General features: G+C 37.1%; 1 protein-coding gene across 2 annotated transcripts; it reads right to left on the reverse strand.

The window, feature by feature from the left end:
• Positions 1–316: 316 nt before the first annotated feature.
• kcnb1 (potassium voltage-gated channel, Shab-related subfamily, member 1) lies at positions 317–113,987 on the reverse strand. Of its 2 annotated transcripts, XM_066702681.1 has the most exons (3): positions 113,683–113,987; positions 112,386–113,054; positions 317–5,088 (listed from the first exon to the last, which is right to left on the reverse strand). In XM_066702681.1, exons 2-3 carry the CDS (start codon positions 112,953–112,955, stop codon positions 3,049–3,051), a joined length of 2,610 nt encoding a protein of 869 aa, XP_066558778.1. In that variant the 5' UTR covers positions 112,956–113,054; positions 113,683–113,987; the 3' UTR covers positions 317–3,048. The 2 variants fall into 2 exon arrangements, with proteins under 2 accessions (XP_066558778.1, XP_066558779.1); XM_066702682.1 differs by lacking the exon at positions 113,683–113,987 and having other exon boundaries at positions 112,386–113,221.
• Positions 113,988–138,932: the final 24,945 nt, after the last annotated feature.

Consider the following 138,932-nt stretch of genomic DNA (forward strand, 5'->3'; position numbering starts at 1 on the left):
TTTTATTACAATGACCAAATGCATATAACCACAGGTATAACAGGAAATCAATAGAGAGTAGGGTTTTACATGTCTGGGTACAATTTTACATGGATGTCTTTCTGGAAAAGTAAGCAGCAGAAAATTATTTTCTAATTGACATGATCACATAAAGTCATCCTTATTTTAACATTGCAAAGAGATATGGAAGGTGTTTAATCTGGTTCAGTATTCTCTTGCTTAGAGATAGTACAGATCGTATGCATCCTTTTAATGTAGTGATGCTACATACATGTTTGCTCTTGCACAACTGTTTTACCCACAGACCTTTTCAAAATTGCTTTTTAGATTTAGCTTCCAGTTCTCACTGATGTGCTTTATCTGCTGGTGTCTCTTTTTTGTTTTTGTTTTACTCCATTACTGATTTTTTGTTTTTGTTTTACTCCATTACTGATTAACAAGTTGTTATTGAGAGAGGAATACAAGCATTAATCTATGATGAATGAATGGAACAATAACACATATTCTGATGATGATTATTATTGTTGTTGTTATTATTTTCTTAGCAGGTGCCCTTACTCAGGACTATAACCACAACCCTGCTTGAAAGGAAAAATCTTTGGCTCTGTCACAAATTATAGAACATTTAGGTACATAATAAGGAAATGGGGAGATATATATGTATGTATATCATAGAATTCTATAGTAAAGAACTTACTTTTTTTTCTTTTTATCTTTTTAAATAAAACTCAAATCAGAAATTTAAAAATTACCTGTAACATTTTTAGAAAATATTGTTTTAAAAATATACATTTCAATACTTTCCCCCAGGAATAAATCTATCATCAACTTTACATAAATGTTTACAAATAACAAACCTAACCCAAAACTAATTATAAGTGCTTTGTGGAAACAGAATTTCGAATGTTTCTCTTCATTCTGTGATGAATATGTACATTGTATCTTACTTCATTCCCCAAATTGTGACTTTTCAATACAATATGGATTCATAGTTGAACACATGGAATAAGTGAGACTTTTATTTCAGATATTTAAGATTTAACATGGTAGAGGCCTTTCTGTTTGTAATTTATATACAGCAGCAGCAATCTATTTATCTAACCAGAAAAGTAAATAAATAAAATAGGGGGTAATCCATATCCATATTTAAAACTTTCTGGAAAATGTAAGGTACTCTTGCAGTCTAAGCATTGAATAACACTGGGATTAAAAAAAAAACATATTTAATACCATTTCATAGTGAATTTGTTTCCCCCTTATTTCTTATTTTTTTTCCTGAATCATATCTTGAATGTCTTTGATTTACATAACCCGAGGGAAAGCTGATATACATATTGTTTTTGTTTGTTAATTTGTTTTTTTTTACACTAAATCAAAATGTGCCATTTATTTTGACATATGTGCACACTTCTTTTCATATGCTATATTACCAAAGTCATTGGGACAAGCTTTCTGCTGATAATGTATTGTACCAGCTGTCATTTGTGTCTTAAGGTACAAATCTTCAACCACTGACACCCATTTGTTTCACTATAGCATGTGTGTGGGAGCTGACAGACTTTAAATATGCAGTGGTGTCTGCTATAGCAACCAGCTATATAATTGCAAATTACAATTCCTAGAGTTCACTGCAGAGATTGTATAGAAATGGAAGACTATTAGATATGCCAGAGTGGAACTTAGACCAGGCATGCCAAAAACAATGAACAGTGACTACAAACATTGACGCATATTCTGATGATAAACCACACATTTGTCTTACAAACCATCACCTAGAAGGCCAGTGACCATACAAGTGTGTTAACTGCACAGTGATTTTTGTGTGTGCAAGGCTTGAATGGCAGGTCTATCACATATCAGCCAATGATCACAGAGACAGCTATGGTGATAGATATAGAACTGATGTATCCTCTGGAGCCATGTTTGGGTGTTGCAGAGAATGTTTTAATCACAGTTGCTCATTGAAGAGATGGCAGTGGGATACTATGGTCATGTTTCTCATTTGGACTAAGGCCATTGTTTTTTTAAAAGGGCACCATGACTGCCAGAATGTATTACTGTAGAATGTCACAGACTTGTGATATTTTGGAGTGCTGCCAGGATTGATGTTTCTTTTTTAATGGCGAGTACCCATACAGTGGGGCAAGAATGGGAATGTACACTGTCACAAACCAAAGAAGAGAACACTGTTTAAGGAAGAATAGAACTGAAACGATTTTATGGCCTGCTGAGACTCAGGAAGAGACTTCTCTGCCTGCACTAGAAACTGTACTAAGAGATGAATGGGACATCCATCCAAAGGTAGTTTGAAGTTGCCTTTCAAAGACTACAGAGGTCATTCAGGCCAAGGGAATTGTAAACAGTCATTTTTTGTTATTTTTTCTGTTGTCCCAATAGTTTTGGTAATATAGTGTGTGCATTTTATGTGTGCATGATTATATATAGATATATATGTGTGTGTGTATATATTTAAATTTACACACACATGCACACATGCATATGACTAAGGCCAGTTTTTTGGGGAAAAGGCTACAACTGCAAGTTGCTTCTAAAATATATTTATTTTCTATATTTAACCTATATTCTGTATAAATGAAACAGCAGGAGAATAGCCAGGTAGATTAAGTCATCTTTAGGGTCAACTGCAATACAATCTAGATGTTGAGGTGCTCATTCTTTGCCACTATCTCCCTGCTCTCAAGTACTAAAATCATAACCCCTCATTAACACGGATTAACATCAACTGCTCATTACAGGTTTGCTTTGCACTGCAATCTGCCCATCTGTGCTTCCACATATTCAGCAGAATGGGAATGGTAGAAAGAATGTAGAAGGAGGAGAAAATAAGCTTCCAAAAGTACCAGTTAGCTCAAATGGCAACTAAAATGGAGTCTTCAGCAATACATCTCACAGGGAACCAGCACATTGTAGAATCCTCCTCCATGCCTTTGGCTTTGTCAAACGTTTGTCATGCCATGCAGTGAAGCTCCCTTGAGAATCAAATATTTCCTTTCAAGTTTCCTCTTTTCATTGCTGGCTTGGAAGCTGTCAGATACCTTCATTGTATGTGTTGGGACGATTCCTTTCACCAGTTGAGATCCGAATTTCCTGTGAGATGTGGTTCTCCACCTTGTTCCCATCCTGACTACTGCTCAAAGCAGCTCTGCTCTCAATTGGGTAAATGCAGTTCTGACCCATTAATCTCTGTTGTGCGCCCACAGCAGACATTTCTAAATGATTAACACCTCTCTGGTAACCACTGTTCATGTTATACTTAGGGCTAGCATTCCCCAACAGTCGCTTGGATGGGCTGGAATCTGAGCCATCATGCAAGTGCTCTTCATCATCAGTGTCGGCGTCAATGTATTTGTTTATAGATGCATCGTGGAAGGTGAATACTGTTGGCATAATGCTATCTGGTGATTTTGGAGGAGTTTTGCTGCTAGCTGTGGTATAGATGGAAACTTCAGGGCTAAGAAGAGATCGGTCTGAGAATAGAGAACTATCTGATAGAGGGGCATTTCCTACACTTTTCAGGCTGTCTGCTGCAATGGATGATGGGCCTGGTGCCATTTGATATGCTTCACCTTCCCGGAAGTTGACCTTAAGAGACCTTGTCTTCAAAGGATTGTTAAACCTACTCCTGGGGCTGTCAACAAAGAAGGAGTGCCGTTGAGAATCAGGGTTGGCATTCATCTCTAGGATGGAGCTCCCCCTACATGGAAGTCTTGTTGTTGCACTCCGTGGAGTAAGCATGGTCTCATGCTCATGGGTTGTCTCTAGACATGGGTAAGCACTGACTTTGGCAGGTAAGCTGGCAATAGGGCTGTGAGAAAATCGCCCACTTTCAGGGAACTCAGTGGCACAGCTTATGAAGCTATCAATGCTGGACATACTTCTCATATCTATTACTCCCTCAGGTGTGGCCAGTAAAGGGTCTGCAGGACCTGGTATGCTTCCCATCTCAATTTCATCTCTTTGTTTGTTCACTTTAGAGGATGTCCCTCCTTCTTTGGTGTTAAGGTTCGGTTGAGATTGGGTCTTAGCCATCTTATTATACATTTCCTCCAGTGTTTGTACATTGAGGTGCTGAGGGCTAGAACAAGGTCGAGCCTTATCAGGAGATCCTTGCTCTTTAACATCAAATGATTTGTTTGAGCTTGTCTCTGAAGCTGTCCGTTTGGGCCATTTCCACCTGTTGGGTGAAAGATGGTTGTCCTGCACCTTTTCTTTTTTGCCCATGTTCTCTCCATTTTTTTCAACCACAATATCCATGAGCTCTATACTACGAGCAAAGGCATCCTTCATGTTCATGCTAACAATGCTCCCATTTCTCTTTGCTCTCTCAAGGGCTTCTCTTCTCTTGATTGCCTTCTCTTGTCTCTTTTGTTCCTTATAGAACTCAGAGAAATTATTTACAATGATGGGTATAGGTAGGGCAATCACCAACACGCCAGCAATACAGCATAGCCCTCCAACAATTTTTCCCAACAGAGTCTTAGGATAGATGTCCCCATAACCTACTGTTGTCATGGTGATGGTAGCCCACCAGAAAGAAGCAGGGATGCTTTTAAACTTTGTGTCATCTTCATCCTTCTCTGCAAAGAAGACTAAGCTGGAGAATATCATTATTCCCATGGCCAAAAATAAAATAAGCAGCCCCAGCTCATTGTAACTGCGTCTCAAAGTGAAGCCCAAGGATTGTAGCCCAGTGGAGTGCCTAGCTAATTTGAGAATCCTAAGAATTCTCATGATTCGGAAGATCTGAACCACCCTCCGAACATTCTGGAACTGAAGAACGCTCTTATTGGACTCAGTCAGAAAAATGGTAACATAGTATGGAAGTATGGCAAGTAGGTCAATGACATTCAGAGGCCCTTTGAAGAACTTCCACTTATTTGGAGAGGACAGAAATCGAAGCAGATACTCCATTGTAAACCAAGCAATGCAGACTGCTTCCACATGGGCCAGCTGTGGATTATCGGTTACCTGGCCAAACTCATCCATGTCTTGGAGCTCTGGGAGTGTGTTGAGTGACAAGGCAATTGTTGACAGTACAATGAAGAGGATTGATATGATGGCCAAAATCTGTAAATGAAAAAAAGAACAAAGAACATTATCGTTTTTCTTCTTGACAGTAGTACAGATTTACATTTCTGTGAGAGACATTCAGTCATATCAGTTTTTTTTCCTTTTGTAATTCTTGTGTAATGGCTGTAAATCTAGACCTATAGCACCACATAAATCTGAAAATCAAATAATTCACTTGGTGTGTCTGTTTTTCCCCTACAGGTTTTATTTTAAAATGTGTTAAGGAGAGTACAAAGGAAATGGCATAGTAGAACTGCAGGCTTTGCTCACATAATTATTTCCAGTTGAAACTACTGTCAATGACAAAAAGTCTTGGATTAAAAATAGCTCTTAACATATATTGTGGAGATAGTGGCTGAGAACTATTATTAATGCATGCCCCACTTAGCAATGTACAAAAAACGTATTTCATTTTAGCATTATAGAGAAAACTAAAGCTGAATTGGCAGGGTAGTAAAATTTGATGTTTAACAGAAAAAAGTTAAATAGATTAAGTTTTATTAATATGACCGGATGAAACCTGTATAACTGAGTCCACAGAGATCAAGAAGCAAATTGCAGAAAATTTAATTTTGTACTGTTTTTAGTAAAATTGAAATTCTACTTTAATATTCTGTAATATGACATTTTCAAAGGAGATGACTCTTTGATTAAAAATAATAGGTATGGCCTAGATTGTGTCAAAATATAGCATACCCACAGAATAATTGTAATTATTATACATGCCTAAAATATAATGTTGTTATGGTGCACATATTAACTAGAATATCTAGCAATAAATACATCACTCTTTGAGTTTTCAATGTCATATTTACTTTATTTTTAAATGATTTGGAAGCTTTACACTTAAGTTAGCATATCTCGAAAGGATAAACAATACATTGTTTTCATATTAAAAAATGCATTTTAAGAATATTCATAATGCTTCTTTCTTGGATCTGGAATAAGCAGTTTATCCTAGAATACTGACCTCTAACCATATTGACAGTTCTAATGAATACAATCATCTTTAACTCCAGATTCTCTGCCCATTATGCAATTCATGTTTTAATAAAGGTTTAGAAAAACATAGTCATTTGAATAAAATAAGCCTTGTCTAAAGGAACCATACATAGCAAGGATCTCTAATAATTCTATCTATCAAATATTTTTTAGCTATGGAGATCTAAAAAATATACAATTACATTTATAAAAACAAAAAACTTCCATGTACATTTGTGCAAGAACAACATATTAATATCAGGTTGCTCTGCAACCCTGGTTCTCTGAAAAAGAAGTAGAAGTATGTAAAAGGTCTTGAGACTGTCAAAGTTGCTGATAAGCTCTTCTGTGAACAGAAAGGAAAGCTTCTTCTTGTTTGAACCCCATTGAACTAACTTGCTGTTTTGGTTCTTAAGACAGAAGTGACCTATGAGTTTGGTGACTTTTTCTTTCAGAGAACCAGGGTTTAATTTAAAGGATTCTCTTTCAATTCCAATAAAGAGAGCCCAGGACATTGCCACACCTCCAGTGGAGTGGACCATAATACCACTCAAACCCAAGAGCTATAAACATTGTGTGGACAATCCTGTTGTACAGGTACTGTTTGGACAGGACCTAACCCACTGTTCTAGCAGCATGACCAACACAAAGTTGGACATGGCCTCTAGTGCAATCAGTGTACAAAATGCAGTGTATATATGGGGCAAAGTGTATGAAATGCCCACTACTCTTCAGATGTTGGATGGAGTGGAATGAAAAGCCATCAATTCCATGGACTAATTTAAGTGGAAGGAGGAAATCACCTTGAGCAGAGAGGCTTGATGTTAGGGAGGCTTTTGAGCCATCCCCAGTGAAGAAAGTGCAAGAGGGATGCACTGACAACTCACTCATGTGTTTTGCTGAAGCCAGCATGCCAGCTTAAGCTCCACAAAGGACTTGAATGAGGCTTAAAGAGGCCTAAGGTTTTATAGGCACAAATGTATCACAGGGAGAGACAGCCCCTGATTGAGGCAACCTCTGAGCTTATGGAGACACAAATAGATGTAAAATCTATCTTCAGTCCTAGGAAGTTCCTCTGGTGGGTGCAATCTGGTTCTTTTGCAAATTGACCTGGAGAGTGAGCCGCTCTAGATGGTTGATTAACAGCACTGTGTGTTGCCTTATTTGATGTAAGGATTGAGTCCAGAATAGTCAGTCATCTACGTTTGACCTGAACACCCAGTGATGTTGTGTGGAGAATTACCAGTGGGTCAGCTGAGTGGTAGAGTAGTAGTAATGTGTTAGGCTGTCCTGTCAGGCAGAAAGTTTGAGGGAAGATTGTGAGATCTTAAATTCAGGCTGCTTGTTGCTGCCTTCAGTCTGTGTAGGCTAGAGAGATGCACACACATGCACATGAGTGGTGACTTGGGATGTGGCATGTCACAGTGGCAGGGGCGTACTGGAGCAAGTCAGTAGCTGCACACGCTGTTTGTAGCCTTTCTTCTGCTGGGAGTAGCTCAACATATGTTGACATGCCAAAAGTGTGGAGATGACCATGTCGAGGACACCCTGGCATGGGACAGCCACAATGACCATGCAATGACCATGATGCTTAAGGCTGAAACAATGCTGATTTTAGTTAGTAAAACTGTGATAAAACCCAAACAAATTATTTTAAAGTGGAGCTTTAAGTTGAAAACTAGCTAAAATAAGCTAAACACTGCAATCTAATTGTATTTTTCTGTTTCAGTGTATAATACATTTTCCTTATAGTTTAGCAAATTAGCAAACTTACATCCATGTTATTACTGTCAAGTTAGGACTTTTTAATCAGAAAATATTGTAACATTAATAAACATACTTAAGCCAATATTTGTATTGATTTTGTTATTTTGATGTTCAAATTACCTATTATTATTAACTGAAAAATACACAGGTATCCAGCAATTTTAACAACAGGTACCTGGTTCCAAAGTTGCTATCTGTGCAATAATATAATATAGCTATTATTTATCTTCATTCAAGTAAATTAGAACTAGACACTCAAAGCATTAAATAATGCAGTCTGTCTTAATAACAATCTCAAACACACACACACACACACACACACACACACACACACACACACACACACACACACTGATTATGAAAGCAATCCAAACAGCTATTAACTAGCTATTAGTGAAACTAGCTATTTATACTTCATCTGTTATCACTAGCACTGGTGCTATGTGACACTGTATGTTGCAGAGGATCACAGGAATATTAACCTTCAGTATTCATTCTGTTCTCCTTTAGTAAATATAAAAAGGGTAGCTTATTAATACATTTATTAAGCATTGATGTATAGGAATATAATTGCTATTTACTCCTCTTGGCTTTCACTGATCAACAATGACACCTTACTGTGACTTCAGTTATGGTAGAAATTTAAACAGAGATGGTTGGGTTGGAGAGGGAGGGGAGTTTGCTGAGTTTAATCCTGCAGAGCCACATTTTATCAATAAATATAAATAATTATACCTTAAACATCAATCTTGCTTTAAATATCACTTTGTGTCCAGCTTATCTTACCATCCTTTTGAAAATCATGTTGTTACTGTGAACTGAAATGCTTATTTTATCTAAAATTAATAAACAATGTTCTTCCTAACCTTTTCAGCTCTAGCCAAAACATGTTGATGGAATTCCTCTATGTTGAAAAGCAAGTGAGTTTTGAGACTACATTTCAAATCCTGTTCAGCCCAAAAGATGGTCTCCATAGCAACAAAGCTCAATCAAGAAATACTCCTTATGTTTTCATTTGTGAATGGCAATGTGAATGGAGAAGACTGTGAAGGCACTGACAACTGGATTGTGACACTTTCTTTCATCTCCCATGCATTGTACACCTCAAGCGTTACGAAATCCTCACTTATTCACCCTACGTCAAAACATAGTTTGCAACCAGCGCCAAAGAATTTTAAAGCAGTTTTAATGCTTTGAATTTCACACAGACAGGTTGCAAATCCTTTCTGGAGGCATCAATGTTTTTTCTCAAATGGATTCCCTGAAGGCATACTCTTTACAAACTGCTAACATATATTAAGAAGGATCTATAGAAAATACCATTTAACACATGCACTAGTTAACTAAATAATAAATGTACGTATAATAAAGATGTATTTGGATGGGTTATTTAACTTTGTATAACATCCACAACGGTCCCACTGTTGACAAACCAGATTGAGAAGAAGGCCGGATTAAATCAAAACTTTGACCCACCCGCTAATAGCAAACTACAAACCTGTACATCATAGCGGTTACATTTCTGATTAGAAGAAAGTGTCATCTTACTGAAAATGAAGCCACAACTGAGTACAGTTCTGTAGTTTTCTATTAGTGGGTGGGTCAAAGTTTTGATTTAGTCTAGCCCAGAGTCTGGAAGAGGAGCTGTCATGGACAAACTTATTGCAGCAAATTGTGTGAGAATGTTTGCTTTTTGAGTACAAACAGAATTGCCTCAAGAGAAATGGTTCCAATTAAGTTTAATTTTTGGTACTATAATTTATACATAGAGGATTGTAACATGGATTTATTAATATATACACAAACATATATAGAAACACACAAATGTGTGAATGAGTGTACTTTATGTATTTCACTTGTTTTCTCTTCTCTTCACTTGTAAACTTCTGAAATCTACATAAATGATGAGGTGGGATACATTTCAATCTAATATAGAGAGCAATTTATTTTATTTCATTACTGTTTCGACATTGACATTTTGTGGGATATGAAGAACATAAGAACATAAGAAAGTTTACAAACGAGAGGAGGCCATTCGACCCATCGTGCTCGTTTGGTGTCCATTAATATCCAAGTGATCCAAGGATCCTATCCAGTCTATTTTTAAATAAGTGTCTCCTGTTTTCCTTTTGAATGCCTTGAAGCCCAATTTCCATTTGTGTCCCCGGGTGCATGTGTCCCTGCTGATCTGGAAAAGCTCCTCTGGTTTGATGTGGTCGATGCCTTTCATGATTTTGAAGACTTGGATCAAGTCCCCACGTAGTCTCCTCTGTTCCAGGGTGAAAAGGTTCAGTTCCCTCAGTCTCTCCGAGTAGGACTTTCCCTTCAGACCTGGAATGAGTCTGGTTGCTCTCCTCTGAACTGCCTCTAGAGCAGCAATATCCTTCTTGAAGTGCGGTGCCCAGAACTGCACACAGTATTCCAGATGAGGTCTAACTAGCGCATTGTACAATCTTAACATTACTTCCCTTGTTCTAAATTCTACACTTTTGACAATATACCCTAGCATTCTGTTTGCCTTTTTTATTGCTTCCCCACATTGCTTGGATGGAGAAAGTGAGGAGTCCACATAGACTCCTAGGTCTTTCTCATGTGTTATTTCATCTAGATCTGTACCTCCAATAGTGTAATTATAGTGGACATTTTTGTTACCTGCATGTATTACCTTGCACTTGTCCACATTGAATTTCATTTGCCAGGTGTCAGCCCACAACTGAATATTATCTAAGTCCCTCTGAATAGCCTGTGCTGCCAAGATTGTATCTGCTGAGCCACCTATTTTAGTATCATCTGCAAATTTGAAAAGTTTGCTAACTATCCCAGAGTCCAGATCATTAATATAGATTAGAAAAAGCAAAGACCCTAGTACTGATCCCTGTGGAACTCCACTAACAACCTCACTCCAGTTAGAAGCAACTCCTCTAATTGACACCCTCTGCTTCCTATACATCAACCAGTTCATAATCCATCTACGTACATTACCCTGAATGCCTACAGCTTCCAATTTGAGGATCAGTCTTTGGTGTGGAACCTTATCAAAAGCTTTTTTGAAATCTAAGTATATCATATCATATGCTTTCACGTGATCTACAGCTGCAGTTGCATGTTAAAAAAATTCTAATAAATTAGTAAGACATGATCTGCCTCGTCTAAACCCATGTTGACTATCTCCAAGAATATGGTTTCAATTAAGATGCTCCTCTATTTTCTGTCTAATAATTTTTTCCAACATTTTACAAGTGATGCAGGTGAGACTGATTGGTCTGTAATTTCCTGGCTCAGTTTTGTCCCCTTTCTTGTGGATTGGTATGACATTTGCTGTCTTCCAGTCAGTGGGCACATCCCCTGTTCTAAGTGTCATTTGGAATAATTGAGTTAGCGGCCTATAAATAATTTCCCTCATTTCTTTAAGTACTGTTGGAAATATCACATCTGGCCCAGGTGATTTGTTTGTTTTTAATTCTGCTAGTCCCTTTAGTACCTCCTCCTCATTTATCCTGATCTCTCTTAGGGTTTGACTGGACTGATTGTCAACCTGTGGCATGTAATCTGTTTTTTCTTTTGTAAAAACCTCTGTGAAATACTAATTTAGAACATTTGCCACATCTTGTTCGTTTTCCAAGATACCTCCATTTTTGCCCTTTATCTGTTTCACTTCCTCCTTTATTGACCGCTTGCTGTTGTAATATTGAAAAAAGCTCTTTGCATTGGTTTTAGCTCCAAGAGCTACGTTTCTTTCTATTTCCCTCTTTGCTTTCCTGATCCCTTTCTTAAGATCTCTTTGCAGCTCAACATATTCTATGTATTTTGTTTCGTCACCATCCCTTTTGTATGCACTATACAACATTTTCTTTCTCTTGATATTTTTTTGCATACCTCTATTAAACCATTTTGGCCAGTGTTTTTTGGTCCTCAATTTGCTAAGTTTTGGTACAAATTGCTCCTGAGCCTCAAGTAGTATATTCTTAAAATATACCCATCCATTTTCAACTGACTCTGTATCCAATGGGCTCCAGTCTACCTCTTCTAAGTGCCGTCTCATACCTTCAAGGTTTGCTTTTCTAAAATTGTAGACCATTGTTTTAGACTTGGACCTTGTTTTTTGAAAGAATGCCTCAAAGCTAACCATATTGTGATCACAATTTGCCATTGGTTCTCTAACTACTGTCCCCCTGACTCTATCTTGGTCATTTGAAAAGATCAAGTCAATACATGCACTGTCTCTGGTTGGTTCCCTGACAAATTGAGTTAGAAAGCAGTCATTTACCATCTCAACCATTTCTATTTCTGCTTCTGTAGTCTCCACTGGGCTTTTCCATTCTAAGTTTGGGAAATTGAAATCCCCAATTATAACAGCCACATCCTTGCTACATGCAGTCCTGATTACACTGTACAATGCAGCATCTTTCTGAATATCTGAGTTTGGTGGCCTGTAACACACTCCTACCACTAATCCTCCAGATCTCATTCAAAAGTTTCACCCACAAAGATTCGGTTCCGTTACTGGGATCTAATACAAGTTCTTCTGGTTATGAATATGTATTCATAATTGCAGATCTTTATTTGCAAAGGGGTACATCCTTGCACAGTTGTGTTCAAATACCAATCAAAATACTAATGCTACAAAACAAATATGTTTGGGTATATTAAAAATACTTTTTGACATTGAAAAATGTATCCTAGTAAGAAAGCTGTGAGCTGTGAAGCAGTGAAAATTTACTTTAAGCGATCTCTTTATTGATTTACTGAACTGCTATTAACCTTAGCACACCTCATCTTTGTATTAAGGATACCAAGACAGAAGAATTTGTAATTTTAGACATATAAGTTGAAGAAATAGAAAAATCCTGTCTGCACACTTTAAAAAAAATACAAAGTCCACAAGAACATTTATTTTCACTGAAACCACATTTAATTTATTTTTGGAATCAGGTCTAAAGTGCAAAAAGTGCTCAAGTGAAAATAGCAGCAAACATTTCAGCAGTTAAGCTTTCATCAGTGCTAGACATAAGTTTAAATTATTATTTTTTAAACTGCAAACCTTGATAAACAGCGTGATCAAAATCTGCAAGGCTGTCCATTAATAGCTGACATACTCTCCCTGCTATTCTTAACTCTGCATTTGGGGTCCTCCCTGTAGACACAGGCACTGCAATATGTGACAAGGTCATAGAAAAGCCATTATCCCAGTTTATTTAGATGTATTATTCACAGAAAGAAGTTAGTATTCTTTAGCTTTAATTAATCCTGTCAGGTGCTTTAAAGATGTACTACCCTATCAAATATCACATGAGTGATTTGAAACAAAGGGTTGGATTAAATCAAAACTTTGACCCACCCGCTAATAGCAAACTACAAACCTGTACATCATAGTGGTTACATTTATGATTAGAAGAAAGTGGCATTTTACTAAAAATGAAGCTGCAACTGAGTACAGTTCTGTACTTTTCTATTTGCGGGTGGGTCAAAGTTTTGATTAAATCCCAGCCAAAGTGAAATATATAACCAACTATTTTTGGTTAGGCCCCAAAAACATCTGTCCTGTCCCTAATAAAACAAAGTTGAAACTTTTAATAAATATTTGCATATTGATTCCATGTACTGTATCTATTCAAAGCCAATACAATAATTTGTAAGCATTATGCAAAGCAAAAGGTGGAAGTGGGTGCTGCAAATGTTGGTCTGTGGCTGGCTGGCATCATGTTAAATGCAGACAAATCTGTTTTCTAGATTTTGATGGTGTCATATAAAACTTAGTAGTCGGTTGATTTTGCGTTGTTGGGAAATTTTACAATGCAGCAAGATTTTATCCTTTTTGGCTGCAAGGAAAACATTACATAGGGACTCTATGGGGAATGTGCTATAGTTTTCTCCTTCACCACTGTTGCCAACCACATACAAGTTTCTCATCTTGCATAGGAATCTTTTTCGGACAAGGGATGCATTTTCCTTCTAGTGCAATGAAGTATTTAGGTTAGTAATAAAAAAGACTTAGAGATTAATGCCAATAGTTGTGTGATGATGTGAGTACTTCATATTAATGTGATGATAAGAGCAAGGGCCAAGATCAGTTGCCCATTTACACTGAAGCGACATGACTGAGGACAGAGACTGCAATGGTAGGATATTAAGTCTCATGGTAAAACCACAGACATTAAACATAGCTTATTTAATATTATTATTATTATTATTATTATTATTATTATTATTATTATACATATATCTATTTAAATATTTTACACTGGTAGTAATGCAGAAATGTGTGACAATCATCTTGTTAATTAAGGCTTTAAATAAGAATCAGCATCTCCACCATGCAATAGGTGAGGTAGCCAGCAGGGGTCCTCAGTTCCCAAAACAAATCATTACTTTCAAAGCAGCACTGCAGTGCAGGGAACATTAAACAACATTTAACATGTTATTTAAACTCCCCTAAATTAATTTGCAATTTGGCAAGGCTTGCCTTTCCAAAAGGTTATATAATCTGAGACACCACAGTCCGTGAGCATCTCAAGTCCTAAGGATGTCTGAGTAGACTTTTGGCGCAGTCTGATATATTGTAACATATTGGTTTAAGTTTTCAGATTTGATCGTCTAAGGAACTACATTAATAATATAAAATCAGGTGTGATTGAAGCTGCTTTTATATGGTTACAATATATATTTTAAAAGCAAATTACAGTGCATCCGGAAGTATTCACAGCGCTTCACTTTTTCCACATTTTGTTATGTTACAGCCTTATTCCAAAATGGATTAAATTCATTATTTTCCTCAAAATTCGACAAACAATACCCCGTAATGACAACGTGAAAGAAGTTTGTTTGAAATCTTTGCAAATTTATTAAAAATAAAAAACAAAAAGCACATGTACATAAGTATTCACAGCCTTTGCCATGACACTCAAAATTGAGCTCAGGTGCATCCTGTTTCCACTGATCATCCCTGAGATGTTTCTACAACTTGATTGGAGTCTACCTGTATGCCATGCCAAATTATAATTTAGAGATATCTGCAAATCATTTAGAGATATCTTCAAATCATTTAGAGATATCTCTAAATGTACTTTCAAATGACATCTCTCTAAGTGATTTGCAGATATCTTTAAATGATTTAGAGATATCTTTAAATATTTGAAGATATCTGGAATTATTTGAAGATATCTTTAAATATTTGCAGATATCTTTAAATGATTTAGAGATATCTTTAAATATTTGAAGATATCTTTAAATGATTTAGAGATATCTCTAAATGATAATTTGGCATGACATAAAGATATCTGCAAATCATTTAGAGATATCTGCAAATGACTTCCTGTTCATTTAGAGATATCTGCAAATCATTTAGAGATATCTTCAAATGACTTCCTGTATGTAGCCCAAGATTATCACTTCCTGTTAACTTGTTCATTCATTTCTATGTAACTTAATAAGGAAACAGGAAGTGATAATCTCAGCCAAAATACAGGAAGTCATTGAAGATATCTTGAAATGATTTGCAGATAGCTTTAAATGATTTAGAGATATCTGCAAATCATTTAGAGATATCTTCAAATCATTTTGTGTTGTGTTTTTGGTTGTGTGTCAGACAAACCCCCAAACTTAAGAATTTACCTTATACCATAGTTCATCAGATGTTTGCAGTTGTCATATCCACAGTTAATAAATACTAGAGGTTATGGGATGCAGGGGGTTAGATTCTCCATGGCTGCTGTTACACTTATCAAAGCCTTAAGTTGCATTTTTCTTCACTAAACACAGGTGGCATGGAGGCAAAATGCAGATGCACCATATGTTTCCATGCAAAACCTCACATGCACTTATCTATATATCATGAATGGCAAAAGTGTAATGAGCTCATGTACCTAAGGAGCCCCATTACATATACAAGGATTCCGCAATTGGCAATTTCGCAATTAGTGAGGGATTACTGTATGCGATAAATACTGTATCAAAGTACTTATAGTTACATATTCAGTGGCACAAAAGCAGTTGATTTTTGTACTGTAAAAAACTCTTACAAAATAATAATTCAAGAAATGCTAAATATGACATTAGAAATAATCAATCTGGAGCAATCATAGAGTTACAAGGACTACATTTAGAAACCATCTGACTTCTAGAGATCAAATTATGGTAATGCATAATTTTTTGTGAAAAGCGGATACAAAATTGTGACATAACCAATTCCCTCTTTCAAAGATACCACAGAGTCTTAGCTGTGTCACATTTTGTTGAGTTGAGTGAAACAAGTCTTTAAGGCTTTTGTATGATATATTTACAGTGCTCAGTTCTGTCATTAATCGTCTTCTTTTTCAAAGCCATTAAATAGATGTTATGTTATGATTAAGATTCAGAGGAAATAGTGGGATTCTGAAATCAATTTAAAGATGTCAGCTTCAATTCGTGTTGGAGGATTGTCTTTATGTCTCTGCCTCTCACAAAAGCTACAGATGTTCAATCACGTCACAGTTTATTGAAATATTTCTTGAAGCAGCTGCAAGTGATATTAGACAGACAGCAACCTAATCTGACTAAAAACTAAATCTGACCTGGTTGCAGGATTTGGTTGGAAAAACATCCCAAATCCACATTTAAGAATTTTATATAAAAAAGCCATGAATAACACAGACTTTTTAATTGTTCTAGAACATATAAGACATGTATATTCCCATATGATGGAAAACATTCAAGAGACATCAGTAACAGTCACATGGTATTGTGACAAGAGAAAAATATTATAATCACAGCATTTAAAAGATCAGAGGATCTCTTTAACATAGACTGACCAGATGGCCACATATTTTTATTTTTGGGATCACTCTGGGACAGAACAGGTTTATAAAGTTATGATCACTACTTTACACTTTACTTGAAAAGGGTTCAGGTCCATATCTCCCACAGTATAGAATACATTTTACAACATTTAAAAAGTACTATACTGTTAAGAAAGTATTATTGGGAAACATTTACTAGTGCTTTTCATAATGCCATTTGCATTTATTGTGACTGGATTCTGTTGTATGCACAATTCATGTACACTCTCAACAGCAATTTTCTATTTGTATATAGTAGTCACGTGAATATGTAGTCATATTATTTTTTTCTTATTTGGTTGTTCGTTGTAAAGCAGTGTTTACATTCCTCTGAAAATATAGTTTTCCATTTTTGAATCTGGACCATTTTTGGACTATTTTTTAATCTGGACTGGTAACAATAATTTGTTTTTTTAGGACATTATAATTGAATTATGACTTCATAATAGGTGGTTTAAGGTAATATATTTAACAAACTCAATATTACTGTTTTGCAAGGACTTTACATATACAAAATACATGATTTGGGCATATTTGCAGATCACAGAAATGCAAAGAGTTTTAGTATGTGCAAAACTATCAGACCTGACATTTAAGCAAAACCAATATCTGGAATACAGCAGATGTAATACAAATTCCTACATAAGCATTGAAAGCTGAAAAATCGCAGTTAACATGAACTTATTTTTCACATGTCCTTTATGAGAAAAAACAGACAATCCTTATGACATAATACTGTAATTTATTGATTTGTTAATTCATAATTTATCTTACAACAGTTAGAGTGAACATTGCATCTCTGGATTCCATTCACCAAAGAAATTTTCCATAAATACAGATATTCACAAAGCACTTACAAGCACCTTTTAGGGGATGTAAGTAGTAGGAACCTACAGGGTTCCCAAACTGTTATTTTTAAAAATATACTGTATGTATGATACTAAAGAAGAGGAAATTGCAAAGGTTTAATTCAAATCTTACATGTAGGACATTTTGGGCTTGTTTATGGAATGCAAGTCAGAAGATGAAAGGTTCATGTTCTAGCATGCCTACAGTGCTGGTTCTGCAGGTTTTAGAGGCACTTTCGAATCGCAATTACTAAGACATGGAATAGACATCTGATTAGACTTCTTATCTACATTATTCATTCAAATAAGTAATCAAGATAAGATATTGAAAATAAGAGTGTATAATGCAACTATTATTTGAAAACCTTATGTATTAGACCTGCCATTGTACCTGTATGTCAGTATTAGAGATTCCAATAAGTATAATGATAATGATGGCTTGTGAACAAAATAGAATACAATAAAATAAACAGCACACAGTTAGATCCATAAATATTTGGACAGTAACACAATTGTCATAATTTTGGCTCTTTACACCACCACAATGGATTTGAAAGGAATCAATCAGATGTGCTTTAAGTGTAGACTTTAATTTTTAATTTCAGGGTAGTTACATCCAAATTGGGTGAATGGTATAGGAATTACACCCATTTTTATATGTGGTCCCCCCAATTTTAGGGTCTCAAAAGTAACTGGACAAACTAACATAATCATGAATTAAATTGTGAGTTTCAATAGCTATTTGCAAATCCTTTGCAGTCAATGACTGCCTGAAGTCTGGAACCCATAGACATCACCAAATGCTGGGTTTCTTCCCTGGTGATGCTCTGCCAGGCCTGTACTGCAGCTGTGATGCTCTGCCAGGCCTGTACTGCAGCTGTGTTTAGTTCCTGCTTGTTCTTGGGGCGTTTTGCCTTCAGTTTTGCCTTCAGCAAAGTGAAATGCTGCTCAATTGGATTCAGGTCAGGTGATTGACTTGGCCATTGCAGAACATTAAATTTCTTCACCTTAAAAAAGTCTTGGGGTGCTGTAGCAGTATGCTTCGGGTCATTGTCCATCTGCATTGTGAAGCGCCGTCCAATAAGTTTTGAAGCATTTGGCTGAATCTGAGCAGATAATATAGCCCTAAACACTTCAGTATTCATCCTGCTGCTTTTGTCAGCAGTCACATCATCAATAAATACAAGGGAACCAATTCTCTTGGCAGCCATACATGCCCATGCCATAACATGCTTCACAGATGAGGTGGTATGCTTCGGATCATGAGCAGTTCCTTCCCTTCTCCATACTCTTCTCTTCCCATTATTTTGGTACAAGTTGATATTTGTCTCATCTGTCCATAGAATGTTGTTCCAGAACTGTACAGGGTTATTTAGATGTTTCTTGGCAAACTCTAATCTGGTCTTCCTGTTTCTGTGGCTTACCAATGTATTAAATCTTACATCTGTATTAAAACTGAGGGGACCACATATTTTCCTCAAAATTCTACAAACCTGATGGAGCTTGAGAGGTCCTGCAAAGAAGAATGGGAGAAACTGCCCAAAAATAGGTGTGCCAATCATGTAGCATCATACTCAAAAAGACTTGAGGCTGTAATTGGTGCCAAAGGTGCTTCAACAAAGTATTGAGCAAAGGCTGTGAATACTTATGTACATGTGCTTTTTGTTTATTATTTTTAATAAATTTGCAAAGATTTCAAACAAACTTCTTTCACATTGTCATTATGGGGTATTGCTTGTAGAATTTTGAGGAAAATAATTAATTTAATCAATTTTGGAATAAGGCTGTAACATAACAAAACGTGGAAAAAGTGAAGCGCTGTGAATACTTTCCGGATGCACTGTAGGTGTAATTTCTACAATGTTCACCCAATTTGGATATAACTTCACTGAAATTGAAGATGAAAGTCTACACTTAAAGCACATCTTGATTGTTTCCTTTCAAATCCATTGTAGTGGCGTAAGGAATGATGACAATTGGGTCACTGTCCAAATATTTATGGACCTAACTGTATCTCAATGTGGTTATACAATATATAATCTCATGTTAGCAATCAAACACAGTGTGTTGCCCCCAAATAGTGCTTAATCAGTCTTAATCATTTTCCAGAATATGTTTATGCTGTCAACATTATGTGTAATTGTGGGAGGTTCCCTTTCATGTGTTTGTGTCTTTGTCTCATCGGATTGTGTGGGTGATCAGGTAGGGTGAACGTGTGGGAATAGGTGAACATCTATCAGTTGGACCTGCTTGGTGGTCATGCATAGTCAGGGTATATAGAGAATGTTTGTGGGGGGATTGGGAGAGCTCACGTGGAGCCCCATCTGCTATCTTGGGTTGCCACAAGGTGCACAAGTCTAATAAAAACCTCTAATAAAAAAACAAAACATAATTTTCCCCACCAAAGATGTATCATGTTGGGCCATTAAGATGTCCATGCATTTAAGATCAGTCTCATTTCAGGAAATTTTACTTGTTTTTTTCCAAGTATTTGTACAGTACTGTAGTATAATAGAACACATTAGAACACAGAAAAATATGTTTATTTTGATCTGTCTCTGCTAGAAATGCTGTGATATTTTCCCTCAGAAAATGTTCTTGAACGATAGTTATACAGGACTGAAGTGCTGATTCGGCAGTATCCAGTACCTACTGTGACTGTCATCTTAAAACAGTTTCTTATGGCAGAATACTCCACCAAATTAGATCCACATTTTAAGTGCACTGCAGTGAACTGCATTACTGCTATTGGTATTTAGATTTATGTGCCAGAATTGTTCCTCCACTTTCAATTATGTGATTAAAAGGAAAGCTGTAATAGTTACACAGCTTTACAAAGAAAGCAACTTTTCTCAATGCCTTGCCAAGTACTTTATTGTATTAATTAATTATTTTAAATTTATTTGTATTGCCCCTGTAAGGTACTGCAAACTGGCATGGTCAAGAATGGAAAGATTAATATTATTTATTGGAGAGTATTTAATATATTCACATACGCATGTATGTGTGCACTTTGAACATTTAAAAAATCAAATTTTCTTTTGTGTTTTTGAAATAATTGGTCATGGAATATGGGTCTTGCACTTGTAAAATACTAAACTGACCCTCATTATAATTAAATGTTTTAAAACTAGCCAGTAATTGTGGTGCTAATTACTTATTTTTTTCTTATGATTAGTTTCATTATAGCAAGGTGATTAAAAAATGTCTCAAAATGTAACAATGTAACAAAATAAATACTATTTACCAAAGAACATTTGAGAGCTTTGAAATAAGCATTAACAATCCAGAATACACTGTGCCCCCCTGACAACCCAGATCTAACTACTGTGCAATAAACAACACAACATGATCTGATGTTGACTATGTGGAAGAAACATAATACATTTTTAAAACATCTCCAAAACAATTTGGAAACCAGACCTCTTTACAATATATGATAAATAATGATCTTGCACTGAGGTCCAACAACCTGTGAAGTGCAATAGGCAAACTGTTTTGCAAAGAGCACCACTCACACCTGCCTGCCAGTTTAAATGTGTGGTGGTGTTGGAAACAGACTTGAACTTTAATTAAGACAGGGTGATTGTATGCTCTTATTTTGTCATGGAATGCCTGCCCTTGGCTTTTCTGAATGAAAAATGAAGTGGGCAACTTGATTAATTTTGGTTAAAGTTTCCTTTTGTTTATCATAATAATGTTTGTGACCAGTTCATAATAGATCCATAATTTGAAAGTAACCTTTGTTCAGAAAAATTGCAATCCTTTTCACACTGAGACAAGTGGCTACAGATTAAATACTGTTGTGCTACCCTTTATGGCAAGACACATTATAATTTAGAGATATCTTCAATTGCATGTCAAAATATCATTAAATCTTTAAAAAATATATTTAAATCATTTACAGATATCTTTATTTCATTTCAAGATATATCAAATTAATTTAGAGACATCTGCAAATCATTTCAAGAGATCTGCAAATGACGTCCTGTGCATTTACAGATATCTATAAATCATTTGGAGATATCTGAAAATGACAGGAAGAAATTTACAGATATCTTCAAATGGTTTACAGATATCTATAAAGATATTTCAGATATCTTTACATGAATTTCAGATATCTTCAAATGATTTGAAGATAACTCTAAATGAATTGCAGATATCTTATTTTAAAGTGCATTTTAAAAATATCTGTGTGTGTGGGGACTACAGTGTCTGTTATCAGTTCTGTGTGTTAGGGGGAGGGCTCTGTGATTGGGGGAGATGGTCACGTAGGGAAAGCTGTTCTGAGCAATAAAGTTGTTGCACTAAACCTGAATCACCTCTGATCTTATTTGGTGTTTTGGTCAATGGCGAAACCACTTCCAAAAATGGCTGAAATGCCACAATACTATTGACTTTTATATTCATGAAATGTTTCTCTGAATGTGATTCTCTGTACAAATAAATGTTCTTTGAGGCTTCACCCTCAATCTATTCTCAGCATATAAAAAGTAGAATTACATGTAATAGGAGCTCTTGAAATACATTAATTACATAGCCTGCTTACTGTTACATTGTACTCAACAAACCAAGATAATGTATTCATAAGCCTGGAAACCAGAAATCAAATGGAACTTACTAACATGTTTTGTTGAAGCAATAGCTAGCAGAAACACATGAGTTTTAGCTCCACTGTGTGGAGCAGCTCAAAGTGCGGTTTTGTGAGGGCCTGGGTGGACAGTCATCTTGTGCCCTGAAGAAATTGTGTCACCAGGAAATGAGCTCTAGACAAGTCACCATCAATCCTTATGTAGCAGACCAAATAGGTTGCTAGATAAACCTTGTTCATGGACAGGAACTGTCCCTCATAAATAAGTTTCTGTAAGTATCACAGCACTGGGGAAGGTCACTAGGTCATAGCCCTTACCCAAGACAACAAGCCTGAAACAGCTGACAATTATATATGTATTGTGATCTTGTAGAGGGTTCTCACAGTCAGTAGAGTGGAGACCAGCATAACCAGCAAAAGGTTTGCTAATCATCCATGGTATTAAAACAGAAATGTGTTGTGGGAATAGTCACAATCTAGCTGTATTTGAATGAAAAATAACATGTGGGAAACAACCTGATATTGGTCTTGAAGCTTCTGTTTTTAGGCAACTTTGATGTCATCTAAAACCATCAAAGCAAGTTCAGCAAATGGAAAAGAAATACAAGCTTACTGTACCATGTATTTTTTTTTAAATGAATTTTTACAGTAACGGAAGTAAAAATTTACATAATACAAGAGATGGCAACACACAGAGAAAAAATATGTTAATGCTACATAGCATTTTATGAATTCTTGCGAATGTGTTTGCATTAATTTGTCAATTTCATTGATTTCTTTGTTGTTGTACTTTTTACATGATTTTTCTAATACATTTTTACTTATTTGTCTGTTTATTGTATTACTTCTATAGTTTATTTTACTCATTTGTTTCTTCTACTCAATATTGGTATCCTGCTCATTGGAGTTCTCAGAGCACCATTTTTCATCACGCCCCAGGTTTCAGTGAAATGATCTGTAGTTGTTTGCCTGTTTTGCCTTGCAAGAATTAGTGCATGGATATCACAGTCCTGGAGTATATATTTCCACCCACTGTTGCCCTTTGCTAATCATGTCTTTCCCTCTGAGTTCCATACTACCATTACCTTAGACACCAAACCTCCTGCCAAATGTGCCCCAACAATCATCTCTCTTTAAAAGTCACTGAGGTATCCTCTTTAAGCCATGTTATCCATAATTATAAGCAACCAGGCCTGTCCAGCAATTTAATACATGACCCTAAGTATGCTAGGATGTTATTTGTTTAATTAAAGCATGAGCCACTTGATTTTAATATGCTTGGTGTCCCCCGTTTACCTGGTGTCCCACTACTTGTATATCAACTGCCGGACAAGACTGAAACAGACATATAACATGATAAATTATGTTTAATGTATAAAATGTATAAACAAATAAAACTGGAACTATACAATTGTAAAAATACAACAAAAATACAAAAATGTTTTTTATTTAAGAGAAGTTCTACATGTTCAACTGGGTTCTGGCATATGCTGCCAGATTTGCAGGCATCGTACCTTTAATTGCTACCAGATTCCTCTTCTATGCCATAAAACTATACATTTGCAGTATAAGTGCTCTAAGTTGAATGGGAAGTTGGGTTAATAGACTGTTATATAAAAAAAAATGCTTTTCATAACATTAACATGAAATCGCTTCACATAATTTAGCTCTGAGTAATATTTATGAAACGTGCCGCTCAAAAATAAACATGCTTCCTTTTTATTGTGTCTCATTTAAATGTTAGTATTATTATAGTGCTGTATTGGAGTGGTTTTACTGTGTCACAGAACCAGTGAAAGAGCACAATGCAGCTGCACAGCAGAACAAGAAGGATCAGAGAGATTGTATTTCAGACCAGGCAGACATTACCAGGAGAAGGTGAGGAGAAGATAGCAGAAACTAGATACAGATCTGTGCACTATGATGATACAGTTGATCATTATACAGAAGCTAACATATTTGAAAGCGTGTACATTCGTAAAAAAAGTCTGAAATGATGGTTTATCATGTTATTTATTTTTATCGCGATTTAGTAACACACTGCTGGGTTTCATGAAGCATAGTGTTGTAGGTGTATTGAATTACAAAAGATTCAAATCAAGTCAAATCAAATTATCATGCTGTGAAAAGAGTGAGAATGCATACCCGTTACCAAAGGAAAAATAAATTAAAACTGTGAAATATCCTGGGTTCGAAGTCCTTGTTGCATCAAAAACAGCATTTTGTAAGATTCCTAACAAACCAATCAAACATCAGCAATTAATCACTTTGCAAGGGATGCAAGTTGTCAAAAACTAAAACAAACTGAGAAAAAAGTTAAAAGAATATCCTAATATTTTCAAAGAAGCATTTTGTAAATGTAATATAATATAATTAAAATATATAACATTACCATTATAATTTTGCTGTTGGTGGTAACAACAGAAAAAGGAATACAGATCATACTTGTAACTGTACATATGTAAAGTGTGAATATTAAATTAACTATATATTTGTATTGCACGTATGTTGTAAGTCGCCCTGGATACGGGCGTCTGCCAAGAAATAAAAATAATAATAATAATAATATAAAAATCAAATCAAATGCTGTTTTACCATATATAGCAAACCAATTATTATATCCACAACATATTGTGAAAACATATGACTGAATTATTTTTTAATATCTTAATACATTCCAAATAATGAAGGATGGGGTCAAATGTCAAATTTATATTTTCTATATTACAGTACACATTTAAAGTAATTGTAGACCCTGTATATGTATAGTGTACTGTCATGTTTTTTGTTTTGTTTTGTTAGTTTTTTTACCTTTCAGGTATAGGTTACAATACTGTATGTGTATTTGAATCTATAGGCATTGTATTAAGATACTATCTGCCTCCTGCCGTCTCCGAGCAGTTAGGGTAGATGTGTGTATCCTGATAATGTGCCTGATGGACATTTTATGGCACTGTTCATATTATTTGTGTATAACCTACTTGTAGTTATCTTACATACTAAGTATTGTGCACGGCAGGTAATTTTAAATTGAGGATGTGCTTTATACATTAGGATTGATTTAAACCTTTGGTGCCATTTTGGTATATAATTACACTTATTTGTGATTAAACATTCACAACAAAAATTCATAAGAAAAACTAACAAACAATATCAATAAAAACTGTAAAAAAGGAGAACAAAATATTTGAAAGTATTCATTATTACTATCATAATAGCTACATGTAATCTGAGAAATTATATAGAAAGTATGTGAAAAAATACCAATGTACAGGTATTTTTTTTTATCTCAGATTCTGCTATTCTGGTTTTCACTTGTTTTATCAGAAATGTCAATGTTTTCTTTAACCTTCCCACTGTCCTGCCCAGTTTTGTGATACATTTCTCTGATCCTTCCATAGGACTGAGAGGTTTCAATTTAATAAAGTGAATTGAAATATTGCCAAATGGGAACCTGAAATTACGAATATATTTTCACTTTTATGGGAATGATATGGTTAGGTAGAAAACTGTATCTAAGTATTGTGTCTCTCGCCCCTTAGCTGAGGATAGCTGAGGATGAATGTAATAGGATTTTGTTTCTATATAAAGCTTGCTAATACAGGAAGTTTTAACTGGCCTTTCTATGGTTGGGGACATTCTTTAAAGCACTGTGAATTAATTGATTTCCCCCAACCTCACATTAATTGAACCAGTTTTACACTGTAGTTAATTAGACAGGACAACCACATTTCACTGATGCAAACAGAAATATTTTTATCTCACAAGAGAGAATGCAAGGGTGTAAATAATCATGTTACATATGCTGGTTCTATAATCCCTTTAAAATTTGTTTTGATAGAGTTTTTAAATAATTTTAAACAATTGTCCACAAGGCACAGCATAATTTAGCACACTGATGTAATTCACCCGATCCTTGCGATTCTACATGCATCCAAGCGCCTAGTATAAGAACATGTTATGCAATCAAGTGGGGGCTGCCCCTGTAGCTCCCGGAAACAAAGGCATATGCATTGTGCTTTCACGATATAGCCCCCCATTGTTGTCGATGGAACAACTACTGCAAATCCCCACTAGTGGCATAAAAACGCTGCTTTATCCTATGCTTTCCCAGCCGCCCAGAAGCTGGCATTCACTTGCTTCAGCCTTAAATCTCACAGCTTCCAGGTGCCGCACACAGCATGCATTAACCCACCTGCTCCACACCTCCAAAAGCCAATATGCCCTTGTTTAAGCCTTACATCTCGCAGCTTCCAGTTGCGCAAACGGCATGCTTCAGCCCAGATATGTTGTTATTATTATTAAGATCGTGATGATGAGGGTGATGTTAATTGTTGTACTGTGTGTGTGTATGTTTCTGTCTGAATTTGGATCAAGAAGTACAGCTCCCATAGATCATTGGAGTGACACATCTCAGCTAAACCTGTAGAGGAGAGACAGCAAGACATTATGGGGGCTGTAGTCTTTCAGCTTCAGTCTTGATATGTGATTTAAATAAAGATCTCTAATTGTATGCCTCTTTTTATATGACATATAAGATCAAACACATTTGTAAGGTAATACAACCTACAGTAATTCCATCTTACAACATATGTGCTGATTGTTCTACATGGCATAGTCTTGCATTTGAATATGATTATTAAAAAATACATAAGGAAATAATTACCCCTAGTGCTAGATTATTGAAGAAAAAACATTATTAGTATAATTACTATTATTATTATAATTATTATTATGTAGTTAATTATCCTATTTTGCATATTTACATATCATTGTTCCACTGTGATTGTTTGTGTAACCGAGTTGTCAAGCTGAGGAGGGGGGGGGGGGGGTGGATGTGTGGACGAATCAGCGGCAGCTTTACAGTGGTCTCTGGAAGGGGTACAATCGCAACAAGGGCATATATTTATATATAGGCTATGTAGTAATTTAAATGGTAGCCCATATTTTGGAAGGTTTCACAAAGATAAAACACCTCCAAAAGTTATTTTTAAAATATGCATTTGTGTAAGTATTGGTAATTAAAACATTAAAATCAGCCAATAATTACATTAGTGAATAACTTTAACTAAGTAGTGCTCCCCCAATGTTGGATTAACCCTGTACACCATAGCAGAGGTTCTCTCTCTCTCTCTCAGTCTCGATGTAACGATAAATGTCTATATATCTATATAACTATGTATGAATGTATTTCACCTCACCCAATTATATTATATTATATTATATGTATTAATGTAATATTGATAAAGCTAGCAATTTTGGAATAGCTGTAGGTGTCTGCATGCATCTCTCACTCTCTGGCTATAAATAGTGTGTGACATCATATATCTCTGGCAGATACGGCCCAAACAAAACGTGTTCTGCGGTTGCAACCCAAAAACCAGGCTGCTGTCCTCGCGCACATGGACGACGCAACTTGTTGTTGTCATAGAAACATGCCTGAGGCATCAATCAGTACAGAATTTTTGACTTGCATTGTTATAGTATTATTGATTGATTATTGATATACCCTTGAAAGACACAATAGAATTTGGATGGAAAACAGGGACATGCAGAGGGGAGGGCAGGGGCTGTTACTAGCCACTGCTGATTCGCCCAACAATTCATCCAAAGCCCCGCACTGTAGTCTAACCAAACCCCTCCCCCCCTTCCTTTGTTTGAGTCTCTGCACGGCCCTGTTATTGCGTGGTCTTGGTTAATAAAATAAATATATACACATATAGGCTAAATAAAGGCACCTTCAAAACACAACACGTTTAAAATGTAGCCTATCAATTTTTCCCCTCAATAGGATCACATAAAATGCGAGAAATGGAGGCTGTAACATGTAAAAAGGTGTTTCAAAGTATTTAAGTACAGTTATGAAATACCCATAATGAAAATGGATGGCAAACTGTATATGTAAATACAAATATGTTCATAAGAAAGCAAAAACATTTAAAGTAACAGTATTAGAAATACTTCCAGAAACATCATTATGACCTCAGGCTGAATATATGTAAATTGTGGGCACAGCTGTAATACATTCTCAAGCCTGAAACCACCTTTGTCCTTTGCCTGTCCTGGAATTTTTTCTTTGATGTCTCTTGTGTGGTTCATTCATCACCACTAAATTACTAGAAGCCTTTTCACAGTCTCGTTTTCACACTTATAAAAATAAAACAATGCCAGTGGTAAATCACTGTAATTTAGAAACATATACAGAGCCCCTAAAGCTACCAGAAGGGTTTTAAACACTCAGAAGACAAGACTGAGTGACACTATGAATTACTCAGTTTAAGCAGACAGCAGCTGATAAAAAGGTTACACCAAATATGTACAAAGATAGTATTTTTTACGTATGATTGATTTACTAATTCATTTTTTTTGTTTGTAAAACATTTACAAGACATTTGACATCTTTTTTTTTTTTTTTTTTAATTGTGTACCTGCAACCATAGCTTTTGCTGGTTATCGTAATAATTCAGTAACCTCAAAATGTATTGGGACCCTTAATTAAGTGAAACAAGAGAAATGCAAGAAAGTCCTGTTGCAACAGCAACATTTGAACAGATGAATGCATATAATAGTCTAGTTTTTGTTTCAATGAGGTAACAAAATGTTATACATAGTCTGATAATAATAATAATAATGGTACAAACAATAATTCTAAAAATAAAAATGAGACATGCTAAAAAGAAAGAATAAGGCATATACAGCCTAAGCAATTGTTCAGTAAATATCCTCCAGGCCACTCCATAATGCTTTACCTACATTATATGTGTGAAGTGGATGATGTAAATGTTATGGTAAGGAAATGATTCATACATACCTAATAGCACTTATACTGCAAATATATATGTTTATGGCATAGAAGAAGGGTCTGGCAGCATTGAAAGCTGTGGCGTAGGTTGGAGGGGGGAATGGGGGATGATCAGAAAAATATAATATATAATATTAATAAATATTTAAATGCCTTTGCCCCCCTCTAGACAATTGTGATATTGTTAAAACATATTTTGTATATTATTTTATATATTACAGTGCTCAATTGTGCAGTTGCACAAATTGAAATGTATGCAATTATATACAGTGAGGGAAAAAAGTATTTGATCTCCTGCTGATTTTGTTCGTTTTCCCACTGACAAAGAAATGATCAGTCTATAATTTTAATGGTAGGTGTATATTAACAGTGAGAGAAAGAATAACAACAACAAAAATCCAGAAAAACGCATTTAAAAAAAGTTATAAATTGATTTGCATGTTAATGAGTGAAATAAGTATTTGATCCCCTATCAATCTGCAAGAATTCTGGCTCCCAGGTGTCTTTTATACAGGTAACAAGCTGAGATTAGGAGCACTCTCTTAAAGGGAGTGCTCCTAATCTCAGCTTGTTACCTGTATAAAAGACACCTGTCCACAGAAGCAATCAATCAATCAGATTCCAAACTTTTCACCATGGCCAAGACCAAAGAGCTGTCCAAGGATGTCAGGGACAAGATTGTACACCTACACAAGGCTGGAATGGGCTACAAGACCATCGCCAAGCAGCTTGGTGAGAAGGTGACAACAGTTGGTGCGATTATTCGCAAATGGAAGAAACACAAAATAACTGTCAGTCTCCCTCAGTCTGGGGCTCCATGCAAGATCTCACCTCGTGGAGTTTCAATGATCATGAGAACGGTGAGGAATCAGCCCAGAACTACACGGGAGGATCTTGTTAATGATCTCAAGGCAGCTGGGATCATAGTCACCAAGAAAACAATTGGTAACAAACTACGCTGTGAAGGACTGAAATCCTGCAGCGCCTGCAAGGTCCCCCTGCTCAAGAAAGCACATGTACAGGCCCATCTGAAGTTTGCCAATGAACATCTGAATGATTCAGAGGAGAACTGGGTGAAAGTGTTAAGATGAGACCAAAATTGAGCTCTTTGGCATCAACTCAACTCGCCGTGTTTGGAGGAGGAGGAATGACACCAAGAACACCATCCCCACCGTCAAACATGGAGGTGGAAACATTATGCTTTGGGGGTGTTTTTCTGCTAAGGGGACAGGACAACTGCACCGCATCAAAGGGACGATGGACGGGGCCATGTACCGTCAAATCTTGGGTGAGAACCTCCTTCTCTCAGCCAGGGCATTGAAAATGGGTCGTGGATGGGTATTCCAGCATGACAATGACCCAAAACACACAGCCAAGGCAACAAAGGAGTGGCTCAAGAAGAAGCACATTAAGGTCCTGGAGTGGCCTAGCCAGTCTCCAGACCTTAATCCCATAGAAAATCTGTGGAGGGAGCTGAAGGTTCGAGTTGCCAAACGTCAGCCTCGAAACCTTAATGACTTGGAGAGGATCTGCAAAGAGGAGTGGGAAAAAATCCCTCCTGAGATGTGTGCAAACCTGGTGGCCAACTACATGAAACGTCTGACCTCTGTGATTGCCAACAAGGGTTTTGCCACCAAGTACTAAATCGAAGGGGTCAAATACTTTCCCTCATTAACATGCAAATCAATTTATAACTTTTTTGAAATGCGTTTTTCTGGATTTTTTTGTTGTTTTTCTGTCTCTCGCTGTTAAAATACACCTACCATTAAAATTATAGACTGATCATTTCTTTGTCAGTGGGCAAACGTACAAAATCAGCAGGGGATCAAATACTTTTTCCCCCCACTGTATATATATATGTATGTATATATTATATATAAATATATGTCTAATAGCTTTGTTAAATCTATGAAAGTGTATGTAGATCAACAAATACTTGAAGAATCAGTGCAGATGGTGATTTTATGGAAAAAATCAAAATAAGAGTGAAAATGAGATGAGTACATTTGGATGAAACAGCACACTTCTGAAAGGAAATCTATCCATTTGGCTGAAGAGAAAGTGCAGACTGCCAATGCTCACTTATGGCTCTGAAACCCAATTACTACATGCAAAAATATGGACAACACAAAGAAGCATGGAAAGATGTATGTTTGAAATAACAAGAGATAGGAAAATAAATGAATGGATCCAACAACAAAGACAAATATGTCACATCATTAAAAGAGTGACTATATTAAAATTACAATGGGCCGGACACATTGCAAGAAGAACAGATCAGAGATGGACAAAGGACAATGTTGAATGGATCCCAAGAGATGAAAAGAAATCTAGAAAAAGACATAAAAGATTGGAAGATGAAATAAGAAGTTTTGGAGGTGTGACCTGGAAAAGAGATGCTGCTAATCGAAACAAGTGGAAACATCTTGGGTAAGCCTCCATTCAGCAGTGCATCGTTAAAGCCTTATGATATGTATCAATGAATCAATGCATCCATTATTGAAAATCTGAAAATAATTGTGAACACGATGCATCATATTAGAATAAACCTTTGCCGGTTTACATTAAAACCTTGAGTGTGGAAGAGCGCATAACTTTACATGGTTGTACGAATTGCTCATCAGTTCCTAAATGTAACACATCAGTAAAAGCTTAACTTGAGAAACCGGAGCTGTTATGTTGATATTTTTGATCAAGAATATGCACCATCAAGGGATACACAGGAGCTGAAGTAAAATGGTCCTTCTGTTGGATATACCCAAGTAAGTTGAATTTGTTCACTGTTCAGTTTGCATTTTGTCATTTAACTGAAAGGAATACAGGCCACCTTTTCTTTTATGTGTACTACTTTTTTAAAAATACCCCAAAATACATTTAATGAATAGTAGTACCCCCACACCCCAGCTCTGACTTTTCTGCCAGCACCCTTCACCACCCCCATAAAAGAATAACTGGCAGACATGCAAAGAAAGAAGACAACATAAAGCCAATTAAAAACAAACAGACTGCGTAGGTCAAAACAGAAACAAAAGAACAAGTAAATCAATTTGCAACTAAATTCACAAATTGATGCAATAAGTCAAATACAATGCAATATAAACATATTTTATCTGCACACAAACAGAACATTTAGTTTGTATGGTTGCTTGCAGGCCCACATTGCTTTTTTATATATTGTATACCTCCTATCATCAGTACAAATTGAATGGGTCTGTTCTATCCTAAAAATGGTCAGGGTAGCTAATTAATATAACTTTGTTTTGCTTATACATTCCTGCTTTGCTAATATACTTGTTTTCTTCATTTTGCCAAGGTATACTCAATCTGAAATAATATATGTTTGTTTCCAGTTTAATCAGCATGCATGTTCACAGATGCTTCTAATGATACAAAAGGTGAATTTATTTAAAGGAATAAGATAATCTAATGAACTTTCTGTACTGAAAATCATTTCTCACTTAAATTACTCTGTTTAAGTGCATTAAATCTTTCCCCTTTCGTATAATTAGTTATTAAACAGAATAAACAAACATTACTTTTTCTCTTGAATTGTATGCAGACAACTGTGCATTCATGACTTTTTAAAATCTATGCTGTGAAATTACACAATTTATTTTTATTTAGTTACATAATACAATTAATCAATTAATTATATATATATATAATTTCCAGAATGCACGGTTCTGTATGTGTATATCTTCCCCAATCATTTAAGTACCATCATGGTAAATAATGTAATGGTCACATTATAGTGGCATCATGAATAATATGGAAAATTACTACTATGTGTCACATAACCAATAAAAGTCAGAATGCAGAGCCAATTGTCCCATTATGACATAGCCATATGCCAAGGCAAAGTTTATGGAATTCCAACAGGTTACAAAGAAAAGCTAAGAAAGCCAAAATTCACAACTCAGGAAGTTTCTACTTTAAGAGAAGAGGTTGTTGAAGTCAGAAAAAATGTATGGAAAATGTATACCTGATAAAGACGGAAAACAAATTTGGGAACAAAGAATTGAGCATACTATGTCTTCTGAAAACAAATACTTTGAAACAGCCAAGTTATTGTTTCTGAGTTCAAAAGTATGTGACCTGCGAACTTCACTTGGCTGAAAGTCCTCTTCAAGTAAATCGCCCTCCTCTCGGAGCACTACCCAAGCAAGAGCTGCACTCTTCCCATTGGCCTTTGGCTTGATCTTAAGCCATAGATCCACAGATATTTATTTTACAACCGTCTACAGAAGTTTTAGTCTTTCTCTCCTCTGTGCCGAATGGTTTACTTTGACATTTTGTATATTCTTTTAATCTTTGAAGCACTCTGTGGCAACCTTGCAAAGGGTGCTATACCAACTGAATATTGATTGATTGAAATTGAATAATGCATGTCACACAACAATACAAAAGATAAAAGTTACAAAAAGGAAAATTACAGGTTTATGCACAGCGACAAACACCAACCAATTTAGAATAAAAGATAATTGAACCTGTCCTACTGACAAACCTATACTATTACCGCTAGCAGTGTGGTTTTTGGTATTTTACTTGTCAGTAAATTATATTTACTAGAATGAAATTATTTCACTATTGTGTTTGAGTACATGCAAATGAGGAGAGTGGGTGGTTATGACCATACCATCAACTGCCACAGAAATAAATTAAGACAACAGTTAATCCTATTTATGAATAGAGAAAATGTACACCAACATGGTTTAAGCCTCTTCCGTCAGAAAAACAACACATGGTATGTTTTATGATTAACCGCCCTACATTCAGATGGAGTGTAATGCATCAGATGTGTCATGAAAATAACCATTATAAACTTTAGTGAGGAATGGTAGACAAAAACAGTATTTTTCCAGCTTCAAACCATTCTTTGTGCTATGAAATAATAATCAGGATTTAGAAAATTCATACATTGATGAGAAACACACTTTTCTCTGAACACGTGTTCGAAGAATTCCTGTCCTTAGAGTTCCTCAACTTATGAGACTTATGATCTTTTCAGTTTATATTAGTGAGAGTACCCATACTTTATCATTGTCTTTTATATTCTTTTGGATATGTTTTAATTGTTTGTTATTATATATTCATAAAACATATGCAAAAGGGCAAGATCTATGCTAAAAAAATATTCCGGAATGCCATGTGGTTAAGGAAATGTAACTTGCTTGTAAGCTGTGCACTGCCTGCATCAGATCACTTCAATAAACCTGGGATGAGAAAGGCTTGGCAAAGGAAAATATTCATCACATTTATGTCTTTGAAACTCTGACATAGAGATGCGTTTATACCACAGATTACCCTATTTTGAATTATTTAACAATGAGCTAAAATTAAACTCTGTCCTTATAATGACAATTTGATGCATTATCATGCTACAACACACTCAGACTTGATTACTTTATAAAGGATTGCTTCAAAGTCAACAGAATAATGGGACCAGCTGTTTAATTGATTAGATGTCTGAACAAGTCCCAGGTTTTAAAAAGGCCAGGCAGTTGGCAGACATTTGTACCTTACACTCAATCAAAAGCTGAAATACCAGAGCAAACTTTGCTCTTATAATTCTTCAACATTGCTTTGCTATTTGCTAACTTGGAAACTAATTATAATTAAGTCTTACAACTTAGAACATATTTGTATTAGTTTGAATATTTTAAAATGTTGTATATCGGTGTACTGATTTTAAAATTAATTAATAGATTCCTTGAGGGTTGTAAAGACACCCTCTCCACAGAGTGTTTGTGGTATAAATACTGTTATGCTTTTGCGATTGGTTATTTGCTATTCGGCAGGAGGAACAATTATAAAACTAATGGGTAGGACTGTGACAACAGACATTTTTTTTGTGCTTTCTTTTTGTCTCCTGCTTTTGCAGGTAGGGAGAGGTATTATGCATCATCCCTGTTTTGCCATTTTCTTTAAATAAAACAAAAGCAATTCTCCGCACCCAATCATGTAGTGATTCTACCTGCATGTGTGTCATATCCATATCATCCGACCAATTATATATTTTTTCCATACAGTTGGATTTAAACCCCAATGGCGAAGTCAAAATAACAATTTAGCTAATGATATTTTAAAACATTTTCTGGGACAAGGTTTTAAGACAACATATTGCAGGAATATTAGATACCAAAGAGTACTAAACACATTATTCTACTTTTCATAGAGGTTTCTAACTTTTATTTAGATCAAGGGTCTGATTAAATTAAAAATCTTTTTGGCTGAAAATAGGTTGCAAAGGGATTACTGCAAAATGATTTCACCCTGGTAAAGTTTTGTAGCATCAAATCAAATGATTTGCAATGCCAAACAACCTTGATGCAGATCTTGCCCATCAATGCCCATCATTATGAACTTTTGTAAATTTACAAAATGATGTATAAACATTTTTTATTTAATATTTGATTTAAAATTTGAATGTTAAAACTGAAGACATTTAAGAGTCAGATAAGTTACAGTAAATATCAGCAAAAACTAAAAAGAAAAAAAATGAACTGTTGATTGCATAAGTATGTAGACCCCTCTCAAGCTGTTTGGGGATTACTTATGCACAGCAGTTTTAAAGTCTTTCCACAGATTCTCCATAGGATTCAAGTCTGGACTTTGATTTGGACATGCAAGGATATTCACTTTCTTCTTCTTTAGCCACTCCAGTCCTGTTGAAAGTTGAATTTCCACCTCAGTTTTAAGACTTCAGCAGACTGAAACAGGTTTTCCTCTAGTATTGGTCCGTATTTTGTTCAATCCACATTTCCTTCAATCCTAAGAAGCTTTCCAGTCGCTGCTATGTAAATATAAAAATAATACAAAAAGTTTTATTTATTTATTTACCATTAGCACAGATGATAGGTGACATTATGAACTGGGTGCTGGCATACCATATGTGTCCTAATAGATGAACACCTATGGGCTCAAATTATTATTATTATTATTTTAATTCTTGGCAGACACCCTTATCCAGGGTGACTTACAACATAAGTGCAAAACAAAGTGCAAAAATACAGTTCAATAAAGGCATCAATCATTACAAGTTGAGAAAAAATTAATGTTGAGATCAAAAATAAAACAATCGAAAGCAAAATGTATAGAATTATAAACAAAAATAATTATATCGAAAGCGAAATTTTTTTTTTGAAAGGAAATAATGTTAAAGCGAGATCACTGGAGTCCCTGTCTTTGGTTGCAATGCTGCAATCTTTGCTTTCGCCGCAAGTTTCTTTGCTTTCGTTTTTTTTTTTTTTTTCATGTATGAGTTTTGGCACTATTTTGTCTTGGGGGCGGGGCTTAGAGTTAGGCGTAGGTCCTGGCGCTCCATTGGTCCACTACGTTTGAGTGACAGTTCTTCCTAACCCAATCAGTGAGCAGGTAAGCTGGTCTGACAGTCACCACTATGCAACTGAGTGGGTGCAACTAAGTGGCTTCGGAATTTAATTATAAACAAAGCATGTTTTTAATGAAAGTTATAGACAATCGCTTTCTACATATTACATATGTGTTTATTTTATACATCCTTTCTCATCTTTATCAATGGTGCTAGTGATTTTGTAGGTGACTGTGCATAGGTGTATGTACAGTGCATCCGGAAAGTATTCACAGCGCTTCACTTTTTCCACATTTTGTTATGTTACAGCCTTATTCCAAAATTGATTAAATTCATTATTTTCCTCAAAATTCTACAAACATACCACATAATAACAATGTGAAAGAAGTTTGTTTGAAATCTTTGCAAATTTATTAAAAATAAAAAACAAAAAAAGCACATGTACATAAGTATTCACAGCCTTTGCTCAATACTTTGTTGAAGCAACTTTGGCACCAATTACAGCCTCAAGTCGCTTTGAGTATGATGCTACATGATTGGCACACCTATTTTTGGGCAGATTCTCCCATTCTTCTTTGCAGGACCTCTCAAGCTCCATCAGGTTGGATGGGGAGTGTCGGTGCACAGCCACTTTCAGATCTCTCCAGAGATGTTCAATTGGGTCAAGTCTGGGCTCTGGCTGGGCCACTCAAGGACATTCACAGAGTTGTCCTGTAGCCACTCCTTTGTTATCTTGGCTGTGTGCTTAGGGTCGTTGTCCTGTTGGAAGATGAACCTTCACCCCAGTCTGAGGTCCAGAGCGCTCTGGAGCAGGTTTTCATCAAGGATGTCTCTGTACATTGCTGCATTCATCTTTCCCTCGATCCTGACTAGTCTCCCAGTTCCTGCTGCAGAAAAACATCCCCACAGCATGATGCTGCCACCACCATGCTTCACTGTTGGGATGGTATTGGCCAGGTGATGATCGGTGCCTGGTTTCCTCCAGACATTATGCTTGCCATTCAGGCCAAAGAGTTCAATCTTTGTTTCATCAGAGAATTTTGTTTCTCATGGTCTGAGAGTCCTTCAGGTGCCTTTTGGCAAACTCCAGGCAGGCTGTCGTGTGCCTTTTACTGAGGTGTGGCTTCCGTCTGGCCACTCTACCATACAAGCCTAATTGGTGGAGTGCTGCAGAGATGGTTGTTCTTCTGGAAGGTTCTCTTCTCTCCACAGAGACACGCTGTAGCTCTGGAGTGACCATCGGGTTCTTGGTCACCTCCCTGACTAAGGCCCTTCTCCCCCGATTGCTCAGTTTGGCCGGGCGGCCAGCTGTAGGAAGAGTCCTGGTGGTTCCAAACTTCTTCCATTTACAGATGATGGAGGCCACTGTGCTCATTGGGACCTTCAATGCTGCAGAATTTTTTCTGTACCCTTCCCCAGATCTGTGCCTCGATACAATCCTCTCGGCGGTCTACAGACAATTCCTTGGACTTCATGGCTTGGTTTGTGCTCTGACATGCACTGTTAACTGTGGGACCTTATATAGACAGGTGTGTGCCTTTCCAAATCATGTCTGAATTTACCACAGGTGCACTCCAATCAAGTTGTAGAAAAATCTCAAGGATGATCAGTGGAAACAGAATGCACCTGAGCTCAATTTTGAGTGTCATGGCAAAGGCTGTGAATACTTATGTACATGTGCTTTTTTATTTTTTTATTTTTTATAAATTTGCACGTTGTCACGTTGTCATTATGGTATTGTTTGTAGAATTTTGAGGAAAATAATTAATTTAATCCATTTTGGAATAAGGCTGTAACATAACAAAATGTGGAAAAAGTGAAGCGCTGTGAATACTTTCCAGATGCACTGTATGTATGTATGTATATGTGTATGTAGGTGTGTTTCTTATCTAAACATAAACTGGGACATCACATGCTCTTAATTAATACGATGCCCCTCCATTTGCCTCTTGCTAAATGATGTGAGCTCCATCAGTCTGGCACTGTGTTATCTGAGGAGCTGAATTAAAGTGCTCATGCAGGTTAAATTAATATTAACATGAAATTAAACATTTTATTTTGCACGTAGCAGGTGAATCCTGTGTTTTGTTTCAGTGCTGTATGTATGCGCTCAAATGGTGGTGGGATCCAGTGATTTTCCAGCTTTTGACTGCAGGGCTGTGAACACACAGGATGTTTATGATGAGTTGCTAGAATTGGCGCTGCTGTTGAAATCGAGACAATGGATTATCATCCCACACAGAGATCACCCGAGACCAGCCCACCCGGCTCACTGATTGGCTTAGGAAGAACTGTCACTCAAACCTAGTGGACCAATGGAGAGCCATGATGCATGCCTCCCTCTAAGCCCCACCCTCACGACAAAACAGTACCAAAACTCGTAAATGAAAAAAAAAAAATGAAAGGCAAGAAACTGGCGGCGCAATACCCAATTTTGTTTAAATTCTTCTTCATGGTTTTCTATTTTTTGGGTTCATGACCCAAGGTTATTGTTGCTCATGTAATGTGAACAGATTCAAGTAATGAATAAACACAATGTATTTGCTAAAATAAGTTGTACTTAAACTTGTATTTAAAGTAAGAACTGAAATAAACAGGAATACTTAATCACTGACTATGTCACCCCCTGTATCAGGAATATCAATTCATGAACTACATATATCAGCACATTAAATGGACTATGGACTAGAAAGAAAAGCACTCTTACTAACACTAACATATTTAACTTAAAATAGTACCTGTTCGCCGATTTCTGGTTCCCAGGTTGTTTTGTACACGTGATATGCTCATACACAAGAAATAAATTCAAATGTGGTGCCATTGATAGATATTCTGGTATAACAAGGTCAAGGTCGTCTTTTCGTGATCGATAAAATGGCCAAATATTGTCATAATGTTCAAACTACAAAATAAATGTGCCAAAACTGTGACGTTGTGGGGAATTTGGGGATTTCATACTTAATAGACGTGCATGCAAAGGGTCTTGTCTTTGTGTATTGTGCATCTATTAGGACAAATACAGTATGCTGAAACAATTGCAGGTGTAGTTTGACTTTCTTCCAGGGAGGAGAAGGAAATTAAAAAGCATTATTATTTTTGGTGTAAATGCTAACGAATTACACCTTATGCTACAGATTTCAATATGACTACCCCTTTTCCCTAACATAAACATTGCAGTATAAGTGCTATTATGGATGAATTATTTTCTTCCCCTAGTATATACATAATCCGCTTCACGTACATAATTTAGGTTAAGCACATGGAGAGGTCAGGATGATATTTATGGGTAAAGATGTTTATGATTTTTATTTTCTGTTTCTTTAGGCTATTATTTATTATTATTATTATTATTATTATTATTATTATTATTATTATTATTATCTAACACAAATTAGACCATTATGCATTCACATGTTCATAGTTAGTCTGTGGTCTCTCGAGGAGACCTCCTGCTCTCCCACCCTCTGTTTTAATGTGAATAACAACCGATGTGATTGGATTGCTGTGTCTCTCTCTCTCTCGCTGCCAGCCTGCGAACAGGGGGTGTCTCCTCTGCATTCACAGCTACTGATGTTTTACATTTAATATAGCCAGTGGAGCTATAATATTCAGAGCTGCAACTCTTCCAGCAACTATTCCAAAATATGTGACAAACTACCCATGGTATTGGTAATGTATATAAGGACATTTGTATGCCTGACTCATGGATGAGATACAGGTAAGACTACAGCATTAGTTCCATATTTATTGTTAGTGCTTAATGATCCATGATCTCTTTTTTGTAACCCACAAAGATTTATATTTATATATAGTGTTTTGTTTTATGTGGTTAAAGTTTCTGCTGCATGTGCACCTGTCTCTAGTGCACATAGAAAAATATGTAAATACTACAACAACTAACTATCAACTACTCAACAAACCTTCAGAAAATGGAAGGTAATACTTATATTATTGAATTTCTTATATTTCTTTTACATAAGTTTTATCGTGGTGTATTGATGTTTCTAATTTGATCAATAAAGCAAAATGATAGATTAGTCACAACACTCACTTTGAACTAATTAAAAACACAAACAGTTTGAGGCATATTCATTACCACATACTGTCCACTTGAGTAACTAGTAACTAATTCAATAAACAATAATATGCAATGAACAGCTGTCTAAAATCATAATAATAAATTCATTTTTATTATTTTTTACATAGTATATAGTATCACAAACGTTTTTGTTAGTATACTGTTGTAATTTCTCTTTTATTATTTCTTTCTTACAGCTGGACTTTTTCCTGTCTGTGACAGAACACCACCCACTGCTCTGTTACCCCAGGCCCTGTCATTGTCTGTGTTCCTGAACTGAGATGTCTACACTGTCCTGTCTGAAATGTTCTTCAATCAATTTGGTAATGTTACAAATATAGTGCAGAAACATCCCCAATGATGCAAAAGTAAAGGTATAGGTAATAAAATACAAAAAATATAAGTTCCCTTTCAAATCGAAAGAGAGCCATTACCGAATGGGAAGAGCCTTCTGACCTGCCAATCTGTGAAAACATGTACCAAAGCTGCCCAATAGGGGCCCTGCTGGCAGGAGGAAGACCCGCCTCCAGCGTCTGTGAAAGGTCTCCTTCTGACTGCAGCTGCTTGCCATTTGTTCTTTCACTTCTTTCTTCTTGATACAGCTTTAGTTTTGGTTTCACTTTGCGGATGTACTAAAAGCTAGAGAAGTGTGCTCCCCAGCTCTTTTGAGTCTGGTTATTTCCTTATTCCTTAATTGGAAGATCTACTGTGCTCGTCTGAGTATTCTGCAACATGTTTTTTTTTTTTTTTTTTAAGAAAAAAAAGCGTGCTTCTCAGAGAGGTAAGTGTACAGCGGCAGTCTCACTCAGAGCTAGCTTCAGCCCCTCTACAGAGATCTGCTGTGCGCCTGATTACCCTTTTATTGTACCTTTACAGATTACTAAAAAACAAAGGGGAGTGTGTTGCTATGAAGAGAGAGTGTCTCTGCTGAGATTCGATCTTCAGATCGCGCCTCTTTTCCCCCATTGAAATCCGGACAGTCTTTCTCTTGAGACTCGGTACACGGACCACTCCTCCCCTCCCCTCTCGAGCTACTATGGACGGGAGAGTGTCTCTCCGAGACTTGGTCCGTGGACCGCTCCTCCCTATTCCTTCTCGAAGTGATTTATTAACAACACCTGATGTCGACCCCGCCCTTGACATCGACGCCCTTGACGCCGACCCCGCCCTCGACATTGACACCCTCGACGTCGACTCTGCCCTCGATAAGACCTGTGATACCAACGGGCGAGAAGGAGACATTGCAACCTACATTGAAGGGCTGAGGGAGGAGGATTTGCAGCTGGAACTTCTGACCAAGTTGAAGCCAAAAGGAGCATTTCACCACTGCTCCCACTGCAAAGCGAAGCTGCCCTCAGATGACGGGAAGATCTTGTATGTGGTGCCTGGGCAGTGAACATGCACTTCAGGCACTCAGGGGAGTGGGGGGCTGCATCCTTTGTACCCAACTTCACCAAGGCCACCAGGCGTAGGAGAGCTGGTCACTCCCCAGCATCCTCCAGGGCTTCAACAAGCGTCCAGGGGATATTAGCTGGGGGGTCTCCTGCTGGCTTCGCGGGGGGCCGACCCCCGCCAACCCGTCAGCCCTTGCTACCGAGAAGAAGCCCCTCTTCCGCCTCTTCACCCTCTAACCCAAGGGGCTCCCGAGCTGGAGAGAGGTCTGCCGACGTTCCATGGAGAGGAGGGCGCATTCTCCAAGGTGACAGTTGCCACTGAGCAGGCGCTCACGCTCTACCAGGCGCACCTCCATCAGCCCCCATCAGTCCTCCAGGAGGAGGAGGGATTCTGCTGTACAGCCTCCAGGTCCGACAGTTCGGAGCCCACCTACTTCATTGGGGAATCGGAGGAAGCTAGCTCAGTGACGGAGCTTTGCAGGGACCAGCGTGGAGTTTAAGGCGCTGATGTGCAGGGCAACAGAGGTGGTGGACGTTCTCTGGACCCCAAATACAGAGGCACCTAGGAACCGCCTCACGAGGAAGAAGCCTGTGAAGTCTGCGGAGAAACTCCCATTTTTCAAGGACTTCGTAGAGGTGATTAAGTCCTCCTGGACAAAGCCAGCGTCTGCACCAGTGAGATCATGTCAGACAGAGCTGATGTGCGCCATGGAGGGGTCAGAACAGATGGGCCTGGGACCCTTCCCTCCTATCGGGGTCTTTGTCTCATGCCTGGTCCAGTCCGGAGACGGTCCGCTTCAGATGGAGGAACATACGACAGAGATCATACATCACGTGACTACATTGGGTCTCTCCATTCACACAGAGAAGAGCTCTCTCAAGCCTGCACAGACTATAGTATTCTTGGGAATGAGGCTAGACTCGGTGAACATACTTGCCTATCTGTCAGGCAGAATCAAGTTGTTGGAGACATGCCTCGCATTATTCAGGAGGACACTGACTCTCCAACTGGTCCAATTTCAAAAACTGTTGGTGCTTGTAGAACCGTCTTGGAAATAAGTGGAGAAGTCGTTGAGATAAAGCAAATAGAACTTTAATCAAGCCGGCTCGGAAGCCCCATGTCAGGAAATTCCTTCAGTGAGGACTTAATGTTTACAAACATGAGTGCAGCTTTATAGGAAAGTGACGTGAAATCTTATGGTCGTTCATCCAATCAGAAGGTACAATTCTGGGTCTGTTTACGATCTGTCCTCCCGTGGAGAGGTGATGGATCCAAAAAGCAGATGTCTGTCTTTGATGTGCACTAGGAAGATGCGATCCCACGGTCGTCATTTACCTAGTGTCAATCGCTCATTAACAGAAACAATTCCTGCCTATCTGGAGAAACGATTAAGTCACAAACAAATTTTCAACAAAACAGCTGTAGGCTATTTCGGCACTGTGTAATCTTTTATTACTGACAGGAGTTTCTAACAAATGAACCTTGCTGACCTTTTGCTTAGCCTGCTAAAGCTAATCTGCTCAGTCTGTATACAAGCTACTTCTAATGCTAGTGTTAATATAAAACATTATATAATTATCACAAAACACTTTCTTCAACTTTCCTATACAGAGTCTTCATTGCTGATGGTGGCCGCCTCGAACATTCTTCCCCTTGGACCCTTGCACATGAGTCCATTACAACATTGGGTAAATGCCTACAGGTTACACCCAGCGAAAGACAAACATCACAGATTGACAATGACCCCAACAAGCAGGAGGACATTGTCCTGGTGGCAAACTCACAACAACCTGCACCTCGGCTCCCCTCTCGGCTGCCCTCACAGAAGGGAAGTCATCACCACAGACACCTTAAGCACAGGCTGGGGCGCTGTCTGGAATGGAGTAGGAGTGAAAGGGACATGGAGTGGACTCTGGTCGGCCGCCCACATCAATGCACAGGAGCTGCAAGCAGTGCTGCTGGCGCTGCACCACTTTCGCCATGTCCTGTCAGACAGACACGTCTTAGTTCAGACAGACAACACGACAGTAGTGGCTTATATCAATCACCAGGGGGGCTTGCGCTCCCCCAGACTACATCGTGTGGCATGCAGACATCTCCATGGGCACAGGACAAAGTGAAATTCACACCTTGTCTGTGGATAAAGCCTGTCTGATCTTCTCAGGAAGCAATGACAGAGTCACTCTGAGGACGATCCCAGCCTTCCTACCCAAGGTTGTGTCGGCGTTTCACATAAATCAACCAATTGTCCTGGAATCTTTTCACAACCCTCCACATGCATCAGATGAGGACCGCAGACTACACACACTCTGCCCAGTCCGGGCCTTAAAGCGTTACATGGAGAGGACTGTGCACAGCCGCAGATCTGACCAGCTGTTTGTCTGCTATGGTTCCACCACCAGAGGGTGGGCTGTTTCCAAACAACGACTGGCGCACTGGGTGGCGGATGTGATCCGGCTCACCTATGATACTGCTAAAGTCCCCATGCCTGAACATATCTCAGCGCACTCTACCAGGGGACAGGCCACATTGTGGGCTCTCTTTCATGGCGCCTCACTCGAAGACTTGTGTAATGCTGCTACCCGGTCCGGTCAACACACCTTCATTAGGTTCTACCGTCTCAATGTGGTGGACTGGCTGCATCCCACATGGGGCACTCAGGTACTACAAGCAGCTTACACTCAGGCGCCATGAGGCTCTGCTGTGCTTGCCATGATGGGATTGGGGCTTAAATCAGGTGTCAGGACTTGCGACAACTCTGGTATAGTCTTCCCATTTGGTAATGGCTGTCTTTCGATTTGAAATGGAACAATAGCTTATTATCATAACCACGGTTCCCTGAAAAAGAAAGACTGCCATTACCCTTCACTCGGACAGACAACTTTCCTGATGAAGAAATGGCAGGCAGCTGCAGTCAGGAAGAGACTTTTCACAGACGACAGGGGCGGGTCTTCCTCCTGCCAGCAGAGTTCCTATTGGGCAGCTTTGGTACATGTTTTCACAGATTGGCAGGTCAGAAGGCTCTTCCCATTTGATAATGGCTGTCTTTCTTTTTCAGGGATCGTTCTCTTTATAGGCTAGGGTACAATTAAATATTAAATGTTTGCATGCTGCCAGGTCTGTGTAACAATTATCAATTCCATTTTGCATAAGTGGAATATTGGATAAACATTAATTAAAAAAAAATCTAATCTGAAAAGAAATTTCAATTGTGCAATTTGCAATTGTGTGTAAGCAAACGGCCTACTCCATATTGAGTCACAAGAACGTCAGGACAAGTGTTCCCCCAATTCTCTACCATTATTCTGAGTAATTACTCATAATCAGCCAGGCCTGTCATTTTTAACAAAAGAATAAATAAATTCCACTGCTTACATTTGCGGAATCTTTAACACCACAACCGCTGGAGATAGTGTGACCTGTTATTTTGACTCCTTTATGAAAAACAATATACTTAATGAAAGCAACTACGACGCATTGGACAAGGAAAAAATATGATGTCAGTGTGTGTCTGAGCTGATCTCACTGGAATCTCCATCATTTTATTCTCACTAAACGGAACCTTACATTTTTTTTTTTCCTGAGTCCCACTTAACTGTAGAAACTTTACGAAACTATGAAGTCTGAAAAGGATGCACAGTTATAGGATTTACAGGTAAGATGCACATAGTATCATCAAGAGACCTCATGTATTTTATAACTGTCTGACGCTTTTGATTTGCTGCACAATACACAACACAAGTCTTGTATGGTAAATTATCTAAGTTGTCAAATTGTATTCTTCACGGATGCAATTAAAAATCAATCCGAGAAAGTTTTGGTCTGCCCGGAACTGATACATGCAAATATGATTTACAGCCAGTCTGCACCATCATGCCCTGCCGTTGTGGTCGAGCCTGTTTCTGAGCATTTTACTTCTCAGATAAACAAGAGTTCTCACACTTCAACCACTATTCCATTTATAATTATTTCAGTAGAAGTGAATACATTGAACATTTTGAAATTGCACACCACATACTGAAATTCTATTTCAGATTAAGATATTAATGTGTATCCAAAATTCTAATTTTTGAAAATATGACACATTTTTCCCACTTTTTGGAACTTTCAGAAAATTGAATTGATAAATATTACACAGACCCACCTGTTAATAGCTGTGCAGGTTTGTATTTTTCTATTTGCAGGTGGTTCAAATTATGCAGCTGTGATCTTGTATAGTTTAAGTGGATATTATAAGGGTACTGTACACATGGGAATACATGTACTACTCTAATTTTGCTTCTAAATACTGAAATGTTTTAAATGTATATGTTTGATTAATATATAAATACATTTTTTAAATCAATGTCTTTTCAAGTATTTATATTTTACACTTTCTCTGAAATGTGTCTCCCCCCACAGCAATATGACAAAAGAAGGTATAGAATGGATATGTAAAGATGAAAAGGTCATATAAAAGATGAGGAAATGAAATCAGAAGCTTTGCTTGCATGACCTAGAAAACAGACGGTGTGCATCAAAACAGTATATCTTGGGGAGGCCTTCATTCAAAATGTACTGTTTAAAGGCTGCTGATGATATATACACTCACCTAAAGGATTATTAGGAACACCATACTAATACTGTGTTTGACCCCCTTTCGCCTTCAGAACTGCCTTAATTCTATGTGGCATTGATTCAACAAGGTGCTGAAAGCATTCTTTAGAAATGTTGGCCCATATTGATAGGATAGCATCTTGCAGTTGATGGAGATTTGTGGGATGCACATCCAGGGCACGAAGCTCCCGTTCCACCACATCCCAAAGATGCTCTATTGGGTTGAGATCTGGTGACTGTGGGGGCCAGTTTAGTACAGTGAACTCATTGTCATGTTCAAGAAACCAATTTGAAATGATTCGACCTTTGTGACATGGTGCATTATCCTGCTGGAAGTAGCCATCAGAGGATGGGTACATGGTGGTCATAAAGGGATGGACATGGTCAGAAACAATGCTCAGGTAGGCCGTGGCATTTAAACGATGCCCAATTGGCACTAAGGGGCCTAAAGTGTGCCAAGAAAACATCCCCCACACCATTACACCACCACCACCAGCCTGCACAGTGGTAACAAGGCATGATGGATCCATGTTCTCATTCTGTTACACCAAATTCTGACTCTACCATCTGAATGTCTCAACAGAAATCGAGACTCATCAGACCAGGCAACATTTTTCCAGTCTTCAACTGTCCAAATTTGGTGAGCTTGTGCAAATTGTAGCCTCTTTTTCCTATTTGTAGTGGAGATGAGTGGTACCCGGTGGGGTCTTCTGCTGTTGTAGCCCATCTGCCTCAAGGTTGTACGTGTTGTGGCTTCACAAATGCTTTGCTGCATACCTCGGTTGTAACGAGTGGTTATTTCAGTCAAAGTTGCTTTCTAACAGCTTGAATCAGTCGGCCCATTCTCCTCTGACCTCTAGCATCAACAAGGCATTTTCGCCCACAGGACTGCCGCATACTGGATGTTTTTCCCTTTTCACACCATTCTTTGTAAACCCTAGAAATGGTTGTGCGTGAAAATCCCAGTAACTGAGCAGATTGTGAAATACTCAGACCGGCCCGTCTGGCACCAACAACCATGCCACGCTTAAAATTGCTTAAATCACCTTTCTTTCCCATTCAGACATTCAGTTTGGAGTTCAGGAGATTGTCTTGACCAGGACCACACCCCTAAATGCATTGAAGCAACTGCCATGTGATTGGTTGGTTAGAAAATTGCATTAATGAGAAATTGAACAGGTGTTCCTAATAATCCTTTAGGTGAGTGTATAACTGGTTCAATAATTAACTATTGCATCAGTTATTGACGATGTGTTTATATCAGTGAATCGATGCATTACATTAGAATACAGTTTGACACCTGTAACTCACTCATCCACACTGAAGGTTTAACCATTACCAAAATTTGTATGTTTAATTTGTGATGTTTAAAGTGATTGTTCGCAAGATATTCAAGATCAACACAATTGCGTAGTTCAAATGAAATAAAAACATAAAGTAAGTAAAGGAAGTTACCGATGGACGTTTCATTGTTAGCAATGTTGTATATTATGTTAATAATGCGCAAAGCTTTTTTTTCTATTATCATTATGCTTTCTATGTTGTGGGTCTGTTGTGCAACTTTAGATACTTTACATCGTGTTGTAATTCTGCCTTAATAATACAAATACTAATACAAAGTTTTAAAGCCGCAATGCACAGCTGTACCGGTTTAATTTGAACAATTCCGCCATAGATGCCACCAACACTGAAAATACATTCACTTTGTAGGGTGGTACATAAAGATACACTTCAGCCTGTCTTGCAAGGGCATGTAGTCGATACTGGTTCATTTTTCACCATAACAGCAGGCTTTTTTTTTGTTGAATTACAGTTTCACTAAAATATGTCGCCACCTCCAGTGGTGTTGTGCACGCACTGTTTTTATATGAATTGTTACGTTAATAATCGGGCTTTATTCCTTATTCTCATTATATTATTTCATACAAATACACAGCACAAGGAAATGTTTTAAATAAATGTATTACTAATTGTAAATATTTAGAATTGAGAAGGATGGGATTGAAAGAGTGGCGCCGCTTCGCCCGGCTCCACTACACCCCTCATAGTCGGAGTTCCGCCTTAACGGATATTAAAGTGCCGGAGCGGTGTTCGGGTATGGTGCGCTCCGACAGCATTACAGCCATATCAGTAACAATCACCCCTTCTCTCTGTAAAATAATATCTGGACCGCACTGAGTGAATGACCGGACTGACTTTTTGCATATGCGTGTTGCAATGGTAGACAAAAATATTTTGCTACAAATTCGAACTTGTTTGGTTTAGTATTCGACGAAATTCGGATTTGCTAAATGTGCGAAGTTCCACATCTGCGAATGCGGATTCGAACTTTGTCACAACCCTAACTCCAATGCGCATGTGATGTTGGAATCCAGATCCCTTGAAAAAGGTTCCATTCTAATGATGAAAACACATAAATTCCTTAATACAACCGACAAGTTTCAGCTATTCAAAAGAATACACAAGTGTACACGCTCAGTGTGAATACACATTTTATATATTAATACATGTATTTCTGATTCGAATTCCTTTATATTGATAGGATCAATGTTTTTATTTTTCAAATTGTTTAGATTTCACAAAGATCTTGCTAACGTAAGCTTATCAATAAAAACACAACAGGTTAAATGGATTAAATATGTTATCTAAATTAATTCAAAATTACTAAAATATCTAGTGAGCAGCTTTTTAATATGGTTATTTTTGTATTATTATTTTGTGTAATGCTGGGTGCTTTTTAAATTCAAAGTGTCTTATTGTGTATGTTAAGAAACAAATATACCAGTCTTTTGGCATTTGTGTGCACTGTTATGTGCCTTCTGTTATAAATAAAACCAACAACATGAACAGATTTAATATTATGGACTTATTTTAGGAATTATTACTGCTGTAACAGCCAGTTTGATATTTACTGATCAAATATTCAGTGCTGAATAGTGCTTGTTGTTTTATTAAAACTGTTTTGACATTTTTAAATGGATATTGAAATTATACTTTTATTCAACATGTCGTTCAAACATTTGACAACATTTGGTTCCCCCTGTTACATCAACATCTAATTCTGATGTTTATTCAATGTGTGGTTATAACCTTTAGAGCACATTTAGATCCCAATGTTACTTCACATATTGAATGAATGTCAGATTTAGATGTTGGTTACAACATGTGGATCCCAATGTTTCATCAACACTGAACTTGTGGCACTTTACTCATATAACTTGGAAAAAGCCTTTCCTAATAAACTTATACAGTTCAAATTCTTTGTCCAGGAGGAGTCTGACAAATCTCCTGCCCGATTGCTGGAAGTTATCAGTTATTGGCCTCCAACCAACATTCCCTAAGGAGTATGTAGCTCTGAAAATCTTTCTAACTCTACCTATTACAAATTGTGAAGGAGAACCTTTATTTTCAAAGATTAAGACTGAGATCAACAATGCATCTAAATGCCTTGTCCTTAATGTCTGTGGAGTCAGAACTGGTACATCAAACGGACTTTGACGAGATTATATAGAACTTTTCTTCCATGAAAACTAGGAATAAACTGATCTACTGAAAGGTACTGAAAGATAACACATCATTGTAATTACATTTTATACATGTATTTTTGGTTACATTATGTGATTGTACAGTATTATTAAAATGTAGAAATAATCTAAATCAGTTTCCAAAGGCATATATGTGAGCAGTTCTTGAGTGTATTACTATGCAATTTCTTTATTATTAATGCAGTGTAAACATATTAGTGTTTTTTGGGGTGCCAAAATGTAATTCGTCCCAATACATTTTAATCCACCTCTGGATGTAGGGAGCCACATTTTCTTTGTTATGTGTAGGGCAGGCTATACCTTTACTTCAGTTATTATGAGCATTCAATATTTTCATTGTAAACACAAGGATGTGTGTGGGTGTGTGGATGCATGCATGTATAACACTTGTGTTTGTTTTCCTTTTGTTTTGCTGAACAGGGATTTTGGATAACTTCAAAGTTGGCAAGTTTTTTCAATTTAATACAACTAGAGTGTGACCACATCCAGTCCAGGGCATTGTAGTGCAAAACAAAATCTGTGTGGAACCTGTTCGGCAATGCAAATATTTTTAGATTTGATACCGTTTAATAGCACCATGAGATCTAGTTTCAGTAATGCTTCACAGCACAAACATTGAATCTGGACCCCAGTTTGGAAAATGAATGATTTTAATTTTATTACAGGGGAGAAATATTTAACAGTAGTGCCCTTCTAGAGGGAATGTGTGTATTTCTTCATATATGTATTTACTGAACCTATGAAACAATATGTGTATCTGTTTAGTTTAGGCAGGAAGGCAAAATATTAAATATGGTGCAATAACTGAGTTTACTTTAAACACAACAAAACAAATAATTCAATTCCTGTGTGTCCTGCTAATGAATTACAGGATTATTCCTGCACTTATTGTCAAATACACAGCCTGTGGAAGCCATTTTTCTGCAGCAGCAAGGAGTTGCTTAATCTTAATTCTTCCCTCCACTTTATTTGGTGTTTTATCTTACAATTAAAGGATTAAGGATTAAAGCCATTTGACCCACCTTGGACATTTGGTTATGAATAGCAAAATCCACTGTCCTCAAGGACATGTCCTAAACATATTTCTAAATGTTTTTATTTAGGCACAATCAATCATATTTTTAAGCAAAATATAGATGTTATTTGTTTAAGAATAGAATAATACATGAATCAAATATGCAGAGGGTCGTCTGGTTGCTAAAGTAGCTGTTTGATACTGCTGTTGGAAGATCCCAATGTTACTGCCTTTACATGTATTGCCACCTGGTTTCCAGACATTCACAAGCACTTGTGAAGTATCTTTTTTTCAATAATACATATATCTGATTATAATCTGCACTTTTGATTACAAGTCATTTTTTATTGTTTAACTTTGTACTTCCTTTGATTGATTTTCATGATTTTGAATACACTAATACAATTTTTCAATCTCTAATCAAGACTGAAATGGTTTCATTCCTTTAAATTGTCTGTATTTGACACTCCTTTCAGATTAAGGATTAATTTGACTGTTCTACTTTGAGTTAATTCCAGTGAAACAATTTCCTTCTTGTGACATTTGACCAAAGATGAATACAATATTCTAAGTAAGGTGTTACACATGGTTTATATATTTTTAACATTACTTTTCTTGATCTAAATTCCATGTTTTTCACAGAATATCCTAACAATTTTATTCCACTACTAATTACACTTTCTGGACGAACCAACATAAACACTTTAAGCCTTCTGTTGATATTTATAATGCATATATTAAATTCTGATACATACACATACTACAATTTTAAAGGTATATAGGTATATAAAGGTATATTTTTTAAATGTGATGATTGTTTTATCATATATTGTTTTAAATAATATAGTTCCATAAGCAACCTTAACATTTTCAACCTTAACATTATCATTAGATTCTGAAACTGACTTTCCATAACATGAGAAATTACAGACAGATTGTTCAGCATGATATAACAACACTAATGGAGTGAATATGCTGGTGATGACTTTGGGTCAAGCAGAGTGGGTGGCTGTGTGGGCTTGGAGAAACAAATGGTAGCAGCTTTTATATATATATATATATATATATATATATATATATATATATATAATCTGTTTGCTGAATAATAACCTATGCTTTAAATAAAGATATTAAAATAATATTATTCAATCTGTTGGTGTAGTTTATATTACATTTAGGATTGATAATATTTTAAAACAGTCCTTTTTTGAAGGAATTTCTACTATTAGGCTCTTGTTGTGAAACCCAATATAAATGTTGCAATGATAATGTATTTCTGAGAGCTTAATATTTATTAATACACTACTTTCCAGGCAATTACCTTCAAAGACCTCTCAAATTCTAATTTTCTTTAAGCCTTCAGGACAACTGCATGTGTCACGTCAATTATATTGTAATAATAATAGTAATAATAACAATAATAATATAGTTTTTTTCATTAGCTGACACCTTTACCCAGAGTGCTTGTCACAAAATATACACATTAAAACTATAGTAGGAGCAATAAACAATTTCAGTTCTAATAAGAGTACAAATATCTAATATCAGTTACATAAACAATATGTGGTCATATTTAATAATTAGAGGAAAAAATACCATTGTGCTTCTTATTTTAGTTGGTGTATATTGAGGCTGAAAGAGTTTAAATGTTTATCATATAAACATGGCTACAAAAAGTTTCATTTGAAAAAATGAGTATATGTTTTAACGGGTGGGTCGTCCACTAGGGGAGCCAGGGTGCCACCCAACCATAGCAGAACACGAGAAACAAATAAAAAGCATAAAAACGTCTCTGAACATTTAAGTGCTTAATTCTGCCATTTAGTCATGTTCTTAGTTGTTATTATCCACAGTAAATGTGCATTTTATGCCAAATCGCTAGTTATGCTTATTTTATGCTTCTTTTTCTGCTTCCGGGGGGTAGTGCCCTGCTTATGACCGCTTATGAGCATGCAAAGTTACGATTTAGGTTGGAATTGTAGCCTAGGTTTATGCTGCTCCTATTAATCCCATTTTGGACTGCGAATTTAACGCCCCATGGCAGTTACCACCTGGACACACTAGATGGCGGTGTATAAAATAAGACTATATTCATATTTATATAAACCTCCATCAACCCCACCAGAGTGTATCTGTATCCGCTGGAGAAAGGACAAGGAGGACGAAATTTATGCTGTGACACGGTAAAAACTTGCTCAAAAGATTGCTCAAGATTGCTTGCCCATTTGCACAGTGGAAGGTGATCGCTTTTGAAAGTTGCCATCTTTCCATGAGCCAGTTTATAAGGTAGAATGGCCATCCATACTAAATTGAATACACTGTATGGCACTGTGAAAACTAACTTGAAAGAAGCCCTAGATAAAGCTACACACATAAGCTTGGTGACAGAGTGTTGGACATCAAGAGCACAAGATTCTTAGATTTAGTTTCTCGTGCAAAACATCACTGATGAATAGGAGTTAACTGCAGAAACAACAAACAGAAATAGAAGAACGTCATACATCTGACATACTTGCCACTTTTGATAAAAACTAGTAGAATCTTGGAATCTTCATGGCAAAGTTCTAGCTGTTGTTCATGATAAAGGCTTGGTGAAATGATTTGCAATAAATACATTAAAGCTGCTGTACCATGCCACAACTTTTCTGTCTGGCGAGAACACTTGAAATGTGTTTGCATCTTTAAATATTGAGGAGCAAATGCCAGAAGGGCCGGTCCATTTTTTAGTTCGGTGGGCCGGTTGATTCCTATGTGGGCCGGTCGCCCAGTGTGGATTCCCGGACCGCACATCACCAACACTCCGCCCCCCGGACTGCACTTCGTTGGCACCCAGATCCACACTTCGCCAACCCCCAGCCCCCCCGTCACCCCTTCCCCAGACTGCACTTTGTTGGTACCTAGACTTCACCAGCAGTCACCCCCCTGGGTTAAGTCCAGGGACGCTTTTTGGTCCCAGTCCACCCCTGGGTGCTAATACAAAAGGAAAAATATGATATTGTGTGTAATATCAAAATAGACTTAATTCATTCCAACTAAACCCCTGACACAGCCACAGACAGGCCACCCACTCTCATTCACACTACTGGAACCTCTTTATATCTTACTGTGTCAAGAAGATTAATGGACATATCTGCATTAATGTAGGTATAAGAAGCATTGTAGGGATTAACAAGGGTCACTTAATGCATTGTTTACACACTCCTGACATTCCCTAAAACAGATCAAAACTTTGTCCAATATATCAACTACAAATAACAATAACAATACTTGATAATGGGTATCTGTTTTACAGAGGAGTCTTCCTTCTACTTAAAGCAAACCTGCTGCCAAGTCCTGTTTTAAATTTGCGGTTGAAGTTTTGATTTGGTTTTGACCACAATGAAGATATGAAGATACACAATGACAATTTTTGCATACCTTTTTCTGTACATTTAAAATGCTGTTAAAACAAATAGAAGAACATTCTCTCCCTCACTCAAATGTACAGTACTTGCATGCCAGCTTTTAGAACTATGTAAGTAATACAGATCACCAAAACTTAGCTGTTGAGCTGTTGTTTATTTCGTATCTGGAGAGGTAAATCAGTTTTGCCAACTAATCATTTCTGTTATTCCAGGTGTTCGCTCTTTAAGTGCTTAGCATATGATTGCTACGCAACTGGTTGCTGATTCCTCAATATGCCATGCATAACATATTGTTGGTTCATTGTACCACTTATATGAGCCTCTGATGTGGCAGGCACAAGCATGTGAAGGGGTGGGCCTGCCTCCCCAGGAATGTCAACTGTTCTACTCAACTGCTCATCCAGACCCTCTTCCTCTCCCACATGGAGTACTTGCAGCTCCCTCCTGGCTAACCTGCCTGCATCTGCCACCCCACCCACTCCAGCACATCCAGAACTCAGCTGCTCTTCTGGTGTGCTCTCTGCCTCGATCTGCTCTTTGATCTCCGCTCGCATGCAAGACTTTGGTTCTTATCTCCTGTCTTGACCAGACTGCATTTACAGGTAGCTACCTACAAACTCCAATCTCTCCTTACACTCCCTCCGGACAACTCTGGTCCTCCTGGGCCCGAAGTCTCACCTTGCCCCCTCTCCCTTCCCTTCCCTCCAAAGGCCACTCCTTTTCAACACTTCCAAGTGGTGGAATGACCTTCCAACCTTCCCAGACCACCTTTCCGTAATTACTCAAGACACATGTGTTCAGACTGTACCTGTAATACAGCAGCCTAATCTCCTGGGCTGCTCAGCACTTTTGCTATTATGCTATTTATTTAACTACAAATGTATTGTTAGCACTAGTATTGTTGGTTAAGTGTGTCTGCTTTGCAAATGAATAAATAAATAAATAATTTAAAATATTATTATTAATGGTTTCGAAGATGGATGTAGACACAGAAATTGTAGATATTCTTAAGAAGCAAATTATATGTGAAATAATATTGATATTCAGGGAATATTATTATTATTTTTACAATTATTTCTTAGGAGACGCTCTTACCCAAGGTGCAAAACTGCTAAAATATAATAAGCATACATCCTAGAACATAAGCACCAAAACAGCTACAAAATACAGAAGAAAAATTACCTTTCAATGATCGCATTAGAAAGAAGCTATCTAGTCACACGATATATAATTTAATATTGTTATGAAATACAAGGGCAGAGTAATAAACTTTCAAGTTTATCAGGATGCATACAACAAATAATGCCCTATTCACAAAGAAAACAAATGCCACAAAGATGGGCTGGGAGTGTGTGTTGAAGGGTAGAATACATTTTTTGCTGCTACCTACTAGGTAGGCTACTCTACTCCCTCGTTAACTCAAGTGCAGACTCTGTGATGTCTGTAATATCGATATCACTGTACTAGAGAGATTTTGAAATTAACAAAATGCATGATTTGGGCTCTTAACATTTAAAGATCACAATAATCTAACGCATTTAAATAGCCGCAATTTATCTTAGATTTCTTTTAATGTATTTCTGTTTAAATGCAGCCTTAAAATCCCATCCAGTTTTAAAGTGTCCTGGTTACCATGGATATTTAGCAGACACCTTTATCCAAGGCAACCTAGACATTTTTTCAAACTGTCATCCAATATACTACACGTGCAGCATTACAGAGTTACATCACTACAAAATACATTAAGAAACTCATTACCTGAAAGTACTTTATGCAGGGCTGTGCTCCCCCCACAAAAAATACTGAACCTATGTCACTTATTTTCTGATGTATACTTCTTACTTCATCAACATTTTAGTTTTTTTCAGTTTTTCAATAATATTAGCAAAATTATTTAATTAAAAATAAGTGAAGTTAGACTTCATTAAACTCAAAGACAATGTTTCATTAAAACAAATATATTATCATGATTTAATAGATTTGTATAGAAGATTCATTCAGTAGTTTCTGATGGGTAATTGATGTGATCCTGTAAATATCTGGCTAAGATGAAGAACTGAAATGTGTCTAAAATGCTCCAGCAGATATTAATTCACATAAACAAGCCAGGCAATATTGGCAAAAACTGCCATTATTTGGATTGTATTACTATACAGAAGTCCAGGACTGACTGGTAAAATATCCTAAGGTCTGTTTTTCATAACCCCAACCCTACAATCTATGGAAATCAAAAATCATATTTATCTAACGTAATGTATTTGAAATTTCATCAAATTATCTGGTAATTGTAATTTAATATGAAACTTCAGAGGTTTTATTTTTATTTAAACTGTTCTCCAGGTGAACTCCTGGAATGGAGATGAAAACGTAATCTCAGATTTGTTTTCCTTTCTGCTTTTTTCTTATTTTCTTATCTTTTGACATATTAAAGTGTCATTAGCCTAATAAATGATTGGTAAATTATGGGGCGCCAAATGTAAAACAGCGCACCATTTTTTCAAGTGTCTTTTTTCACACATTTAACTTAAATCTTGTGTTTTTTCCACATTTAGTAAATACTTAAGCAATTCTTTCCACATTGATAAAGATTTTGTTTTTTAAATAAATACTTAGATAAATGCTTAATCTCTGTTTTTGAAAAATAAATATTTATAATTTCATTAAATATTTAACTAAATCCTAAATCTCTGAGTCACAAAATAAATATATAGCTTTTAAATAAATATTTAGTCTAAATATAAATGTTAAATATAAATGCTAAATATAAAAATAAAATATAAAAGTTAAATATAAATGTTAAATCTGAATGTTAAATATAAATGTTAAATATAAATATAAATGTTAAATGTGGAGTTTGCAAAATAAATATATAGCTAATGTAGCGTAAGGTAAAGAAGTGAATTTAAGTATCACCTTATCAAGACTCCTAGAATCTTGTAGAACTCCATTTCTGCAATAATTGGACGCAGACACCAATTCCAAAGATATAAATTCTCAAATTTATTAAAAACAAAGATAAAATGTAGCACTACACTAGTTGTACAGTGAGGGAAAAAAGTATTTGATCCCCTGCTGATTTTGTACGTTTGCCCACTGACAAGGAAATGATCAGTCTATAATTTTAATGGTAGGTGTATTTTAACAGTGAGAGACAGAATAACAACAAAAAAATCCAGAAAAACGCATTTCAAAAAAGTTATAAATTGATTTGAATGTTAATGAAGGAATTAAGTATTTGATCCCCTATCAATCTGCAAGATTTCTGGCTCCCAGGTGTCTTTTATACAGGTAACGAGCTGAGATTAATCTAATCTCAGCTCGTTACCTGTATAAAAGACACCTGTCCACAGAAGCAATCAATCAATCAGATTCCAAACTCTCCACCATGGCCAAGACCAAAGAGCTGTCCAAGGATGTCAGGGACAAGATTGTACACCTACACAAGGCTGGAATGGGCTACAAGACCATCGCCAAGCAGCTTGGTGAGAAGATGACAACAGTTGGTGCAATTATTCGCAAATGGAAGAAACACAAAATAACTGTCAGTCTCCCTCGGTCTGGGGCTCCATGCAAGATCTCACCTCGTGGAGTTTCAATGATCATGAGAACGGTGAGGAATCAGCCCAGAACTACACGGGAGGATCTTGTTAATGATCTCAAGGCAGCTGGGACCATAGTCACCAAGAAAACAATTGGTAACACACTACGCCGTGTGAAAGGACTGAAATCCTGCAGCACCCGCAAGGTCCCCCTGCTCAAGAAAGCACATGTACAGGCCCGTCTGAAGTTTGCCAATGAACATCTGAATGGTTCAGAGGAGAACTGGGTGAAAGTGTTGTGGTCAGATGAGACCAAAATCGAGCTCTTTGGCATCAACTCAACTCGCCGTGTTTGGAGGAGGAGGAATGCTGCCTATGACCCCAAGAACACCATCCCCACCGTCAAACATGGAGGTGGAAACATTATGCTTTGGGGGTGTTTTTCTGCTAAGGGGACAGGACAACTGCACCGCATCAAAGGGACGATGGACGGGGCCATGTACCGTCAAATCTTGGGTGAGAACCTCCTTCCCTCAGCCAGGGCATTGAAAATGGGTCGTGGATGGGTATTCCAGCATGACAATGACCCAAAACACACAGCCAAGGCAACAAAGGAGTGGCTCAAGAAGAAGCACATTAAGGTCCTGGAGTGGCCTAGCCAGTCTCCAGACCTTAATCCCATAGAAAATCTGTGGAGGGAGCTGAAGGTTCGAGTTGCCAAACGTCAGCCTCGAAACCTTAATGACTTGGAGAGGATCTGCAAGGTGGAGTGGGACAAAATCCCTCCTGAGATGTGTGCAAACCTGGTGGCCAACTACAAGAAACGTCTGACCTCTGTGATTGCCAACAAGGGTTTTGCCACCAAGTACTAAGTCGAAGGGGTCAAATACTTATTTCCCTCATTAACATGCAAATCAATTTATAACTTTTTTGAAATGCGTTTTTGTGGATTTTTTTTTTGTTATTCTGTCTCTCACTGTTAAAATACACCTACCATTAAAATTATATACTGATCATCAGTGGGCAAACATACAAAATCAGCAGGGGATCAAATACTTTTTTCCCTCACTGTATGAATACCATGATATAAAAGGTATTATGAGAATGTCTTTAGTCTGCCAAAGGGAATGTTGAAGTATGATGATGAAATGATGAAGTATTTAAAACCCTTCAGGGGACTTTAAGTATTTAAGATACTGATAGGATTTTCAACTGACTTTTAAGAGTGACTCACAGATAAGAGGAACAATTGGAAATTAAGAGGAAGTACTTTAAAAAATGAAAACATGAGGTACTTCTGCACCTGATTGGTATGGGAGAATCTAGAATCTTTCAAGAAACAGTCAGATGAAATCCTTAGATTAGTTATTAGTATTTATACTCACAACTAATAATTTGGAATAGGTGTAGGTTTTTTAGGTGTAGGCATCTTATTAATCATTAAGACACATCTCTTCAATATATTACTACTCTGCTACTTGAATTACATTTAACCTTTCTTTTTTTAAGCAACGGACATTCAATCATTTGAAAACAAATCTACTGAAAATTGGCTTACATCATTTCCCCACATGCCTTTTCTTATAAACTAATAATCTAAAACTTTATTGAAATACATGTATTGAATTAAAGAAAGATATTGTTAGGGTCTGGCTTCTTTTATTTATTTAATTTCAAAAAGAATCGCAAGTCAATACAAATATTTAGATCTGGAATCAAAGTGAAACATTCACATCTGGAAACTCCATAACCAAGAACATACTGATTTATGCTAAAGTCCACTCATCTATAACATGTATGCTCCACCTTGTTTGTTTCAGTGTAGCTTTAGGTACATTCATAAAGATCATCTGCCGATACCTGGGCTAATGAAACAGACTTTACTCTGTCTTTCAGTATCTTATTGCTGTTAAAATGTTACCCCTAGAGTACAAATATTTGACAGATTAACATAGATTTGTGATTCAATACCACTAAAATAGATGGTCTAATCCTCCATACTGACTGTCATGAAAATAAAATCCTTTTTACACTTTGTGATGCATTAATTACTCACAACCACGCTACTTCTCAATTAATTAACAATATAGGAACAACCAATCACCCAATTGATGATAAATAGTTAAAAATGAATATATCTATAAAGTAAAAATACATTATAGGCAAAATTAAGAATGTTTGTGGGGAATAAAAGTGTATTCACTAATGCGTCATATGTCAATTAGCAAGACTGCAGGTCTAACTAACGCATCTATATGTACCTATATGTCACTATGTTAGATGGATCAAGAACACTCCTTTCATTTGTTTAATTGCCAGTGACTATAATTTTGTTATTTTAGTGTCTCAAAAGCATAGATGGGTGAACTAATGCTAATACAAAAACAAACATCTCCCCTTCAAATTTAAAAACATGCAGTTTAACTCAAATATATTTTTGGTATATAGGTATAATCAGTAACAATAACAAGAAATTGTTATTTCTACTATGGTTTAATACCATTATTATGTTTATAAAAATATTGTTTTCAGTAGCAAAACATAGTCACAGAACAGCATGCAACCTAAATAATTTATGGTCTTTTTTTTTTTTAAAGTCAATAATTAATGTTTTAAAGATGGAAGCATGATAGAGATTTTTTTTTTTAATGCTCTGTTAAAAACATGAATGATGGCCTCCTACATTTCTAAATCAGTCTGACTGAATGTCTCACCTCAGTGCTCCCTCAGAAGAGAGAGACAAAGCACACATCCTCCGATACGCATGCTGTCAAATATATGAAAGTCACTATTTCTAACACTACTAGCCCAGAATGCCTACAGTCTGTCTATCAATAGGAACATGCGGAATTGGAACAGTTTAAAAGTTTTCCCCTTCCGACTACATACACCCTACTTAAGCACTCCTGGGAATTCATGGTCAAAGACTGATGGTCACCCACTTCAATAATTCTGTTATCTGGATACTTTGTTCCTGATTTTAGAAAAGGCTTTGCATAACCTTTAGTCTTAAAAATCCTTCTCTCACCATCTCAAATCACCTTTTGCTGTTTAAAGCTCTTACATTAGCAGTTCATTGCCAACTATCCACTTTCATCACTGGAGCCTGGCTGCTCATCCCCTCCCAGTCTGATTTCTATCCTGCTCCCTTTACAGAAACTGCCTTCCTCTTTTAGAAATCCTCTGCTTGCTGCCAGTACTTCTTCACCTTCCTCTGTCTTCATTCGTATTGACCTTTCTGCAGCTTTCACCAACCTCTCATTCAGTGCCTAACTGCATAGGTCAAACATTAAGATTTAGTAACAGCTAGTTCATTAATTAATTGATACTTTTTAAAGCACATATTCAGAGATGATATAATACACTCATGTGGACCAATGTTAGAATTAGCCCAACATTAATACATTTATTGTGTTAAAAAAAGTTCACCAATCAAAATAATAAACACAGTAATATTTAATATTTGATCTACTCTCAACTTGGTGTTTATTTAATTTTCACAACAAAAGCAACTGTAAAAAGGTGAAGAAGATGTTAAAAACTGGCTTATTGTGATAAGCAATTACAATTGCATAATGTAAAAATAAAATGTGTCAATGAAGATTAGAGCAATGGACACAAGCTATATGAAACTGTTAGATATTTTCATATCCTAGACAAATTTGTATTAAAAACAAAACAGTGATAAATTATCAAAAAGTTATATTGGAAAAAAAGTCTGCTCTGCTCTGCATTTAACATAAAACCAGGCGAGTTGAGACACTGAGAAATGCAAGTCTTGAGTTGCACTAAATTAATCATTAACAGTAGAGCTCCTTAACCAGGGTTATCTGAGAAAGAGGATACTACCCAAAGGGGGATGGGAGTGGCATACAGGTAAGGAACCCAGCCCCAAAGCCAAAGCCTGCTAGGAGATAACGCAGGGCTCTATGCTTACTTTTGTCCTGAGGAGCACTGTGCCCCTATATTGGAAAATGTGGGGGCACAGTCAAAAATTTAGGAGCACACTCAAAAAAACAAAAAGCAATTAGTTGCACATCATCATACATGGTTCATATTTAATGCTAACATGAATTCAACAATATTCAAGACATTTAAATACAGTAGTATACCGTAGAGTCTTGTGGGGGGGCAGTGGCTCAAACCAAAAAAGGGGCAATTCCTTCTGTGGGGGCAACTAGCGAAGTCGGGTCATATAGGGCACTTCGGGGGAACAGCAGAACCATTGCAAACTCAAAACAAAACTCAAACATTTTCTATTTGTTTTTTTCGTTTATTATATATATATATATATATATATATATATATATATATATATTTGTATTTTGAATTCAATATGTATGGCACTAGTTTGATCATATAGTATAATGTGCCACAGCTGTGCAACGCACTTCCAGAGGCTCTGAGGAGCACCCTACACATTTAAAGAAATGTCTTAAAAATCACTTTTTGGAAAAAAAAAAATGAGGATCTCTGTTAGTTACAAGTTTTAAAATAATCTTTTCAGACTTTTTATTGCTTGCTCTCCTTTATTGGCTAACCTAGCTGCTTGTTTTATTGTGTCTGTGTGTACTGCACTGCTGTGTTGCATCTTTGTACTGTGTCTGTTTTGACTGTTGCTTCAGTGTAGGGCGTGGGTAATAGTGCGTTAAAAATGAAATGTATAATAATAATGTAGTTGAGGAGGTAAAGAAACAGGCGTAGCTTGTGAGACGCACAGGAGTTCAAGTAGCGGGAAAAGCTGAGTACTTTGTGTGGTTTAAACAGATCCAATGTGCAATACCCTTGATAGACAACTTTTCAGATCCAGAGGCAGCTGCCTGCACCAACTGAGTGTCTCCATCCTGCCATCCTCTCTTCAGTGCTCTAAATCATTGTCGTGCTTGGGTCATGTGAGTTCAGCTTTGCACATGTTGCAGCAATCTGTCTTCAGTGTAAATTCAATGTAAAGTGCTCCTATACTTTCCACGGGTGTAGCTGCTGCCCCCGCCATCTCTCAAGGTTTTGTCTTAGTAGCTGCGCCCCAAGTAGACCCAACTAATCGACAATTCATTACATTTTAAGATTTTAGTAGATTTTAATAATCAACGTTACCGCTAGTTGTTGCAGCCCGGCTGTCGCTGAGTACTATTGTATCTGTAAGTGTGTTTTATTGATGAGGCAGCTAATACCAGCTAGTAGGTGATTGGATATCGTGCCAAATAAACTGCTGCAACACTGGGTCATAAATGTCATTCACAGGACTTGTAGTTTTTGTTGCGTTCTCGGTTAATTGTGTCAATCCACAACTTAACTACATTTCTCACATTTGCTACTGTAATAACGATTAGTGTAAAATATCGTTATTATCATAATCATGTCAATGTATTATTTCCTTATAGAGTTCAATAATTGTATTCGCACTGTGCGCCCTAATTGTATTTCACATTCGCACAACGTTATTTTTTCTCGCATATGCGAGTAAAATGCTTGCACTGTAGAGCCCTGTAAGGACTCAATTTAACTCAAGAAATGACAATATAAAATAAACCAGGAGCAGAGCATCAGGGACCAAACGCAACTGGAATAACAATAAAGAATAAAACAAACGCAGGGCAAGGCAACAGGCATGTGCACACCAAACATCAATTGCACCAGGAAGCAGGGCACCAAGGCCTGCTTACCTGGAATACAATAAAACAGAAAGGAAATGAGAGGCAGAGGCCAACAGGCACCTGTGTGTCAACAGATAAACAGATCAGAAGTATTACAGGGAATTTGTACAATTGCTAAGAAAAGGGGAACAGGGATCAACAAATGTCTGCACCCCCCAGAGCATAGATCCAGGAGCAGAGGTCACAAGCCACGCTCTACTGGGGAAGAAAAATAGAACAATGGAAAGCGAGGCAGAGACCAGAGGTGTCTGCACATCCCAAATTAGACTAAAAGCAGGAGCCAGGGCTCTAGGGCCACCCTCAACATCCCACTAACAAGCAGGAGGGAAGCAGTCCATATAAGCAACTTCCGAGGCTAATAGCCTACCAAGATGCACTAGTACAAATGTACAACAGAGGTGGGAGAGAGGAAAATCCATTGCACAACCGCCAAACACAACAACAGACTAACTGCAGGCTAATGAGGCTCAACTGAAGCCAACACCAGATGCCCTATAGAGGTAGCTGGGTTTGTCATATCCAGTATGTAGAACCAAATTAAAGTGTGAAAAATAGCCTAGCTTCCTGCTGTACAATTTTCAGTCAAAGAGGCACGTTGAAAAAGGATGAAGAAATGCCAAGTAGAATGCGCCACCAGGTGCTGATGCACTGGGACGCACGCAGACTCATAGGCCATAGCAACAGCGTCACAATCCAATGGGACAGTTAATCCAATTAAGACAATTTATCTTATTACATGACACAGAAAAAGTTATACACGCATATGTTATGTCTAGATTGGATTACTGTAATGTCATTCTGTCAGGTAGCACAAATAGAGATATTTCTGCACTTCAGTGAGTTCAAAATGCTGCTGCAAGGATCTTAACTAAAGCAATAAAACCTGAACATATCACTCCAGTATTAGCTTCTCTTCACTACAGGACATAGTTCAGAGTTCTCTTATTAACATTTAATGCACAGTAGGGACTGGCACCTCCCTACTTAAAAGATCTTCTTATTGAATAGACTCCAGGTCGGCAATTGTGATCCCAGTAAGCTGGTTATTTAGTGGTCCGAAAAATACACAAGAAAACCATAGGTGGCACAGCATTTAGTTATAGGGCCACGAAACTGATCTTCCAGCCCATGTAAGAGAAGCCCCCTCTGTCTCAGCCTTTAAATCACGGCTGAAGACTCATCTGTTTAGTCTTCATTTTTCTAGTCACTATAACCTACAACTCATAGTGCTGCCGGTGTGCCATGGACATGCTATGCACAATGTGTTCTGTCATCTCTGTCATGTATTTTATGATCAGTACCTGAGCACAGTTTTCTTTTTGTCTTCCAGCAATAGCCCCCTCTGAGGAGATGACGAGGCACCTTTATCTCCACCCCAGAGGGCTGATATGAGGCACCCATACACGGAGGGCTAACAGTGTTATTGCCACCCCAGGGCTGTTGATGTTCCACCCCCTCCCCTCCATCCCTAAAAACATGACAGACATGGATTGATAATATAATGTACATAGCAGGATGGCGATGGACTAAAATACACAAGCTCAGTAAAGATTCATGCAACTAGCAAATTAACATTATATAATCTTTTAGTTAAACAAGTGGCCAAACAAAGTCTTGTTTAACCAGTCTCTGCAACTTCAAAGCTACAAAATCACACACTACACCCCCAAAATTATGATACACATGTATGCAGCCTCTATGTTGCTAGACAGGAGGAGCTACACTTCAGTTATATTTAGGTTATTATGCTTTAAAATATGTTGTGACTTTTCTGGATTTTATTTGACTTCTAGTTATACTTGCTATTTTTTTCTCCATGTTAAAATAACTAGAAATTCAGTTTATGTTTTAGAGTTTCAAGCATCTCAGTTTTGGGTGGACTTCTAAAGGAAGTTACTGTAGCTTGTTTCTTAGACAGAGTTTCAGTTGTTAGCAACTAGGGGTAAATTAGTTACCATAAAAACTATCCATACCCCTGGTAAAAACATAACTTCCACAATGATCAAAGCTATTGCTTGCCCTCAGTATGCATGTGTTTGTACATAATTGGTAGAGCCCTGAGAACATAATACTTGCATGGACTACACAGAAATGTTATTTCATTCAAACACGACCTGAATAAACACTAATTACACAACATACAATTATAAATGCATAGTGGTACAGAATAGTCATATTTTCATGTAATGTGACTTTGCTAATGTTGATGTGATATTTTAGAATTCTAGGTTGGAAATACTGTACAGTACCACACACATAAAATGAATGCCTCAAAGAAAGCAAAATATGTATCAGCAGCTGTTTGCGCAAAACCATATCTACAAGGATCATTGCACAAGTGAACTGTTCAGTACTTCCTGTAATGTTACTGTAGATCACTACAAAATAGGCTCTGTTGATCGTCATCTAGATTCCAGTTGACACTGAAAAAGAAAGGCTGAACTCACATCCATCATACAAAACAGATAAATATATGTGTATTCACCATTTTCAAAGTGATCGCTGAAGAATCAAAATTATTACAAATATTGAAGTGTTAAAGTATGCTGTGTGTATTGTCTCTGTACTCTCCCAAGCTGCTACTACTGAAGAGTTACATTTAATATTTGTTTTCTCTTTCTCTCTCTGCATTGTTATTGTAAAAAGTGTCTTAACTGACCTTCTGTGCTCAAGGTTTTGTAGTCGTGCTATGTCATGTTTTTTAGATAGCTTGCGGCTTTGCTAGACGAAATGAAGAACCATATTAGGATTTAACTTCCTGACTATTGCATTACAATGGAGATGTATTACTCTGCCTTCAATTATTATTATTTGCCACTGTGATATTTTATTACCAGCTGTAACCAATGAAGTGCCAGGGGACTTCCCCCTTGTAGCATGAAAGAATTGTCTTAAAAACGGACCGTGTTACCTCTGTTCGGAATGACTGTTTGAAGGATCTCCCAATTACATTCTCCTGGGCATGCTTTAAAAAATTAACCTTCTGAATAAATTGTGCTTCCAGTTCATCATTAAAAAGGCTCTTCAATCATTAAAATTTGTATTAACACGATCTGAAGACCTGGATCGGACACTTGCACAGAAAATTTTCATTTAAAGTTGTATTCTTTATTAAATGGAATTGAGAAAAGATTCATTCATTCGTTCATTTTTCATATTTGATGTAAACAAAAGGCATGTTTTTGACTCAATATTCAAAGATCACTGTGTTTTATAACCGCAAACTATGTGAGCTGACCTTCAAGAAACTTGCTCCATTTATTTATTTACTTATTTATTTAATTAGTCATTCATTTGATCATTAAAAAAAGAAGGTAACCCCCTCTGCTTCATTAAACATAAATATGAATAACATTATTCCCAATATGGGGCTGTTAAAAAATTAAATTCTTTTAGAAAAATTGTAAAAATAAAAATAAAAAAGGTCCCTCTCTATGTCAATTTGATAACATAATCAACTTATTCTAAAGACATAGCAGCTATAGTTTTGTAGGAAATTTGAGATTGCAAGAATTGTATACGATTTTAGATTGCAATAAATATTTCCATATTTTTCTTCTGTTTAGAGTTCATTGGAATAACTGGTATAAATCAGTCAGATCGCACTAGTCGAGACAAGAAAACAAAATACAATTACTTTAGTTTTTGAGCCGTGTTATCCAATTTTGAAATATCATGGAAATACACAGCAAACAAACAGGTCATCATAAATCTTGTGACCCCCTGCTAAGACGATAATAATAAAAAAGAGTCCTGTTTTCAAGCTCATCAATTAGCTTTCACTGCAAAGAGTTCTACCGAGTCTACCCATAACCAGCATGTCTCCTCACTCATTTTCACGCTCTGTGATACTGCTGTGTTGCCATTACATCAATGATCAGCCAGTTGCTATGGTAACGGAAGACTTGTCGTTTCACAGACAGCAGGGGAAAGACTAGGCTTAATGGATTCCTACAAAAATGTGATGCCCCTCACCAGCCATTCTGAATCTGTAGTTCAGAAATAGATGTGCTTCTTAGCACACTTTCCATGAATTGAAAGCATATGAAAAGCATTGAAAGCAGCCAATGATTTTATTGTCCCTTCAGGAGCAAGAAACAATTTTAGACCGATAAGCAGAGTAAAAAAGAACAAAAAGGAGTTCCCTATAGTTACATAAGCTCTACAGAAACTACCACATTATTTGGAATGCAAACAAGGGGGACACTATAAAGTAAAAAGCAATGAAGCTGTACTAAGCAGTAGCACTGGCAGATTGACTATCACATTTTTTAGATTCTGTTTGTTTGTTTCTTTATTAGCATTTTTATGTTTGATTTCGATATGTATTTTTTTTTTCAAATTAGAAGGCAGAAGCTCCTTGCCCCCACCCCCCCTTCTGTCTCCATGATCATCACTGATGGGTCTGTCTTCTCTTCCACTATACTAGAGGCTATCGCTTTGCGCAGGACAGAGGTAATATCTTTCAAATCTGACATTTGCGCCACAACTGATTCAAAAAGTTGAGGAAGTTATGCAGTCTCTTAGAGTCTGTGACACGGGTCTCATCTGACTCACATTACATTCATGTCTACAACATACAAAACCATTGGGGAGCTTCATATACTGGTCAGCTAGCATCTGTAACCTCTTCTACTGGATACTCCCTTGCTCATTGCACATCTTTTCGAGACGGGTGTGGATGGAGATTTCTGCCCCTGCCCTACTGTGCTCTTTCTAGACACTTTCCATTTCTAAATTTAGCCACAGTCATAGTCTAAAATAATTTGCACAATTTAGATTTACAATCTTCCTTAGGTTTACAGTCTCTTTTTTTCCTCCTTGTGGGTACATAATCATTTTTTCCCCACCATCTTTAGAAGATAATGATTTTTTTTTTAAAGATCTTTCAAGTCCCCATCAATCTGCCACTACTCCATGCTGTTTGGAGTTGTGCCCAACAGCATTCCAATCTCTAAAAGTCTTATACATGTTGCCTTCAAAACCCTGTTAGCCAGGCACCTAATTCTTACTGTTCACTATCACAAAACAAGCTGCCCCTCCATCTTGGGTTCACTGGATCAAAGTCAAAGTTCAAAGTTCTCTTTATTAGTCACATACACATTATAGCAGGTGTTATTGAAGGTGTAGCGAAATGTTTGTGACCCTATACCCAACCAACACTGCAGTACACTGAACTAAGACATTAATACAGAAATCTAATACAATTTAAGTACAAAAATGTGCAAGTCAAGTTCAAAAATATAGAAGGTACAAAAAGAGTGCAAAAGGGGCAGCGGGAGGGAACTAGGCAGGCAGGCAAATGGTTTAACAGTCTGATGGTGTGGGGTAAAAGCTATTCCTCAATCTCTCTGTCCTGGCCATCAGGCATCTGAAACCATCTCTGTCTGCTGGATGGAGTAGCGTAAACAGCCACTGGTTTGTGTGACTGGGGTCCTTGATAATTTTAGCAGGCTTCCTGAGACCACATGTATGTTAAATGTCCAGGAGGGCTGGCAGTGTGACCCCAATGGGGCACTGGGCTGACCTCACCACTCTACCAAGGGTCAAACGGTCATGGGCATTACAGTTACCATACCAAGTGATGATGCTCCCTATTAGAATGCTCTCGATGGTTCATCTTAAAAATTGGTTAAGGACCTTTGGGTCATGCCAAATTTCTTCAGCTGCCTAAGGTTAAGCGCTGTTGTGCCTTCCTAACCACAGTCTTTGTGTGGTCAGACCATTTAAGGTCCTCACTAATGTGCACACCCAGGAACTTAAAGCACTGGACCCTCTCCATACAGATACTGTCGATGAATAGTGGGGCATGCTATCTCTTCAGTCTCCTGTAACCCACTATCAGTTTTTTTTTTTTCATTAATGGAGAGGTTGTTCATCTGACACCACTCTGTCAGGGCTCTAACCTATTCCATGTAAGCTGTGTCATCATCATTTGAGACACACCCCCCTAATATTGAGAGTCAATCCGAGATCCCAGACTTTCTACGGATTTGAAACTTGGGAAAATATACAATTCAGGTTTTAGTAAGTACATTTTATTCAGCTTGGTAACCTTTCCTCATACAGTTTGAACAACTTGACCTACAGAGCTTGATTTGTACCCATGTCTTTATGGCCTAGGCTTCCCACTGCCCATCCAGTTTGTGCGATGCAAGTAACTATTTTGATTTTCCTTTCTCTCTTCCTCTCCTTTATCTATCTCATTCTAATGTCTACCCTTTTTCTCTACTGCTGTACCTGACCAGTTGCTGTATATTGTAAACTTTGCTCTAGACTCTTGTACATTTCAGGAGACAGGAGGTGCTTTTTCCTGTATTTCTGTTTTTCCAATCGACCTTGTCTCTACTTGTGTACTTCTAAATATTTTATTCAACATATTTACTTTGTTTGTCTTCTGTGTCTAATGTGCAGGATACCCAGGATTTTCAGCCCTTGATTTTTTGTTTCCTATTGTCCCATATACAAAAATGGTAATGAAGAAAAAAAAGAAAAAAAAAAAGAAAATTGTATATTTCTACTTGAGCCTACTACTTGATCAATATAAAACCTATTATATTAAGCCCAGTCTGCTCCAGTTTTAATGTGTAAAGTGCTCTGTAGCAACTCTGTGAAGGGTGCTATACTAAATAAAGATTGAGATTGATTTAAGTTATGTTGTAATCTTTACTTTTCTTGCCACTACACAAAAGCTGCACATAGCTCGCAATCAGCTGTTATAATATTCTTTTCAATGTGAAAAAATCAAAACCACACTCCTATGAGACAATTCTACAGCTTAGAGATCGCAAATTGTACACCACAGCAAATAGATTTCTGTCAGTTTGTATGTTACAACACTTCAGTATCAGTAAACGTTATTGGCCAAAAAAGCACATAGATGATAATGTAATTTATTAGTGCCAATTCAATAACCAATGTATCGTTGCACCCTGACATTTTATAATATTCTGTTGTAAAAAACAGACTTGCTTAAATTAAATATAAAAACTAAGATATAAAATACTATTCAATAATGACTAATAAGTGCTGCATATTAATTGTGTACAGTATAAACTGCACAGTTAAGAGAGTTGTTTTTAATATTTATATAGACAATCTAGCCATGTTAATCCTGGCAGTCAAGAGTTCAAACAAACTATTACATACAAAATTTGGAAACAGGAGTGCACATTTTTTTGTTTCCTTCTGGCTCAAACACTCACAGTCCAAGTTTAAATTACTGTAGTATGAAAATTTGGAACAAAATCTAAAATTAAAATTACAAGAAATATGACTTTTTTTCAATTAACAGCACGTTTATTTTACTTATTTAACTAATTCCCATGTGTTTTGTTGTGTTTATCAAACCTATCACCATTAATTCAATGTATTTATGACCCCATTTAGCACAAATTGTATTTAGCATAAATAGTTCTGAAACCTATCTCTCATGAAAAGAGAGGTATACCTGAATATATACACACAAACACACATTATATACAGTTCTTATTACAAATTATGCATACCCTTTATGAAGTGTAATTTTAAAGATCAATTAAAATGCCCTGATAATAACGTAAATAGTTTGAATTCAGTAAAACCCTACCAACCTGTACACATTCAGATTACGTACATTACTATTTTTTTCAAACAGAAAAACATTACAGATCTGGAGATAATATACAATAACATATTCCCTGCTGTTATATTTTCATGAATTCGAGCCATGGACAGGAAACAAACATCTGTACAATACTTATTTAGTACACCAACCTTTTCCTGACAATCACAGTAGGTGGCAGCACTATTAATAAGTGCAATAAGATTTGGAAAAACAAATATGCACCTACAAGACATATTATTATATAAGCAATCCTTCTGGAGGCAAGTAAATACTGCTTTAGAACAAAAAACATAACAAAATGCATGGAACTTACATGACTGTGATATAGGTTACTCATAAAAGTACTTACTCTCACAGCTGTAACATTGGGCAGGATTAAATAAAAAATGTGCGAACGCGAAAAGTTGCGAAAGAGTCGCAGGGATCTCGCAGCTCAGCTGCTCGCAGAATTAAATCTAAAATATGAGGACCTGCGCGCGGGGAGGAGACGTGTTTTGCCGCATGGCTTTCTTCTAATCTGAAATGTAACCGCTATGATGTACAGGTTTGTAGTGTGCTATTAGGGTGGGTTAAAGTTTTTTTTAATTTCTTGTTTCTTGGCAGACGGGTTTTGGTTTAGAATTTTGATTTAATCCGGCCCTTAATCTCCCCACTGACACAAAACTACAAGCCTATACTTCGTAGTTCGTAGCGGTTACAAATATGAATAGAAGAAAAAATAATTTAATAAAAACTGAAGCCGCCATTGATGAAAGCTGTGTAGTTATTATTATTATTATTATTATTATTATTATTATTATTATTATTATTATTATTGGCAGACACCCTAATCTAGGCGTTATCTATTAGCGGGTGCATCAAAGGTATGTTGGGTGAATAACAAGTCAATGACTTGTTGTGTTAGCAGGGTCCTGACAGTAGACCCTGCAGTGCAGCACACCTGCGCACTCGCCATATCTCTCCAAAGACTGACAAAATATGTAATGCAGAAACCAGTGTTCAATGTTTACACATACATGTTAAATATATGATTTTGTTACACAGATATATTTACACTTGTACCATTGTCTAAATTGCATTGCCATACATAAATATTCTTTACAGTATTGTAATATGTCCGGTTGTGTGTGTGTGTGTCTGTGTGTGTGCCATCCGACCACCCACCGAGCCCCCTACAAGATTAGCTGTTCAGATAGTTCTTATTTTTATAAGATTATATATTTTTCCAATCTTAAATGTATCCGCTACATTGTGCAAATTTGCCTTTAGTGCATTATTTATTTATGTATGTATTTATTTAATCCAACCAATGTGCAGTGCACAAACCTTACACTGGATGTGTTGGCTTGCAAGTCACGCATCCATATATGCCTGTAACACATTTCCATAAATATCAACCAGACGTCAAGTGCCACTCAATGCAGTATTCGTCTCTTAGAAGTTGTCTTCAGTGAGCGCATTTTCTCATTTTAAAATTGAAATCACAGCCCACCTTTCTGTTTCATGTAAAACTTTAAACTAATGCCAAATGTATCATGCATGGAAACACCCCCCTTATAAAGAATATAGGCTGAATATACATAACTTAGTACTGAGTACGAGTGAGGTTTAATATTTACTCGATAGTAGGCACTACTCCCAAGACAGATGTGTTAAGAAGGAAACACATCAAATAGTTTTCAGAACAATGAACAAAGCAACAGCAGAATAAACGAACGAGTCAATAAACAAATAAGTCATGAAGAAATACGTACAAAACAGAAACCAAACGACACATTGCTGAATAAAACATAATATAAATGACATTCTATAACAACATATTTTTTCTCTGTGCACGAACAATAGGCAACATTTCGTTTGAATGGATGTTGGGCGCAACATGTAATTTGTTCCGCGCACCTGTATTGCGGTTACTGTACAATAAGCAGTTATATATATGTCCACTGGACACACAGAGCCGTGGAGGCTGTGAATAAACCCGGAGCTGCGCTTGCGCAAACCTCTGCCGGACGAGCTTTCTTTCCACTGTGCCTCAACCGCGAGAGGGTTTAAACAACTTCAAAGGACCCGCGAGAGCATTGTCAGGGTGTTTTCTCGCAGATATTTTCTTGATTTAATAAAGTTAAAATGTAACCACTCCCACTGTATTGTTGGGCGTGATTAAATACAACTTTAACCAGCCGCTAATAGCAAAGTGCATACCTGTACATCATGGAATTTACATTAAAAATTTGAAGAAAGTAGTAGTACAGTGGTGTAGTTTGGTAGTAGCGGCTGTGTGAAAGTTGTGTTTTACTCCCTTGCTTTGTGCAAGAAAAGAGCTACGAGAAGGTCGTTTTGTGGCACAAATCCTGATAGATTTAATACCACGAAAGTGTAGCATCGTGATTTCCATTCACAGACATGCCGATAATGCTTCTGTGAACGACTCGCAGCGCAAACATTTTTGATTGAACCCTGCACATTATTTGGAAGTGAGAACACAAATCTATAATTTTCTCATTTTGGGGATCATTTCAGAAACAAATTATTATCAATGCCTACATTTCTACAGCTGTTACAACTCAAAACATACTATTTAATCGTCAAATTAGCAGGAACAAAGCTCCTTAATTTCAGCCAATAAGTATAATAACAAAAGTTTGCTTGTATTCTCATAACTACAGTGTTTACCATTTAATTAATATGATACTTCTAATATGTCACACTTGGTTTCTGTTGACCAGTACGATTTTATTTCAGATAATACATTTTTGTAGGTTATATAAATGCCTGCTTGGGATTTACTATACTTACTATATAACCACTTATGATTGCCATGGTTACCCCCCAGTATTGCTCACAATTGCTCACTACAAAATACAGTTTTTAATAACCCTTAAAAATTAACAATATATTCCCACACACACATAGGGCCGGATTAAAACTTTGACCCAAAAGTAAGCTGCAACTGAGTACAGTTCTGTAGTTTTCTGTTAGCGGGAGGGATCAAAGTTTTGATTTAATCCCAGCCTTGATGTACAATCACATGTTATACCTAGAGCAAGAAATAGTTGTGATCATAGTTGTATTTACATTATTACCAGAGGTCTCCAATCATATGGTGGCCTGATTTTGCATCTGGACTACAATGTGAATAATCACTTATTTTTGTGCGCACATTATAGCTTGAGTAACACAAGGTTTTGAATGAAGTTATCTCATCACAACATTATGGCATCAGCCAGTTCAAAGTACTATATTATATAATATAACTATTATCTTTTGTAGAGGATTTGACATAAAAAGGACACAATTTTGATTCTTAATGTTTAAAAATCATTGAAACATAAAGATTTCCACTATTAAAATGTCCGCTATCAATCAGATCTGCCCTTTACATTGATTTATTAAGAAAATGAATGTGTAGAAAGGATACTGCACACAGTATTCAATAGAATATCTGTCAATTACACAAATAAGAGGCTTGAATTTGCAAAAAATACGAAAAAACATCTGGATTACTCTAAAGTTATCTGGGACCATGCTTCAGAAAAAGACTTCACTTTTTCAACAGAGACTAATTGTCACATTAAACAATACATTTATGTAGAGAAGAACATCATAACTACTGTGAGGTATGGATGTAGATTTGTTTAAGTTTAATCATTACTGATTAAAATATGGAATTCCAAATAAACCAGGATAATTTTGCCAACGAACTTGCTTCTCTCTCAAGAAGCTCAAGCTGAATATCAAATAGACTTAATTCAGAAATTGAATAATTCAGAGAGCACAAAATTAAGCATTGTTGATCCCATCACTATCTCCAGACCTGAGTCCAAAATAAATCTTGCAGTATGAATAGAAAGAAGCAGTACATAACTACAAGCCACACAACCTGGAAGAATCTGACAGTTTCGGAATAGAGGAGTGGTTAAATATCCTTGAGGATTCCTATTAAAAGGCTACAGGAAGCACATTCTCCATGCTATCAAAGCCAAAGTGTGACTTTAACTCACACTTCATCAGGAGGAGTCTGAGTACATATGCAGGCTAGTATATAAGCTGGCTTTTATTAGAAATGAAAGACATTTTAACTTGGACTCCTTCGCGACAGTAACAAGTATAATGTTCTTATGTTCTTATGTTCTTATGTTGTCTTAAAAAAGTGTGATTTAAAACCATAATTTTTATTTTACTCTGCCTAAAAAGAATTAAAAGAAATACATGGACTGAGTATGGTTCACGGAATCCCCTACTTACATTTAAACAAATGTCAGGCTCACAGTAACACACACCACACTTCCAGTATAAATTCTAACATAAATACACAGAGTGCCACTGAGCAATGCTCTTTTGAGAAGTCCCACACCTTACATGGTTAGCACTGGTCCCTGGGCAGCAACATTAGTTTTAAAAACCGTGTGACTTCGTAAACATTCTTAGGAAAACAGAGGTTGACACGTAATAGAAAACTAAAAAAAGAGGTATTCAGAGCTCCACCAGTAGTGCAATTAAATTTATGAAGCAAGTTCATCTACTTGCCTCACAAACTTTAATTTTGAAATGCTGTTTATGCTTAATTTCAATCTCCTACATTGTAATTATTGACAAAAGGTTGTACATGTCTTTTTGCCCATCTTGTTCTCCATTAAGACTCTTAACAACACTTTGCATGTAATTCTACTCTTATGTTCCATAGTCTCAGTACTACATGGGTTAAACTTTGTAATTAATTTTAGAATTCTGAACACCTTGATTAAATACCCTTTAAGTATTATTTATTCTTTAGTATAAAGTTGTTATTTAGAAGCGAGAACAGTAGGCACTTCTTTACATAAAGGGGTGTCTGTCATTTGTAATATTTGTTCTGTTCTCATTATGTTGAGCATTACTCTACACTCATATGGACACAGTTACTGAAGTGGTTCCACAATATGTTAGTGGGAGACATTGCTCTAGTCCTTCTAGAGCATCCAAACCCCAGTGTCAGTGAGACAATCTTTTGATGTAGTGTTTTTTTTGCTGTGACAGCTGTGCAAATCAGGTGTTTGGAGGTGTACCTGAGACAGCAATTCAAAGCCAAGTTGGGGTCTAACCACACAACTACAATATAACACGTTATCATTCTCAAAAACTGTTTAAGACTTAGGAAGAGTGAGCTATGGGTTTGTGTTGGGAAAGGTATGTATAGTTTATCTAGCAGAAGTGGGCAGGTGGAATTGGGGTTGTTTACTTAAAAAATGTCATTGTAAATTCAAAAAAGAACAAATGTTTTTAATTTAAGCAGTGTCAATATTTAGGTAAGCTGTGTAGTTGCTTTCATATTTTTGTTAAAAAAAGAGCATAGCTGCTCACATTTTATTTAAAATTTTCTTGATTTAATACAGTGAAAATGGGACCACTCCCACTGTATTGTTGGGTGGGATTAACTACAACTTTAACCAGCTGCTAATAGCAAAGTACATACCTGGAGATCATGGACAAATTAATTATTTTATCATCTTTCTAAAATTAGGATCAATATATCAAAAGTATGCAGTCTGTGCCCTAATTGCAATGGATGTTGGAATTTGATTCAACTTATAGAAAAGATTGGGTATGGTAGTGGTTTATAAGAATTGTATGTTTAAATTATTGTAATATGGCCAATTAATATATGATAATTGTTTTGCATTTGTTTGTAACAAAAATAATTTGATCATTTGATGGAATGTAATTATTGGGAGAGGGTGGGTCTGATATCTTAATTGATTTCTTAATTGATTTCTTAATTGACCTTTTAATTGTGACTGTTTAATTGTTATTTAAAAGACACCTGCTAGGTAATTGTAAAGGCTACCTGATGAAAACACAGCAGTGAGTGTTAGTTATTCAATAAAATGAAACTGTAATAATATAGAAGTCTGGTCTAAATAACTAATAAGTGAGAGTGATTGTCTGATTGTCTGCTGATAATGTAATTCAAAAAATTATTTAAATATATATATATATATATATATATATAAACCATAAACCATCAGTTAAGAGCACCACTGTCCCCTTACCTGACCCATTTTCTGGCAAGGATTTCCAATACACGCTGCATTGATAATTGTCACAGTGCTGTAGCTGTTTACTTCAGACATCAAGCACTCCCCGCTGGACAGGTCAGTGGGTCTAGTAGTATTCACAATTTCTCTCAAACAGCCTAATACATCCTGAGAGGTTTATAAGAGTCACTGTCTCTTGAGACTTTACAGCTCTCCCATAAAACACAGTATTTTTGTGTGTATATATATATACACCGATCAGCCATAACATTATGACCACCGTGTGAAGTGCGGAGTGAAGGCTGTCCCGTGTGGTCCGATCCAACAGACGAGCTACTGTAGCTCAAATTGCTGAAAAAGTTAATGCTGGTTCTGATAGAAAGGTGTCAGAATACACAGTGCATCGCAGTTTGGTGTGTATGGGGCTGCGTAGCCGCAGACCAGTCAGGGTGCCCATACTGACCCCTGTCCACTGCTGAAAGCGTCTACAATGGACATGTGAGCATCAGAACTGGACCACAGAGCAAGGGAAGAAGGTGCCTGGTCTGATGAATCACGAGTTCAAGTTGTTGACTTGGCCTCCAAATTCCCCAGATCTCAATCCAATCGAGCATCTGTGGGATGTGCTGGACAAACAAGTCCGAACCATGGAGGCCCCACCTCCCACCTTACAGGACTTAAAGGATCTGCTGCTAACATCTTGGTGCCAGATACCACAGCACACCGTCAGAGGTCTAGTGGAGTCCATGCCACGATGGGTCAGGGCTATTTTGGCAGCAAAAGTGGGACCTACAAAATATTAGGCAGGCGGTCATAATGTTATGGCTGATCGGTATATATATATATACAAAGGTGTTCATTCTTTCAAGCAGAATTAGAAATAATTAATCAAATGGATGGGGATGTTTTAAACAACATGCTTTGTATTCACATGAGAAATGTTTCATTTATCATAACCAAATTATTTTACATGTTAAACATAGAATAACACATTTGTAAATGGTATTATCCAATGATAACATTAAATAATGTATTAAATAAGATTAGTTTAATTAATACATTAATTAATAATTGTTTAAAGGGTGTGATTACTTTCACCTACAACTGTATATTATGTAACCAGATGACCTCCTTTTTGGTTATTTAAATATAATTTATTTCACTTGTAATGCAATATATTGTCAGAGTACATATAGACGTGTCTGAAAGTATTGGTACCCTTCCACTTTAAAAAAAAAACTCAGAAGTAATAAGTAGAAATTGACAAAAGTATTTGGTATCCACCATTCTTTATTTCACATTCAATAGAACAGAAACTTATTACGTAACATATTAGTAAAACAAATGAAAATGGCATGGACAAAAATATTGGAACCCATAACCTAATATTTAATTGACTGCCTTTGGAGACAATAACTGCAGTCAAGCGCTGTCTGTAGCTCTGATTGAGATTTCTACACTTCTCGGCTTGGGTTGGCTTCCTTGGTTCTTTCTCCACCAATCAAACAATCCTTCTCTTCATTCTTGGGTCAATTTTCCTCTTGCAGTCACATCCAGGGATGTTGGCTACAGTCCCATGGGCCTTAAACTTCTTAATAATATTGGCAACAGTGCTCACAGGAACATCAAGCTCTTTAGAGATGGTCTTGTAGGACCATACTTGGCTATTGCCTTGTTTCTAACCTCCTCAGACAACTCTCTGGTTTCCCTTCTCTTTTCCATGTTCAGTGTGATACACACAGTGACACAAAACAGCAGAGTGAGTACTTTTTTCCATTTAAACTGACTGAATGAGCGATAATGCGATTGAAGACACCTGTGATACTAAGTAAAAGAGAATGGTCTGCTTGAGGTATCACTACAATACAATGATTTCATATAACTTCTAAAGGGTATCAATAATATAGTCCAGGCCATTTTAGAATGTCTTTATAGAATAAGCAAGAATTCAGTTATTTTCACAGTTTTTTTTGCTTTGTTCCACTGCAAACCAAAGACATGCATGTACGGATAACAAAATATATTTTAATTTCAACACTTTTCAGGGTGAATGGTGCATTATTTTAATACAATGCAAGGGTTCCAATACTTTCGTCCATGTCTGTATTTTGACACTATGTGCCTTGTAGTCTGATGTTTACCACAGGCGACTGGTAACTGACTGAAGGGCTCATCTCATCTGAGATCAGCCCTACAGTCAAAATGATTTGTGCAGAGCAATACTGCTGGCTGCATATCCTGACTAACTCTGACACTGACCCAGTTTAACTTATCTTTGCAGAATTGTATATTCCTTTCCCAGCCTGACAGGATTGAAATAACCAAGTGTTGTCCCATTTGTGCTACAGAATCTGCATTTGAGTCTTGCAAAGCCAGATTAGTGGGATGCTTTGATAGGAATTAGTTTGAGGATAGCCCACTCTTTCTCACTTTAGCTTCCATACAAACTTAAGGGGCTTAATTTGCCTGGCCAATGTCCTTGCATAGCTGATGAAGGAACTTCATGACCATGATATTCTCTTGTTATTTCCTGTGTATGCCAGTGACCATCTGTCCAATGAAGTACATATTTGTGCAGTTGACTGATGCAGATAACTGAGTGACATGATATGTAGTGATAAGATGATCATTGAAGGATATCTATGTACATCACCAGAAGGAAATTCTTATGGTTGGATCTGATAAAAGCCACAGCTCCCAGAAACACAGTTAAAACTGTAAGTTCAAAATAGAGAGAAAAATACTGACAAGATTTATGGAAACATGTTTTAACATGTTTTAACATACAAAGAAAACATGAGCACAGTAAGTACTAAGTAAAAATGAGTGAATAACTATGTCCTTGAATGTTATCAGTTATCATATAGAAATATATATGATTTAATTTATTGTAGTGTTTTATTAGTACAAAAGTATATAATTTACATTTACAATATATGCTTCTTGACCATTTATATATAGCCCCTTTTGCAAAATGTATGCAAGAGCAAAAATGTTTCTGTGTCCAACTATACAGTGAAAAAAGTATTTGATCCCCTGCTGATTATGTACATTTGCCCACTGACAAAGAAATGATCAGTCTATAATTTTAATGGTAGGTGTATTTTAACAGTGAGAGACAGAATAACAACAAAAAAATCCACAAAAACGCATTTCAAAAAAGTTATAAATTGATTTGCATGTTAATGAGGGAAATAAGTATTTGACCCCTTCCACTTAGTACTTGGTGGCAAAACCCTTGTTGGCAATCACAGAGGTCAGATGTTTCTTGTAGTTGCCACCAGGTTTGCACACATCTCACGAGGGATTTTGTCCCACTCCTCTTTGCAGATCCTCTCCAAGTCATTAAGGTTTCGAGGCTGACGTTTGGCAACTCGAACCTTCAGCTCCCTCCACAGATTTTCTATGGGATTAAGGTCTGCAGACTGGCTAGGCCACTCCAGGACCTTAATGTGCTTCTTCTTGAGCCACTCCTTTGTTGCCTTGGCTGTGTGTTTTGGGTCATTGTCATGCTGGAATACCCATCCACGACCCATTTTCAATGCCCTGGCTGAGAGAAGGAGGTTCTCACCCATGATTTGACGGTACATCGTCCCTTTGATGCGGTGCAGTTGTCCTGTCCCCTTAGCAGAAAAACACCCCCAAAGCATAATGTTTCCACCTCCATGTTTGACGGTGGGGATGGTGTTCTTGGGGTCATAGGCAGCATTCCTCCTCCTCCAAACACGGCGAGTTGAGTTGATGCGAAAGAGCTCGGTTTTGGTCTCATCTGACCACAACACTTTCACATAGTTCTCCTCTGATTCATTCAGATGTTCATTGGCAAACTTCAGATGGGCCTGTACATGTGCTTTCTTGAGCAGGGGACCTTGCGGGCGCTGCAGGATTTCAGTCCTTCACGGCGTAGTGTGTTACCAATTGTTTTCTTGGTGACTATGGTCCCAGCTGCCTTGAGATCATTAACAAGATCCTCCAGTGTAGTTCTGGGCTGATTCCTCACCATTCTCATGATCATTGAAACTCCACAGGGTGAGATCTTGCATGGAGCCCCAGACCGAGGGAGACTGACAGTTATTTTGTGTTTCTTCCATTTGCGAATAATTGCACCAACTGTTGTCACCTTCTCACCAAGCTGCTTGGCGATGGTCTTGTAGCCCATTCCAGCCTTGTGTAGGTGTACAATCTTGTCCCTGACATCCTTGGACAGCTCTTTGGTCTTGGCCATGGTGGAGAGTTTGGAATCTGATTGATTGATTGCTTCTGTGGACAGGTGTCTTTTATACAGGTAACGAGCTGAGATTAGGAGCACTCCCTTTAAGAGAGTGCTCCTAATCTCAGCTCGTTACCTGAATAAAAGACACCTGGGAGCCAGAAATCTTGCTGATTGATAGGGGATCAAATACTTGTTTACCTCATTAACATGCAAATCAATTTATAACTTTTTTGAAATGCGTTTTTCTGGATTTTTTTGTTGTTATTCTGTCTCTCACTGTTAAAATACACCTACCATTAAAATTATAGACTGATCATTTCTTTGTCAGTGGGCAAACGTACATAATCAGCAGGGGATCAAATACTTTTTTCCCTCACTGTATATACAGGGGCCTCTATGTACACTCACATCCTTGAAAACTGTACACAAAAGTTGACAATAGAAGAAATGTAAGTATACAATATTTTTCTCTCTCAAATAAAAGAAAATATGCACAAGCTTAATACTAACAACACTGCACAGAGCAGCATCGTATGTTTTACAATTATTTGTACTGCATCCTCCTTTGACTTTGAAGACACTGAGAAGATGCTTCTTGAAGTCTTATATGGTTCTGGCACTGCTCAAGTGGGGTTTTTGACTACTCCTCGTAGAATTTTTTCAGCTCCTTTAGATTTCTTGATTTTTGCTTATGAACTGCTTTGAACCACAAATATTGCATGGGATTTAGGTCTAGAGATTGTGATGGCCATTTGAAAATGTTTTTTGTTCATTTAAGCAATTTTTTTTTAGACTTAGATCCATTCATTGGATTATTATCTAATATTATTATTAGTTTCAGCTTCATAGGAGAGGAAACCAGGTTTGTGTCCTGGTACATGCTTGAATCCATCTTTCTCTAATTTCTAACAAGGGCCCCAAGACCAGACAATGAAAACCAACCCAAAGCAAAACAGATCCTCCTCTATATTTCACAGAGGGGAAATATAGCTTTACCTTTTTGACACCAAACAGAATGCTGATGACCATATCCTTAAAGCTACTTTTTTTCACAGTCCCAAGTGTCATTGAGATAGTTTGGCAAATGTGTACCATATCTGTTTGTGTGTGGTGACAAAAGAGACTTCTTAATTGCAACTCTGCCATTAACACCTAATTCTTGCAGACAATGTCAAATGGTACTTGAGACATTGCTCCCTGATGTTGCCAGACTTTCTTGGAGATCTCCAACCATTGCCCTTGGATTTGAGTTTGCCTCTCGATAGATCGTAGTGGTAATATTTTCTTGCATCCTCTTCCTGGCAAGGTAGCAACTCTTCCAGAAGTTTTGAATTTCTTGATTATGGACGCTATAGTGGAAACTGGTAGGTTCAGATTTTGTGTTTTTCTGCCACCTTGGAGGTCTATGACTCCTTGCCTTCAACTTTCAGATAGCTCTGAGTTTGACCATGATGATGAATACTACTAATTGATTTCTTCTGTGTGCAACCTCCATTTATACCCATGGAAACAGGTGACCTTTAGAAGCTTCTGTAAAAGCTTCCCATTCACTTCCACATTGCATAAAGTTGATGCACAATTATTTTTGCAGGATTTTATTTTGAGATACTTACAGGTGAGAATGAATTCGATTTTTGTGTTATTTGAAGATGCCATTATTTTTATGATGATGCTCCGCAGTGTTGTTAGTATTAAAACATTACATATTTAAATTATTTGAACAAAAAAATATATATATTGCACACTTGCATGTATTCTATTTAATAATATTTTGGTTATGCATTATCAGGGGTATAAATATACATAGAGGCCACTGTATGTGTGATCATTAAAAAACCTATTATGATCTAACATAATGGACTTGACTTAAAATACAAACAAGTACTACTTTGTACAATTAGCATACACCAAACAAACTAGTTTGTTATAGTCTGGAAAAACTGCATTCAGCAGGTTCAGGCATCAGTGTTTTGCAGGTCCTTTAAATAACATGAGAAAGGTTGCAACATGAGGAGGAAGTTTAATCTAATTAGTAGCTTTTTGATCTGAGAATCTCATTCTGGGATCTTAAAGAGCTACCCTTATCAGCATCAATCAATTTTGATTTTGATTTTGATTATGTCCCCATATATTGAAAATATGAAAATATGAAGTTCCGTTCATCTGTCCATGAATGACAGATTAACTTTCCTTTTGCAAAGTTTGTGTTGTTTGCATTGAGTTTGCAACACATTGTACTTTATATTATCTGTACATTTTACAAGTTCAAAAACTATACCAGAATGTATATTCAGAAGGAAATAAACCAAAAATACCTTGCATAAGGGTTCAATTTCTGGGGAGAAATGTACATTTAGGTGATACACATAGTTTTGTCCCATACTGACATATATTTTCCCAAGAAGAAATAATTATGATAAATTGTCTTAATAAATCTAAGCAGATTAATCATAGCTTTGTGAGATTCTTCTTCTACAAATCTAATAATAATAATAATAATAATAATAATAATAATAAACTATAGCAACCATCCTCCATGAATAATAATGAAGGCACCACCATAGCAATTAATACTACTACTACTACAACTACTACTACTACTACTACTACTACTAATAATAATAATAATAATAATAATACGTTAGGTGGAAATAATATGCAGGGACTTTGTTCTGAAAAACTGCATATTTACAATAATTTGTATTGATGCAAAAATATATTATAAACCAGCTGACAATTTTCTGAAGGCTGAAGGGCTGAAATACAGTATTCAAAATTAAGACCAGAAAAACACTTTGTTATGCACTTTGTTAAAATGTACATTAAATGTTTATATCTATCTATCTATCTATCTATCTATCTATCTATCTATCTATCTATCTATCTATATATATACACTCACCTAAAGGATTATTAGGAACACCTGTTCAATTTCTCATTAATGCAATTATCTAACCAACCAATCACATGGCAGTTGCTTCAATGCATTTAGGGGTGTGGTCCTGGTCAAGACAATCTCCTGAACTCCAAACTGAATGTCTGAATGGGAAAGAAAGGTGATTTAAGCAATTTTGAGCGTGGCATGGTTGTTGGTGCCAGACGGGCCGGTCTGAGTATTTCACAATCTGCTCAGTTACTGGGATTTTCACGCACAACCATTTCTAGGGTTTACAAAGAATGGTGTGAAAAGGGAAAAACATCCAGTATGCGGCAGTCCTGTGGGCGAAAATGCCTTGTTGATGCTAGAGGTCAGAGGAGAAAAGAGAAAAAGAGGCTACAATTTGCACAAGCTCACCAAAATTGGACAGTTGAAGACTGGAAAAATGTTGCCTGGTCTCGATTTCTGTTGAGACATTCAGATGGTAGAGTCAGAATTTGGCGTAAACAGAATGAGAACATGGATCCATCATGCCTTGTTACCACTGTGCAGGCTGGTGGTGGTGGTGTAATGGTGTGGGGAATGTTTTCTTGGCACACTTTAGGCTCCTTAGTGCCAATTGGGCATCGTTTAAATGCCACGGTCTACCTGAGCATTGTTTCTGACCATGTCCATCCCTTTATGACCACCATGTACCCATCCTCTGATGGCTACTTCCAGCAGGATAATGCACCATGTCACAAAGGTCGAATCATTTCAAATTGGTTTCTTGAACATGACAATGAGTTCACTGTACTAAACTGGCCCCCACAGTCACCAGATCTCAACCCAATAGAGCATCTTTGGGATGTGGTGGAACGGGAGCTTCGTGCCCTGGATGTGCATCCCACAAATCTCCATCAACTGCAAGATGCTATCCTATCAATATGGGCCAACATTTCTAAAGAATGCTTTCAGCACCTTGTTGAATCAATGCCATGTAGAATTAAGGCAGTTCTGAAGGCAAAAGGGGGTCAAACACAGTATTAGTATGGTGTTCCTAATAATCCTTTAGGTGAGTGTATATATATATATATATATATATATATATATATATATATATATATATGTGTGTGTGTGTGTGTAAAAGAAGATTCAAGATTATTTAGCAATTCTATGATTATTTGACCATGCTTACTATAGCTAAATGATATATAAGGGCACGGTGGGTTAAAAGATCTGCAACAGACGTGTTATACGAGAAGGCTAGAACAAGAAAGCTGTTAACATCTGTTTAAAATCTGTTACAAATATTTTTCTGCTATTATTCAGATGGAAGACACAATTCATATATTTGTAGCTGTAACTGCTATCCAGAAGGAATACTTTGATGAGAACCATTTCCCTTAAAGTTATATTTTGTTTATATACGATATATATGAAATTATAGTGTCCATGTGATTTTGACAACCACTTAACACACACCTAATTCACTCATTCCTCATGTCTTATTTTATCTTCCACATTTAGAAGACATGATGAATCAGGAGTACAAACACTGATTAAAATCCAGCATCTATAAAAGCAATCTGAGTATGGACCATGAATTGTGCTAATTTCTATGGCAACAGGTTTTTTTTTTTCTCCTAAGGGTGGACATGAAACAAGAACAATCAATGACAGAATTCCTCTCAGCCTCTGTTTGCTTTGCTGTCTTGGCACATTACCAGCACCCTATTACACTGATTTACTGATCTACAATAACAGGGATGGCAAATTCTAATCTAGATGAGATTTCATGTGCAATTTAAAATTTTCAGTAAATATTGTGACACATCCAGGTGTTGGTTGTGTGTATCTGTGGTTAAGGGTTGGCATATCCAGACAGTGTTATTGTTTTATTGCACTGTAGCAAATAAAATGCATATTGTTGTCCATGACTGGTTATTGGGTCCTTGTATACCCTTCAGCATCTTTTTTATTAGCATCAGGTGTGCTCAGGTGCTTACTTCCAGACTGTGGGGTGTAGAGTCCTTCACAGATCACACCCCACATTGCCCCAATTGAATTTGATTACCTATCCATCTATTTTCAAAACCACTTATCCTGGTGAGGGTCACAGGGAAGCCTGAGCTGATCCCAGCAGGCACAAGGCAGGAATACACCCAGGACAGGACGCCAGTCCATCGCTGGGCAACACACACAGGGCAATTTAAAGTATGGTGGGAGGAAACCAGAGTGCCCAGAGAAAACCCACACAGACATGGGGAGAACATGCAAACTCCACACAGACAGGCCCCCGAGCCGGGACTCGCACCCAGGACCCTGGAGCTGTGAGCCATGAAGCCATCCTGTGGTAAAGAATGAAAAATCCATAATGATTATGATTATTGCATATGATTATATACACATATGTGACTTTTGTGTGAAATATGCATTCCTGTAGCTGTTTATATCTACACAGACTGGCTGCAAGTGGATCTTCCAGCAGGACAATGGCCCCAAGCAAACATCAAAATCCACAGAGACTGACAACAAAATCAACATTTTGTATTTGCCATCTCAGTCTCTGGACATTGAAAACCTGTGGTTTTGAATTTAAGAGGGCAGTCCATAAGTGCAGACCGCAGGATATCAAGAATCTGGAAAGATTCTGTATGGATGAAGGGTCTAAGGTCCCTTCCAATGTGTTCTCCAATCTCATAAAAAAATATAGAAAAAGGTTCATTTGCATTATCTTTGCAAGGGGATGGTGTACAAAGTACTGAAAACGAGGGTGCCAATAAATGTGACGCTTAATGTAATGCAAATAAATTGATAATTTGATCCCCGTATACAGTATATATGAGAGAAGAAGGATTACAGTACTGGACTTCGAACTACAACTACGACTATGGATCACAGACATTGTATGGTTGCTCTTCATCTTGTTCGTGTTACTATCAGTTATATGTAGTTCAGGGATCTGTTTATGTGTTTAGTTTAGGCTTGAGGGGAGCTAGGGTGTTTGGGGTTTTCTGTCTATATGTTAATTCTGATTGCGGCGCACTGTGTACAATAAATAAGTTGGCTTGCATGTGGTGGGAGAAAATCAAATCAAAGTGAGGGGAAATATAGCAAAAATTATTTATTTTCTCATTGTTAATTAAAATAGATTTGATTTTTGACTAAATTACTGTGGTCTAATATAACCTATAATACTGTTTAATCTTACTGTAAAAAATCTAAATCTCAACAAATGTATAAGTAAGATTGTTGATAAATAACCTTCTTCTAGCTTAATATTCCATATATTTTTTATTTAATAGCAGGTCAACATAATGAACAAATGTTTTTAGACTATTGCCCATAGAAAGATGCTGAGAATCTCCTTTTGTTCTAAACTTGTACCGTTGATATAGGGATATGCAGTTTGTTTTATTTACTTCTTGCTTTGTTTCTTTTTGTTTCACTGTCTTGCAATTCTGAGTCTGTGGACCATTTCTTTTTAGGTCTCTTATGCATTTGAGTTACCCTTACTGACAATTACAGCAAATAACAGGTTTGAATAATGAATGAAAGATCTGAGAAGCATCAGTGACTTGGCAATTCTGCTTCTTCATGCTTGACCTCTCACTTTCTAGCGTGTAGGCTTAGCGAGCCCTCCTTGCCAACAAACTGACATACCATCTCATTCTACTATCCAGCAAATTGCATGTGAAAAATGAGCCCCTCACCACCAAGTATTGAAAAAAATATAATTTATGCACTGCAGGTCATTAAAAGGTATCCAGTGTGATTAGTCTAGTGTGGTTATTTCTCACTTTTCTAGCCTATCTTTGAGCTTTTATGCCTTGCCAAATTTAACAGTTAATAAATATGTTTAATTGGCTAAACATAATTGTCTGGTTTCCCAGAACTTGATTAGTACTACTCTAGGACTAAAATCTATCTAAAATAACACTGAATAGTCCATGACTAGTACTAATTTGGGTCTATGAAACCAGACCAATATCATTTGTTAGTTAACGTAGGACTTCAAAGTGTATAGAAAGCAATGAATTTTGGAGAGGGAGAAAGAATTTAGAAGGTCTGAGTGTAATGCATAAGAGAAAAATTGAGGAATCATCCCTTCATTTTAATAAAGAGCTAGATTAAATACAACATCTTTGCATGCCACTTACGTGCGAAGCTGTGAGAAAATCACAGCTCTGCATATTGCAGCGCCACTTCTCACTGAATTAAATTAAAAATAGCTTGCGCTACGAACAGGGAGGGACACCTTTAGGTAGACAAAATGGGCTGGCAGCAAGAAAACCATTTTGAGCCAATCACACCATGAGCCAATCGCAATGAGACTCCACAAGAGACTACAAATAGGTGATCTGATTTTTGCATTTTTGTATTCTAATTTTGTGTATTTTAGGGAATCTTTTGTTTACTGTCCACTTGAACGTGTATATTGGTCTAGATATGTTATACCTAATAATAATAATAATAATAATAATAATAATAATAATAATAATTATTATTATTATTATTATTATTATTATTATTATAAAAACATGAATAGGATAACAAAAATAATAATAATAATAATATAAAATAAAAATAAACCACCTTATATGTAGCTATTTGTCTTTGGATGGTATATCAGTTAATATTTCAAGCAGCACATCATATAAATATCTTCCAGGCCTCTGCATAATGCCTTATGTAAAGTATGTGAGGCAGTTCATGTAAATGTTTTGGAATGCAAACTATTAAAACAAACCTTTTATAAGAGTATAGAAATTACACCCCCCCCCCAAATGCACTTACACTGTGCATGTCTATTATGGCCTAGAAGAGTCCCAGTTAAATGTACAACTGCTGTGCTCGTGTGAAAATATAGTTTGTATTTAGGCTGACTAGACAGCAAAGTGAAAACACGGAATGGGAAAAGCAGGGGAGTGGATTTAGATAAGCTGTAAAACTTCAGCAGTAATATCATGCCTGGATGACCTCATACATTATTATTATTATTATAATGTTTTTAAAATTCCACCTACCTTTTCAATCACGCAGCTGTCAACTTTCAGCACCAGATGTCCTGGACTTCTGGGATGTTATGAGCAAGACATCCTTTCTGCTCATTACATAAGTGTGGAAGTCCTTGCAGCTTAAATTGAAAGTAATCTTCACATGCATTTCGGACCTCACCGACTCAGTACTGCTCCTATCATAATTGAAAATAAGTGCTCTGTATAAGCATTGCACTGCTGAGTACCTGGACCTACAGTTCTCCAGCAGTTATTTTCCAAGCTCCAAATTAGTCATAATGTCCTGGACAAAACTCACTGAAGACTACATCGGGCAGCAGTGTGGGGCAGTAGTTAGGGCACTGGATTCTGAAGCAGTACTTTACCTAGATTGCTCCAATAAAAATGCAGCTGTAGAATTATATATTTTTTAATGTAAAAAAAAAAAGATATATTGTAACAATTGTAAGTCGCCCTGGATAAGGATGTCTGCTAAGAAATATAATAATAATAATAATAATAATAATAATAATAATACACTTCCATTTGCTGTCATTACAGCTACAGACAAATCCCTGAACTCCAGATCCCTTTCCCTGCTTATATTAAAGCACTAGATTTTGTATAAGTAGCCAGTTAGTCAGTTCTCCAAATAAACTGTGAAAAAGTCCTTACAAAGAGCTTCGGCAGATAAAATAAGCATTTAAGTGAATGCATCCTAGACTTTACAACCATGGAACTGCTCTTGCTTTCGTTGCTGTACCTTCATCCATTAACTGTTAATTATCACATATACTTCACACACAGTCACACTTCTCCAGGTAAATAACAGTATTGCTGAACACATTAAGCACATTATGAAGAAAGTACAGATGAACCTTAACATTTCTAGTTTCCTGACCTTGTTCACCATGCTCACTTTCAGCAAACAGATGCCACAAACTCAGTGGAAAAGCAGATTGTGACTGCTAGCCAAGTGTTAACCAGTTTGTACACAGCTGGGAAGACAGCATTCAGATCATTGATTGCATGTTTAATTTATAATAATAATGTACAATATGGGCTGAGCAGTTGGCACGTTAAATATTTGTATTTGCTCTTTTAAGATTCTGGTACACAGATTCCCATTTGCATTATCCTAACAGAAGGAAGAAACTTTGCCTAAATCTAGTTTACGAGTTGTAAGCTTCTGAACAGTGTTGGTTATTGACTCTGCAGTCACTTTCTGCATAAAACTCTAACAGTGTATCTTGTGTTCCTAGTTCAGGTGTCCAGTATCTAAGAGACAAATCAAAGGTTTTTACTTAACCTTTGTCTGTGGCAATAGAGAAGTAGGGTCTATCCTGATTCAGAAGAGGAGCAGCAAAAATCCATCAGCCACAGCTGATGTATTCTGCAATACTTGAATCTGGTTACAATGTGAGCACAAGCTTCAGTTTGCAGTCACAGGAGGATTATGGGTGTTGGTGCACTACTGTGTGATATGCTTTGGTAAGCTCTTATGGTACAACTTGGTTATTGAAGACTCTGTATAGGAAAGCTGAAGAAAGTGTTTTGTGATAATTATATAATGTTTTATATTGATGTTAGCATTAGAAATTGTTTGTATACAGACTGAGCAAATTAGCTTTATCTAGCCTAAGCAAAACCAACAAGGTGGTTGTTCAAGATACATCCTATTGAAATTATTATCTCTGCTTCCACTTCTGTTTAATCTATGATAAGGGAAATGGTCCAAATGTATCGCCCATGGGTTTGTCCGTTTGTGGATTTCCTGTTTCTCCTCTCAAAGCTCAAGATGTTACCTCATTGTTAAGAAAACCACAAGATCGTACCATTTGTATGCTGTAACAGGACCAGACATCTGCCTCTATGATGACCTCCTCCCTTGGGAAGGGCAGCCTACAAACTTTCCAGAGCTTGCATCTTTTGAAGCCTTTGATTGGATGAATGGCCACAAGATTCTACGTCATTTTTCCTATAAAGCTTCACTCATGTTTGTAAACATTTAAGTCCTCACTGAAGGAATTTTCCTGATGTGGGGCTTCCGAGCTGGCTTGATTAAAGTTCTATTTGCTTTATCTCGACGATTTCTCCACTTATTTCCGAGACGGGTTCTACAGTTATCAAATGTTTAATTCGGTTTGCTGAAGAAGTTTGAGGCAAGAAAAAAAAAACAGTTCTTCATGAAGTATGACCACATCCAAGTCATGTAATCTGTCACAGTAGATGTGTTTAAACAGGCTAAAAGGAAGAAAACCAATATATACACTCACCTAAAGGATTATTAGGAACACCTGTTCAATTTCTCATTAATGCAATTATCTAACCAACCAATCACATGGCAGTTGCTTCAATGCATTTAGGGGTGTGGTCCTGGTCAAGACAATCTCCTGAACTCCAAACTGAATGTCTGAATGGGAAAGAAAGGTGATTTAAGCAATTTTGAGCGTGGCATGGTTGTTGGTGCCAGACGGGCCGGTCTGAGTATTTCACAATCTGCTCAGTTACTGGGATTTTCACGCACAACCATTTCTAGGGTTTACAAAGAATGGTGTGAAAAGGGAAAAACATCCAGTATGCGGCAGTCCTGTGGGCGAAAATGCCTTGTTGATGCTAGAGGTCAGAGGAGAATGGGCCGACTGATTCAAGCTGATAGAAGAGCAACTTTGACTGGAATAACCACTCGTTACAACCGAGGTATGCAGCAAAGCATTTGTGAAGCCACAACACGTACAACCTTGAGGCGGATGGGCTACAACAGCAGAAGACCCCACCGGGTACCACTCATCTCCACTACAAATAGGAAAAAGAGGCTACAATTTGCACAAGCTCACCAAAATTGGACAGTTGAAGACTGGAAAAATGTTGCCTGGTCTGATGAGTCTCGATTTCTGTTGAGACATTCAGATGGTAGAGTCAGAATTTGGCGTAAACAGAATGAGAACATGGATCCATCATGCCTTGTTACCACTGTGCAGGCTGGTGGTGGTGGTGTAATGGTGTGGGGGATGTTTTCTTGGCACACTTTAGGCCCCTTAGTGCCAATTGGGCATCGTTTAAATGCCACGGCCTACCTGAGCATTGTTTCTGACCATGTCCATCCCTTTATGACCACCATGTACCCATCCTCTGATGGCTACTTCCAGCAGGATAATGCACCATGTCACAAAGGTCGAATCATTTCAAATTGGTTTCTTGAACATGACAATGAGTTCACTGTACTAAACTGGCCCCCACAGTCACCAGATCTCAACCCAATAGAGCATCTTTGGGATGTGGTGGAACGGGAGCTTCGTGCCCTGGATGTGCATCCCACAAATCTCCGTCAACTGCAAGATGCTATCCTATCAATATGGGCCAACATTTCTAAAGAATGCTTTCAGCACCTTGTTGAATCAATGCCATGTAGAATTAAGGCAGTTCTGAAGGCGAAAGGGGGTCAAACACAGTATTAGTATGGTGTTCCTAATAATCCTTTAGGTGAGTGTATACTGTAATACAAAGTCATAAGTAGTATATGAGCACAAGGTACAAAGGCTTGAAAATCAGTTTAAACCTTTACCTCAGCTCTCCTGCTATTACATGTCATACCATATTTGTGTTTAGGATTTTCTTCTTTCGTCATCAGACAAAACATTGACATCTTTCCCCACCCCACAACCCACTGGTGAAGCCTATACAAGTAAAAGGACCATTGATAATATCTGATTCAAATAAGCACTTGTTTAACATACATGGTGGAGAAAATGTAGACTGTGGTGGGAGATCAAAGGTCTGGGTCATTGGAGTGCAGCTTCTTCCAAACTTTAACTTTGAGATAATGTATTTATACCATTCATGTGTCACTCCACCTCTTCAAGGACAATCTTCTAAATGCCTTTGCCTAAATTATCCCTACAAGCTACTGCCAGACTCCTAAACCTTAATGCTACAGGTTATAGTGATACTTTTGTTTATATTGATTTGAAGGGAATTTTACTTTTACATATCTTCATTATATATTAAAAAGTAGAAACCTCAGAATTAAAGCTAAAGCAGTTTATTTAAAATGTACCTGCTGCATCTAATATTTAAAATACAGTAACTTATTATTTTTCAGTCATGGTAGCTATGTACTATGTACAAATAGCAATCTGTTTTTAAAAATAAATCAAACACGAAGAACTAAAATATTAGACTGTGGTGATTTGAGGCAGAAATACTGTCTCTTAAACACACACAAGACAAAAATTATAGCAGATATATGTCAGAACAGCTCCACTCTATTCTAGGGCACCGACTGAGGTGAACCCCGCCAAACTACACTATATACCCCAACCCCCCTGATGGTAGCACACCTATCCCCATATGTTCAACATATGTGATCAAACCCAATTAACCAATCATACATCAAATACATGATAGGGACTTAATTTAGCAGGGACCCTCCCACAATCACATTCACAGTGTCCTGGCACTCCTGTTGCATACAGTGTATTCCTACGCCAATATGCAAGAGGAACTAGTCTCCAATAGGACTAATCATGTACGATTTGCCCTACAACACTGCACGTAGCACTAGATGACCCATGACAGACTACAATAAATATAACAAAATATATGTATTCATTAATATTGTAGCAATCCTGGCTTTTGTTTGGACTGCTGTGTTGCCAGGCCGAGACTGTTTGTTGCTGTGTGAGTGTGTGCCACTAGGGCAGCATAAGAGTGTGTATGGAGGGTGGATGGGTCAGTTCGGGGACCCTTAATAATGTGTGTGTGGGAATTGTAGTTCTTGCTGTTGTGTTATGTGTTAGGTGAAGAGGAGGGGTGTTCTAGTTGGTTTGGGAGTTGTGGGATTTCGTGGTCCTAAGGTGTCCATACAATAAATAATACAACAAATGGGATATTTATAGGTTTATAGGTGATAGTGCTGGACGCTATTGTATTCATTATCTACAGTGATTGTTCGCAGTTGAAACAGAGACTATGGCACAATTGTTTCTGTGCTGTGTTCATAAAAGATAACTCCAGACAGCCAAGGACTACAGATGTGGGCCATGTGGCAGCAGCATTATAAAAAGTATTGTAAACGTATGTATCTTGATAAAACTGTTCTAACTTTCTTTTCATAAGTTAACAATGTAAGACTTATTAAACAATCCAAAGAAAGACACTAATTAATGCAATTACATATATTTCTTAACATAAATTATTCTGGAATGTATTTGTTTCTCTAAGGAGACATGTTCATTGTGTAAATATGCACTCTTTCCCAAAGTTACATTAACATATCAATGGCTTTATCTAAACTGAGTAATTTGCTTTATATTTTATTCTTAAAAGAGTTTTCCGTCATAATGCATAAATGATAAAAATATATATTTTCTTAATATATATAAAATAAGCAATGAAACATGGAAAGATGCCTGGAATAACAAGAAGATATAGAAAAACAAATTAAGTGATCCAGAACTGAAAACATATATACAATGAAAGAGTAGAGATGTTAAATTGGCAATGGGCCAGGCAGATTGCAAGAAGAACAGATAAAAGATGGGCTAAAGAAAGTACAGAATGGATCCTAATAGATTAAACAACCAAGAAGAAGACCACATAGAAAATTGGAAGATGAGATTTTGCTGGTATAACCTGGAAAAGAGATGCAGTTGGTAGAAACATATTCACATAGATTGGAAACACCGCTCATTTCAATGTCTAGATCATAGGTCTTATGAATACTCACTTAAATAATACAAAAATATTGAGAACACGTAGTAAAATACAAATGTAAAACATGCAGACCGGTAGATATTCAAATAATATTACATAGACCTTCTTTATAAACAGAACAACCTTACCTATCTGGAGAAAATTAACAATAAATAATGCATGATGAGTCACGGCTCAGAAAGCAACCAACCTGAAAAAAGAACCTGTTGGTGTATGAATTTGTCTATCTTCGCCAGTACAATACAACAACCATTTTGCAGACAAATGCAGTGGGTGGCAGCACTATAAACAAAATTTTTTTTTTTACTAGAAATGTATTGAGTAAACTGAAAACATGGATGAAACATATATAGATATAGCTACTAGTACAAACACAATGTTTAATACAATACAATGTTCTTAAATTTGACACTTGTCTCTCTACCCAGCGATGTGGTAGAAACTGAAAGTTTGGGAACATTTAAAAATAGACTGGATAGGATCCTTGGATCACTTAGATATTAATGGACACCAATGGGTCGAATGGCCTCCTCTCGTTTGTAAACTTACGTTCTTATAAAGCATTCTGTGCTGTTTCGCTTAGGAGCTAGGTTCATGTGTCCGTACCTTTTCAAGCTATGAATATCATTATATAACAAGCAATATCCTGGATGATGACATACTGTACTCCTACATTTGTATTATACTAAATACACTGAAGAGCAACACAATTCATGCAACACAGTATATGGCTTTTTGAAGATGATCAGAACTGATGATACTCATGTTGGGTTCCATTCTGTTTATGGTTATTTGCTTTTCATTATCGAAATGTCATTATGCACAGCCTATCGACACCTTTGTGTAGGGAAGTGGAATTCTGGTGCATATTCTGTATCGTATGCAGTTTCAAATTGGTATCATAATGGATCAACACAATCATCAAAGAAGAAGGAATAATAGCACCTAACAAATATAATAAATAATGTTTGCTTGTGACTAGGGTATTTAGCATTTCATTCACATTGTACTGCATTGTGGAATGCAGTATTCTACGGCTAGGGCTAGGGCCAATGTTGCTGTGCCCCAGTATGAGGGCCCTAGGATGTTCCTGTAGCCATCTATAACGTTCACTATAGTTTTAATCTTGTCTTGGGATACTAATTATTATTATTATTATTATTATTATTATTATTATTATTATTATTTTTTATTATTTCTTGGCAGACGCCCTTATCCAGGGCAACTTACAACATAAGTGCAATACAAAGTGCTCACAAAATAAAGACAGTACAGTCTACACAGTATTACAAAAAAATATCCTAAATGCTGATTATTGTTATGAGATGACAGACTTCACACAGAAAAACAGTGAAAAACAGCATAACAGCAAATAGAAGTGCCATAATTATTAAGATGGATGTCGCATATGGATTTAGTTCAAGAATGAGCTCCAAAAAACACATTTATCACTAAACAGATAGTCTGCCAATAAATATGCAAACTATTGTGATAAATATTGTCCTTATTTTTTAGCATTTCTCCACAGATGGTAAAATATGTTGCATAAAGCATTCTGTTACCATTTGGATATCTTAAATAGTTGTCTGATCATTGAAAGTATGGTTTGAAGCAAGCGAAGAAGAAAATGATTCTATGTAGCAGATGCTGTTTGGCACATATGACTACATAAAAACTCAGTTTAATGGAGTTTCCATTGAATTAATAGGATATCAAGAAAGGGCACAATGTTTCACTGTTTCCTCTTTATAACTTCTATACAAAAAAACAAAAACAGATCAACCTACTCTACTATGACTGCTATTTGTTAATTAAAATTCTATATTCTTCCTAAAGCATATCATCATGTGCTATGTTTAAAATAGTTCTCATATAGGTCCGAATTAAATGAAAAATATTTGTGCTGCAAATCACTCGCCAAGCATTACCAGTGTTGTTGCAAATGGATCTTGTGCTGCTAAACTTTCATGGCATCAGATCCAAAAATATTCACGGTGAGCTTCCTGCAGATCCTGTTTTGCACAACAGTGCCCTGGATGTGGTCAAATTCAAGTGGTATTAAATCAAGAAAATACATCGCTTCACTATTTTTTCTAGAGTTTCAATAAAAGATGCATTGATTAATTATTGCATAATTAAGCAGCAGCAGGCTTTATCGATCCACCACTGGAAGAAAGACTTCCCAAGATATTTCCTCTTGTTTTGATGTAGTGTCTTTTTTCCAGGTCACACTAGGACACCTTTTATTTAATCTTTCCTTGATTTATGTGGTCTTCATTTAAGTAATTTTTCATTGGGATTCATTCTGGTGCTTTTTTAGCATTAGTATTAAGTTGATAGCCATTATGATTGCCATTGACATCATATTTCCAGCATGTACTCGCTAACATTGGAAGCTTATTGATATATTTATTTGTTACTAATTAATAAAGCTGAGCATGACTGTTACAGTGACAGTTGTATATATGAAACATGCCAAAAAGCACACTACATTCTAGTTTATTTTCTCTTTAACAAATCTTTTTCCCACAACAAATCATTTTATGACATAAACAAGTCATATTAAACGTTTTTGGGTTGCTAAAGAAAAAATACGGAACTTGCTTTAACCTTCTGAGGTATTTATGAAAAGCATGTTCATGAAACAAACATGATAGATTAATATACTCTTATGTGGACCTTCGTCTCCTTGAATATATTGAGTTGGTTATGATGATTCAACTGGCAAAGGCAAGAGATGACAGACTGAACTATAGATATATCTTGATATCACCTTAAAACATGGATGCCAAGTGAAGCTTTCTTAATGTAAAATGAAATATTCATTGGCACTAAAAAATAAATGATCTGAAATCTGTGTTTGAGAGCAGCTTATTTTTAATGTTTCCTCCCCATCAATTAAGGAAGAGAAAACACGCATCAGGTCAACATCTAGAGTTTAATTAAACACATGTAGGTAATCTGTATTTGAATTATATATGTGCCCTTTCAATATGAACAATGAATGACATTTTAATGTGTTTGTGAATTAAACTGCTAAATCAATGTAATACATACAAACTTGCTTCTCTAAGCTATTCCAAACGAAAACGTTATCTGTAGTTTTACTCTCTGTATCATCATAACTTTTAATAAAACCACATTTAATATTCCAGAAGTATGAGGCTATTTTAATTTTGAAATATCCTGAATTACAAAATTAAAAGTAAAATATGATCTGTACTGTCATCTAAAATAGTCCACTTAAACTACTGCATTTTTCACCAAAATGAGTGTTCAATCACTAGCAACATGTACATGAGAGAACCACAGCTTTTATTTATGTACTGTTTAGATACACCTTAGGCGTTTTTACACTTACATTTGATCAGGATCAACTTTCAGCCACCACAGGGGTCTTCACATGCACACTAGAATGTAAGTTCAAATTTAATGATATGTATATATTAAATTAGTCCATTAGAACAAGGAGCTATATGAAAAATGGTACCTATGGAAACAGATGTGTTCACAAATGGCAGAATTAGAAAATAGTTCATAGCTGGGCATTCGACACACAACTATATTTATCCATAGCTATACAAATACTGGTCTGGATTAAATCAAAACTTTGACCCACCCGCTAATAGAAAACTACAGATCTTCATTTTTAGTAAGATGCCACTTTCTTCTAATCAGAAATGTAACTGCTACGATGAACAGGTTTGTAGTTTGCTATTAGCGGGTGGGTCAAAGTTTTGATTTAATCCGGCCCACTGTTCTACCTGTCTGAAATGAATGTCTTGAAATGTTCACCATTGTACTGACAGGACTGAATAATAACAACTTTAACTTCACCTGTAAGGAGATGGTGTGGAAATTGGGTGACATCTACGACCCAGACCTCCTTTGAGTCACACATTCAGAATGTATGCTAAATTAAGGTCATAGCTTTCAATGAATGACACTGAGACATTAATACACACATTTTGTTACATCTAGATTGGATTATTGTAATGCCATTATTTCAGGTAGCACAAATAGGGTTATTTCTAAATTTTAGTTCATTCAAAACACTGCTGCAAGGATTTTACTAACATTACAAAACATGAACACATCACTGGCTCCCAGTTCACTATAGTATAGATTTTAAAGTTGTCCTAATAGCATTTAAAGTACTGCCCTCCCCACTATTTAAAGGAACCTCTAATCATGGCTGAAGAATCACTTTTTCAATCTGTTTTCCTAATCCCCATTACCTGTAGTGCTGCCAATGTTATGGACATGTTATGCACAGTGCACTCTTATCTCACTATCAGTAAGCTCAATCACAATCTCTCTTCCTGTCATCCAGCCACAGTCAAGGTACTTCCCCCGTGAGGGCAGACGAGGCACCTCCCCCCATAGAGCAGACGAGGCATCCCCAAGGAGGCCAGACAGTGGGACGATCACAGACAGCAGCAATATACTCGAATTTTCTGATGTTCATGCTGACTATTTCTATTACATTGCCTGGAGGACAGGCCACAATTAGGCCTAGGCCTTAAGCTATGGACCCCCAGAGATTTACTGTCTCCTATAACAGCCTGTTATCTCATAGGAGTTTCTGTTTTCCTCTCCAACGTGTCTAATGTATAAATCACAATCTTGTGTAGTTCTGCTAATCTGTGAAGCAGACTGTGGCAACCTTACAGATGATGCTATACCACATGAACACTGATTGAAAGCTGATGTCAAAAAAAGAGTCTTTACACTCAAAGGAAAAGGAAAGATCCAGGTATCCCGTTATATAACAGAGCTTAGTTATTGTATACATTAGCCTGTTATGGTGAAGTCACACCCCTTAAACTAGAAAGCGTTAAAACTCATCTTTTGGTATACTTTTCACAAATCAGATGTTGTTTTGATCACCAAAGCAATATTCAGTAGTGGTTTCTGAATATAGTTGTCATGAGGTATAATTAAGCATTCTAAAAACACATAATGAAATGTAATAATATACATTTGCATTCCCTGTTTGTAGAATTTTTAGGAAAATAATTAATTTAATCCATTTTGGAATAAGGCTGTAACATAACAAAATGTGGAAAAAGTGAAGCACTGTGAATACTTTCTGGATGCACTGTAATCCGGCCCCCTATCTAGAATGTAGAGTTAATTTCTAGTTACCACATTCACTGCAAGAAAGACATCACAGCTCAAGTGGCAGTTCAAAGGAGGGCAACCAGATTCTGGCTTTGAAGGGAATGTCGAATTTGCAGAGATTAAAATAATTTAATATTTTTAACCTGGAACAGAGATGCTTAGGTGGGGACTTGATTCAGATATTGAAAATAATTAAAGGTATCGACCATGTCAAACCAGAGGACCTATTCAAGATAAACAATAATATGTGGACCTGGGGACACAAATACAAACTGATTTTAAAAGCATTAATTCAACCAGGAGGCACTCACAAAGAGAGTTGTGGCATTCTGCACTAAACTACCCTGGCAGGTTATTCAAGCAAACTCTTGGGATCATAAGAAAACAGTTCCTGTGATTCATAATGGGTCTTCCTCCCATTTGCAATTTGTGTTCTGTGCTTATGTTCATAAGAACAAAATAACATTTTTGAAGGTGGTTTACAAAATCAGGTGTAAGAAAGTTTAAATGTGTCAGGGGACACATATTCTTTTGTTTCCACATAATTAAAACTTTAATACATTACTCAGCCAAAGGTCAAGCTGGGAACAGTCAGACAGAAATGAAACTAAAGATTGCTGTAAGCTACAAATATAATCAGGTAGACAAAGAGCACAACGATGTGGGTTCGGAGTTATGAAGAAAGGTTGCAGACATGGCTGCAGGGCGAAAGCAATGAGAGAAGATATGAACAAGCCAAAATATGTCTTTACCTCAAACCATTTCACTATGTCAGGATATACCACAACTACCGGTAAATACATACATTTATTACCTACAATTTTCTATCTGTAAATAACTACATTTCTGATACATAATTTAGTGATACATAACATGGAAGTAGCCTGTAAATCACCTAGGATAAGGGCGTCTGTCAATAAATAAATACATACATTAATAAATAATGAAAACTAAAACCTACAAAATCTCTTTTGCAATATATTCTACCTGATGAAGAGCCCAATACATGTATATATTCATATATCAATTAAGTCTCTTTAACTGATCGTAAGATTACACAGATCATGTACTGTACAAAAAAACACATAATTACACTCATATGCTCTGGTACTGTTCACTAATGTTACAGTTCTGGAAGGTTAAGAAGTTGTAGAGTCTCTTTTTGTTATTACACTAATCTCCAAAACAAGTTATTTTAGTAAATTAACACAAACATAACCAGGGTAAACACAACTCAAAAAGCCAGACCATGCCACTTACTAATTTGCTGAACAAGATACATTAATTTTAACAGACCAGGCCTACAAAAACCAAATGTTTTTAGGTAAAATGTTTAAATAAAGTAAAAATAAAAAAAGATTCTACACTAGAATTACTGGGGAAATAACCAATACTTGACTTACTGATTTATTTTAATGGGAATTAACGTATCATCCTGCACCCAGTTTGACAATAAAGGGAAAAAAGTAATAATTTTCCTGAAGCTCAGGGTGTGATTCAAATGCAAACAAAGTACAACTATAACATTACAAACTTCTTTGCTGCCACAAAGCTGAACTTTCAGTATGACAGCAACAGGCATCTGTACAATGTTTTCAACCAAAGTTTTCACAAAGTCATGTCTTGCACTTTTATATTTTCCCTTCTACCATTCATAAATAATAAACACCCCCAAACACCGTCCCCTGTCTTGACATGAAGCAAAGCGCATTTGTAAAGTGCACATTACATTTAGATTCCTACTTTATAGTAATGTTAAAAAAGTATATATATATATATATATATATATATATATATATATATATATATATATATTCTTAAACAAAAACACAAATATTTTGTGCACTGTAATGCTTTTTTGTTCTGACCAAGGTGCTGACCAATATAAGGTAATGTCTCCCAACCCACGTCATCCCAGCTGCAAAGGTCCAACAAACCTCATATCCTTTAGATTGTGGAGAGACTTGGCCACACACTTTGCCCCTGTTCCCAATGATCCACACTACCTTAAAGTTAATTTAAAAAAAAAAAATTGTAACAAACTTCAAAAAAGGAAAACAAATTGGATCCAATTACACACACACAAAATGCAATTCAACTCATTGTTTTCATCAGAAAATCTCTAAAGGATATGGTTTGTTGGACATTTCCATTTGGGACTTTTTTCCCCAGTGTGAATGATTTAAATCATTATAAACTATTGTATCTCATGTTTAAGATGAGATTATCCCATTGAATTATTTGGAGATGCAAAGTATCACAGCAGTAATTTTTAGCTTTAGGAGGAAAGAGGAGGAAAAGTACACATATATAGATGACAAATAGGGACAATAGGGACAATTTATTCTAAATCTTAGAAGTAAACCTAAGTCTTCAAATCTAAAGACTTAGAAACAGGCTTTAAAATACTCATGAACACAGACACTGGGTTTGTTGATAATTTTGACTGAATACATCCAAACCCTTAACAGCATGAGAAATAAAAACCTTTTTAGTTTAATTTTATATCTGACATCCAGAAAAATAAATGTATATTCAACCCGAAATAAATAGTTTGATGTTGGTCCTAATGTTTCTATTTTTAAAATAAGCAGCTTTTAAGATATTTTTTATTATTTTCCCATGACATTCAGGATAGAAAATATAAAAATAAAATAATATTAATAACTGATGATCTGTTAATTTTGGTATCACATGTTTCTGCCTATTTGATTAGTATTGTCTAGGGAATCTGAGTGGCATTGACCCAAAGTGTGTATTTCCTGTTGCAATAGTAGTCAGATACAATTATTGATACTCACTGCCCAAGCTCTTTCATTATAAACCATGCATTAGTTTAAATTACATTTTGAGTGGCTCAAATGCTAAAAGCCTCCACTTAGAGTACAGACAGGGCTGGTCCGTACTGGCCTGAATGATAACTGACTGTGAATGGGACATTTAGTTGGCTGGTTACAATTGTCTCAACTCCACAAGGGCTGCAGGGGCTTGAGTTGGACAGAGCTTTCTTGGCTTTTTGTATAATATCAACCTACCTGATTTACTTGGTAAGCCTAAACCTGTATGTCTAGTGTTATTTTGGGAGAGCTACACTGCCTGTGAGGCTATAGCTCTATTACTTGTGCTGTAGTTTTGCATTGTGAATTGAAGGATGCATGTTAGTTGCCCACATCCATCCTGTGCTGGTACAAGTAAAGGCAGTAAGTTTGAGTTGTTGAAAATTGCTGATAACAAATAAAGAGGGTATACAAGATAAAATAGTTCAATTTTAAAAACTAATGAATGCACTAAAATATTATTAAATTAGCCTGATACTAATCATGAATTTGATTTTAGCAATGATGATGATGGTAATTATTATTATTCAACATCAAAGCTGAACTACAGAACGCTCGCTTATTTATGGTGTAGAAATTAGATTGCATATAACTTTCCACATAAAAATGTATGTATCATTTCCTTTTGCTTCTAGGACGTACAACATAAAATAAACAAAAACCTAGTTATAGATCTGTGTACTGGATTGATATTAATGTATATTCCTACATTACTGCTTCAATTGCAAATTTAATACTGATGTGTTAGGTTCTATATATGTTAATATGTTACACAATATATTGGTTACATTGACCAAATCATGGATGTATAACTTAAAAATAACAGTTGAGAAACTATAGAAGTTGAGATACTTCTATATACACTATCATGATTATTCTGCCTTACTCTACAGAACATATTAATATAAAAAAATGCTTCAATACCAAACAATTAGTCCCATACATAGGCCACTTAAAGAGTGATGCATCACTGGCAACCTGTCAGTCTTGTTCACTCTCAGTAGTACTGCTTTACAAGAACAGAACTCAATAAGCTTTCAGTTTATTACATGTCATGTTTTTGTTTAACACATACATTTTCTATACTGATTTCAGTGATAAATATAGCTTTTTAAGAAATATTACACCTAATACCTATTCTAACCTATGTTAAATTATGCACTATTATTATTATTATTATTATTATTATTATTATTATTATTATTATTATTATTTTATTATATATATATATATATATATATATATATATATATATATATATATATATATTTTTTTTTTTTAATTATTATTTCTTGACAGACGCCCTTATCCAGGGTGACTTACACTACAATAATGCACCTTATATGGAATACTTTTGTCTGGTTAGGCCACCACAGTCACAAAGGATATGGAAAGAGATAACAAAACATTGTCTGGAGTAATTCCCAGTCTCAAAATTAATATTCTACACCAACACTTTAAAGAGTATATATATATATATATATATATATATATATATATATATATATATATATATATATATATATATATATTATAATAATGTATTTATCATGTATTTATATATCATCTTAGGTTCCAAAATATTTATGTCACATGTCCCAAATGAGTGTTAAACTTGTATTTAAATGAGGTTCAAAGAATAGTTGATTTGTGAAAGTTTCTTAGTCTTTAACTTATTGCTATCTATCTGCCTGCCTGCAGTCCAACTCTGTACTGTAGTATAAGTAGCACTAGATGCAAGGGACATTTAACTGGGTCAAAATATCTGCACCACCAGGGTTCACAAATAATCTTAATCAACCTACAAACTCAGCTCGATTACAGTCACATGTGAATAGCTACAGCAGTTAACACTAGAAAAAATATATTCCTAAGCAATTACACAGTTCCCTGATAACAAACAGCACTTTCACAATATTTCAGATTGGTGCTGTAAGCTTATTATTGTTGGTAATGGCAGACATGACTTTATTGCTATGAAACACAAAATGTTAGTAATTGATTCTGTCAGATATAATGTTATGGCAACATTACAGACTGTAATGTTACTACTGTATAGGTTGTTTTGAATATATACATATTTGTCTTTAAATTAAAATACAAGTAGAGTTTTATACAAGTTACATTCATTTAGCATTTTACATTATTTACACAGATTTATATATCTTTGTATCAAATAGAAATACATGGTTTTCCATATAATTTAAGAACATTAAAGATTGGTTTAAATTCTTAAGAGCTGTAAATTTGCAATGATTTAACAACATGGTCGCAAAAAGGCAAACTGAACTATTTTTACATTTCACTTAATATATTCCAAAACAATTATTTGCAGTAAGTAGCATATACAGGTATGGGAAAGATTACAAACATGTTTATTTATAAACATTGATATAGTAATATTCACCTCTACTGTTCTTCTTAACTACTGAAGCATAAATATTATGTAATATATGCAATTGTATTGACATTCGTTTTTATATGTATTTGTCTTCCTGCGTTTTAAGCATGAATTAGGAAATCCATGTCCATTTCTCAATTAAGTCATGCAGATCTGTTGATGAATCACATATACAAACAAAAAAATGAATTTAAAGGATACTCTTTAAAATGTAATCAGGTTATACAGAGAAATGCACCTGTTAATGCATTTAACTATACTGTGCATTCTGAACTCAAGATTTTGTTATTTTGTTATTTGAGTTATTGGTGTAGATACATTTCTGCTATGATGTGGTAAGCACATGGCTTGTGTAAGTCACAGTGACTATTACAGGGAAGATAAAGACTTGAATCTAGGTTTGATAGGAATATTTTAACTGTTTAATTTCATCTTCACTGCTTACCTGTCAAAGGGTGAACATAGTATGTTATCCTAATAGGGGAATTGTTACATTATAAAGCTGTGATTTGTAAATGGCATGTGTGGTATTATTTATTGTTTCCTAAATGTCATTTGAGGGGTGGCATGTTATTAAAGGTGAATAATATAGCAAGTTATGAATAGTTATATTGTTTATTATAATTATATAATATAGTATATAATGTAGCTAATGAAAATGTCAAACCCAGCTATTGCAGATAAAAATGGTTGAAAGTTAGCAGAGATGTAGGGTTATAGAGCTATACACCTCTCATGAGTGCTGCTAAAGCATTAATTATGCTTTGTGTTGTGAGATTAATTATACCAAACTGCTAAATGAAACATTTGTATGACTTCTTTTGCTATTAATAAATACAATAAAAAGTACATTATTTTAAATAGAACAGTATTCATTATACAGGTTTATTATTTAATATATTATTACAGTGGAATGTCTTATAATCATCCATCACATAACTGACCTAACCAGTGAATTGCCCATACAAATAAACAAATAAATAAAACAATCAATCAAAATATGGGTGTAAAATTCCAAGTACAGTATCAACAATGGAAAGAATCACATTTTAACACTGAAAACACATTCTGCTCTAGATTTTAAATTGGTTAACATAGCTGGAATAAAAAGAAAACATGTAGGACATTTTTGAGAGTTAACAAGCCACTGATTGTAAATTAGTGTACACTGATACCATTTGTTTTGTATTGATTTAAAAAGATCTCTTGAGCAATAGTATTGCATATGCATAAAAGAGTAGTCTGTGTATTGATTTTTTATCTGCCACCTCATATGGTGTAGAACATAGTCTAAAATAAATAGCAAAATATTTCCTTCTGTGGGTCAAAAGAAAGACAATAAGTATCAATTTACTTCTCAAAGACCCCGTTCACACTTAAGGTGGCCCTGGGTCGGGGGGAGGGGGGGAATTAGAATAGCTTTTGGATGCAAATTAAACCTACTTTGTATGCAACCTGGGCCAGATTAAATCAAAACTTTGACCCACCCGCTAATAGCAAATTACAAAGCTGTAAAGTGGCATCTTACTAAAAATGAAGCCACAACTGAGTACAGTTCTGTAGTTCTCTATTAGTGGGATGGTCAAATTTTTTATTTAATCCCAGCCCTAGTCCTAAATACAAACCTAGGGTCATCTCATAAGTATATGTGAACACAACCGGTCTTGGGTCGCCCTAAATGTGTCAGTGCGTGACATAACTCAAGGGTTCCCCAACCTTTTTTATCATGAGAGCTACTTTGTACAAGGATCTCCGCGAGCGATCTCGGGGGGCTGACGATACTTTGTCCCCGGTTCCAGGGGGGTTGGGTGTTCGGACGGTATTTTCTCCCAGGTTTGGGGGAGGGGCATTATTTTGCTTGTATTTTATAAATCGTTTGGCAAGCCTCTCAAAGAGGTCCCACGATCAACTGGTAGCTCCCGATCTAACTGTTGGGGACCCCTGCCCTACAGAATCGAGGGCCAAACAGAGCAAGGCTAGCATTGCTAAGCACACCTGTAGTACAATTGAAATGTTGGTTTTATCTGTGAAGAAGCAGAAATTAAAGCCCTGTTTACAATTTGGATTGAAGCTAAAAAAAGAAATGGATGGAAGTATATGGAAGGCTGCTATCCATAAGGATTTAACTGTGCAGCTTTATTCGATGGGCATCAATTAAAAGGAAAATAAAAATGCTAAGATCAGCCTTTTAAAAAACTGTGGACCACAACAAACAAAGTGGAGCCCAGAGAAAAACTTGCAAGTTTTTCCATGAACTCTCAGAAATACTGACCAGAGATCAACCCACCACAGCTGCTGGATTACATGGGACACATATCAAACTCCCACCCTGAAAATAGCATCAATCACACCGATACTTTTGACATACTATATTATAAAATATATATGTTTGTGTGTGTATAAATGTATGTTATACACATTTCAGATTGTAAATATTGATAAATAATGCAATGTAATGTAGACATCCTACTAAATGTTCATACTAGGAACCTGTTTTGTCTTCATGTATTTTAAAATTATATTAGAAAGTGTCGGCTGAAAAGGGTTAAAAGTACTTTCAAAGACAATATAGAAGCGATTAGTTTAATATTAATAATCTAATATATAAATCCGTAGCATACACCTAATGTAGTGTGTAATTGGTTTGTTTGGTTTGATCATTATTTTCATTCCTGACATGCATTTTGTCACAACTTTAGGCCTCCTTTTCAGCTATGTATGTGACCGTACTTAGGCTTCCTAAAACCTCAACTGTGAATGGGATATTTAGAAAAAGCAGGACAAATTTTCAGGTGGCTAGGGCCGCCCTAAGAATGCCGTGAATACACTATAGAAGACTTTCATAATCCTAACATTGCTGAGTCTCTCACATTAAACAACCGTCTTTCCTGTAGATTTCTGTCTTGCCAGCAAAGCAGTGCGCACACTAGACAAAGTGGCACACACAATTCTTCACTTGGTCGTGAGGGCTCTGGATTCTACCACACTGTCTGGCGAAAACAAAATGATGGGTGGTATTTGTGCTGTTGTTGTGGCTATAACACCATTAAAAATGTCTAGAAATCATTCTCTGATTCTGAAACATCACACACACACAACACACACACACACAATAGATGTGTGACAGGTTGGGGTTCACTGCTGGGATGGCCTTAGAGGAATTTGATTTCCTGTTGGGGGTGGTGGGACCCCTTGTCAGAAAGCCATGTTGTTGTTTGTTTCTGCTACGCCAGCTTCCACCTGGTTTCCCAATGAACTCTCATTGGCTATTGCTGATCACATGTCTGAAAACTTGTCATTGCACTTCTCACACTACAAGAGTATTACAGATTTTGTACCAATAAAATCAAACATGTTTGAAAATATTGTGATGCCTGCAACAGCTCAAAGATTGGATTGGTGACCCTCAGATTAAACAAGTGTTACCAGACAACAAGTGGATTTTGTCTCCAATCTCAAAAGATTCCTTCTCCCCCATTAAAGTAAAAAATATAAGCTTGTGTTATTTAATTACAGATTTATAATTCTTCTTTGTTCTCTGTTCACTTAAAATGTTTATTTTTAACAATGACCATTTTTGGCCATGAAGTACCAGTAGTGATCACCAGGAACTTTGGTCACCTTCAAAGGTACATTTTGCACAAAGCTAAAATAACTTAAATAGATGCCAAATTTCAAGGTCAGTTATGGTACAGTTTATTTCAGATAATTCTCAGGATTTTGTGTGCTATTATCTAAATCGGTTATACTTCAAGAGTTATTTTAATTTTAATAGTGTTATACATATTCTCAATGGAAGCAACACCAGAAAATCAAAAAATGTTTTTTATACTAATAACCCAGAACTTCTGAAAAAATATGATCAGATCAACAGAACATTCAACCCAGCAATGAACAGAATGAACAGAACTGGTTTAATATATTTTATTTACTTAATGTAGAGCCTAACAAATTCTCCTCAGGCCCTAGCACAGTACCACAGGATGAGGTGATCAATGAAAAAAGAAAAGCACACACACACTTTTTAAAAGAATCAAAACTAACTTGAGAAAGGGAAACAAAAAGATCCTTCTCCTAGATTTTTTATTTTTACAAAACTGACTGATTCAACAAAATAAATACTTTCAACCACATGATTATTACATGTATAAACACTGGTTGGCAGTTACATAATAGAAATATTAGTTAAAAAACTTATTTCTATGCAGTGTATGTTCCCCTACATAAAAAGAAAAAAATTAAGATAAACTCTTGTTTGCTCACAAAAGCATTTATACAATCTATTTATACAATAGAAAACTTTTATCTCAAGAAACCTAGTCTCCTATTTAAATACCTTTGAGTGTCAGAAAAAAAAAAAAAATCATCAAAGAAAAAGATACAAGATGAATAACACAAAAACATTATTTAGCCCTTATTATTGTAACTTGGAGTGTTGCATACACTTGTTCAATACACCAGAACATGAGAACACGTATACTATAGTAAAGGACATACATATCCTGTATCAGTCAATATAGAAAATGGGTAATGCAATTCTATAATTCTGGAAAAGGGATGTGTGTTTAACGAAAGGTTTTCTAACTACACATCTGCTTAGGGTGATTGCTACACACCTCTATGTGCTACACATGTAAAATCTAAATATATAAATGTTTTAGGCACAATTTGTTTATGAGAATAACATGATGAAAGACCCTTAGCAGATGTTAGCAAAGCAGGCAGCTGAAAAGGTGTCAAAACCAGACAGGATGTGGTGTTAGGATGCATTTCTAAATGTGTTTGGTTCTAGGTATATAGGTGTTAAGGCAGGTTAACTAGGTAAGTGACAATGGAAACAGTCACTTAATCAAATAAAAAATGTTTATTTGTGAGATATGCATGGAAATTCAAAGATACCATCTGTACATTTAATACATTTTTCTATCTAATTGCTGTATACTGTATATCCTATTAAAAAAAACAGTCAAGGGAGTGAAATGTTGTCACGTAAAAATGTAAAGACCATGTGAATGATGTAATCATTGCTTAATTAATTCAAAATATAAGGTACTCTTTTGCTCAATAAAAATCATCTTCCACCAGTTCCTTAAAACTCATCTCTTCCTATTGTACATGAAAATCTTATAATGGATCTCTCCAAACTGACACCTATCAAATGTTATCACCTCCACTGTGCTACATAACACCACAGACTATATAAATATTATATATTTTTCCTAAGGTTTTCCTAAGGTTCAGCAGCTTCTCGGGAAACATACTACTCCATACAGAACCTATTCATCTACTCCAGGTTGTATAGCTTGTGCTTTGATCAGTTCATACTTTCTATTTGGTTGAGGTCTGGATATTATGATGGCCAGTCAAGAACACTGATTTAATGCACCCTGACCCATTTAGTAATTTATTTGAATGTATATTTAGAAGTGTCATTGTTATGGAAAGTCCATTTGCTAGTCTCTGGAGGCTCCTGTATATGAAGGGGTTACATATGCTCCTCAGATTTTCAAGAAATTGTATTTGGTGGTCAACTCCAATTCAATAAAATGGAAAAACGTAAACAGGTCCAAAAGGTAAAATATGAATGAACCAGCAGAACAAAGGAGAGCAGCATTAAAACTCAGGCAGCTTCTTTATTGTATTGCATCCATATGTATCAATTAATTAGTGGTCAAATCTAAGTTATTTAATTAAGTAGCAAGTCACATATAAAACATTTAAACAATAGGATCCATTACATTAACATTTCAACATAACTCATGACCTATATACAAAGTACAAACCCTATTTTCCTGTTAACTAACCTGTTAACTATGCTACTATGTGAAAATGAATAGACTTTTGCTCAAACCAGGGACAGGGAGAAATCGATGTCTGTATTTGCTAAATGGAAATATACTGATAATTTCTGATTCATTTTCCAAGATAATAAATACACTGAAACAAAATAAAAGGAGAAATGACTGCCAAACCGCCTCAATTATATGGAATAGTAGTGAATAATTTCACCAAATAAAGTCAGAACAATCCACATAATGACAATGCTTTCCCAGCGAAGTGCTACGTGCAACATCCATTTTGTTCGTCTGCCTGCCTACCTTAAGATGTCTGGATCATCAACAAACTCAATGTGTGGACCTGCTGATAGTTCTGACAATTCACATAATGACAGTAATGTTACAGTATACGAATTGGAAGGGTTCACTGGTGCATTTTCTCATTTCAGTAAATACTGAAGACAATAGCTACTATTTACATAAATATTTGACTCATGTAATAAAAATACAAATAAAAAGTAAAACAAAAAAATCACCCCATTAATATTGCTGTTAGCTATTATTGAGGTCTCATCTTAATTAAAAGTGAAATTAAAAGTGTCCTCGACTGTGAAAATACTTCTACAAATAAGTAAATCCAAGACAGATTAACACACACACACACACACACACACACACACACAGTCATATTAAAAAAATACCAAAGTTAAGGACACAATAGAATAAATACTGTATATACATACTTTAAGGCATGTATTATTTTTTAAATGATCAGTTATACCACTAACATTTCTAAGATTCACGTGTACATCTTCTATTACTACGTGCTGTTTAAAATGTAAAATAATACTAGAGAAGCCTGAATGTTGAACAAACAACAAAAACAAAACAAACAAAACATATTAGCACTCTGAGAAGCAAATAACAGTAGCCAAATGTCAGTAAAGATAATTAAAATGTTTCAACTTCCAATTTAACATAAAATCAAACCCCTTATTTTAGTTGCATTAACAAAGATTGGTAAGAGTCTAAAATAAATTGCGATCATTTAATCTAGCAACCTTAATCACCATGTGCGACGAGTTTTCAATGTGAAAAAGAAAGAAAGGAACTACTAAAATGTGTTACCCAAGGAGAATCGCAGAGTAAGGCTTTTCAGAATGGTCATTTTGTAATGCTGGATAAGACGTGTGGGCAAGAAGCCAATACCTTGCATGACCTGCGATAAAACTGTTTGGGTTACATGAAGTTCAGAGTAACTGTTGCCAAATGCGCAATCCAATAATGGTCACTTAAACGTAATTCTTTAGAAATCAACAGCAGATAACAATTGGAACCCATTTAAATCGCCAATACATAGCACAACTCTTAAAAATGCAACAGAATAATTACCTTAGCTGCCACCGAGGAACTTGGTTTTTCTAGAAGATCCCAAAGTTTCTTTCTCTTGTCTGCACAACATGTGTTATCAAATTCCTCGCCCTCTCTTTCCCTTAAAGTCTCGGCCTCTCGTTTCAGCTCCTCGTTCATTTGCTCCTTTTTCTGGTGATACCTAGCTTGACAGCAAGACTCTAGATAGATTTCGTCGATACCCCAGTAGTCCAGTTCTTGGCTGAAGGACAGAGCGCACATTTCCTCCATCATGTGCAATTTGCCTGTGCGGTAAAAATTCAAAATTGAAGTAAATGCCCCGGGGTGTCGGTCAAAAAAGTACTCATTATCCTCCAAACTGTAGTCATCGCATATCTCCATGATAGAGTCGTGTGTGTTGCAGTCTCGTAGTTTGCCCAGGCGAGTGCGGGGCAACCTGTCCAACGTTCTCCACAGAACTTCGTGGGGCAAACCGCCAACGTTGAGCCTCACTCTCCGAAAGCATGCTTTGCTCCTTATGATTTCCACGGGCTCCGGAGGCAACGAGGTAGTCGATCGAGAGCCGGATTTATTCAAGCCTGTTTTCTCCATTGCTTCTAATAATGCCGGCCGCTTTTAGATTCACACTGTGGAGATCGTTACAAGTCAATGTCTAAATGTGCCCATGTTTACATCCATTCTTGCAGCTGCCTAGGAGAAAGAAAGACAAAAAACACAATCAGTGCTACTAAAATGGAGACCAAACGTAGATGACCTACAAAACTGGGAAAGAACATTTCACAGGCAATGTCAGGTGGTTTATCCACTAATCACAGGAGCAAATAGATCATTTAATCTGCTCTAAGAACCACAGCAGATTTCTCCTGGCTGGGGTGGGGTGGGGGTTGCACACTGTGAGAGCTGGCCACCGGGTGTAGTGCTGAAACTGCCACCTCCCTCCCTGACTGGAAACGAAAACGCTCTTTCCCGTTGAAAACAATCAGTTCCGTTGTGTGCTGTCCTTTCCTCTCAGTGCTGAAATCATTGAACTTCTCCAATTACATTAAGCGCCGTCGCTCATCTCCTTGCAGAAAGAGCCAGACGGTTCCTTGCCTTTCTAAGGGCTTCTCGGACTGAGCTCCAGTAAAGCGATAATAACACAGCTAACACCAATATAAGCAGTTTTGTTTGAGAACTCACACTGGCAGGGAACCCCCCCCTGGAAACAATAATGAGAATACAAATGAGCAACAATAAATAAATACATACATCTTCAAAAGCAACTGGAAGCAACTAATTTAGGTAACTCGAAATTAGCTACATTATGTTTCATACTAACCGTTCTCATTAAAAGTGACAGCTCACCAGCTATACAGATACAAATGCTGTCAATATTGCCAGCCGATCTCAATTTTCACACCAAAAATTTAAGATCATGCTTAACAATTCAACTGCTTTTAAGGGTAAACGAGGTTGCAAAATACGCCATTCTCTATTGAAGACATGAACTCAAAAAAATGGGTTTAGTTTTAAGCATCACAATCAAGCATTTGTTTCCCAGGCGAAAGCGGCAGACATCCACCGAGTTTGCTGTGGTCGCTGTGGCTGCGTTGAGTTTTTGTTTTCTCTAGGTCACAACAAATCTTCAATTCCACCTTTAGGCAATGTATCTAGAAGGATAAAAGCAATACACAAAAGCCAACCGTGAGTGTCACTGAATCAAGCAACTGTTGATAAATAATCATCAATCCTAGATTTGTTCAACTGCGGAGATCAATGTTATGACTGTTAGTGTTGATAATCTTCCATGCATAATCAAATTCTCCTGCATTGAGTGTCAGTGCATCTGACATTATTTTTAGACAGATTCCCCCGATATATATATTGATTCAGCAGAAAGCAATAAACACTTCTGTTAGAAAATAGTGGTGGATACGAGCCAAAATATTATAACAGTAACTAGCTGAAATCCGTCCCTTCGAATACGTCACATAGAAAGAGGGTTTATGTTGAACATTAAAGAACGCAATACAAAGGAACGTGTACGTACCTTTTTTAAGCATTCATTCGGTAGAAATACAGATTATTCAAAAATCTTGAGAAGCGATCATAATAAAATAAATAAATCAGTAATTTAATAATTGAACATCACTGGGTAATTACAACACAGACCTACGTGTTTAAAAGTCTGCTTTTAATTTCGATTTCATAAATTGTGAAACAAATATACATAATTCTGAAAATAAAAGGGGAAAAAAGAATACGTCAGTCCTCGTTTCCTGCCTCTGCCCTTTAATGGAGATCAACAAGTCTGGTCTGAATCTATAAGATTTTCTCTATATGGTTTTATTGCTTCTGCGTTAAGAAAAATGGGAAAGCTAGTTCTGCAGCGGCGGACAGGGCTGCAGCTCCACCAACAGGCTAGAGGCAGGACATGAGTGCTTTAACCATGTCTTGACCGAACCAAGGAAATTACTTTTTAATTTCAGTTACTGGATTATAAAAAAAACTGTGTTACGAATACCATAAGCACCATACCAGTTGTGTTTAAACATGTTATTATTATTATTATTATTATTATTATTATTATTATTAGTAGTAGTAGTAGTAGTAGTAGTAGTAGTAGTAGTAGTAGTATTGACAGTAGTAGTAGTAGAATAAATAGTAAATAGATCAACAATTTAACCCAAGCAAGGACATTTCTTATTTCCATATTTAGGGTTTCACCAACATGCACATTTTAGACCAAATAACATTTCTGTGTACTGCGTTTTTGAAATTGATATTGGTGGGTTGTTTGAAGTTTTGAATTATTCTGCTTATATATATATATATATATATATATATATATATATATATATAGCATTTATAGCATTTATTCTCCCCAGTCGCTACTTTAATTCAAAGATACTGTGATACAACTCACAATTAAACATTGCCTTTCATTTGGTGTGAATAACCACACTACTACAATACTGCCACAAAATAAAAAAATCCACCGGTGACATTTATGCTGAGATAATATAGAAAAGTTATCCATTTAATGCACAGGTATAGAAAGTGTACTGTATTTGGTTTAATGTTTATGGAAATAGTTGAAACAGTTGTGACTAACAATTGATACAAAACACATACATGCATTCAGATAGACTTACTTACATAATATAACATGTATGACTTCCTTACAATAATACAGGCTAAGTGCCCTATTTTTTATTCAATTAGTGCAGCAGCAGAAGATAATGTCAAACATATCTGCCTCACAGATCATGGCTTAGTCCAAAGTATTTACCACATTATTTTTGTATTATAACTTATTCATTATTTGTTGCTGTATTGCTGTTAATATTCACTTAATTACTGTATGGGTTTGGAGCATATTTTCATTTGAGGCTACTGGCACTGACTGTGAACACCTGTTGATGCTTCAGGTGTTCTAAACATATTTCACATAGCTGTTAAGATTCCACTACTCCTATTGGCACCTTATTTTTTAAGGACAGCTCACCTACAGAGTAGCAGAGCCACGGAGTACTTTGGATATCATGCAGCAAGAGTGTACTTGTGCCCCAAAGAATCAGGACTAAGATTATGTACTACAGCCAAACATACTTGCTTTTTTAAAGTTTTATGTTATAGATGCTTTTTAGAGAACTTTTATTTTATTTGCATGAATTACTATTAATAGAGTGACAAGAATGATAAGACAGCTGCTTCTCTTTTTCTATTCTGACTTCATCCCTGTCTTTGAGTGTGTGTGTTGTTTTCTCCTCTTCTCATGTACAAATGCACATGTTCTGGTAAATCTGGTGTAGTACAGCAGTGCATGCAAGGACCAGACCAGAGGTAATTTGCCTGCAGATTCCAGCAATGACAGCTTCAGCAATGGTGGGTCCTGCGTGGTCTCAGGGAGAGGGTGAAGTTTGGCTTTCTGGTGCAGACAACAGAAGTGAAAGCAGTGGTGGCTCATCGGTTTATGTGTTAGTGGGGCAGAAATGGGCAGAAATCTACAAAAATGTATAATGTGTCATAAGTATAATAAAAACATGATATTGTTGCAACCTGACCATAGTACTGTAAGGGGATATAGTGGGTTTGCCCTGGGCAGGTTTGGAAGAGCTGGGAGGTTCTGTCTGTTCGCAGGGGATCTGCCACTTGTGAATGTGCACAACTGATTGTTGTGCAGTGCATGCTTGTGGCGGAAACCATAGGAGACAGGGGCCAACAGTAGCCTGTTACAAAAAACTCTTAGAAAACTGTATTAAAATCTCTAAGTGCCTTCTTCTTATGAAAATGCTACATTTGGTGATCAGAAGTGGGCAATGGAACCTGAACTAAAAGTATAGGAAGGTGAAGCAGGGATGGAAATTCCATGGCTGTGGCAAGATAAAGACAAAGGGATGTCTGTAGAGTTTAAAATGTTGATGGAGAGATTAAAAAAAACTTGCGAGAGGAGATGCAGGTCAAAGTTCCCCAACAACAGTGCCTGGTCTACCTGGATGACCTTCAGGTGCACAGCACTTAATTTCATTCAGGCCTGGATGCCTGAACTGCTGGAGGGTTTCATCAGGTTGGAGTCCCTCAATCGATCACAGGTGTTTACAAGACCCGTACCACATCCCTGCATCTTCAAAGTGGTGGCCAATCATAATCATAATTGATTGATCTACAGGACATGCTTGCAGTTGTCAGGTACCAGGGGAGACAGGGGGTGGGATCAGTTTATAAATATGCCCTGTCTGGCAGGAGGGAGTAGTTGCATAATTCAAAACACCTAACAATAGCATACATCATTGTTTTACAGCAAAGCAACATATTTTTACATCAATTACTATTTTTGAATTTTGAAATCTTCCATAAAACACATTTTCTTTGACTTAATTGTTTGGCTGCAGGTAATACAAAATAACAACTTGTGACTATCAGGACACATCTTTTGTCTGCATGTCCGCCTGCACAGAAACAGATGTATTTTCTGTATTTTTCTCCCTGTGCAATTCAACAGTTTTTAAGGAGGTTTTAATGGGCATTTAAATACGGCTACACTTTCATAGTGGTTCCTTAACCCTTTCGGTGGTGTGTTCTAAAACAGCTGGCTGTGTCCATGGGAGTGTGTTTTTTGGGGAGAGGGGATTTCTGCCTCTTGTACACATTTAATAATTGACTGTCACAGAGAAGGCTACCCTACAGTTTTCTTTACCTATGTAGAAACAAAACAAAACAAATCAATACCAGCAAACAGAAAATACAACAAAAAACATAATGTTTCTGGGTTGACAGAAACAGACAGACCAAACAATATAGATAGGCTCACCTGTTTAGTGTTTTCTTATGTGTACGGCATACATGCCAATTTTTCTTCCCAGTAGTTTGTGTCTTCTACGGAGAACACAAAAAATCATAAGTTAAATAAATAAATAAATACATTTCACATAGTTCTAATTTAATAAAAATCACAACTATGCAGATGTGGTAATGCTGAAATGGGGGTTCCTTATCCATACAAGTACTGTATTGAAGACGGTCTATGAAGTAGTTACACAGAAAGAAGAATGGATAAACAGTCAGACAGATCAATCTGTTGTTGTTTTTTAGATATGTATTTTTTGTTTTGTATTTCAGAGTAAAGTTACCATGCTTCTGGGTCCCTTCAAGCTCTCAGTATCTTTACTCTTTTGAGTCTCACTTTGCTGGAAAAATCCTATTTTATGTTTTTTATGTATATTTCTGATCACTGAGAACAAGTTGCCAGTATACATTGAAATTGTATTGTAAATTGTATTGTTTTTCAAATACCAGTTACAACTTTCAAACCCTATTGGCAAAATCAGGAACAGGTGATCGGAATGCAATAAAAGGAATTATATTAACCTATGCTTACAATTTATTTTAATTTAAATTTCTCTGTAATCATTAGTTAAACATGTTATGTTCTTATTTTCATGGTGTGTGAGTGCATATGTCATACGTTATGTGAGCTGCTATATGTGAATGAGATGGAGGGGCATGTCGAGTACTGATGTTGGAGAGAGATGAGACATACTAAATAAAACATGTGTTCACTTTTTAACCAAGTCAGCTTTCAAAGTCAGAGTTAGCTTTCTCAATATAACATTGTCTTCCTTTCCTGGCTCTACCAGGCAAGACACTGGTTCGCTGGATCACCTCATTTGAAACCCTTGCCCTCGATCTGGAGGATGTAAGTGATGCCCAACAGGGCGTATTTGCCATATTAGAACTGGCTGACACAAATGCTGCCGCTGTCTCTGCTCATTTCTCCGCCACTCAGTGTTCTCCTCCACCAGTTCAATTTCAGACAGCGAGGCCAGTGACCGAGTCCATTCTCCAATTTACAGTTGCACTGTGCGAATTAGCACACTCTTGTAAATGTGAAGCTTTGCATGATTAAATGACTCGGGATGTGCATATTGAACAAACTTCCAGTGTACAAATGCGTGAGAGACTGTTGCTGGAATCTGATGATTTAACTTTGGCCAAAGCCATTCAAATTGCTTGTCAAGCCGAGTCTACCCCTGCATGCGCCACTAAGCTGACAGCTGCTACAGCCGCTGCCATAGCATCTGACCCTGCAGTGCACAACGGGCATCCTGTGTCAGAGCCACGACACAGACCCTGATCTCCCTGTTATGCTAGCGCAGCAGCGATCTGCTCGTGTTTGACAGTACTGTGGACACTGTGGATCCTGCAGGCATGAGTCCAGAGCACCTGACTGTCCAGCACGAGGGCAAACTTGCAGAAACTGTAATTAATTAAATCAGTCAGCTGCTCCTGCCCAACAATCACACACAGGTCCGGCCACTATTCACACTGTGCTCTCCAATCAAACAGGCTTCAAAATGTGTGTGGTGTATCTTGGCAATGTTTGTCTTCACCTGTTCCTGGACACCGGGGCCAAGATGTTTGGCAAGGGGTATGACACTTGCAACCAGTTTTTTTCTCTCTAGCCTTTACAGCGCCCATCCACCACCCTGAGTGGTTATGGTTACACCAGCATGGATATCCTGGGCTCCTTCCAGCAGCCCATGCTATATGGCACCAAGTCTCTGCCAGATATTCCATTCCACGTCACTCACAGGGGAGCAAACCTCCTTGGTCAGGACCTCTTCATTGCACTCGGTTTCTCCTTAACTGACAACTGTGGCACAGACGTTCTGCAGGTCACGTCAGCACAGCAGCAACAGTTGCCAGCACTATTTGATGGCCTGGGCTGCCTTTACACCTTCATACACCAACCCAGGGTAGACCAGTGGTGACTCCAGTGATACAACTGCTGCGTTGCACTCAGTTGCACTCACCCTGCAGGACCAAGTGTCATACTATCATACTGTTCAGGTGTGTGAGTACATATGTCATGCCACAGGGTTGTGTCAGCTGCATCCACAGGAAATTCTTTAACGGTATATTCATATTTACAATCTGTCACTGGTACAGCCCTAAGTGCTAGTAGCATGTATTAGTAGTAGTTTGGCTTGTTCCCTTTATTATTGAAGTAACATTGTGTTGACTTCATGCCCTACACTATTGTATTGCTTTTGTTCTATATTGAGTACATGAGTCAATAAAGTGCCTGCAAGAATATTTTTTTTATAATAATTGCTTTGGCATTTGGCATACTGCAGATCCATCAAATTTGCACTGGGCTCGCTACAGCTCCTGCTGCTCCTATTGACACCTTAGGTTGGTTGATTCTTAGACTTGCTGGAATGTCCTGCGCTGGTGGAAGAACACCTCCAACCTGCATCATGGCATGGCATGGGGACCTTTTAGCTTAAGGAACAAAGTCTTGATCAGAGACTCCTTCATCTCCAGTTGGAATGCAGTGTGGGAAGGAGAAGGGACTCAAGAAGTTTGAAATGGGCACTACAGCTTAGGTCATTATTAACACAGCTCATTTACTTCCGGTATTCTGGTAAAAACTAATTCTAGTGAGGATGTACAACACATTCATAGCGACATACATCAACCACATAAAGCCCTGATGTCCCCAAGTCTTGACCATCAGGTCACACAGCTCTTGCTCTACGTGTAGCCTCTCCACTTAGGGTCAAAACACTGGCCTACAACTCACTAGCTGAACTCCTGTATGCATTGGTGCCATGTACTTTCCTTTCCTCCTTGTACAGTGCCTTGCGAAAGTATTCACCTACCGTGGCATTTTTCCTATTTTGTTGCCTTGCAACCTGGAACTAAAATAGATTTTTTGGGGATATGTATCATTTGATTTATAACAACATGCCTACCACCAAAATATTTTTTATTGTGAAACAAACAAGAAATAAGACAAAAAAACAGAAAACTTGATCGTGCATAACTATTCACCCCCTAAAGTCAATACTTTGTAGAGCCACCTTTTGCAGCAATTACAGCTGCAAGTCTCTTGGGGTACTTCTCTGTAAGCTTGGCACATCTAGCCACTGCGATTTTTGCCCATTCTTCAAGGCAAAACTGCTCCAGCTCCTTCAAGATGGATGGGTTCTGCTGGTGTACAGCAATACCACACTCATAGGGTCATTGTCCTGCTGGAAGGTGAACCTCCGTCCCAGTCTCAAATCTCTGGAAGACTGAAACAGGTTTTCCTCAAGAATTTCCCTGTATTTAGCGCCATCCTTCATTCCTTCAATTCTGACCAGTTTCCCAGTCCCTGCCAATGAAAAACATGCCCACAGCATGATGCTGCCACCACCATGCTTCACTGTGTGGATGGTGTTCTTGGGGTGATGAGAGGTGTTGGGTTTGCTCCAGACATAGCATTTTCCTAGATGGCCAAAAGCTCAATTTTAGTCTCATCTGAACAGAGTACCTTCTTCCATATGTTTGGGGAGTCTTTGGTGAACAGCAAACGTGTTTGATTTAATGGTGGTACATAAGTATTCACAGCCTTTGCTGAATACTTTGTTGAAGCACCTTTGGCACCAATTACAGCCTCAAGTCTTTTTGAGTACGATGCTACAAGGTTGGCACACCTATTTTTGGGCAGTTTCTTCCATTCTTCTTTGCAGGATCTCTCAAGCTTCATCAGGTTGGATGGGGAGCGTCAGTGCACAACCATTTTCAGATCTCTCCAAGATGTTCAATCGGGTTCAAGTCTGGGCTCTGGCTGGGCCACTCAAGGACATTGACAGAGTTGTCCTGTAGCCATTCCTGTTGGAACATGAACCTTTACCCCAGTCTGAGGTCAAGAGCACTCTGGAGCAGGTTTTCATCAAGGATGTCTCTGTACATTGCTGCATTCATCTTTCCCTTGATCCTGACTAGTCTTCCAGTTCATGCTGCTGTAAAACATCCCCACAGCATGATGCTGCCACCACCATGCATCACTGTAGGGATGGTATTGGCCAGGTGATGAGCGGTGCCTGGTTTCCTCCAGACATGACGCTTGCCATTCAGGCCAAAGAGTTCAATCTTTGTTTCTCATGGTCTGAGAGTCCTTCAGGTGCCTTTTGGCAAACTCCAGGCAGGCTGTCATGTGCCTTTTACTGAGGAGTGGCTTCTGTCTGGCCACTCTACCATACAGGCCTGATTGGTGAAGTGCTGCAGAGATGCTTGTTCTTTTGGAAGGTTCTCCTCTCTCCACAGAGACACACTGGAGCTCTGTCAGAGTGACCATCGGGTTCTTGGTCACCTCCCTGACTAAGGCCCTTCTCCCCCGATCGCTCAGTTTGGCCGGGCGGCCAGCTCTAGGAAGAGTCCTGGTGGTTCCAGACTTCTTCCATTTATGGATGATGGAGGCCACTGTGCTCATTGGGACCTTCAATGCTGCAGACATTTTTCTATACCCTTCCCCAGATCTGTGCCTCGATACAATCCTGTCTCGGAGGTCTACAGACAATTCCTTGGACTTGTTTGGCTTGGTTTGTGCTCTGACATGCACTGTGGGACCTTATATAGACAGGTGTGTGCCTTTCCAAATCATGTCCAATCAAATGTATTTACCACAGGTGGACTCCAATAAAGTCATCTCAAGGATGATCAGTGGAAACAGGATGCACCTGAGCTCAATTTTGAGTGTCATGGCAAAGGCTGTGAATACTTATGTACATGTGCTTTTTTTGTTTTTTATTTTTAATAAATGTGCAAAGAATTCAAACAAACGTCTTTCACGTTGTCATTATGGGGTATTGTTTGTAGAATTTTTAGGAAAATAATGAATTTATTCCATTTTGGAATAAGGCTGTAACATAACAAAATGTGGAAAAAGTGAAGAGCTGTGAATACTTTCCGGATGCACTGTATATGACTTTTATACATCAATTATATACATATTTCTGTTTAGCAATGTATTGTGTATATGATTGGATGTATTTCGTTTTAGCTTTGGCCCATGTCTTTCATGGGAAGTGGCATAGTGGTGGTGGAGTTATTTACCCCCTCTCCTATAAAAGGGTCATTTTGGTGTAGGCGTGAGGGAGGGAAGGTTTGCATTTCTTTGAGACCTTGGAGTGAATGTTAAACAGTGCAGCACAGTTGTTTATGTTTTTATTTTATTTTATTGTTTAATGTATGTACTTGATGATAACCTCAGTGCAGCCTTACAACTTTTCTGTGCAAAAAAATTGAAAAAGATGTATTAATTTATATGCTGCAAAATCTCTCATTTTATGAAGGTCACTCCCACGTTATTTTGTGACACCTGTGTGTTGCTGGCCCTTGCACAATGTGCCTATGCAATAAGGTTAATAATGACTTGTTGCTGTATTCAGAATGATGTTGTGTTCATTGTGTTACACTGCTACTTATGACAGTGTTGTCTCAAGTGCTCTCTATACAGCATTGACCTACATATGTTGTATTCTCTTATTTTAATTAACTAACATACCTGCTTTTATAGTGTTCTGGCTAGATCACAAGGGTTTTTCTGAGTTTAATACCATTCTGAAACCTGAAGCACATTGCATTGTTCCATTCATTTGACCTATTATACCCTGCTGCCATCCATTATCCATTATGACTACTTGGGTAAACTGTCTTTGGTGTCTGTTTTCAAGCTGAAAGAGAACAACAGGTTTCAAGCTGCATGGTTGCTTAGGTAGCCTGGCTAGTATAAGAAGCAAGGTGGAGCCTATATACAGATTTCTAAAGATGACTGTTTTCTCTTTCAGGAAACCAGGTATGAAGCTGCAACCTATATGTTATATATTATTATTAAACTTAACACTCTTGAATGTGGCATGGTATGGTCTAGAATTAGTTTTTATCACTTTGAAGCATCCATTCCTTTGCAAGGATAGTATACTGTATATACATATAATATATATCTTTATAATCCCCAAATAGAGAACTGTTTGTTTGTTGCAATCACATTTTACTTTTCAGTTCATACCATGTACTTAAAGAAAAAAAGCATTGTATAGACCTTTGAATGCTCTTGGCAAATGTATAGTGTTCATATGTGCAGTGTTTGAAGTGGGCACTGCAGATGACTGAACTCAACTTTATGTAAAAATATGGATCTGTCATTTGCATATATTTTTTCGAATGCAACCTATTTTGATCATCTGATAGAAATGAAAAAAAATACTCATTGTCTTTTTTATTTTTCTGTAAGTATTGACACCACACTACCAAACAATTTCTGTATGCAGACTAATGCCACTGATTACTTGCATTCCTGTGGATTTTATATTGTGGAACACAAACTCACAAATAAAAGGAACATGGTACCATAGACATCAGTATATAGAGCATTTCCCTGTATTTTGTAATATTAATATTTCTGTTTTGTAGAGGATTTCAAATCAACTTTAAGCATAAAATGAAAGTGTTGTATTCAAACATAATGGTAATGAAAAGCACTTTTTTTCAAAGAAAAAATGAACAATTAAATGTTTAAAACTCAGGTCTGACAGTTTGGCAGATACAAAAACATTTTAGATGAACGTGATCTGTGAATGTTAAATGCCCTAATTGTGTCATTTATTTATGGGAAATCCTCTGTAAAATGGTTATATTGAGTATGGAAAACGTGGTACCCTAATGCACCTAATGTGGCGATGTGTTAGTGAAAACTCTATTCAAATCTTCATGTTCTTTAAGCTAACATTTCCTTACAGAAACAAGTCATTGTTGCCCTTATAGTTTTCATGCAAAAATGGTTGCCAGTGTTGTGTCAATTGTAGTAAAAAGCAAACGAGTAAATAATTTGTATGCTTCATTAAAAAAGGAATATGTGTTTCAATGAAAATCGTTTGTGCAAACGACAGATTCAGGTTTTCATTATTTTCGGCATCACTTTTATTTTTTTTAATTTATATATGAATATACATCTGTTGTGACTGGAAGTCAAAACTAGGACACGATTGAAGCCTGATTTGGTGATAACTATGATTGTAACTATTTCTTCTCCTGGCTGTGGTTCATACAGTAGAATGTGGATCAAACAATAAATAGATTATAGCCTAGGGCAGGATTACATTTTTAAATATGTGCATGCTGCTAATGCAAGAAGTGCTGAGGGAATTGTAGGTCTGAATGTTGCAGCACCACTACTAGCTGTATTAAATATCTTGAGACATGCTTTGCCTTCAGGAATGGGCAGGCAGCAAAAAAGTCATATCATACATCAGTTCTTATTCAAGCTAAAATGGAGGGTGCGGAGCCATAAGAGCTTCATAGTGTCACTTAAATACATGTTATAGACCCATGTCCTCAAATCTTTATGAGGCCTACTATCCATCCATTTTTGAAACCGCTTATCCTGGTGAGGGTTGCGGGGATGCCAGAGCCGATCCCGGCAGGCATAGGGCGCAAGGCAGGAATACACCCAGGACAGGACGCCAGGCCATCGCTGGGCAACACACACACATACAGGGCAATGTCCAATTAACCTAACCTGCATGTCTTTGGATGGTGGGAGGAAACCAGAGTGCCCGTAGAAAACCCATACGGACATTGGGAGAACATGCAAACTCTACACAGACAGGCACCCCGAGCTGGGACTCAAAACCGCCGCGCCACCCTGCCGCCCATGAGGCCTACTATTTCTCTTAAAATTTGAATTAATGTGCAGCTGGTCACCTAGAAAGTTTCACACTCTCTCTTTCTAAGGGTATTCAATTGTTTGTGGTGCCAGGGGCAGACTGGCAATCGGGAATTGCGGGATAATCCCTGGTGGGCCGGTCTATTTGGATCTGCATGGGCCGTTGGTCTATATTTGATTTATAATACATATATATATTCTGCCTGTTACATGTTGAGAATTACACACCGTTATTAACAGGGCTTTCTTGCTCTCTCATGTGCACACATCATCGCTTGGGTAAATCCAATATTGTAATATCTAAGGGGGAGGAGAGCCAATCCCTGATTGGATTTGCCAAGAGTTTCTTACAACGGGATTGCTGAACCAATTTTGTCTTTCATTTGAATCTGTTGTATTGCTAGTAGATGAGTGTCATGTCAGTCAAATATCTTCTACAGTAGCAAGATACTCCACAGCACTCAATTCCTGTCACGCTGTGTGCAACAAATCCCGCTGTACAGAGAGAGCTCAAGTGAGATTTGCATGCTGTAACAGAATTGCATTATGCAGAAGTTAGCACAATCCAATAAACTTCATGACATAATTTTTATGAAAAACATTCTTATTAGAGATGTGCAGTTTCTGTAGTGCATGCACAGATAATCCTGCCAGATTTAGAATTTTTATCATCAAAATAATCAAAATATAAATAACAGACAATAATACATTATAGATAACTGTCATGATATGGTAATGTGGTCGCTTTCTCCATGACACCCTAAGCGTACGCTTGGGGAAGATAAACTTAAGAAATCTATATTTCTTTTTAATGTAGTGCAGAAAATGCGAAGCAAGTCAACTTTCTCCTTCTTTTCAACATTAGATCCTGGTCGGGAGTAAGGTCAGAATTTGTGGGGGGTGCTGATTGTCAGATATTAATTCTGCCGATATTGAGAGGGCAATGCAATGTTTAGAATGTGACATATTTGTGGTTGAGAGTTGTATTGAGTACAGAAATTGTTTTAATTGTAGAAAAAATAAGACCAACAAAGAGTTACTAGATGACATACATGCTCTAGAAAAACATCTCAACACTTACAGAGATTGAAAATAAGAGCACATTATTGACAGTAGCTTTACTTTCTCACTGGAGTGGCAAAGTGTGCCTCAGATTCTGCAGATTGCTCTTGACAACAGACACAGACTCTCAGATACCATCACAATGAGACTGTTATTTCTAAAGCTGTTCATTAGCACCACAGATGTTTTCACTAATGTGATAATCTTAATAATCGTGTTAGGATCCCTATCACCTCTAAATCTCCTGTAACTGACTTTGTAAGTCCAAGTTTAGCCATATTTAATGCTCGATCTTTATCAAACAAAGCATTATTAATTAATTATTTTAATACAGATAATAATTTTGGGTTTTTATTTTTAAATTAAACATGGCATAGTATCAATGATAATGTCTTTGAATGAGGCTTCTCCCTCAAATTATTAATTTTTCCAAAAAGTATGCTAGTGTTTTTCATAAAGACCAAAAAACAAAACAAAACATGAAAAATGAGGGGGACTACTATTTGTTCAGCCTCCAGTTCTTTTTGGAATTTTCTACTCCCCCCAGAACCTAATAAAACCTATTTCTGAATATGTCTGAATTTGTAGAATTCCTGTTGATATTATGTGCTAATTATGACAGGATGTTGCTACGTGAGATTAATCTGCATATTGATAATGAAACTGATAAACTAGCTATGGATTTTTTATGGCTGCTTGATGCATTTGATTTTAAAGGGTCTACTCATAATTGTGGTCATACCTTAGATTTAATCATGTTCATGTTCATATTTATTCTATTACAGATCTTCCTGTTCCTGATCATTGCTCCATTTTATTTGAGGTTACCTTGCCTGTTATTAGAAAGTCATATGCTTAGTTCTGCAACTGTCAAAGAGTTTTCTAAAGTAATAGGATCGATGTTAACACCCTATGGTGAGTTATGTTTAATTGTTTTAGATACTGTTGCTCATGTTAAAACTAGAATGGTTCCTTCAAAATGTATGGTACCTTGAGTTATCAAGGCCGTCTGTTAATTGAAAGGAGATTGCAAATCTGTATGGAAATAAAGAGTTAAAAATCTACAAATCGATTATGATATTTTAAAGCAGTTTGTATTGGTGTATAATGAAGGGGATTAAGATGTAATTATTTTTTCTGCTCTTATTGCTGCAAATGACAATTCAAGGATTATTTTTGATTAATCCCTTTTCTTCATCTGTGATTGAAAATGAGGAATTAATTACGAAGTGTTAATTAATTTCTGAACTATTTTCAAACTAAAATAATGACTATTAGGGAGACTATCAAATCACACAGCCTGATTCTGACTCAAAGCCTGTCTGCTTTGGATACATTTTCATGCATTAACAAAGAGGAGTTTATGAGATAATCACATCTCTGTTTTTGATTGTTGTGTCATTATCATTTTTCAGGGCAATGATTTGATCGTGAAGGTGTTGTTATGCAGTTTTAATGCTCCCATTGTTTTCAAGGTCTTCTTTAATTAGGTTGCTGATAAACCTTCTTACATCTTCAGTATTATGTTTCCTTACTGTTTTGCACAGCTCAATGCAATTCACTTTTTATTTGGAGTCTTGACTACATTTAATGTCTCTTCTATATATATATATATATATATATATATATATACACCGATCAGTCATAACATTATGACCACCTGCCTAATATTGTGTAGGTCCCCCTTTTGCCACCAAAACAGCCCTGACCTGTCGAGGCATGGACTCCACTAGACCTCTGAAGATCCTATAAGTTGCGAGGTGGGGCCTCCATGGATCGGACTTGTTTGTCCAGCACATCCAACAGATGCTCAATTGGATTGAGATCTGGGGAATTTGGAGGCCAAGTCAACAACCTGAACTCGTGATTCATCAGACCAGGCCACCTTTTTACATTGCTCAGTGGTCCAGTTCTGATGCTCACGTGCCCATTGTAGGCGCTTTCGGCAGTAGACAGGGGTCAGCATGGGCACCCTGACTGGTCTGTGGCTACGCAGCCCCATATGCAACAAACTGCAAACTTTCTATCAGAACCAGCATTAACTTGTTCAGCAATTTGAGCTACAGTAGCTCGTCTGTTGGATCGGACCACACGGGGCAGCCTTCGCTCCCCACGTGCATCAATGAGCCTTGGCCGCCCATGACCCTGTCGCCGGTTCACCGCTTTGCCTTCCTTGGACCACTTTTGATATGTACTGACCACTGCAGACTGGGAACACCCCACAAGAGCTACAGTTTTGGAGATGCTCTGACCCAGTCGTTTAGCCATCACAATTTGGCCCTTGTCAAAGTTGCTCAGATCCTTACACTTGCCCATTTTTCCTGCTTCTAACACATCAACTTTGAGGACAAAATGTTCACTTGCTGCCTAATATATCCCACCCACTGACAGGTGCCATGATAACGAGATTACTTCACCTGTCAGTGGTCATAATGTTATATATTATATTATTATTTTGCTTCTATATTGTTATATACTAATAATTATAAATGATAATTATGTTTAGTAATGGTATCTACTAAATGCTGACACTTTTTGTTGATGTTGGTTTTCAAATATAAAACAAAATTCTTTACTAAGAGAGCATTACATTTTGCTTATAGAGAATAACCTCTTTCCAATTGAATAGTCACTCTAAATAGATAAGATACAAGTAGGTGTTTGTGGTTTTACAAATTTGATTAAATAATTGCAGATCACCACCAAATTATCAATCAAAAACAACTTTCATACTTTCAATTTAGTTACTGAGTTGTTTTCACAGGGGAATATGAATCAAAGTGAAACATGGAAGTACCCCAGTATTTTCTTTTTAATTTATTTTTAATTGTTTTAAATCTCATCAAGCGTGAAAAATGAAGGTCTGATTTCGAACTTCACCTTATTCATCACACGACAGTCATCAATATGGCCAGTAGGTTACATATTATCCTGATCATCCTAAGCTTTTACAAAGCAGATCATAAATCTAAACTTTCCAGTCATGCTCCCAAGTGCACAAGGGAAGTCGTGATTGTTTACTACACTGAAAACAGAGGAATGGCATAATTAATGAGAGGTCTGCAAATGTATAAACAACTGCTGTCATCCCATTATTTAAAGAGGCTCTAGTTTAAACACATATACAAAATTTTTTTTTTTGGTCTCAACTCTGGAAAAATTAAGTGGGCAGAGTCTCCATGTCCTCTACTCTTCTGTGGCACATGCTATGGTGAATTTGTACAATGACAACCTTTTGTCTTGGAGGGGCAGGAAGCTGTCCTGCAACTTTTTTAAGCACTATGCAGCAGAGAAACCTACAGGAACTGCTGAATTAAACCTGAAATCATGTGAATTGCTAAATTTGAACACAGGTGGAGGACTGGTGTGTGATTTTAAAGGCACTGGCTTACACCTTTTGCTGCCCTAGTCGAGATTTGGGGATGGTGCCACCTCTCCAAAACATTATTTTAATATTACATACATTTCTTATATTTACAATAATTTCCTTTGTTCATTGCTGTATATAGTGATGTTGTGCTTCATATAATACTACTAAGAATAATAAATAACAATACTAATACAAAATTATTGATTACTAGCAAAAATCTAGCAAGAACACACTAGCACTGATAATAAAAACAAATGGTTAAATTATTAGCTAGCTCTCTGTGTGTGTATATATATATATATATATATATATATATATATATATATATATATTGCAACATTTTAAATATATATTTTCAAAAATAATGCAATGGAAATCACTTTGTGTAAGATTGTACTTAAATTGATTTTCCAATTATACCTATTATTCATATTGAATCATCATCAACTTTATTTAAATAAGACCCTTCATTTTAAAAGCAGAGGCCTACATACAAAGACACAAACCTGCATAATGAAATAGTCACTAAATACAGTCAATACATCAGCACAGTTATACATGTGAACACACATTCATAAATGCTGCACACAATTAAGGACATTATCACCAATTAACACTCAGATAATTATATTTTCTTGCTTTGATTTACCATTGAAGTTGAACGAAAACTGGGACATTACAAAATCTCATATCTCCATTAAAATTAAAGATAACTGAATGAAACTTTCAGCAAAACCAGGTTAAAGCATCTTAATAAGAATGAGCCAGTAACCCCTTTGGTAGACAGTGGAATTAATTTAAATAACTACTTTCTAATAATTTAATCATCATGAAACTTTGTCAGTATTTAGATAAAACATAATATTAAATGTCCATTTGCCTTTTTATTGTGTCCAAAACTTATTTGTGACAGGTGAAGGTTGGAAAAGACTGATATTTTGAAAGGAAGCACAAACAGAATAAAATACTCTAAAGTGAGGCAGTAGAAAGTGATTTATCCTACTTTATAGCCCGGAATCACAGAGAAATACCGCCATGGAAGGCAACAGAAAGCCTGTTTTCTTGATTGTCCTCTGTGTCATACGCAAGTGACAAACAGTTCTGCTGGAGACAGGGCTGCTGGCCCCTGATCGCATAGATTTTGTCAAACCTAGATTAGCTAAACTAGCAAACCTAAAAGGTCATGATGACATGATTACTTATGTGAACTGTCTGGCATTGCAATGCTGGCTGCTCAGTCATCCCATGATTTACATCCTCTCGACTTACGTCATTCCATACTTACGTTGTGGCTGGAAGCCCCAGAGCTTCATTCTGCAGTTGGTGCTGTTAAGTTCAGCATTTTGAATATTCCTTTTACACAAGTAATTATGGTATGCTCTAAATTCAGTTTTCAATACTCCATGTATACGTATAATTATGGTATTTTCGGTTTCCTAGGATATACAGTGAGGGAAAAAAGTATTTGATCCTCTGCTGATTTTGTACGTTTGCCCACTGACAAAGAAATGATCAGTCTATAATTTTACTGGTAGGTGTATTTTAACAGTGAGAGACAGAATAACAACAAAGAAATCCAGAAAAACGCATTTCAAAAAAGTTATAAATTGATTTGCATGTTAATGAGTGAAATAAGTATTTGACTTAGTACTTGGTGGCAAAACCCTTGTTGGCAATCACAAGACGTTTCTTGTAGTTGACCACCAGGTTTGCACACATCTCAGGAGGGATTTTGTCCCACTCCTCTTTGCAGATCTCCTCCAAGTCATTAAGGTTTCGAGGCTGACGTTTGGCAACACGAACCTTCAGCTCCCTCCACAGATTTTCTATGGCATTAAGGTCTGGAGACTGGCTAGGCCACTCCAGGACCTTAATGTGCTTCTTCTTGTGCCACTCCTTTGTTGCCTTGGCTGTGTGTTTTGGGTCATTGTCATGCTGGAATACCCATCCACGACCCATTTTCAATGCCCTGGCTGAGGGAAGGAGGTTCTCACCCAAGATTTGATGGTACATGGCCCCGTCCATCGTCCCTTTGATGCGGTGCAGTTGTCCTGTCCCCTTAGCAGAAAAACACCCCGAAAGCAAAATGTTTCCACCTCCATGTTTGACGGTGGGGATGGTGTTCTTGGGGTCATAGGCAGCATTCCTCCTCCTCCAAACACGGCGAGTTGAGTTGATGCCAAAGAGCTCGATTTTGGTCTCATCTGACCACAACACTTTCACCCAGTTCTCCTCTGAATCATTCAGATGTTCATTGGCAAACTTCAGACGGGCCTGTACATGTGCTTTCTGGAGCAGGGGGACCTTGCGGGCACTGCAGGATTTCAGTCCTTCACGGCGTAGTGTGTTGCCAATTGTTTTCTTGGTGACTATTGTCCCAGCTGCCTTGAGATCATTAACAAGATCCTCCCGTGTAGTTCTGGGATGATTCCTCACCGTTCGAGGTGAGATCTGGCATGGAGCCCCAGACCGAGGGAGACTGACAGTTATTTTGTGTTTCTTCCATTTGCGAATAATCGCACCAACTGTTGTCACCTTCTCACCAAGCTGCTTGGCGATGGTCTTGTAGCCCATTCCAGTCTTGTGTAGGTCTACAATCTTGTCCCTGACATCCTTGGACAGTTCTTTGGTCTTGGCCATGGTGGAGAGTTTGGAATCTGATTGATTGATTGCTTCTATGGACAGGTGTCTTTTATACAGGTAACGAGCTGAGATTAGGAGCACTCCCTCTAAGAGAGTGCTCCTAATCTCAGCTCGTTAGCTGTATAAAAGACACCTGGGAGCCAGAAATCTTGCTGATTGATAGGGGATCAAATACTTATTTCACTCATTAACATGCAAATCAATTTATAACTTTTTTGAAATGCGTTTTTCTGGATTTTTTGTTGTTGTTATTCTGTCTCTCACTGTTAAAATACACCTACCATTAAAATTATAGACTGATCATTTATTTGTCAGTGGGCAAACGTACAAAATCAGCAGGGGATCAAATACTTTTTTCCCTCACTGTACACTTGTGCAGTGTTGTTGTTGTGGTGGTTTTGAGGGAGAGAGAAGGTGGTGCCCCTCCTATGCCAGGAGCCGGCCCTGGTGATGGACACTAAATGGACAAAATTTTCTACAAATGTCTATAATATCTTTTTCACATGGAAGTTGTGGGGTAGGATGTGAAGATAAATGAGAAAATATATATTTTTCAGCAGATTAATAGCAAATGGTAAACATTTTATAGGCACTATATATATATATATATATACCTCTATCTCAATATAACGCAGTCCTCAGGAGGCAAAAAACCTTAAGGCGTTATAGGTGAAACCGTGTAATATCAAACCTGCTTTGGCATCAAGCATTTCTGTTATTAATAGTCAACAAATATTTTTTGTTAGAACTAACACGGTGTATGTGGTAATTAAATATGTTCTACAATGGTTAAATTGTATCCCCTTTCTTTAATTTATTTTTACAAGCTTACTTAAAAAATACTGTAGCATGTCAAGGGGCTTACCGCCCTCAACTAGTGCTACTTTGGTTTTTTTTATTTTAGCAAATAGGAACATGGGCCACTTTGTCACTGTGGTGTTGCCATGGGTGGTCGCACCTTAAAAGATGCCTACACTGCCCATATCGCCCTGTGTCTCTGGGCAAGAACCATTGCAGGACCCTGGACAGCGACACTGCAGGCAGTGCAGTTGAGCACCAGTGTGGTGCCGTTAATCAGCCTCACCTGAGAAGGATAAAGCCTAGGACACACTAGGGCGTCGCTTTAATTTGTGGGGCAGCACATCAAGATTTCTCTAGGAGAATGGCAGTCCAATCCCAAATGATGTCAACACTATGACGTTGCACAGTCAGCTAACTAACTATGTTATATGTAGATTGTTTAGTAATATGAACTGTTAACTATGACACCAGTTACATTTCATGGCTACGCCATTTAAAGCCCCGGCACCCAGAAGTTGGGACAGTATACCTGAGGGGAAATGTGTGGAGGATGTTAGGCGAGCAGAGGAGTGAATAGTGAATTGTGCTTTGTGATTACCAGCTTTGACTCATTTCTACTGAGAACCCCCTTTAGGTTATTGACCGTGAAATGGACCCCGACAACGAACTGGCTATCAACCACAAGATCACCTGCTGAACCTGTGTGTTGCTGTTTACTTGGTATGTTGCTTAGCAACCCACACTTAGGATGGGACTCCCTAAGTGTAGTTAGACACTCTCTCTAATCGACTATGCCACCTCTATTTTTATGAGTGAGGGGCTTGACACACCAAACTCTTTCCCACACAGGTTCGGCTCGGGACCTCAGGGCACCACAACACAGACAGGTAAGTTATGTTTATTTACACTGTAGCCATTACAAAAATGGGCAGTGCACAAAGACTTCACTAGAATGTCAATACACAATTAGATGGAAATTAATTATTCTAATTATGACTATAAAATAACTTTAATATATTGGGTAAAATGATAATGATCCACCAGACAGGAGTTAAAGGTAACAGGGCCCACATGTCTGTCCCGTGATGAGTGGAAGTTTGGTTTCTGCCTGACAACTCATTAGGAAAACCCATATATGGTTAAACCGGGGAAAATTAAATCATACGTAATGTTTAATATAAGGGGGGGTTTGTATGATGTATCAAGCCCAAATTGCTGGAGAAAACTGGTTCTTATCAGACTCTGTTCATCTAGGTATCAGACTCTGTTCCTCTAGGTATCAGGGTTGCACTATGGCACAGTACCGTAGCACAGTAAGACAGTGAGACATTGACCTTGTTTACACAGACACACAGGGAAAGAAATGCAGTTAATCAGAAACCAAAAAAGCACTCTTAATCAAGAAAAACACACAATCCAAACAAAAGCAAATAATCATACATCATAATAATCCAAAAAGCAAAACCATATTTAGTGAAAAAGACTGTCACTGCCCTCTTTGTGACACTGTTATTGCCCAAACTGGGCTGTGTGTTTATTTTTGTTTTTTCAACCCAGCCTTTTTCAAGGCTTCCTTTTCCATCATTTTCTGATCCCGGGCCGACACAACCCACACCCCACACCGTGTCACAGTGTTGTAGAATGCGGGAAGTATTTTGAGGTTTCCCCAGCAAAATTACCTCCAAATACAATGGACGACCTCATCCGGCAGATTGTGGAGTGCAATATCGCCCAGACAGAGATGAACCAGGCAATGCTGGCCGAACAGAGACAGCACAACAGGAGTGTCATGGATAGTATAATTGGTTAATTTAGCACTAATTATGTTATTTACTTTATATTTGGATTCCACTATTTTCCACAGTTTATAATTTTTCTTGAAATTCTATTTTATATCTTGTATTTTGATTTCCTTAAATTGTGTGTGTTACGTTACTACTAAATACATTAATTATTGTTTGCACATGTGTTTGTGTTTGATTATGTTGTTTTCTTTGGAGTGAATCACCGCGTCCACATTGCCATATAGATTCATCCGCATTCTCAGCACCAATCGTCCTCACCTGTGTTCCCTGCCCGGTGCAGAGTTTTAAAACTGAGAGGAAGCTGAAAGCAGGAGATTCAGATCAGATTAACCCAGAGAGGGAACAAAACAGAGACAGAGGGCATGCAAGAGATGGAGCACATTGGCTGCGTCGGTGGCTCACTGGAGGCAAGAAGGAGGGTGGAAGAGTGATGAGAGATGGTATGAGGACAGCGCCAGAATGAAACAGGGGAAACTGACCTGGCTTTCCACCTGTGTGCTCCCAGGGCGGAAGACAGGTGAGCGCAGGATGGCGCTGTAAGGAGGGGGGCCAGAGACAGGTGCGAGGGAGCCAAATGCCCCAGATGCGAGAGACAGGCAAGTGCAGGAAGGGTACCCTTTACCATTCACCAGAAAGCCTGGGAATGGATGGAGAGAGCGTGAGGGCCCACACCCCATGTGTAGTGCTTTTCCTCCCCTGTCCGCAGATCCCCCTTAGCCTGATGGGCCGCCTCATGACCCGGTGGGAGAGCTCCCCCGAAAGAGGAGAGATGGCAGGATGGTTGCAGAGAAAGCAGCAATTGTCACCCTTGTTACAATTATCACTTAATTATCCTTTTTCATTCATTATTTTGTTTTGAGCACTTTACTTCCATTTCTATTACTTATTTACTTCATTACTACCACTTATTTTAATATTTCTTCATGAACTTGTATTTAACTGATTATTCACTAATTCACTTATTTGTTTGATCATTTATTGTTAAATTGATTGTGAGTACTCAAAAGTAGCTAAGAAATGTAAGGACTACTTGGGTGCAGTCTTTATAGTATACACTGATAACAACACCTTGGTGCATCTTGGGACTGCACGATTGGGAGCTATAGAACAGAGCTGGGCTGCACCACTGGCAAACTTCCAGTTTGAAATTAAATATCACCCAGGTCAATTAACCAGAATGCAGTAGCATTTTCCAGATTTCCTGTACCAGTTATGACCAAGAAAACCAGATCCAGATGAAGGAGCCCTCCCAAGTAGAAGGTGAGGTGACCCTCAGTGGAGGCAGTGGCGGCAGGAGGACCCTGACGTGAACAGCAGGTACAAGGACAACAATTCCCACCTGCTACAGAGTGCCAAGAAGCTTCCACTGGTGTGTGATGGATCTTAAGAGAATGGAGGAGACTTTGAGCCCAAGAGGGCTTATTGAGGAGAGTCTGGCAAGACTCAACCTCTGGTGAGATCTATACACAGATTGTACTCCCACAGAGCCATGTCTGAGAAGTGTGGGAGGCCTACCATGCTGCAGTTAGCCATCTAGGATGGGAGAAGACATTGTTGGTAGTGCAGAGAAATTTCTACTGGCCAAAGATTTGAGAAGATGGACAGTGACCCCACTGCAGTTTGGGTAAACCCGGGCCAGAGGTGAGAGTTCCCCTGAATCTGATCGTGTGTAATGCCCCTGTGGAAGTAGTGGCCATAGATTATTTGTTGCTTGGTTGCCCCGCAGATTCTACACCCTATATATTGGTCCTAACAGATTTGTTTTCAAAGTTTGCCTAGGCTGTCCCCACCCAAGATCAGTATGCTCTCTCAATGGCTTGAGTGCTGAGAAGTATTTTGATTCAGCCCTTTGGTTGCCCAGAACAGATTTTTTCTGACCATGGAGATGGGTTTGAGTCCTCTATTAACAAGCATTTGCTTGAGCTATATGGGTGTGTAATAGTTGCACTACTGTGTATACCCTCCAGGGAAATGTTGCCTGTGAGATTACTGAGCACTTTAGAGTAATTTACCAGAAGTTGTCCACATTTACAACAACACTACACACAGTAGCACCGGGCACACTCCTATTCATATCATGTTCAGTAGACGTGCACGGCTTCAAGTTGACATGGGTACACTTTCTCAAAATGCACAGACCAGAGATATAGGGGACTGAGTTGGGTATCACTGTCAGAAGCTGGTAGAGGCTTATGACAAAGCAGGGAGGCAGGCAGCACACCAGAGAGAAAGGCAAGAAAGGCTGTATGACCGACACGCTAGTGGAGCTCCGTTACTGCCAGGAACGAGAGTAGTGGTACTGAACTTTAGGTGACACAAGATGAATTGGCTCCTTATTTGGAAGAGTCCCCATGTATAGTGATTGCTCCCTTATGGCTAGGACATCCTGTGTATAGGTAACGGCCAGAGGGGAAACAGGGCCACAAATATACCAAAAATAGAAATAATCTGAAGGAATGTAGATTTATGCATCCCCTAGAAACAGAAGTACCCAAGGAGATGGCCGCACCTAGAGAGTTGGACCTAAAATGGGCTGATGTATTAAATCTCCAGGAAACAAGATGACGTAGTCGAACAGCTACTGGTTCCCAAACCCTTCCAGAACACGGTCTTACAACTCGCCCACATCCACCTGTTTGGGGCCTACCTGGGAGAAGAGAAGATGAGAGAGAGAATTTTACAGAGCTTCAATTGGCCAGGTATCTATAAAGCCATGAACAATACTGTCGAGACTGCAATAGCTTTTGGGCACCTCAGAATGGATCTCATCGGACCCCTGGTGAAGTCCGCATGGGGACATCAATATATATTAGTCATTATGGATTTTCGTACTCGCTATCTGTAGGCAATTGCCCTGCATGTCTGCTATACTGAAGGATCTTTGCTGGTTGTTGCACATGAAGCAAATATGCACTTCTATCTATCACCCCCTGACAGACAGGCTGGTAGAAAGATTTAATCAAAAATTGAAGGCAATGCTAATTGTGTCGAGGCGTGTCTAGAACAATTCCATTTTTGTTGTTTTGTTATTAATAAAAAAAGAAAAAAAAACACCAATAGCTTTGTGATTTTATAAAGAAGAAAGACATGTATGTATTACTAATGTAAGAGTCCCATTAGGATATTAGTTTTCGTCCATTGAGAAGGATGAGAAAAAAATAGTAGAAAGAAGCCTTGGTATAATGTATTGCTTTTCTTATTGTCTTTTAATAACACATTCATTCATTAAAAATTTTACCAAGGGACATTTTTGTCGGGCGGCACGGTAGCGCGGTGGTTAGCGCTGCTGCCTCACAGCTCCAGGGGTCCCGGGTTCGGGGTGCCTGTCTGTGTGCAGTTTGCATGTTCTCCCCATGTCCAAGTGGGTTTCCTCCGGGCAATCTGGTTTCCGCCCACTGTCCAAAGACATGTGGGTTAGGTTAATTGGCCATGATAAATTGCCCTGTAGGTATGTGTGTGTGTGTGTGTGTTGCCCAGCGATGGCCTGGCATCCCGTCCTAGGTGTATTCCTGCCTTGCGCCCTATGCCTGCTGGGATCGGCTCTGGCATCCCCATGACCCTCACCAGGATAAGTGTTTTTTTTTAATGGATGGATGGATGGACATTCAATGTTTTCATTGCAATCCCTATAGTGGAAACTTCCATGCTTTTATGGGCAAGTTTTGATATGCCAATATTGTCACATGCTTCATGGTATATGCCATACTTACGAAGGTAATATACTCACAGAAAAAGCTGAAATGTTCATTTCCATTTTAGTATGTCATTGTAGACCTCAAATTAATTACAAATTATTAAACGTTAAGGTATGCTTAGTGTATTGTCTCTGTACTTTCCAATGCTGATAATATTACCTGCAGTTTGTGATACAAGAGAGAGTAGCTTTACTGCAGCCTCAAAACTCTTGTATG

The sequence above is a fragment of the Amia ocellicauda genome, chromosome 4 (genome assembly GCF_036373705.1).
Source record: "Amia ocellicauda isolate fAmiCal2 chromosome 4, fAmiCal2.hap1, whole genome shotgun sequence".
Taxonomy (NCBI): domain Eukaryota; kingdom Metazoa; phylum Chordata; class Actinopteri; order Amiiformes; family Amiidae; genus Amia; species Amia ocellicauda.

Bases quoted from the DNA above. Each gene is read 5' to 3' on its own strand.
- kcnb1 (XM_066702681.1), bottom strand. From the start codon at position 112,955: ATGGAGAAAACAGGCTTGAATAAATCCGGCTCTCGATCGACTACCTCG. The intron at 5,089-112,385 runs GTAATTATTCTG...TTTCATTTACAG, and splicing joins GTTCCTCGGTGGCAGCTAAG to ATTTTGGCCATCATATCAAT.